At 53.5% G+C, this 113,308-nt stretch overlaps 3 protein-coding genes across 6 annotated transcripts in view; 1 reads left to right on the plus strand and 2 right to left on the minus strand.

Moving 5' to 3' along the window:
• The window catches only part of MDFI (MyoD family inhibitor), a gene marked incomplete at both ends in the record, with an annotated part of 14,168 nt that extends 11,999 nt beyond the window's left edge, over nucleotides 1-2,169 (plus strand). For all 3 annotated transcript variants that reach the window (XM_080806467.1, XM_080806468.1, XM_080806469.1), the window contains one exon: nucleotides 1,913-2,169. In XM_080806467.1, the coding sequence (XP_080662593.1) occupies nucleotides 1,913-2,169 (257 nt within the window). The remainder of the gene's footprint in view (nucleotides 1-1,912) is intronic.
• A 29,932-nt stretch (nucleotides 2,170-32,101) lies between these two features.
• On the minus strand, nucleotides 32,102-86,277 carry TFEB (transcription factor EB). 2 transcript variants are annotated; one of them, XM_080805842.1, is made up of 10 exons: nucleotides 86,097-86,142; nucleotides 51,297-51,350; nucleotides 38,709-38,943; nucleotides 38,366-38,620; nucleotides 37,721-37,798; nucleotides 35,815-35,935; nucleotides 35,663-35,719; nucleotides 35,001-35,076; nucleotides 34,264-34,411; nucleotides 32,102-33,245 (listed from the first exon to the last, which is right to left on the minus strand). In XM_080805842.1, the coding sequence occupies exons 3-10, from the start codon at nucleotides 38,919-38,921 to the stop codon at nucleotides 32,757-32,759; spliced, it is 1,437 nt and encodes a 478-aa protein (XP_080661968.1). In that variant the 5' UTR covers nucleotides 38,922-38,943; nucleotides 51,297-51,350; nucleotides 86,097-86,142; the 3' UTR covers nucleotides 32,102-32,756. The 2 variants fall into 2 exon arrangements, with proteins under 2 accessions (XP_080661968.1, XP_080661967.1); XM_080805841.1 differs by lacking the exon at nucleotides 51,297-51,350 and having other exon boundaries at nucleotides 86,097-86,277.
• Nucleotides 86,278-87,707: 1,430 nt separating this feature from the next.
• PGC (progastricsin) lies at nucleotides 87,708-96,896 on the minus strand (the record flags this gene model as incomplete). Its single annotated transcript, XM_080805910.1, has 9 exons — nucleotides 87,708-87,860; nucleotides 88,562-88,660; nucleotides 89,051-89,198; nucleotides 89,839-89,961; nucleotides 91,502-91,701; nucleotides 92,343-92,461; nucleotides 93,402-93,519; nucleotides 93,823-93,973; nucleotides 96,838-96,896. 9 exons carry the CDS (start codon nucleotides 96,894-96,896, stop codon nucleotides 87,708-87,710), a joined length of 1,170 nt encoding a protein of 389 aa, XP_080662036.1.
• Nucleotides 96,897-113,308: the final 16,412 nt, after the last annotated feature.

Consider the following 113,308-nt stretch of genomic DNA (forward strand, 5'->3'; position numbering starts at 1 on the left):
TCATTTAAAAATGTACTGGGCATCTGCTGGGAGCCAGTCACTGTGCTCTGTGCTGGGCACCCAGTCCCTGGCCTCACAAAGCTCACATGAGAAAGACACACAGGTAATCACCATATGGGGTGACAGATACAGTGGTAAAGCCACAGAAAGCAGATGATGCAAACACAGGGGACACCCACACGAGCCCAGAGAGCTGGGGAAGAGAGTCTGGGAAAGCTCTGGAGGTGTCTGAGCCAGCCTCAAATGGTGAGTAGGAGAATCTAGCCGGGAAGCCTTAGCAGAGACGTGAGAAATAGCTAGCTTGGCTAGATTACGAGATTCTAAGTGAGGAATGGGGGGCGGTGAGACTCCATGCAGGCAGGGGCTGTGGGAGTGGGAGGCACTTTGTAAACAGCACTGGTCTTAGACTTCATCTGGAGGGAATGGGGTGCCTGGGTGCCTGAGTCGGTTAATGGTCTGACTCTGAATTTTGGCTCAGGCCATGACCTCAGGGTCAGAGGATCGAGCCCTGCCTCTGGCTTCGAGCTGGGTGAGGAGCCTGCTTTACCCCCACACATTTGAGGTTCGCACCCGTGCGCTCTCTCTCTCTCTTAAAAAAGTTTATCTGGGTGGCAATAGGGAGCCATGGAAGGATTTCAAACAAGGTAGTGACTTCATCAGATTTGTACTTGAAGAGAACTGCCTTGTTCCGTTTGCAGGTAGAAGGCAGGGGTCCCAGCTGTACTAGACCCCAGTCCCTCCACACAGAAATGGGGTGGGACAGTCAGATTCTCCATGGCAGTGTGAGACCCCCATAGGGCCAGCAGCCTTGTGGCAGGGGCCCACCTGGTGAGGGGAACTGGCCGCTCCTCTGCTTGCCCAGCCCCTGGGAGGGATGCCAGCTGAGCATCCCGGCCACCCAGTGAGCGGTTCAGAGCGTGGGCTCCAGAACCAGCCTGCCTGGTTTCGGTTCCTCACTCTACCACTTCCCAGCTGGCTGCCCAAGGATAGACTCACGCATTCATTCACTTACCATCTCTTTACTCAGCACCTCAGTGTTAGACGCCTTCAACGGACTTGTATCACTGACTACAAGGGACAAAGATGCCTGTCCTCTGGAGCTTACATTTTAGTGGGAGGAAAAAGCTGTGTAGTGTGGTGGCAGGTGATAAGTCCTTCCAGGAGAGAGGTGAGGTGGGCCAGGGCGAGGGGCTGAGGGTGCTGGGGAGGGGTTGGTAGGATGCGGTGCCCACGGAAGGCCACCGCAGAGTGATCTAGGAGGACAGAGTGCAGAAGGAGACCAGATCTTACTCCTAGGGAGGTGAAAACCACTGGAGGGTTCTGAGCACAGGAGGGACTCACTGGACTGAAGTTTTGCAAGGGTACCTCTGGGCTAGTGCGTGGGGGGTAGGTGCAGGGAGGTATAGTCATGGGTGGGGGCTGGGGCAACCAGAGAGACGTTGTTGCAGTGGGGGTGGGGGTGAGGGGTGAGATGAGCAGAGTGGTAGGATTCTGGGTGTATTCTGAAGCCACTTCTTTGTGCCTCAGTTTCTTCATTTGTAGAGTGGGGCTAATAGTAGCCCCATCTCATGGAGTTGTTGCAAGTTTACATGAGTTTCATTCATGCCAACACTTAGAAGAGTGCGTGGGACATGCTAGCTAGGACGTGGGTTTGGTAAATGAATGATTCAGGGTGGTGAAGCTCGGGGACTTAATCCAGACCCCCTGGGCTCGGACCCTTTCTCTGCAGCTAACTGGGCAGGTGCGTGTAACTCTGTGCCTGTGGGTCATCAGCCGGAAAGCTGGGCCCCTCACCATCCCCATGAGTCGGAGCAGTGGGAGGGTAGCCGAGCACTAGGCCGGGAGCCCTCTGCGGCTGGGTCCCCCCCGCCCCGGTTGTCTCACCAGCCCTGTCCCCCGCCTGTGCCCGCAGACTGCTGCGTCCACTGCATCCTGTCCTGCCTGTTCTGCGAGTTCCTGACGCTGTGCAACATCGTCTTGGACTGCGCCACGTGCGGCTCCTGCAGCTCCGAGGACTCGTGCCTCTGCTGCTGCTGCTGCGGCTCAGGCGAGTGCGCCGACTGCGACCTGCCCTGCGACCTGGACTGCGGCATCGTGGACGCCTGCTGCGAGTCCGCCGACTGCCTGGAGATCTGCATGGAGTGCTGCGGGCTCTGCTTCTCCTCCTGACCGCCGCCGCCCCTGCAGCGCACCTCGCGCGCCGCGGCCCCGGAGGTGGGGCGGGTGGGGGGAGGACGGGGCCAGCTCCGCGGAGGGGGGCGGGGCCGCTGCAGCGCCCCTCACCCCACGGCCCGTCCCCGCCTCGCGTGTCGGGACCCGCCGCCTCGCCGACAACCTGGGGAGCGGGCCGGAGAGGGAGCCGCGCCTGGCCCCACGGCCTGGGCCGCAGAACACTGTGAAAGTGGGGGGGCAGCAAGGGGGGCGGGGGGAGGCGGGGCCGGCGGGCTCTGCGCTCCTCTACCTCTCACGGCCCCTGCGGCCCCGCCTACCGCCGCCCAGGCTCAGCAAAATGTGAAGTGAGACATCCCAGCCCGCCCGGGGCCACGCCCTTCCCCGGTGTCTTTACTGGACCCTCGTGGGGGCCTGACTCGTATGGTGACCCCCGAAGTCCTCCAGAGGGCAGGGCTAAGCCAGGAGGGACAGGAACGGTATAGAAAAAACTGGAAGGGGAGAGGGAGGGAATGGAGGGTGGGCCTGTCCTATTTGTTGCTGTAAATAAAGTTATTTGTCCATCTCAGCACCTATGAGCAGTGTCCATAAAACTCCTAGTCTCAAAAGCAAACACTCCCCCCTCCCCCAACACGCACACACAAAGCCCCCAAATGATGGGGGAGGCCTCCCTGCCCTCGGGGGTCCCTTTCCTCCTTCATGTTCCCCTGGACGGCAGTAAGAAGAGAGGTACCCACTCCTCCCCATTTTTTCCTTCTTCACACCAAAGGGATGGGGAAGCCCAGGGAGGGAAGAGTTAACCCTGGGCATAGAATTAATTAACAACAGATGTGTTCGGGTTTTGATTAATTAATCTCTTGCTGACTCCTGCTTCTCGAAGCCCTTCCCTATGATAGCTCAGAGGCTTGGGTGCTGCCTGGGCCAGCTCTGGGCTTGCTCCTGGGCTGCTCTGGGAGCAAGTATGGCCTGAATAGGGGAGTCACTTGGCCCAGCCTCAGTCTCCCGACTGTTAGGGGCCTGATGAAGAAGAAAAATGGCAGGACTAGCCGAAGCCTTGGAGGCCATGTGGCTAGCACCCTTGATGTCTGTGGGGAGGGCAGCCCTAAGCACTGCAGGGCTCCCCTGGGGGAGAGGGAGCTCCCACAGTGGGGAGGGCTGGCTGGACTGAGCCCTCCCCTCCCCATCTTGGGCCTGGAGGAAGCCAGGAGGGGTCCAGGGTGAGTGAGAGGACTGTCCCATGGTTGGACTCAGATCATCCTGAGGAGAAGACAGGGCTGAAGAAGGCCTCATAAGGTGGAGAAATTGGTGGGCACTGCTTCCAGGGCAAAGGCTGGAATGGCCCAGAGGGATTCTGGAAGGAAGGAGGGAGCTCAGAAAAAGGGCCTGATGAAATGGGAAGTCTCTCAAGGAAGGCCATATTGGGGAGCAGCCCAGGACTGGGAGGGGGTCCGGTTGCACCAGATGGACGTAATAAGGGGGGGGGGTGAGAAGGACTGCTCAGACCAACGCGTGCCTCTCTTACACACACCCCCCCCCACAACAGGTACACAGCCCTTACTTTGCCAACACCAAGGTTTCCCTGACCTCTAGGATCTCGTAGGAACTCAGGACACAGAGAGGAAAGGACCTGTCCAGGGTCACAGAGTCAAGACCAAAGCCAAGAGAGAAGCCCTATCTCCTCAGGCCCCCAGTGTTCATTTATCTATCTGTTGATCTGAATACTTGTGTTCAGCGATTGCACACCCAAAGTACAAAAGCCTCAAAAGTTTCACCTGTGCATACACAAGCATATACATACACCATTTTCTCTTCTTTTTCTCTCTTACAAAGATGTCAAAATTCTCTACACGTTGTCCTGCACTGTTTTTATCGATTGACCATTCATCCAGGGGATCCTCTTTAGCACAGCGAAGAGTGGCCTGGAGTCCCACGGAAGGACCAGTGGCCACCCGGTTACCCAGCTCCCTTATTCCTGCTTAGCGCCCTCCCTTATTCCTCTCTGACCAACAAGGCTTCGCAAGCAAGCTGTGTCTGTGGAATATTCCTAACGGTGGGGCTGCTGTGACTCTGACAGGGCCGCCCCATCCAAGTGGCGCACCACGGCTCACAAGGCCACAGGAGGCCACTTCTCAACCCTGAGGAGGACAGACAGGGCGGGGGGTGGGGTGGCTTCCAGGCAGTCCCTGCTCCGCCTCAGGTCTCCCCCAAGGCAGGGGCCTGGAGGAGGGGCACAGTGCGCCTGACCAGCTTGAGGTCTGGTCCAGGTGGGCAGGAAGGCCCCCTCCCTGGCCCTCTCCCCTCCTGGGGGCCTTGGCAGGAAGAGGCACCTCTTCCAACCCAAATAGTGATTTCCTGCTGCAGGCTCCGGGCTGTTTTCTTTAGGACAGTGGCTGAAACCCGAGAGGCTGAGCCGGGTGGGGGCCAGTTGGGGCCGGTTGGGGGTGGGACAGGAGCAGGGTTCAGCCAGCCTTCCCCAGCACACACACACACACACACACACACTCTCACACTCACACCCACCTACTCTCCTTACAGTCACGTAGTCACATACATTCCACAAAGTCACACACACCACACTCGCACACACAGCACACGTGCACGTGTGGGCACTCGGAGTGCAGAGCCACGGAAGCCACAGAAGCCACGGCCAGCCCTGCTCAGCCTGGGGTTGTGCTGCAGAGCCTCTCTCCACCCCTCCCCTCCCCCCTGCCTCCCCAGCCTGGCCCACGTGGCCCTCAGCTGGGCAGGAAAGCCAATGACATTTGTCTTTGAGGCCACCCACCCACCCAGTCCTGCCCAGATACCCTTCCAGGGCTGTAGTTCTGGAGTCTTCTTCCTCTGCACTCCACAGCTGTTCTCCGTTGGCTCCCCGATCTGCCTGCCCCCTGGCTGGTCTGAGCCAGGAGTCCTTTCTAGCCCCGAGGAATGGGTCTCTCTCCCTTGGCCTCAGTGTCTTTGCATAGACCATAGAACATCAGTGAGGCTTGGAAATGTAAGGGTTGCCACAGTGTTCAGGGAAATAGCCCACCTCTCTGGTTTCCCTTCATCTGTGGATCAAGCAAAAAGCCCCGCTTTGGCCTGGGAGATTTCTTGACTGGCCAATCCTCAAGGCCTGAGTTGTCTAACCCAAGACAGGCATTACCACACTTGTGCGAGGAGAAAGTGGTGAGGCCAAGCTAAGTTGCCTCTGGCCAGGACTGCCCATGACCACTGGGTGAGCTTGTGTGCCAGACTCATAAGATTGTGCCCCGGACTGAGCAAGCAGCTAAGCTAGGGCCTGGCTAATGAGGGGAGGGGTGGACAGCCAGGTCCTCTACCTGCACGGCTTCTAGCAGCCTCTCTCCATCCTTTAGCACATTTAATTGACATTCCCGGTGCTGGTACCCAGAGCCAGGCAAACTGAGAATCAGGTTCTGCCAATCCCATGGCTGCGGGACTACCAGGAGGGGACTCCCAGAAGCAGCCTCCCTGCCAGATTGCCCGCAACCAGTCATGCCCTGGGGCCTCTGCCAACCGCCCACCGCCACCACCACTGGGAGATGAGGCAGCCGTGGGGGACTGAGGGCTGCTCCCCTCGGGACAGCTGCTGTAGATAGAGCAGTGGGAAGGCAGTGTGGTAGCTCCGGGAACTGGCCCTGAGCAGGACAGGAGCCTCAGGCAACACTTGGGGGCAGCAGAGGGTCCAGAGATCGCAGACCCTGCCCCTTGTCACCTCCATGTTTATGCTCCTTTCCAGATCCTGACTCAACTGCAATGATGTGGAGACACAGCATAGTGGGGACCCATGACCCCAGCCCTCCTGTTGACCCAGCTATCCCTTCACCCTTCACCTCCCGCAGAGAAAATCCTCCTCCCAGCCTTCCTTGCTCCTCACCGGTGTTATTACCTCTCCCCAAGCCTGTATTGACCTCTACAGTCCACAAAGACTGCCATCTCTCGGTATGCCTCATCCCCTCCTACTGCAAGTGGTAGGACTCTGGGGGCCCTGGGGCGTGAGGAGGGAAAGAGAGGCATGTTCATGTGCTGTGTCTACCCGACCTTTCTAGTTTTATAACCTTGAGGCCCCAGGGTCCTCATCCCTGGGCCAGCCACCTTGTCAAGATATGGAGGGCTTTGATGGGCCAGACCTCTGTGGCCAGGGACGGCAGGAGACTTGGCTGCCCCTCCAGAACCATGTGGGATCCAGGAGGAGAAGCTTCCCAAAGAGGCAGGGGTGCTGTAACCAAAAAGGAGGGAAGGGCTGGCAGATGAAAACAATAGAAATCACGATAGGGTGGGACTCCTGCATGTGGGTCTGGAGATGGCGCCTGGCTCGGGGAGGCCTGGCTGGAAACCCCGAATTGTCAAGGGCAGCTCAGGGCACTTGGCCAGAGAAGAGAAGTCAAGGACGGCGGCCTTCAAATATCCAAAGCCCGGGAGGAGACTGAGACTTATTCTAGGGCTCCAGCAGGTAGAGGAAGACCCAGGAGCAGACATACCAAGAAAGAGCTCCCAGCCCCAGCATGAAAATGGCTGTGATAGTGAGAGCTGTCCACTGTGCCATGGCCGACAAGGGAGGTGAGTGCGGCCTCCCTCTTCCCAGGACTGTTCTGGGGAGAGGGTATAGATCGGTCCCTCCCTGGGGTTGACTGGTGGCAGGGAGGACAGATGGTGGGGTTGTGTCAGGTGGCCCCCTCAATTTCTGCTAACTCAGACCTTCCAAGGCTCCACAGTGCAGACAGAGATGGGCTGATGAGAGAGAAGCAGAGATGGAAGGGGGAGGGGAAATGGTGAGGGGACAGTGCAGACAAAGTGTCCGCAAGGCCCTGGAGACAGAAAAGCCATGCAGCAGGCTGCGGGGCCGTCCCTCGGCTCCTCCCAAGGTCGCCGGCCACAGGCTGGGGGGGCCATGATGCCCCTTATCCCAAGTCCCTCCCGTACTCAGAGCCTCGAGCACCGGGCAGCTTGGCATTCATTAGGGGCTGGCTAATGGCTCGGAAGATTGGCCAGGGGCGCTGCTGAATAGAGACCTCGGTGAGATTTATTCCTAATTATCTCATTTGTCTCCCCCCATTACTCTTTATGGCTGGAATTTATAGGGCCATTAGTGGGGCCCGGCCAGGCCAGGACGAGCTTGAGCCTTGAGATGCTCCATAATAATAACAATAACAATGCTCACCCTGGCCAGATTAATGGGGGGTTTGTCTTCCTGTCCTCCCCACCCCCTGTCCTTGCTGCCCACACATCCCTTTCCCCTTTGGGACCTCTGGTCTTCAGCGCCAGGTCTTCAGCCACCTGTGGAGTTCAAGTCTGTGGCCTCCCCGCCCCCTCTCCACCCCATTTGGGAGCTTCAAGGTGGTAGTAGGGGGTGTGGATTCCAACGGTAATGCCTCTGGGACAAGCCTGTGTTGGTAATGGATGTATCAGTAATGGATGAGTTTGGTTATAAACAGCCGAAAAACCAAATAAAGGTGACTTAATCTGTAAAAACATGTATCGACTCCTTACCAAGAAGTACAGAGCTAGGTGACCCTGAGCCGGTCGAGAGGCTCCAAGATGACTCCAAGGAGCCTGGCTTCCATCCTTCTCCTCTGTCATCCTCAGCATGGGGTCCACGTCTCCCCTCCTGGTCACAAAGTGGCTACCATAGCCCCAGGCATCAAGTTCACACACAGTATCCACACCAAACAGACAAAAAGACAGATGGGGAAACGAGGGCTTCTCCTCTCACACCTTTCACCAGGGAAAGGAAATCATTCCTGGATGCTCCTCGCAGGTCAGCCTACACCCCTGGTCAGACTGGGTCACAAGCAGTCTTAGCTGAGGCTCCCCAGAAGCAGGCCCTAGACAAGGCAAGTGCATTTCTTCAGAAGGGGATTTCAGGAAACAGCAGCCAGGGAGCAGCAGGGAATGAGCCCGGGAGGGAAGGCAGCCAATAAAGGGTGTGTTCATTGGTTACCCCTGTGAACAGCCGGCACCCAGTCCCAGAGGACATGTGTGTTCAAGGCAGCAGTCACTGGCGAAGGGCCGTTCCCAGAGGAGTGTCAATTTTCTGGCCCTCGCTACCCAGTTGCACTGCTGGAGGAAGAGTTCAGGCAAAGGGATGGAGATGCAGGCAGGCAGAGGTTGACCAGCGAACACTTCACTCACTCACATAAGGCCTGAGCCGACAGGTGGCCCCATCACCTGGGTCTGCCAGGACCGGCATCGGGACCAACCTGGATTCACGGCATGGTAGGGAGAAAGGGGCTAGCCAGAAGGGAGGCTGCCATAGGGCCGGCCGCAGCCTTTCCCCACGGCCTCTGTGTGCAGGCAGAATCCGGTGTCCTCAGCCCTCATTGTGGGACGTGAGATTCACATGGTGGGAGAGGATGGTGCAGAAGACAAGGGCCTCTCCAGGAAGAAGACGGAGCTCCCATTCAGTGAATAAATACTGCATTGATTATCTATTGTTCTGAAACAAGTAAACCCAAACCTAACAGCTTGAAACAATAATGAATATTTATTCTTTCAGAGTCTCTGTGGGTCTGGAAGGTGGACATGGCCTGAGCTAGGTGGGTCAGCTTCAAGGTCTCTCTGGAGGTCACAGTCAGGATGTCGACCAGAGCTCCAGTCATCTGCAAGCCCGATGGGGTGGTGGCTCCCTCATACGGCCAGCAAGTCGCTGCCAGCTCTGGGCAGGGACCCTCAGTTGCTTGTGTGTCCACCTCTCCAGAGGTCTGAGTGTCCTCACATCATGGCCAGCTGACTTCCCCCATGAGTGACCCAAGAGACCAAGGTAGGACACCACAATGTCTGTGATGACTTGGCCTTGGAGTCCCCCACATCTTGGAAGCTGGGTACCATATTTACTATGAACCAGGGTCCACAGCCTATTTAATATTCATTCAGTTGTTGTTAGAAACCCAGGTCTAGTTTTTATCACATGCCAGGCTCAAGCAAGTGCTCAGCGCACATGGGCCAGGAATCACTCTCCCCATCTTACAGAGGAGAAAAGAGACTTGGAGAAGTGACTTGTTCAGGATGGTAGCTCTCATGAGGCCCAGTGCCAGGCTGGACCTCAAGTTTTCTGGCACTTGGACTTGTCTCATTTCACCACGCTGCTTTCAAGAAAGCAGAATGTGCCCAGAGTCAGGGGTCCTAGGCTATGATTTAGGCTCTCTGTTCACTTGCTCTGACACCTGAGCCATCACGTCCTGTAGCAGATGGTGTCGACTGCCTGCCTATATTCATTAGGATTATGTCTGCTGTAAGCTTATTTCTCTGTCATGTAGATAAGCTTGGAGACAAGGGTACAGAGCTGGGAGAGCGCTCTGCTCCTGTAGGTTCCCAGAGCACCACGCTCTTTGGAGCTCGCCACTCTGCTATGACCCTTGTTCTCATGGTGCACTGTGGTGGCGTTCACATTCCTGCCAGCAAGTGGGGAGAAGAACAGACAGGAGAGCAAAGGGCATGTGCCAGAAGTCTCTTAAAGAAAATTCCTAGAGGCTGCTGTGTGCAATTTCTGCTAACGTCCCATTGTCTGGGAGTTAGTCACACGGTCGTGCTCAGCTTCAAAGGAGGCTGGGAAGTATACTTTATTCTAGTGTACTCTATGCCCAGCTGAAATTGCTATTATTTTGGAAGAAATGGAGAATGGATATTGGAGGATGGCTAGCTGTTTCAACTACCCTACCCAACAGCCTCTTCCTTTATTTATTTATTTTTTTTAAAAACAGATTCCTGATTTAGTTCACTCACCTCCAAGCAGCCAGGAGCTTCCATGACAGCGGGCCTTGGCTCCAGGGAGTAAATTATGATTGATCAAAGTCAATTATATGGTTTCATTTCCTTACTAGTGATTTATTTTGAAAAAGGTGTGTGACAGCATCTTGGCCAGGGAGAACCGAAATTAAGTCTCAGAAAGCTCTAGGATGTAAGATGGGAATATCCCCTTTTCTGCCCTTAGTGTTTATTGTCTGCATGGAACCTAGGTGGAAAGGGCCACCTTAGGAGTATGAAGGGAGACAGTCTAGGAGATCAAGATTCTGGAGTAGAAAGAAGAAAAATATCGGCTCCTTAATACACCTTTGAGCCACAGATTAACCAACCCTGCAACCACAATACTTATAAATAGGGTCTGTTCCGAGTATCGTCCTATGGTAATTCTTTTTTCAGCTGCTGTGATTGGGCTTTCTATCATGTATAGCTAAAAACATACTGACTTATGAAAACCAAACTGGAGAACCTAAAAATAATGGAAAAACTCTTAGAAATATATAACTCACCAAGTCCGAACCAGGAAGAAAGAGACAATCTGTCTAGATTAATTAGATAAATTACTAGTAAGAATATTGAATCAGTAATCAAAAATCTCTTGACAAAGAAAATCTCTTGTCAAAAATCTCATGACAAAGATCTCTTGACTGACCAGGTGGTTTTACTGGTGAATTTTACTAAACATTTAAAGAAGAATTAATACCAATCCTTCTCAAACTCTTCCAAATATATGAGGAGGAGGGAACACTCATTTCCAAATTCATTTCACAAGGCTAGCATCATCCTGATACCAAAACCCAGAAAAGGACACTACTAGAAAGGGAAACCATAAGCCAGTATCTCTGACGAACATAGGTGCAAAACATAGGTGCACATTCGCCATGATAAAAAAAAAAAAAGTTATCCTTCAGGTAAGAGAATGGTTCAAAATACACAAATCGATGAGTGTGATACATCACATTACTAGAATCAAAGAAAAGAGTCATATGATCATCTCAATAGACACAGAAAAAGCATTTGACAAAATTCAGCATTCATTCATGATAAAAACTCTTAGTGAATTAGACACAGGGGGAACATTATAAAGGCCTATATGACAAACCACAGCTAACATCATATTCTGTGTTAAAAGATTGAAAGCTTTTCATTTAAGACCAGAGATAAGATATGAGTTCTCACTCTTACCACTCCTATTCAACATAGTACTAGAAGTCCTAGCTAAAGCAATCCAGTAAGAAAAAGAAACCAAAGATATCAGAATTTGAAAGAAAGAAGTAAAATTGCCTCTATTTGCAGATGACATGGTTTTATATAGAGAAAACCCTACAAACTCAACCCAAAACAATTAGATCTAACCGATCTATTCAGTAATATGCAGGATATAAAATTAACACGCAAAAACCAGTAGCATTTCTATATACTAACAGGAAATTTTCTTAAAAAGAAATTAAGAGATCAATCCCATTTATGATAGTATTGAAAACAACAAAATACTTAGAAATAAATTTTTAATTAATTTATTTTTTTAAGATTTTATTTATTTATTTGACAGAGAGAGAGATCACAAGTAGGCAGAGAGGCAGGCAGAGAGAGAGGGGGAAGCACGTTCCCAGCTGAGCAGAAAGCCTGATGCGGGACTTGATCCCAGGACCCTGAGATTAGACCTGAGCTGAAGGCAGTGGCTTAACCCACTGAGTCACCCAGGCACCTAATACTTAGAAATAAATTTAACCAAGGAGGTGAAAGATCTCTACTCTGAAAACTAAAAGATGAAAGAAACCAAAGAAGACACAAATAAATGGAAAGATGTCCCATGTTCATGGATCAGAAGAACTAATACTATTAAAATGTCAATACTACCAAAAGCCATTATAGATTCAATGAAAACTAAAAGATGAAAGAAACCAAAGAAGACACAAATAAATGGAAAGATGTCCCATGTTCATGGATCAGAAGAACTAATACTATTAAAATGTCAATACTACCAAAAGCCGTTATAGATTCAATGAAATCTCCATCAAGATTCCAATGGCAGTGTGCCTGGGTGGCTCAGTAGGTTGAGTGTCTGCCTTTGGCTCCAGTCATGATCCGAGGGCCTGGAATCAATCCCCACATCAGGTTCCCAGCTCAGCGGGGAGCCTGCTTCTCCCTCTCCCTCTTCCCATCCTCCTGTTTGCACTCTCTCTGTGTCAAATAAATAAATAAGATCTTAAAAAAAAAGATTCCAATGGCATTTTTTTTTATCCAATGGCATTTTTTAACAGAGTAAGAAAAAACACTCCTGAAACTTATATAGAACCACAAGAGACCCCAAATAGCCAAAGCAATCCTGAGAAAGAAGAACACTCCCTGGTTTCAAGCAATGTTAGTTATATTTGGGCTCCTGGGTGGCTCAGTGGGTTAAGTGTCTGACTCTTGATTTTGGCTCAGGTCATGATCCCAGGGTCATGAGATCAAGCCCCACTCCAGGCTCTACACTCAACGTGGAGTCTGCCTGAGATTCTATCCTTCTTCCTCTGCCCCCCACTCACTCTCTCACTCTCTCAATAAATAAATAAAATATTTTTAAAAAATACTAGCTATAGTCATCAAAACATAATGGTGCTGGCATGAAAACAAACAAATAAACCACTGGAACAGAATAGAGAGACTGTACATAAACCTAAGCACATACAATCACCTTAAATTTGACAAGGGAACCAAAAATACTCAATGGAGAAAAGAGAGCCTCTTAAATGAAGTGTACTGGGATAATTGGATATTTATGTGGAAAAGAATGAAACCAGACCTCTATCTTAACACTACTTGAAATGGGTTAAACACTTAAATGTAAGATCTGAAATCATGAAACTTCTAGAAGACATAGGAACAAAGCTCCTTGACATGGGTCTCAATAATGGCTTTTTGGATATGACATCCAAAACACAAGCAACAAAATAAAAATGAGGAAGTGGGAATATATGAAACTAAAAAGCTGCTGCACAGCAAAAGAAAGCATCAATAAAGTGAAAAGCACTTTGGAATGGGAAAAAATATCTATAAACCATATACATCTGATAAGGGGTTAATATCTAAAACATATAAAGAACTCACACAGGGGCACCTGGCTGACTGGCTTAGTTGGGGGAGTGTGCAACTCTTGATCTCAGGGTTGTGAGTCCAAGCCCCACATCAGCTGTAGAGATTACTTTTCTTAAAAAAAAATTTTTTTGTTTATTTGTTTGAGAGAGGGAGAGAAGGGGAAGGTGGGGAGCACAAGCAGGGGGAGTGGCAGAGGGAGAGAGAGAGGCAGGCTTCCAGCCAAGCAGGGTGTCCGATGTGGGGCTCGATCCCAGGGACCTGGGATCATGACCGGAGCCGAAAGCAGATGCTTAACCTACTGAGCCACCCAGGTGCCCTTGGCATAGAGATTACTTAAATAAATAAAACACCTTTTTAAAAAAGAACTCATACAACCCAATAGTAAAGAAAAAATTACCAATTTAAAAATGGTTTAAGGACCTGAGTAGACATTTTCCCAAAGAAAATCTGCAAAAGGCCAACAGGTATGGGAAGAGGCTCAACATCACTTTAGGGAAATACAAATTAAAACCACAATGAGGTATCTCTTCATGCCTGTTAAAGTGACTTATCCAAAAGACAAGAGATGACAAAATGCTGATGTGGATGTGGAGAAAAGGGAACACTTGGGAACTCTTGATGGGATTATAAATTGGTCCAGCCACTATGGAAATCTGTATGAAGGATCCTCAAAAAATTAAAAATAGAACTACCATGGAATCCGGCAATTCCACTTCTGGGAATATAGCCAAAGGAAACAAAAATAGTACTTCAAAAAGATACCTGCACCCCATGTTCACGGCAGCATTATGTACAATAGCCAAGACGTGGAAACAACCCAGGTGTCCATTGCTGGATGAATGGATAAAGGAGTCATAGTATATATGTACGATGAAATTTTATTCAGCCATTAAAAAATGAGGAAATCCTACAATGTGCAAGAACATGGGTGGACCTCGAAGGCATGATGCTAAGTGAGATAAGTCAGACCGAGAAAGACAAATACTGTATGATCTCACTTATATGTGGAATCTAAAGGAAAAAGAAAAAAGAAAAAAATCTCATAGAAAAAAGAGATCAGACCTGTGGTCACCAGAGACAGAGGGTGGGATGGGGGGATTGGAGGAAGGCAGTCAAAAGACCGAAACTTCCAGTTCTGAGGACGTGCTAGGGATATGAGGTACCACATGCTAACTGTAGCCAGCTCTGCTGTGTGATATATAGGAAAGCTGTTAAGACTGTAAATCCTAGGAGCTGTCATTGCAAGGAGATTTTTTTTTCTTTTTTCTTCTTTTCTTTTTATTGGATTTATACGAGATGATAGCTGTTGGCTAAACCTATCGTGGTCACTATTTCACAATATATAGAAATCAAACTATCAGGCAAAATACCATACAGCAATGTAGGTCAATTATTTCTCAAAAAAACTGACAAACAAAACCTAGTGACTAATCTCTTCCTTTCTCTTGGCATTCGTTGTTCGATGAGAGGCATGGAGAGGTTACCCCGAAATCTCACTCCCGGTGAGGAATCCAGAAAGCTCTATGTCTACCATGCTAGTGACAGAAATCCTATGCAAACCAGCTTAAGCCAAAAAAGAATTTATTGGCTCTCATAGCTAGGAGGAACACTCTGGTGATTTGTAAAATTAAAGAGAGATTTTCAGCAATCAGTGGGAACAGGGCACCGAGGCTGCCAGGATTGTCTCTCTCTCTCCTTCCTTCTGTTTCAACTTGGTGACTCCTTGCCTATTGCCCCAGTGTCTCCCGTTGCAGACGGTTCTTCTCCGGTTGGTGGACGGGGGAGAGAGCAAGGCAGGGTAGGAATCAGACGTACCAGCACAAACTCAATAGGAAAAGCGTTCTTTATATAGTTTGTCAATCCTAAGAGAGGACTCTGAGGGCTCTCTTGGATCACGTGTCTATTTTCTAGATGAATCCCTGTTGTCAGGAGCATTGGACACATAGATTGATCGGCCTGGATCGTCTGTTTACTTCTGTTGAGGGGGGCATGGTAATTGAGTCTCATCAGAACCACATGCAGGGGGAGAGGAACAGTCTCCCAAAGCAGGCGTCTTGTTTCCGAAGAAACAGGGCAAGGTTGCTGGGAGGCCAAAACTGGACAGGTGCATAAGACATACCCTATCCTCCCAGGAAGAGAGACCCCAAGTGGTTCTTTTCCACTAAAAGTTGCCGTGCATCTTGCTTATACTTTGAGTGAAAATAACCCCACTGCCCAGAGAAGGTTTCCTACTGAAAACCTCCAGGGACACGATTTACTGTGACTCTATGTGACTGGCACCCCCTTGAAGCTAGACAGTGTAGGGCAGCCCTGAACTTGATCATGCCTGGTTGGACCAGGGATGGGAGGCTGAGCCACGAAGGAAAGCAGCCGTCTTTTGGGCTCTTGTCCTAAAACTCTGCCATCACTTTGGAGGATGGCTCTATGAGTTAGAACCAGTTAGGAAAATACAGAGTATTGCAAATTGTGTGTGTGTGTGTGTGTGTGTGTGTGTGTGTGTGTGTGTGTGTGTTTGGGAGTGAGGGGAGGATTTAATACAGGGAATGGGTTTGATGGGTGGTGGAGGAACTAAGAATCCAATGTGATGGGGAGGCATCCCAAAGATTAGCAACACTAAGAAGAGATGGAGAGAAAAGAGGAGGAGGTGGTGTTGCCAGAACCCAGAAGCCAGGGCCACGCGGAAGGAGTGACACCCCTGCAGGGGCCACCTGGGGGAGCTGGAGCCACAGAGGGGACACACTGCCTCTGGAGGGGTCACCCCAGGCAAACAGAGAAGGAGACACATATCCTGGCTTCTCCCTTCCTTCTGTCCTGCCACGTCCTTCCAGTGGTCCTCACTGGCTGAACTCAGCAGGGAAGACGGAGCCCGAGAAACCTGAGGGCCAAGGCCCATCTTCCCTGGGACGTGAGCAGAACAGAGGAAGGGCAAGGAATGGATCTGAGGACAAACAGGCAAATGACAGAGAGAATGGCCGACTGACCCCATCAGATCCTGTCCCTTGGGAAGAGTGAAGGCCACCAGAGGTCATTTTCATGCCGTCTGCTGACATCCAAGTTCTGGAAGGTCGGGTCCTTGCATGACTACCCACCTGTATCTGCACCTTCCTGAGTGTCCACAGTGATTGTGTGAGAGTTCCTTCCTACTCATCCTCCCAGCCTGGGCCCCCACGGTTCTGGGAGTCTGAGCGGCTGCCGCCTCCAGATCCAGCCTGGGCTGACAGGATTGAAGCCAAAGGCAGAGCGTCCCGTGGCTGGGCAGGCAGAAAACACAGGGCACAGGAGGCCAATCCCGCAAAGCCAGCCCAGGGCCAAAGGCCCTTGGACTGCTTCCTGACCTCACTACCACCACGCGGCTCTCCAGGAAAGATTCTGAACTGAAGGCAAATGAAAATGCAGGTCAACATTTGTAGGGTACAAAGAATAATCTGGAAACTTACCCTATCTGATATAAATCTACAGTCATCAAGACAGAAAAATAGGTTGATGGAACAGTTAACCAAATAGATCAGTAGAACAGAATGGAAAGTCCAGAAATAGACAGGAATGGTCAATTCATTTTTTTAAGATTTTATTTATTTATTTGACAGAAACAGAGAGAGCACAAGCAGGGGGAGAGGTGGGGGGAGGGAGAAGCAGGCTTCCCACTGAGCAGGGAGCTGGATCCCGGGACCCCGGGATCGTGACCTGAGCAGAAGGCAGACGCTTAACCAGCTTAGCCACCCAGGCACGGTCAGTTCATTTTCAACAAAGTGCCAATACAATTCAGATTTCAAAGGTGCCAAGGCATGGGTGGTCTTTTCAACAAATGATGCTCGAACAGCAATTTTTAATAATTTTTTCTGTAAAAAGATGAACTTAGACTCATATCTTGCACCACATTTAAAAATTAACTCGAAATGGATCATAGACCTAAATATAAAACCTTGAACTATAAAAATTCCAAGAGAAAACATAGGATAAAAATCTTTGTGACTTTGGGTTTGGTAAATATTTCATAGATAGGACAAACAAAAAAGCATGAACCATAAAAGAAAAAAAATTGATAAATTTAACCTCATCAAAATTAAGATCTTTTGCTCTTCAAAAGACACACTAGAAGAATGAAAAGATAAGTCACAGAATGGCATAAAATATTTGCAATTCACATCTGATAAAGGACTTATATGGAGAATGTATAAGGAACACTCAAAACTCAATATAGAGAAGAGAAGGGGCGCCTGGGTGGCTCAGTGTGTTAAGCCTCTGCCTTGGGCTCAGGTCATGATCCCAGCATCCTGGGATCGAGCCCCGCATCAGGCTCTCTGCTCAGCGGGGAGCCTGCTTCTCCCTCTCTCTCTCTCTGCCTGCCTCTCTGCCTACTTGTGATCTCTCTCTCTCTGTCAAATAAATAAATAAAATTTAAAAAAAATATAGAGAGAGAAGACAAGAAACCCAATAAAGGTGGGAAAATGTTTGAAGAGACACTTCACCAAAGAAGAAAGATAGATGACAAATATACATATCAAAAAAAGTTCAACATCACTAGCCATCAGGGAAATTAAAATTAAAATCACAATGAGGGACGCCTGGGTGCTCAGCCACTTGGGCGTCTGACTCTTGGTTTTGGCTCTGGTCCTGGTCTTAAGGTTATGAGATAGAGCCCCACGTTGGGCTCTGCTCGAAGCATAGAATCTGCTGGAGATTGTTTCTCCCTCTCCCTCTGCCCGCTCCTCCCCCTGCCTGCACACACTCTCTCCCTCTAAAACAAATAAATAAAACCTTTTTTAAAAGTCTCTAGGAGATATCACTATATATCCATCAGAATGGCCGAAGGGAAAGACTGGCCAGACCAAACACTCTGGAGGCAGCGGAGGAGCTGGAATTCTCAGAGGTTACTGGTGGGAACGTAAAATGATGTGACCCGTTTGGAAAACAGTTTGGCAATTTCTTTCAAAGTTGGACATACACCCACCGCATGGCATGGCCATTCCACTCATATGCATTTACCCAAGAGAAATGAAAGCTTGTCCATATAAAGACTTGTACACAGGTGTTCACAGCAGCTTTATTTACAACAGCCAGACTTTGAAGCCACCCAACATCTCTCAAAAGGTGGATAGAGAAAGGAACTGCGATAGAGCCTTACAATGGACTGTTACTCAGCGCCAAACAGGAATCAGGTATGGAGACACGCAGCCGCATGGCTGAATCTCTAAATAAGTATGCCTACTGAAAGAAGCCAGAGTGATTCCATTTAGGGAAAATTCTAGAAAATGCCAACTAATCTGTTGTGACAGACAGCAGACTGGTAATTGCCTTGGAGTGAGGGGTGATGGGTAGGGAGGAGCATAAGGGAGGGATTCCAGAGGATCACAGGAACCTTTTGGAGGGGATGGATACATTCACTATCTTGATTGTGGGAGTAATTTCCCAGGTGAAAACATATAACAGACTCTATCAAATTGTACACATTAAATATATGCAATAAATGTCCAGTGTGTATCTCAATAAAGCCACTGGAGCAAATGAAGAAGGAATGATGTCCCAGAGGAAACTGAGGCAGAACAACGTTGTGGTGAGGGGCAGTGTGGCACCATCCCTGAGCACATGGCCTCGAGAGCCAGACTCTCTGGTTCTACCTTTTACCATTCCTGTTGGACATTATAAATAACATCGTTATGGACATCTTTGAACATAAAACCTTGAAGCACATCTTGGATGATTTCTTTATGTCATATTTCTATATGTTACCTCACCGCTTGGTACCTTGGTTTTTCCATCTATAAAATGGGGGTCACAGTGATCTCCATATAGAATTAAATAAATGTGTGTGTGTGTGTGTGTGTGTGTGTGTCCTAGAATAGTTTCCTGGCACTTATTAATTTTCTTATCAAAAGCTGGATGGGGGCACCTGGGTGGCTCAGTGGGTTAAGCCTCTGCCTTCAGCTCAGGTCATGATCTCAGGGTCCTGGGATCGAGTCCCGCATCGGGCTCTCTGCTTGGCAGGAAGCCTGCTTCCTCCCCTCTCTCTGCTTGCCTCTCTGCCTACTTATGATCTCTCTCTGTCAAATAAATAAATAAAATCTTAAAAAAAAAAAAAAAGCTGGACGGATGCTAAAAAGGCAAAAATACAGATGACCCCTAAATCCTGTGGTGTTGGCTAGTGGTTTCCAGGATGGGCAGCTCTGGAGATCAGGGACCAGGAAGGGGACACCCAACCAGTGGAAGCCTTGAGAAATGGGAGGCAGAGGAGGGTGCTCAGAATATCCAGCTTGTTTTCTGGACAAAGCCCCCAGGATAGAGAAAACCAAAATGTTGTGAAAACGTGTTTCTTCCCCAAATTTCATCCTGGTAGAATTACTGGCCAGTAATTACCTAGCAAATTAGAGAATCTACCAGGACCCCAATTAGATACCTGAGGACATAATTGGTCCCTAATTAGAAAAAGTTGTCAAACGGGAACAATTATCTCTGTTCTGTGTTTCATTCTCTCCTCTCCTCCAGCCTAATCCCTCTGCTTCCTCTCTTCATTGGGTCCCCCTCCCCGGCACCTGCTGCTGATGCTGCTGGTCAACCATGAGGCTGGAAGTGAAGAAGGCAGAGGCTCCTCTGTGCCCACCCCTAGGGCCAGCCCTCGGGGGTAGCACGAGCAGCCACCCTGTGTTCCAAGGGCCTGTTTACTTGTCTCCTCTCCCACTAAACTGTAGGTTCTCTGCAGGCAAACGTTTGTCTTTCTTTAGCTCCTGTCTCCAGACCTAGCCCAGGGCCCGGCTTCCAGAAAATGCTTAGAAAGGATTGTTGAAATGCGCTGATGACCAGGGGCCCCAGAGTGATGATGCTGAGTGTCTCCAACCAAACACAGCTAGAGCTAGAGGCTTATTGCCTGTCCTAGCCCAGAATCACCATCCTACACACATCGGGCAGAGGAATCCTGGCAGGAGGTGTGATCCTACCCAGCATCCTATGCCCTGCATTGCTCCAAAGTTGGAGACCATGCTTCTGGGTTGAGGAATCAGGAACAGCTGCACAGAGCCACTGGTATTTGGTCTGGGAACTTGGAGTTTTGAGGCGAAGCCAACAGAAGCCATTGCAGAGGGTCAGAGGTGGGCAGCTCTGGCAGATGAGTGGGCTGGGCTGGTGGAATTATTGAGGTCCTCGAGGAAGGAAGGAAGGAAAAGGAGGAAAGAGGGAGAGAAGGAGGAGGCAGTAAAGCGTCAAAGACCACCAAGGAGTGTGGGCTTCCCATAAGCATTGGGGGAAAATCCAGCAAAGACATTCCTAGAAATTGAAGTCATGACAAAATCTGGAGGATGGAGACCAAGGGTGGTGAAAGGAGGCAGGAGGTGGTAGCAGGGGGGAAGGAAAAGGGACTAGAAAAAAGGGGGGTGACCCCAAATGGCTCCAATTAGATAGTGAAGACAGAAGGGGATGAGAAATAGATCAAATCAAACGCCCCCTCCTTTGAGATAGCAATTTCACGTAAGGGTCATGAAATTTACCTTAAAGAAATTATTCAAGATGTACTTGAGGTCTTATGTTCAAGGTCTGATGGTCCTGAAGGTCTGATGTCCATCACAGTATTATTTATAATAGTAGAAAGAGTGGGGGAAACAGTATGCTAAATGAAAGAAGACCATGTATTGAACGATCCCATTTTTTATGAAATGTCCAGAATAGATGTACCTAAAGAGACAGAAAAGAGATCAGTGTTGTCAGACAGTGACTGCTAATGGATCCAGGGTTCTGTTTTGGGGAGATGAAAATGTGCTAACATTAGATTATGACGATGATCGCACAACCCTTTCGATATACGAAAAACCATTGCATTGTCCATTTAAAATGGGTGAATTTTATGTTTCATAAATTATATTTCAAGAAAGTCGTTGAAAGTTTGAAACAAGGCGGAAGGGAAAGGTTCAGGGCTGGGGGATTCTGTGTGCTGGGAGGGAAGGCTGTGGACAGCTCTGGCCCCCAGCTCTGATGCTGCCCAGCTGTTGGAGAAGGGACCCCTCCAGAAAGGGTGTGAAACAGGTTGGAGGGAGCTGGGGAGCCCTGGAAACAGCTGGCTGGAAGCTGAGAGGTGAGAGGGAAACCTGCGGAGCACGACACTCCACACACAACTGTCGTCCCACGTGACCTCCATGTGGACACACAGAAAGGGCCCCCATTGTCCCGCATAGCACCGAGGCAGCTCGAGCCGCAGCCTCCTGTCGGCAGGGGGTAGCCAGTGTTGCTCTGTATCCGGCCAGGTCATGGTCGACTAACAGGGGAAAATGGGGTGCCCAGGTGGGGGTCAGAGAAGAGAGAAATTAGGAGAAAGCAGTGATAGAAGGCTCTGGAAAGGAGGTGGTGCAGGAGTGTAACCAGAGATACAGAATGCCGTCCAACCCTTTCCAGGCTTTGGTCCTTCCATCTCCAGGGCTGAGATCCAGAGCCTCCCAAAGGAAGCCCTGCTGGGGTGGGGGCAGGGAGGCAGAGTGGAGGAGGGAAGGGGAAGGAAACACTTATCCATCACCTTCCCTGTGTCCAGCGTGCTTTGGGTCACTGTGGGTATGACGACAGGTCTGTTCGTTCATTCGGTCCACAGACACTCATGGAGCACCTATTCTGTCCCAGGCACTGGGGACAGAGCATGATCACAGAAGCCTCTCTGATATTTGAGTGGAGACCTGAACCAGTGGGCAGGCATGAGCCTCCCAGATATTGAGCGAAGGGGAAGCATCAGCAAGGGCAAAGGGTCCGAGGTCATGTGTGGTTCCTTGCGTGCCATGCACCTGTTTCTCTGGCTTCGATTTTGAGAGGAGTTCTCAGAGTCTGGCCGTCCTGGTGTTTAATCCCAGATCTGCTGCTTAACTGGCTGTGTGACCTTGAATAAGTTACTTAACCTCTCTGGGTCCCAGTGTCCTCATTTTCCTCAAGGGGGGGGCAGCTGAAGCTACCTTAAAACAGGTGTGGAGAATGGAGTACAGTGCTTGAAGGGCCCACTTCCACGGAAGCCATGCAGGGGTGTCATCGCTCTGGGGCGACCAAACACTGGTAGTGAGGGACAGCCTCACAGGGCCCCCAAATCTCCATGATCAGAGCCAGTGCAGGTAGGGCCAGTGGGCTATAAGTCACTGATCCCAGAACTGGAGGAGGTATGACAGGAAGTGGGGCTTCTCTCCACACCCTCCACACCCACCACACCCTCTTTGCATCCACCTCCCCCTTCCATCTTCCATTCCAGAAGCTTCCAGCATGAGGGTCTTTCAGGCTTCTCCGAAGAGGGGACTAATTAAGCCTTAATTGACACAGCCCTAATTAGCTTCTTAATTACACGGAACCACATGATTAGCCATACAGCAGACACTAATTGTTCATTAGGAAGCAGCCTCCCCTCTTCCCTCCCCTTTTCTAGGACCTACCAGTTAAGGCACCTAAGAGGCCTCTGGCAGGCCTCAGCCCCCCAGCCTGGCCCCTGAGCCCATCCTGATGATGCTGGAGGTGTCCGCAGGAATAGTTCCCACTGCCGGGGCCTGAGGTCTGGCGCCCTCTCTGGTGAGAATATAAATAACACCAACTTCTACCATTTTGAGCACCTTGGAGTCAAGACCCTGCAGCCTTTCTTCTCTAAAACCCCTGGCCCATATCAGGGTGGAAGTGTGTTCTGGAGCCACCTTGGGGTGAGGGGACCCCAGGGCAGGCCCATCTTGGCCAGTGAGAAGAGGGAACCGGCAGTCATGAAATGCCCACCTTGCGCCCATTCCCTTCCACAGCTTAGATCTAGAACCTCTCACACCCAACGGAGCAGGTGCTTTCCAGATGAGGAGGCAGCCTCCATGAGGGGGGACATGCACCCGAGAGGTTCACAGCTGGTGAGTGTTGGCCCCAGCTTCAAACCTGGGTCTGACTCCAAAGCCAAGCTACTGCCCACTGGTCCCGTGGCCTCCTGTGGAATGTCCCAGATGCCCCAGTGTTCCAAATGGGGACCTGGAGTAGAAAGGTGCCAGTCCTCGTGGAGCCATTTGTCCCCAGCAACACAGCTTAACTTCTCTGTAGAGCCCGGAGCAGGGCCCTCAAAGAGCAGGGACAGGCTGCCCAGGTTCTAGTCCCAGCTCTGCCCTTCCTAGCTGTGTGACCCTGGGCAAGTCACTCTCAACCTCTCCATGCCTCAGCTTCCTCATCTATAAAATGGGGATAAGAATAGTCCCACCCTACCTCATCCCGCTAGGCTGGCTGAGTACTGGAGGAGCTAATGCCTGAGAAGCTCTGGAAAGAGAGCCTGCCTTTGCCAAGCCAGCCACAAAGTCAGCATTTGCTGTTTTCTGTAATGGAGGTTGTCGGTACCTCCAGGAGAGCAGCTTGGGATTTGGGGTCCCTTACCCCTCTCTCCTACTCTTCAGATTTCCTCTCCACGGTCTACCCTTGCAAGCCATTCTTACAGGGAGCTCCAGCTTCCCTGTCTCTAAGATGTCACCTCCTTCTCCCACATTTCTGTCCCCAGATGTGACCCTCCCTGCCCCCAGCCTATTCTGGATCCCAAGCAGGTCCTCTCAGCAGCCAAGTCTATCTGCCCCTCAGGGACACACAGAGACCCCAACTCATCCTACCGGAGGTGTGGACAGGAAGGGGAGTGACACTGTGTGTGGATGTAGGAACACACATCTGGCTTCTTCTAGAACAGTCCATTTTCACCTGATGCCCTAATGTCACTAACAGTGACTTCTTCCATTCTCAGAGTGCCCCGATCTGGACAACTAACTATATGACCCCCCAGTGGCCACCCCCTCCATGCTCCTCTCACGCTTCTCCTGGTTGGCATGAGGATGTCATGAAAGAAGGGCCTTGTGGGATGAGGAGGGGCAGAGGTTACTCATGGGGGAGTGTGGCCTCTGAGTTGGGTCTCGGGTGGGTGGGGCTGGGGCCCACTGGGCTACAGGGAAAGTATAAGCAAACGCATGGCCGAGGGACCTGTGTTGAGAGAACAGCACCTGTGTCTGCAGTCAAGGCTGCCTACTGGGGGAGAAGGCTGGACAGGTGACAAGTGGATTGGGAGTGAGTAAGAGAGAGGCTCCTACACAGGCCAAGGAACGGAGGGGCATAAGCCTACCATCCAAAGAACTACCCGACTAGAGGCAACAGATTCCACTCTCCATTTTCTGCCAGCGGCCTCGAGATCTGAGACAGCATGGCAGGGTCCCAAAGTGCTTGAACCGAGAGCCTAGTAGAGGCTGGGCCACTTATGCCAGCCTTAGGTATTGAAACAGACGCCACCAGGATACAGCCTCTTGCCAACACTGAGGGAGGAAACATCAACGATCTCTTCAGGGATGCTGAGCAGAGCAGCTTGTCGGGCCCTGGGACGGTCTGATGGGCACCAGGCCAGAAGGACTATCGGGCCCCCTGCTAAGCAGCTTGTTCCTTGTTGAGGAGTCCTGGGGCACCAGCACCTTCGGGGTGGGATGGACAGAGATTTGCTCACTGCCCCTTGTCACCTCCTCCCACAGCTTCTTGCCCTCCCAGAGTCCTTATCAGGTCCCCTTCCAAAGATCCAGACCTGGTGTCCAGGGCCAAGATGCTCTGATGACACACTCCTTCCCCAGCTGGGTCCTAGGAGGGGAAGAGGGTGAAGATGCCCAGCGCTGCCCCAGTCTTCGCATACTGTGGGCAGCACCAGCCTCCCACACCCCCGCCACATCCCTGGTGTCACTGCAAGAGACACAGCAAGTAGGTCACAACGTTCTTCCAGATGCTCCCCGGCTTCTCATTATCTGGAAACTGTTACAGTGTGTCAAGGAAAGCCCTCTGGGGTGTTCTCCCATCTGTTGCTCTATTTCTGACACGGGCTGCTCTCCCACCAGGAATTCCCGTGCCCTCTGCTCCTCTTACCTATGCCAGCCTGTCCTTGGACAAGTTATCAAATCTCCCTGTGCCTCTTTCTCCTTCCGCGTAATGTGGACGTGACAGGACCCACCTCCTAGGGGTCACAGAGGACTCACAGGGTTAATTCATACAGAGCACTTACGGCAGGGCCCAGCCCAGAGTAGGTGCTCAGTAAATGGGGGCTACAGTTCTTCTTCAAGGCCCAGCTCAAATCTCTCTTCCTCCAAGAAGCCCTCCCTGGCCACCCCAGCCTTAGGTGGGCACTCCCTCTTCCACCTTTGCTGCCCACTCCTTAGTGCTTATCATATTCTGACGAGCACCATTGTCCTAACGGTACACGTCGCCTCCACACTCCCCGGGGCTCCCTGTATGCCAGGTGCTAAGTGCTCTACTCTACATCTGTTAACTCTTTTAAACCTCACCACATCCCTGTGCTAGGTGCACCAGGTGGGAGGTACACCATCATTATCCCCATTTTACAGAGGAGGAAAATGAGGCACAGATAAGTTAAGTAGCCTGCCCGAGGTCACACCGCAAGTAAAGTAATGGACCCAGCCCAAAGACCCAAGCAGGCAGACTCCAAAGTCTGTCCTTTTATCCTCTGCTATAATCTCAGGTTGGTAAACGTTTGGGAGGGGGGGCAGTAGGCAGGATATACAGATGACAAGGACAAGTACCCACGGGCTTTGCAGAGTTTCTGGTTTCACGGGTAGGTACCCTCAGGGACCCACCCCAGGTCTGTCCATGTGTGTTCATGGCGCATGTATGGTGTGCCGGCAGAGACGTGTCTGAAGGCTACCCGCTGCGTGTGTGGAGTGTGTACGCATGTGTCCCTTGTGTGTGTGCACCCAGCATGTGTTTCTGCAAGGGGTCGTGGGAGGGGGCATCTTGCTCCTTTATGTAGCTGTCCCTCTGCCATAACAACTGTTCAATACTGCAGAGGGAAGTGGAATAGCACTCATGTCCTGTTCTTTGGAAACTGAGCTGCTGGAGTGTGGAGTGGTCTCCTGGCTAGGGCAGCATGTGTGTGTGGAGTGTGACCATTATATATCTAAGCATGCGCACACATGTGTATATCTGCATGCATGTGCTAAGTACACCCGTGCCCACATGTGTCAGTGGTGTTTGCACAGCGCACTAGAAGGTGCATCTGGGTGCATGGAGGAGACACGGGATGTGTGCGCTAGGTATGTGTTCATGTGCAGGTGTGCATGTGTGTCTGTACATTAAGAGGCACAAGGGCAAGTGTATATGACAGGTAAGGTGGCAGAGGCCAAGATCGCCCAGTAAAACAGGCTGAGCGCAGCTGCTTCCACCCAAGCCCTGCTGCGCGATCTTGCACGAGTGGCTCCCTCTCCAGAAGCTCAGGGTCTGAGTTATCAAGAGAGAATAGAACACCTATCTCAGAGGAGCGCCAGCAGCATCCGAGAGCACAGGCCGGTTGCACAGTAGGCACCGGCTGCATGCACGGCTATTGGAGGGTGTGCTGGGTGCACACATATGTGTGTGTGTCCTGAGGATGCATCCATGTGTGTGCACAGAGTGTGCAGTGTATGGGGGGCATGTGGGTGAGCAAGTGTGTGAGTGAGTGTTGTATGCACAGCAGGGGTGCGTGCCCAAGCTGCGGGGGGGAGGAGGGGAGGGTGAAGAGGCGGGAGGGGGCGCACAGTGATGTGACTGTAACTCGTGGGACCATGTGTGCCAGGTCACGCACTGTCTGAGCACGCAGGAGCTGCGCCCCTGGCCCCTTGTCCTAGGTGGGGTTGGAAATGAGGGGCTTGCTGGGGTGGAGGGGGTATCTCTGGCTGTCAGGCCCGCGCTGGGTGGGGGGTGGCCCCGCTGGCAGTGACTGAGCCCCCGCTCTCCCACCAGGCCTGCCAAAATACAGCGAGACAGGGTGTAATTACCGGCACTTACCTCGGCCATTACCCCCCTCGCCGCTGCGCGTGACACACGACCCGTCAGCTCCGCGTTGGCACCATTAAGGGGCCTCATTAGCATCCCGGCTCAGAAGCAAAATTACCCTCACTGCTCATTTCAAGATGTCATCAATTTTAATTTAGGGCCCAAAGATAGTACAATGGGAAGGCCCTCCCCAGCCCGCTGCACACGGAGAGGGAGGAGAGGGTGGGGGAGGGGCTGGAGGGGCAGCCAGGGCTGAGGGGGGCACGGAGTGGGAAGGGACGGAGAGGGGAGGGAAATGCAGGGCTGAGCGAGAAGGGGAGAGGAAGGCTGGTCTCCGCCTGCCCGGGAAAGGTCTCCAGGCTGGGACTTTTGCTGGCACCAGCTCATGAGGGAAAAGGAAAGACACAAGCAGGGCTGGGCCCTGACCCATGCACCCCATCAAGGGCCATCTGAGGCTGTGATGTGGGGAGCCACGTCATGGGCAAGACGCTGGGGCCTATCACTTCCTTTCAGTTATTCCTTTATGTCCTCAAGAGCCTTTAGATCTTGCAATCCCTCGTTACAGGAAAGGAAACTGAGGCATGGAGGCCTCCCCCTCTCCGCCCATCACCTAGCAAGGCCTGGCAGAGCCCACATTTAAACCAGGCCTGTTCGGCTTTGCTGCCCCCTGCCTCCCCAGACCCAGAACCTGGTGGCCTTTGGGACAGTCTTCCAATCAGCCTGCCTGGGCCCATGGGTGGAGGGCATGGGTGGTCTTCTCATGCTACGTCCTGTGAGAATGTCCCCTCCCTCATCTTGTCAGTCTATTGTTCCTGTGGCTATCTCCCGGCCCTCACCTGCCCCGGGGACTGGCTCCTAGAGAGCACAGGCTGTCCCTTAGCCACCTGAGTACCCCTGGCATCCAGCAGGGGGCTGCTCAAATTGGGTGCTGAACGAATGAAAGGCCACTGAGCAACCGGGGCTAAAGACGAGGTGGGTGGGGGGCTCGAGAAGGGCTGTCTGGGTCTACCTGCGGCAGGACAAGAGCAGGTGTGCCGCAAAGGTGAGTTGTGTGAATGAACGATTGATCCCATGAATGAATGAACCAGCAGGTGGAGTGCTTTCAGGTCCCCCTGGGGACAGAAATTGAGCTATTCCTTCTCCAAGCCTGGCAGCAACTTGACTTATCAGCACTTGTGGGGCATTTCCATTGCACCAGCAGGGCTTGGGCACGTGCCATTCTGAAATGGGGAATTCACAGGCAGCTCCACAGGCCTCTGGCCAGTGGAAGAGATTTTCCAGAAGGCACGGTTTGGGAGGTGCGGTGGGGGTGGGGCAGTCTTCCCGTTATTTCCAGCCAGCTCTGCCACCCTGGTCTGTCTTACTAGGGATCCAGGCAAGATCCTGAGTCCTGTGGGCCTCGGTTTCTCCCAGTGGCAAGGAGGAGGCCATAACCCAGACCTCAGCTCTTCAGCAACAAAAGCAGCAGGAGGAGGGCTGGGCCTGTGGACACGCGCTGAGGAGAAAGGGCACTGCCAGTGACTGTGGCCGCCCTCCCCTGGCCCAGGTCCCGCCTGCCTCCCCTGCTGCCTGCCAGCCCCTCCAGCTCCCCGGCCGCTGTGGGGGTGAGAGGAGCAAGAGGGCCCCATCCTGAGCCCCGAGACAGGGTCCTCGCTGGCGGCAGGCGCCGCTCCCCGGCCTCACCGAAGACGGATCGCTCCCTTAATCACTCTGGAAAAGAACCCCAAGCCGATATAATATTATAATTAATTAATTCACTAAAAAGGTATTAAATTTCTCTCCCCCCTGTGGATATTATCTGAATTCATTGACCTTTAGAAAAATCACCCTCTAATTGTAACCAGGTCCAAAAGCATTTGCAGCCCGTCCCTTTTACATTAATAATATCTTCCCGGACTCGGCTCTGGCTGCTTAAATATTGTATAAATTCCACTGCCCCCCTCGGAAAAGAGAGAGCCAAGAAAAAAGATGTGGCTAAAGGAGCCGGAGAGGGGGGTGGGGGCCGGACCCTGAGAAGTGGGGGTCCCAGCAGGTGAAGGACAGGTGCTGACTCCAAGGGGCTCTTTCTAGCTGTTCTAGTTGATATGCCAGGTGGCCGGGAGGGGCGGGGGAGGGCTCTGAGATGGGGAAGGGGGCATGGGTTAGGAGCAGGAGTGTCACACTTGGGGTTCCTTTTGGGGGGCTATGTGTTTGTGTGGTAGGGGGGGGATCCAGAGTGTGTCTTGGACTCTTATCCAAGTCAGTTCTCCAAGCAGTGAAGGAAGAATCTCAATTTAAAGGAGCAGCGCGTGATGGAAATCCCAAAGAAAACATTCTGAGGTCCTGCTGCTCCCTCCTAAGCTTCGCTCCACTTCCAGCTTCCCAGACAGCCCTGTCCTAGAGGTGGCAGAGCAGGCCTCGGGCAAGGGGCTACCAGATGTCCAGGACGCCCTGACACCGAGGACGTAGGTACTAAGGAACAGAGAGCCAGTGCCATCCCACCAGGCTCCAGCAGGGCCCACATCCACTCCTGGCCATCTGTTCAAATGACCAGAAGGGGAGGTCTCCATGGAAGGCAGCAGTGGAAAGCCACTCTCCTGTGTGTTCACACCAGCGAATGTGTCCGTCTCAGCCTGTGGGACTCGGGTCCCAGGCGCCTCGCGGTACAAGGAGGCGAGAAGACAGCGGCTGGTGGGGAAAGACAGACAGACACGGGAAGTGGAGCTGAGAATGGAGGTATCCTCATGCCCAAAACCTCGCCTCCCACTTTGGGGCCCCACATGGGACCTAAGGGTGTGACAGCATCTCATCTTTCCCCCACCTAGCTGGGACCCCTTTCCCAGACCCCAAGGCTTGTTCTCAAGGCTTGAGGTGGTGTTTCTTCAGTGAAATGAGGGGGTTGGACGGGTCCATCTGTGCTTTCACAGCAGCCCGCTTACCTACTCTACCTTTTAAAAAATAATTTCCGGGGTGCTTGGGTGGCTCAGTGTGTTAAAGCCTCTGCCTTCAGCTCAGGTTGTGATCCCAGAGTCCTGGGATCGAGCCCCACATCGGGCTCTCTGCTCAGCAGGGAGCCTGCTTCCCCCCCACCCCCACTCTCTCTCTCTGCCTGCCTCTCTGCCTACTCGTGATCTCTGTCAAATAAATAAAATACAGTCTTTTTAAAAAAATAAAAAATAATTTCCCCCTCGTGGAACAGAAGTCTGGGAGGGGCTTGTCTACCAATAAAGAGCCTGAATGAAAGCATTCCCCTCTTGTTTAGTCAGAGATGTCCATAACCACCAGTCCGGAGCTGTGGGCCTGACTCTGTTCCAGCCACAAGCTAAGGGTCATGCAGGCCAGCCTCAAATACACAAACCCTCGAGGCACCTGGGTGGCTTAGTCGGTTAAGCGTCTGCCCTCGGCTCAGGTCATGGTCCCAGGGTTCTGTGATCAAGCCCGGCATCAGGCTCCCTGCTTAGCGGGAAGCCTTCTTCTCTCTCTCCCACTCCCCCTGCTGGTGTTCCTTCTCTGTCTCTGTCTCTGTCTCTCTCTCTCTCTGTCAAATAAATAAATAAAATATTTTTAAAAACATATACAGGAACCCTTGCTGGTAGCCTGTTGAAATGCTGGAGGTAGCACCTGTGCCTGCCCTAACCAAACCGGCAGAACTGGCAGGACACCCCCCACCCCCCGCCCAAAGTTTGGAATGTACAATGAAGCTGAGATTCCACTATTCCCCACTAATGGGCGCCCGCAGGGGCCAGGTTCTGGCCCTGTGGCGCCCTCTTGTGGTCAGAACCCCTCACACCCTCAGTATGGCCCAAAGGCGGGTCCAGACCCTGCTTCCCGGGTTGCTAGTGGTGGCTCTGAACGAAGCACCTAGGGGACCGGAAGCCACCAGGCAGGCGGATGGGGTGTAATACAGCAGTCGTGAGGGTTTGCATGAGGAGCCAGAAGGGCAGATCTCCATTCCATTGACTGAATCCCCAGGATGAAGAACGGAGTAGGAAAGAGTTCTCATTTTGACTTGGGAGTCCCCAGACCCCTATACCCCCTCCAGTGTCCATCAGCTATCTCCCAGTGAGAGTCCAGGAGGGGCTGAGTGGGGGGCGGGGGGGAGGGCTCCTAAGGTAGGGATGGTTCCCGCAGCGGGGTGGGGCCCCTGGAAGGCGATGCCAGTGCCCCTTGGCTGGCTCAAACTCCACAAGGTCATCCACGGCTCCATCTGACCTTGAGATTAATCCTGCAGCCTCCGCCAGTCCAGCCGCCATCAGCACCCACATGCCCAGCTCCCTTCCCTCCTCTCTTCTCACACGTTAATCGCTCCAATGTTGATTTGATCTCCAGTTCTGCACGGAGGAAATTGCCCTCTTAGCCACTTTTATCCTGGGAGTTTTAATTTTTTTTAATTAGGCCCCTTCGGCTTCTCAGGGCCCCTTGAGGGGAAAACCATTTTGGTCTCTGACTGAAGACTATGGGAAGTCAGAAGAGAACTAAGCAAAGCCCAAAAAGACCCTCTTCTCCCTCCCCCAAGACAGCTGGGGCTCAAGAAGCTGCCACTCAGCCCCTCATTGCCCCTAGCCCATCTCCCCTTCCTGGGTGAGGTCATAAAATCCCAGGATCTCAGAGCAGAGGCACATGGGAACAGAAGCCCGGAGAGGGGACAGGATTTGCTGAGTCCTCACTGGCAGACAGAGCCAGAGCAGGGAATAGGGCCCACATCCGTGACTCTACCCAGAGTTGGGGACTCCTGCCTCCTCCCAAATTATTTCCACTGGGTCCTGCTTTCCCTAAACCCAGAGGACTCAGCTCCTCAGTTACTAAGGAGCCTGTCCTGCTAGAGACACTGTCCAAGAGCAGAGGGGCCAGCTCTGCTGCCATGGAGCAGGCAGCTGGACCTTCTCAAGCAGGTGTCAGTCCACTCACCCAGGGTGGGAGAAAAATGTAGAGGGGTGACCACTAGAACAGGCTTTCGGGACAGGAGAAACATGCCCTCCCACCCTGGGCCAGGGGCAGTCTGAGCTGAGGGTGCCCCAAAGCAGCAGCTGAGAACAGAAGACTTGGTTTCTGAGCAACCAGCTCCCTCACATCACCCAGCTCAGCTGTCTCAGGCCACAGCTGGAGGTGCGAACCAGCGAGGTTGCAGCGCCATCTTGTGGCCACAAGGAGGGACAATGACCCCTACAGTCCCCAAGCCCCCTAAGGTGGGCTGCATCTCCAGCTTCCCTTGAGGCAAGTCTGAGAGGTGGGGGAAACCAGGTGATGGGCTTGTTCCCCCCTCTCTGTCTCCCCCTACCCTGACCCCCACAAGGGGCGTTTGAATTCTAAATCCATTATGGTGTGCACTGGGTTAAATCCTCCAGCTGTGTCCCCCCCAGACCCCTCCAAAGAGACAGGACAAGCAGGTACAAAGCACAGTGTTTACTAAAGGCACAAAGTGGGGAGCCTGGAGAGAGCTGCTCTTCCAGCAGTGACCCCACGCTCGAACAGGAACCCAGCGCCCCCTCTTCCGGCCACCCCCGCCCTCACACCACCTGGTAGAGAGCTGTTAGCACCAAAGGGGGGTGGGGATGCCAGGCTGGAGGACAGACTTGTGGCCATCTGAGTCCCAGAAAGGCAGGCCTGGGCACTCCCTGGACCAGTCGCTGCCTCGGAGAAGGAACTTCCTGAACCCCCTTGCTCTCACATGTCCTCCTTCACGAGCAGGGGCGGGGATCAGACCCAGAAGACAGAACCCTCCCAGGACCTCTTCTTACCCCTAGCACACCTGTCCCCTCCCTTCCCCTCATGATTTCACCTCCAGGACCTGGGCTGAAGGCCTACTCAGACCCAGCCCCATCAAGAGGGCGATCCCTGGGGAGTCCTGAGCCAGGTAGGTACTGAGCCTGCCCCCACAGGCTGCCAAGCAGGCACTAAGTCCAAACAGGGGGCCAACAGGAAGGAGTGAGGCAGGGCAGTTGGCTACATCACACACAGTGCAGCCCGAGGGGTGGGAGGGAGGTGGCCCCGGCCCTCCCAGCCCCCAGGTCCGCCCCTGTTCCCCAGCATGGCGGCCGCCCGAGTCACAGCACGTCGCCCTCCTCCATGCTGAAGCTGCTCCGGCGGCTACTGGCCTTGGAGGCCTCAGGGGACATGGTGGAGAAGAGAGGGTCAGAGGCCAGTGGTAGCAGTGAGTCGTCCAGGAGCATGAGGTCCAGATCCTTCTTGGACAAGTTGGGGAACGGGGAGCCATGCTCTGGCCCTAGAGGCTCAGGGTAGCCTGGGGGCCCTTCATCGCCCCCGCCCCCAAAGCTCAGGCTGTGGCTAAAGTCCAGGTGGTGGAATGGGGACGGCGGCTGAGGTGGCTGGGCTGGCAGGGGCAGCGGGGCCTGGGGGGGCAGAACTGGCAGCGGCTCGGGATCCGGGACCTCGGCCTCCAATAGCAGGGCCTCCCCGGGGCCCTCCTCACTGGGCAGCTCCTGCTTCACCACCTGCTGGGCCAGCTCAGCCATATTCATGCCTGACGGGGAGGTGGTGGGCAGGCCATGTACTCGAGCTTGCATTTCCAGCTCCTGCAAGTGGGGGGCGGGCAGAGAGAGCAGAAAAAGAAGGCTGGGGGCACACACCCATGTGTGCCAGCTACCCTGCCCTCCAGCTCCCCCCCACCCCGCAGCCCTTGCCACTCCCCCTGTGGCACCCAAGACCATAGCATGGCTCATGGGGAAGCAGGTAGAGGACAGCTCTAAAGTCTAGACCAGGGGGGTTTTCAAACTACAAGTCACAACTCATTTGTGGGTTGTGAAACCACTGTAGTGAGTCTTGACCAGCTCACTCTCTCTTTCTGTTTTCACGGAAACAGACTTGCCTAGACGACCAGAATAGAAATGATCAGAAGGCACTGCATCTATTAAGAATGAGGGCTCTTTTGTGAAACTTTGATTTTTCTCTTGGAGTATGGCCATGTGTGCTGGATGGTAATGCCAGCTGTATTAGCTCCTATGAGAGACAGAGAAGTTTACAAGCTCCCATCCGTGTGCCCTCTGTATAGATGGCCAGCCTCGGATCCAGAGAAGACAGAGACCCTGAGCACAGCCAGGATTAGAACCCTCAGCTCCGGGTGGCAGGCATGAGTCTCTCAAGCCCTGTTCTTCAGTCTGTCCCCAGTGGTAAGACTTCATGCTCCCCCAAACAGTTCTAGCTCCCTACCTCCCCACTCGGTAGGTCTGCCTTTTCCCATCCCTCTTGAGGTTTGGTGTAGGCGTGGACTTGTACTGATCAAGGAAATGTGAACAGAAGCAACAAGTGTCACCTTAAAAGGTGCATGTGGCTTTAAGAGCCAGCTCTAGATGTTCCATCCACTGGCCTTGGTCCCAGAAAGAAGGGCTCACAGAATAGAACCTCTAGCTGGTCCTTGTTGCTCAAAGTCACTGGGGATCTTTTGTTAGCAAACCATTACGTCCACCCTCCCTCTTCACGGGCATCCTTCCCATTCCCCCAGTTTCAGAAGTGTAAGCACTGCCCCTAAGGTCAAGAGCCAGGCCAGCGTCAGGAGTCAGAGCCACCCAAGAAGTCCAAATGCAGGGGCCAGACCTGGATGCGGAGCAAGAGCTGCTTGTTGGTCATCTCCAGGCGCCGAGAGTGGTTCTCGAGCTCCCGGGACTTCTGCAGGTCCTTCTGCATCCGCCGGATGTAGTCGACAGAGGCCTTGAGGATGGTGCCCTTGTTCCAGCGCACGTCCCTGTGGGCCGGGCAGAAGCGGAGGCTCGGGCTCAGACGAGTGCCCAAGCATTCGCCATGCGCTCCACAGGTGAAAGTAAAACCCTGCTTGGGTTCCAGAAGCCTCTGCTGCCTGTCCCGATGTTGCCCACAAACCCCAGACGCAACCAACCCCGATCTGTGGAGGCCATTCTCCATCTGCACGGAACAGACCCTCTCAGCTGACTTGGTTGCCACAACCCACCTCACGAATCTCATGCAAACCAGCAATTCAGGGCAGCCTCCCTCCCTAGGCCTTCCATTCCTGCTTCCAAAACCCGCACCTGTCCTCCACTCTCACTCTTCCCAGCCCTGGGCCCCCTCTGTGCCAGCCCAAGTCCAAAGGTTCCCAGCATAACTCCTCACTGAGGAAGCCCCCCTCCCGCTGACCCCAGCCTAACTGTTCTGACTGGGGTGAAGGACGGAATCTTCTTTCCCCTCATGGATCATAAGCTCTTAGGAGCCACCACCACCACCTCCCCCATCCCCGGCAACCAACAATCCCCAGGTACAGAAAATAGCATCAGCTGCTGCTGCCCCGCCCCCAGCCCCAGACACAAGAAACCACTCACAGGTCGTTGGCCTTGGGGATCAGCATTCCCAGCTCCTTGATCCGGTCATTGATGTTGAACCTCCGCCTCCGTTCAACTAAAGGTAACAAATCCCCAGGGAGCAATTAGGAGGAGGAGGACCCCACCAGGGAGAAGGGTCCAGCCCAGGGAGGATGCCTTGGCCCTTCTGCGAAGGAATGAGTGACCCACAGAAGCGACTGCTATGGGAATGAGGATCCCGGGCACAGGCCAGAACCACCAAGGGGCTCTTCAAGGCCAAATCACCAGATCACCAGTACAGCAAAGCAGCCAGTACTCCCACCCCCCTACAGGGCTGAGCGTTCCCAGGCTCCACGCCCTAAAGGAAACAATCTGATATGATAAACCCATTCATTCTGAAGTCCTGGGGATTTCATGAATCTCGCTTCCCCCAGGGGGGCCCCTCTCCCATCCCCTCCTAAAAAGGGCCAGTGGGAAGAAAGCAGTGCTGGACCCATTCAGTCTCACCAACAGAGGATTTAAGGTCTCTGGGAGGGAAGCCTTTCTAAGAGAGGCTTTTTTTTTTTTTTTTAAAGTAAACTCTACCCTCAACCTGAGGCTCAGGTCAGAGAGGCTTTTTAGGCAGCCCTGGCAAGGAGAGCAGGGAAGAGGGAGGCGGGAGAAGGCGCAGGCCCGGGACTCACTTAGGTTGTGATTGTCTTTCTTCTGCCGCTCCTTAGCCAGGGCCCGGCTCTCCGCATCTAGATGTTGGGGGAGAAGGAGAGAGGAGCTGGGAGGGAGGAGAAGATGAGGGAGGAATGGGGAGCTGGGGCACTGGGAGATAGGGAGGCGGTACCTGTAAGCTCTCGCTTCTGGGTCAGGTCGGCAGGGCAGGAGCTGCTGGTGACACCCACCAGGGAGGCAGTGACCTGGGGGTCACCACTGTACACGTTCAGGCGGCTACTAGACAGGGGCAACTGTGGGGTGAAGTGGGAAGAGGGATGCGGTGAGCAGCCCCCTCTCCAGGGGGGCCCCTGTCCAGGGCCCATCATCCCACGGACACCCAGGGGCAGCCGTACAGGGTCCCCCACGCCCCACTTTGAGCCTTAAAGTCCCCACAGCCAGCTCGAGGATGTCAGAATCCACCCTGGGCCTCTGCGCCCAGTAATTCCATGGAAAAGTCTAGGGGTGGAGGCTGAGGAAGGTGTGGCTCCTGCCCTCCAGGAGCAGCCAGCCTGCAGAGCAATCAGACCGGGTCACAGCCCTGAGGGGTGACAGATGAGGGGATTAAGTCCCAGGCACTAGGAAGCCCAGAGGAGAAGCACCTAATCGATTTTGGAGTTTCTGAAAGGTTTCTGGAGGGTGTGGAATGTGAATTAGGTCTCGAGCAGAGAAGCGAGGAGGAGGAGGAGGAGGAGGAGGAGGAGGAGCACGACAGGCAGGGGTGGAGGCAGGGGTGGAGAGGGATGAGCAAAGACGCAGGGCTGGACAGAGCTGGTGGTCGTCCCCAGATGCTCAAGCTGCAGGAGCAGACAGTGTGATGTGGGCAGCGCGGGGGACGCCGCGGGTTCCAGATCGGACTTGCAAAGACACTGGCATTTTGTAATGGGCAGCCAGTGTGGGGTAGAGCAGGGGCCTGGCAGGGACAGACTAGAGCTCTGGAATGATTACCCAGCTCCTGCCACAGGAACCCCACAGAGCAAATCACGAGCCCAGAAGCCTAGGTGGGACACCAGCACCCCACCAGATACACGGAAACCAGAGAGGGGACCAGACACTGTGCCCTCTGGCCCTCTCCCTCTTCCAAGCCTTCAGTGCTCAGTGGGCAGCAGGTTTCAGACCTAGCTGGCCCCAACGCGTCCCACCAAGGCCCTAGGCAATGTTGCAGGGCAGCAGGGATCCGGGACTGACTCTTCGACTTCCTACTACAAGATCTAGGGGGCTTCCCCTCAGGGGCATGAGCTGGGGTCAGAGTCAGGGTCACAGGGCTCAGGCCCGAGGGGCAGGGACACCCACAATTGCACCTGCTCAGTGCGAGTATCCGTCACCCCGTGCAGAACTGGCCCCCATTCTTGCCTTATCTAACTTCCCCACAATTCTGCGCATAGACGGCATCATCCCCATTATGCTGCTGAGAAAACTGGGGTTCAGAATAATTAAGGGACTTGCCAGGGTCACAGCCAAAGCCAGAAGCTCAGCCTCTTGATTCTAAGGCTGGCTTCTTTCCCTTTGCTACCTCACCTCTGCCCGGGAGGCCCAGAGAGCCTTCACACTGCCAGGAGGGTGCTGGAGGGAGGGGACAAAGCCAGCCCCCTATCACTTGTCCCATGGGGTGAGGGACATAGGCCTGTCCCCACAGCGCCCTATGCTTTGTAGAAGAGGGAAGCCCCAGATCCCAAAGGAATTCATCAGCTCAAGGCCACACTGCTCCCCTCCAGCAGTGCTTTCCCTGCCTCCCCTCTGCTGAGGCCCAGCACCACTACCTCCTGCCCCTTCCCCAACACCCCTCCCCCGACTCAGAGAGCTTTCCCCAACTGCCCAGCCACCACTCCCCACTGAAGCCCCATCATGCATGCATGCTAGGCAACTCTCTCTGGAGTCATAATTTTGCTGGGCCGTGGGCTCTGGTCACACTATTTGACAGAGATGACTCTCATCTCTGTGGCAAGATAGGGCTCTGCCCAGGTGAGGACCCTGTAGAGCCACCACAGAACTTCTGCCTCCTCCCTCTGACATACCCACCCCACCCTGGCCAGCAGTACCGTGTTGGGCATCTGAGTTTCAGGATTGATGAAGCCCAGGACATCATCCAGACACATAATGTTGTCAATGACATCAAACTGAAAGAGAGAAAGTCTATCTGAGGAGAGCCCACTAGGAGAAAGGTGCAGGGAAGGGGCACTAGGACAGCCACTGACCTGAACGGACCTTGGAGCCCACCTCCCCTAACCTGCTAATCTCGGGGGAAAAGGAAAAAGGACCAGAGAGGGGATGAGCTGTCCAGGTCCCACAAGCCCCCAAGGCTCTTCCCAAGGAGCAGGCGGCCCAAGGAGACTGCTTCGTATACCTTCTGTCTGGACATGACTTTGCAGGTGTGTTGGGCTTTCCTCTATGAGTCTCCTGTTTCTCCCTAGCAAAGCTTTCAAAAGAAGGGAAGAGGCTTCTCTTATGAGACTGGGGTTCACTGGCAGGGCTGTGTCTCCCCTCAGACTGAGGGTCCCTGAGGGCAGGATTGTGTCCCCCGCCTCAGACTGGGGCTCCCTAAGGGCAGGGCTGTGTCTCCCCCCTCAGACTGGGAGGGACTCTAACAGCAGCACCTCGCCTCTGCAATTAGACTAGGAGTCCCAGGAGCACAGCGGCGGGCACCAGCTCTGCTCACCGCAGCCACTGGCCAGCCCCTCACTCACCTCTCTCTCAGGGTTGGAGCCAATGTGCAGCATGGCCATGGGGCTATTGGGAGCACTGTTGCCGGCTGAGGAGGACATCACATGCCCTGCCCGCACCCCCGGGGAGGCCGCCGGCAGGGGCTTCGGGGAGCCCTGGGCCGGGCTGATGTGGGCGGCAAACTTGTTCCCGTAGGTCTCGGACAGGTACTCCCGCACCTTCTGGTCCCGGGACTGCTGCAGGTGGTAGGAGGTGGGGTTCTCCAGGTAGGACTGCACCTGGGAGGGGGGCAGAGAAGGCAAGTGTTCTAGGGGTCCCGGAACCCGGCTGGGAGGGGCCCACACCCTACCTTAGGACAGGCCCTACCTTTAGGACCTCCCCTGGCACAGGTGGCGGAGACTGGAAGTGGACGGGGGTGCTGATGGCCGGAGTAGGCGGCCCACCCAGCGCCTGCTGCTGCTGCTGCTGCTGCTGCTGCATGTAATGCATGACGGCCTGCTGCTGCATGCGCTCCCGCTGCTCCTCCTGCTGCGCCTGCTCCCGCATGAGCTGCATGCGCAGCCCGATGCGCGACGCCATGGCGGCCACCAGCACTGGCTCCCTGCGGGTGGGGGGCGGGGTTGGGGTCTGTGAGATGCGGGCCCTCTGGGTCTCGGGGAGAGGGCTGGGACCAGGGGATGGCACCTGTCGTACAGGAGAAGACACCGAGGCCCAGAAGGGAGAAGGGGTTCGCTCAAGTTCACCGAGCCAAGAGGGTGACAAGAGCTGAGACTTGACCCCAAGTTTCCCACTTCCTGGGCCAGACATGGAGACCCTCTTTTCTCCGTTCATTGCAGCTGGTCGGCCCCAAAACGTTGGAGTCAGTCTTGAGTCCTCTCTTTCCCTCATGCCACATGGTATTATCCTGGCAGATCTGACTTCAAATACGTCCCCTCTGCCACCACCTCCCGACCAGACCACTGACGTGGGCCCAGCCCGTAGCATGCCTTATCTGGCTTCCTGAAGGAGTCTCCTAACGTTCAGATTCCCTCTTTTCTTGCCCTACAACATTCTACTCGTAGCTCAGTAATCAGAGGGATCCTGTTAAACCTTTGTTTAAGTCAGATTCTGTCCCTCCCTCAGCCCAGAACTCTCAATGGCTCCCACTTCACTTGGAGTAAAATTTTGCCAAAGTCCTTCCCACAAAAGGCCCTCTGTGATCCATCGCCCCCTCATGATCCCCTCTGACCCCATCTCCCCCTGCTTTCTCCCTCGGTTCCACCAGCTCTGGCCACCTTGCCAGACTCTTTATAATCCCCCAAACACAGCAGGCACTCTCCTGCCTTAGGGCCTTTGCACTTGCTCTTCCTGCAGTCTGGGATGCCTCGCCCCCAGACATCACTCATTCCTTCACCCCTTCAAAGGCACAAATGTCCTGTTCTTACAGAGACTTTCCCTGACTAACCTATTCAAAATTGCAAAATTCCCACCTGCCCCCCCAACACTCCCTATGCCCCTTCCTTCTTTGTGTTTCTCCAGCACACTTATCACCATCTTAACCATTATGCATCTTTACTTAGTTATTTCATTCACTGTCTATCTCTTTCTCCCTAGGAATGCAAACTCCCCTGAGGGGAAGCACTTTGTCTGTCTTCTTCCCTGCTCTGCCTTCAGCCTTTAGCCCAGGGCCTGGGACATGGCAGATGTTCTGCAAATGTGTGCAGGGAATGACTACTATTTATGAATCTGGCACTGGTGATACAGCCCCAAGCTAACTAGATTCCCTGAGCTCATGGAGTCAAAAGTCCAGGGAATGAGAAAAGCCACCCAGGATGCCTGGGTGGCTCACTGGGTTAAGCCGCTGCCTTCGGCTCAGGTCATGATTCCAGTGTCCTCGGATTGAGTCCCACATTGGGCTCCTTGCTCCTGCTTCTCCCTCTGCCTCTGCCTGCCACTCTGCCTGCGCTCTCTCTCTCATTCTAACAAACAAATAAATAAATTTTTTTAAAAAGAAAAAAAGAAAAGCAAGCCCACAGGCCATCACAATCCCAGGCAGAGAGGGTCACCGCAGGGTACCTGGGCCTGCAAGGGTCCAGGGAGGGCTCCCACCACCCAGGATGTCAGCTCTGATCATGGATGGGTCTCGGTGGGCCCCCAGGCCTAGTCCGGAAAGGGGGAGGAAAAGAAAGATGGAGCCCAGCTGCAGGCCCTAACTCACGGAGGGGCCCTGGCCCATGGCTTCCCTTGGAGGCTTTGTCTCCCTAGGCACAAAATGAAATGGCTGGACTAGGTGATTTCTAAGGTCCCTCCCAGCTAAGAGACTCCCTGAGAGGTACAGAACCCCCATGGGTTCCCCAACTCCATGAAGGTTCCAGCATTATCAAACAGGGCAGACCTGGGCTGAAATCCCGGCTCTGCCCTATCTTGGCTGTGTGACCTTGGGCGAGTCACTTCACCTCTCTGAGCTTCAGCTTCCTCCTCTGCCAACAATTTCTACATCAGACATTTGGTGAGCCTGTGAAGTGGAAAGATGGTGTCTTGCACAGCGCCTGGTACTTGGTAGGCTGAGGGCAGAAGTAAAGGATAAACACAAGACCGAGAGGGTCAGCTCTAAGACAGACCAGAGCCCAGAACTGTGCCCGGGGGATCTGAAGAATGAGAGCCAGACCTCTGTTGGGTAGCAAAGGAAAGCAGCATCGCCTCATGCCAGACATCAGACTAAGTCACTAAGTACCTTGTGGAAGGTACTGGCAAATATTCACTGAAAACCACTAACTAGGTCACGGAGATAATAATAATTTGCATCTATTTGTGCATTTACTCTGTGCCCAGTGCTGTTCCAGGCACTTGAACCTCAAACACCCTCACGAAGTAGTTTTGGTTATTCTCCTTTTACAGATAAGGAGAAACAGAGGCACAGGGAAGTTAAGTATCTGCGGACAGAGACAGAGCTGGGACCCAGTCCAGTATGGCTCCCCAGCCCATCGGAGGTGGGGAGGGGGGCATGGGGCATGGGGGGCTGCTGACCACTGTGTCTCCACACAGAGCTGGGAAGGAGCTTGTCCCGGGTTGCATGTCTGGTTAGCTCAGGGCCACAAATGGAGCCCAGGCCACCCGACCCCAACCCAGGGCTCCCTCTACTGCCACAGCTGCTTCCTTGCAAAGCGGTCCGCACCTTCCGCCTCGCCTTGGAGCTTTGCACTTTCTTTCCTCCCTTCTTTTCCCCCCCAGGCCAGGAATTAGTGAACCAGCCCCAAGGGTCTTTCTGCCCAGCTCCCAACAGGACAGTCCCCAGGGAGAAAAGATCAGACAGCCACCCCTTCCCCCTTCTCTGTCCTGCAGCCAGGACACAGCTGCAGCCTCTACCCCTTTTCTGGGCTCCTACAGAGGATAGCCTGTCTTCACCACCATCCCCCCACCCCCGCAGCCCTGCAGACCTCACAGGCTCTGACCCCAGCCCAGCCCCCTGCCCTGCCTCTGCACGCCCCACACTCCTGCATGCTCACAAACGCGGCGCCAGGCAGCCTGCCCCTCCGGGAACAATCTGACTTCAGTCGGTCCCTGCTCGGGGGAGTGGCACCAGGCCTGGCAGTGCCAGCCGGCACGGGGACGACTGGGGGAGAACGAGCCCCTTGTTTCTCTGACAAAGGGCTGGGTGCCCGTCCGAGGCTGAGCTAGAGCTGGCTGCTGTGGGAGAACCTGGGCTCCATCCTGCTGGGCCTCTCGCTGGCTGTGCCAACCTCAGTCTGCTCAGTCTGCTCGGTTGGAAGATGCCCGCGGGAATCCCAGCCTGACCAGACCCACCCAGGGCTGTGCGAGCCTCCTGGGAGAGGCTATCAGAGAATCATGACCGGCCAGGTGTCCGTGCCTTGAGAGGTGTTGGGAGCCTCAGCCTGTCTACTGTCTTCTGACAGAGGGCAGCCCAGGGGCACAGCAGAGTCAGGCTTCCCCACCCTACCCACCCCGCCCCCACTGTCAACGCTGTCACCCCAGTCACAGAGCTGATTCCTCACTCCACAGCTCAGCCTCCTCCCCTGGCCCTGCCTGGGTCACTCTGAGCCTGAGGGGGGATGAGCACAGGGTTAAGGGAGGGCCTTACAAGGATCTGAGGACAGATGGGATGACCCAGGAGAGCCGCTGGGCATGCTAACCATTCCCTGCCCAGCCCTCAAGCACTCCTGCTCACTCTCAACACCTGAGGGACCATTGCCAGCCTCCCCCGGGGCCCATCTGTCAGGAAGAACCGGGAGGAGGGACACAGGAGAACCAAAAGGATCCCCTAGTCCTCCCCCTCATCTGACCTCCAGACCCACCAGGCCTGGGAAGGGCTCCCCAGTCATGCACTCGGTAACAGCCGAAGCCTGGAGTGCCCACTATCCGCAGGCACCAGCGCTAGGAGTTCCCCTGGCCCCCTTACCAGGTGACACCCCGCCCCGAGGGGACCAGGGAATCTAACGCCCCAGAGAAGCCCAGCATCTCCCCAGTCCTCTAGCAAAGGTAGCGGGGACTGAAGTTTCAGCCAAGACCACGAAAGCGGCCCCTTTCTGTGCCCCCAGAATCCACCAGCCATCCCCCGCCTCCCTCGCCCCACAGTTCACTCAGAACCTCCCACCTGACCACCCCTGCCCCAAGCTGCAACTAGGTTCCCAATCCAACAGATGCAGCTGAAGCCCTCCCCCACTGCCATCCCCTGCTGCCCCCATACCAGCCGGGGACTCTGGGAAAGCCACTCTCGTGCCTTGGTTTTCTCTTTGGTCAAATGCAGCCAACAAGGGCACCTGACCCTTGAGCTGTCAAGGAGACGTGGTGGGTGTGCGGCACTCTCTAGCATGTCCTCAGGCATCCCATAATGGACAGATGTGCCTCCAAAGCCATGCACATCTCTGGTTGAGGCCAGGCCAGTTTCAGTCCCTGTGGGGTTCGCCCTCATCAACCCTGTACACGTCAGCATGAACCCGCTGGGAAGCTTCCTAAGGGAAAGGGGAGACAGGGTGAAGGGAAAGACAGAAATCACTGGTCTCCAGGACAGACAGGCACGGAGGGGGAGGCTCCCAGAACAGAAAAGCCTCAGCTAGAAGGATCTCAGAGACTGAGGACTGAGTGGAAAATGAAAACTATAGAATAAAACATATAGCCTGAGTCCATTTAGACAGGAAACAGGGAAACATGTAGAACAGACTAGGAGCATCAGAAGGGTTGCCCTGGGGCAGGGCTGGTCTCTGTGCTTTCTCATACTAACTCATCCATTCTTCACAACACCATGAGGTGACTACTATTATTGCCCCCAGTTTTGGGGGGGCAGGGAACTGAGGCACAGAGAGGTGAAATAACTTGCCCAAGGCTGCACAGCAGATGAGTAGCAGAATGCACACTTAAACCAGGCTGCCTGGTTCATAGGCCTCACTCTTGAGCTTCTTTCCTGGGCTCCCCCAGGACCCCCAGCTGCACGGAGTGGGTATCAGTGGGCTGGGGAGTGGTAAACAGTGTTCTTGGAGTTTCTCATTCATTCTTACCTTTTTTTTTTTTTTTAAGATTTATTTATTTGAGAGAGAGAGAGAGCAGGCGAGCACACATGGCAGGAAGGGGCAGAGGGAGAAGGAGAGAAAGAATCCCAAGCAGACTCCCTGCCAAGCACACTGAGCCCAAGGCAGGGCTCGATCTCACAACCCTGAGATCAAGACCTGAGCCCAAACCAAGAGTCGGATACTTGACTGCGCCACCCAGGTGCCTCGTATGATTCTTTTCATACAAGGGGAAAACAAAGGGCAGTTTCCAGGGGTTTGTGAGGGCCCCACCTGCTTCTGGCCATATCCAAAGCTGGGGTTCCTTCAGTTTTACCCAGAGTCTGGCTGAAGCCCTGCCCTCCTCAGTGTGATGGTTGTTAAGCCAGCCGAGGACCCTGGGTAGGGACACTGAGTGACCACTGGAGGGTCAGAAGTCACACGCCATTTGGAGCTGGAGGGCCACAACCCAGGTTGAACTCCATTTCCACTACAGCCCCAGATATGAGCCTTCAGAGGGAGCATGGTCACTCAGTGCCCTTCAAATTGCTCCAAGTGGAGCCAGGACCCCTTAATTAATTGTGGGGCCTGAACCTCTCTGGAGATTTTTCTGCCTCCCAGGTGATCCTTTAAAACTTGGAACAGGAAGGAACACCTGGGTGGCTCAGTCAGTTAAGCTGCTGACTCTTGATTTCCACTCAGGTCATGATCTCGAGGTCGTGAGATCAAGTCCTGCATGGGGCTCCACGCTCAGCATGGAGCTTGCTTGATATTCTCTCTCCATCTCCTTCTGTCCCTCTCCAACTCTCGTGAACGCACATGCACGCTCTTTCTCTTCCCCAAAATAAGTAAATAAAATCTTAAAAAATAAATAAAAAGAAACCTTGGCTTAGGAAGCAGAAAATACATACCCCATTCCTAAGTGGATACCCAACAGGAAAGCATCCATGGGCTCCCCAGAGGACACACACACCAGAAGGTTCACAGCAGCCCTACGGATAGTGCCCAAGCCAGAAAACACCAGACATCCATCACCAGGGAAATGAATAAGGAAGCTGTGGTACACACACACACACACACACACACACACACACACACACACACTGGACTGCTACTCCACAATGAGATTGAGCCCACTGTTGCTACTACACACGACACGGACGCCTCTCGCAGACAACACTAAACAACGCACAAAACACACCCAGCACCATCAACATCTGTGCCGTTCAAACAGGCAAAACGAATCTTCTGTGAGAGGTCAGGATCCCTTAGGGGGGCCTTGGGGGCAGTGCCTGAGAAGTAGCCCAGGGCAGCAGGCAGGGGGGACACTGGGAATGTTCTGTGATGTGATGAACGGTTGGCGACATAGGAAGTCAAGTTTATGAAAATGCAAGTGGCGACTCACAATGTGTACACTTTTCGGCATGTGTGTTTATACTGTCATTAAAATTTACATACGAATGAAGCCCGACCTTAAATAATTTAAAAGAAGAATGGAACCAATGGCCCTCAGCTCTCCCCAAGTGTGGCTCCGTGGACTTTAAAATGTCTTCGTGGGCACCAGGCAACCTCAACACCGCGGACAAGTGTGGGTGCCACCTCTTTGGAAAAGCGAGTGGGTGATAGGGTTCAAAGCCTTCGAGAGTAGCCACCAGCCCAACAAGATGATCCCACGCAGCAGAAAAGGCTTTTCTGCATCAAGATGCCCATCGTATTATATAGAGAAAAATGAAAAATACTCTCAATGTCCCACAGTAGGATGGTTAAATAAATCATGTTGTAGTCCCCTGGATGGAATGTTACGTATCCAGTAAGTAACCGGGCAGTGGATACATCAAGTATACAAAGTGGAAGGCAAAATCGTACAGAAGATCTGATCATCACCGTGGACAACTATATGCAGAAAACCCTTTGGGGAGGAAATATATGAAAATATCAGAATTCTTTTGATGATGCAATCAGGAGTGTGTGTTTTTAACTTTTACTTTCTGGCATGTAACTCTTTTTCTATCATGAACACGTACATGTTTCTAATCAGAAAATAATATTTTATACTAAGAGTTAACACCAACGGTGCACTTACTACGTGTGAGGTGGGCTTAACGCACCTTATTGGACTATCCTAGTTCCTTCCAATACTGTTCACTCTTTTACCAGCAAGGAGAAAGGCACAGAGAGGTGGTCACTTGCCAAAGGTCACAAAGCTAATGCATGGTGAGGCTGGCCCCTGGGGTTTAGAGTTAGGCCCCTCCACTTGCATTTGGGGCAGGAGTGGCCAAATTTTGTTTTAGGGATTCCCACTGAAGAAGCTCCCTACCAGCAAAGGGTTTCAGTCACCCATCTCTTTCAGCCAGCCCAGGGGGCCAGCGGGTGCCTGGGACGATGGAATGGTCTAGAATCCCCAAACGCAAGCAGAAAAAACTCTGCCCTTCCTCAAAGGGCAGAGATAATTTCCTGAATTCCCAGAAAAACACATGTCTCATGGCTGAAACAACAAAGGGTACAAGCCCAGCCGCCGGGATGCCTGTTTAAGCCATTTACTGCGTTCCATGCCTCTGTGGTTGGAAGAAGTTTCCCTCTGATCCAGGCTCTTACACACTACCAGTTGTGCAGGAGCCTGCCCAGTGGCCTTGGAGGGGAAATCAAACCAACTGCTAAAGGAAGGCCTGCCGGACAGGTCCTGAGGCTCCCGGAGGCCGGGGGAAGGACCCCGTGACCCCCGGCGTGACCTTCCAGCCTTGGGAAGGGAAGAGAGGGGAAGATTCCAGGACCTGGTTTGTTTTGTCTTCTCTGAGCTCCCCTCTGGCAGAGGCAGTGGCAAAGGAAGGCCTGATGAACTAAGAATCAGAACAAAAATGTGCACACAATCCCCATGCCTTGGGCCACAGCCATTTGAAATTACCCAGGTGGTCACACAGGTACCCACAGGGCCTGGGGCAGAGGGGTCATCCACTGGCCCAGACCCAAAGATAGCTGGGGAGGGGTGGAGGGGGGTAGATAAGATTCCCAGGAGCCTGCCCTGCCCGATGCTATGAGAGCCTGGCCTCAGAATGCTTGGGTTTGAGTCCCAGCCTCAGGCCTGACTCAATGTCTCAGCCTAGCCTCAGTGTTAAAATCAGTCAAGTAGGGCTTAGCAGCTAGGACCACCTCTCCCAGAACAGGTGTTGGGATGCTGGGTATGGGAGCCTCTGCAAGGGTAGAAATGTGGGCGTGGGAGAGATGTCACCACTTACTGTCCCTTTGTCCATGCCCACCTAGGGCATCCCTGGACCAGTCAGTCTCCTCTTCCTCTTAAGTTTCTTTTGTGAAAGGGTCCCATAAACACACACACACACACACACACACACGCACACACACACACCATATCAAGACCCCAGGCTGGGGCAGGGCCTAGCAGTCCCCTGCCGTAACTCATCTCTCCTTATGGGACAGGGCAGGAAGGCCTCGGGCCAGCTTTTCCCGTTACCGGGCACCCTCTCTGTTTCCTCTCCAAAAGCCTGGCGTTCTTATAAGATCTTCACTTCCAGAGCTTGGGTATCACATAATTCACTGCAGTGCGATGGGAGAGGCAGGTGGGTAATAACAATCCCACCTCCGGGTTCTAAAGAGACCAGGAGTAGGCAGGGTACTCAGCACAGTGCCTGGTACTCCGGAAGCACTTCTTAATTCCAGTGGTTTGTTACCTGGTCCAGCGGTTCCCTGGAGGTCATGCAAGGCAACCTCCGGCTGCCTCCAAGATTGAAAAAGAGCAAATGGAAATCACACTTGTACTTGGTAAGTATGCAGTCTTTGAATGGAACGTATTTGGTACCAGGAGCAAGAATGGGGTCAGTAGCACATGCTTTTAACACTTTTGTTTTATTTTTATATTTTTTATTTATTTTTTTTATTTCAATAAGGCCTTTTCCCCTTGAACCAAGATATAATTTACCCCAGCAAAATGCACAGGTTTCAAGTGCACAGCTCGGTGCACTCTTACAGGTGTGCACCCCTGTGTAATCAACCCCTAGATCAAAACAGAGGACGTTTTCATCACTGGAGTAAAGTTCCCTCCAGGACCCTCCCCTAGAGGGCATGTCCCATCTCGCCTCCCTCCCCGGCTCAGTGTCACCCAACATTGGACAGACAGAAAGACTATCAAGTGGGATGTGGGCCTCTGTCTCTCTCCTGCCACATAATCACTCGGCCAAATGGGACCACTCTTGGCCCAGGCTGAACAATCCCCTGTTTGTGATGAAAAAAGACTGGGGAACAAACAGTGAATTCTAAGAGGAAGCGAAAGCTCCAGAAGAGTGGTCTGCACAGAGCACATCAGTGGCAGCCCAATGAGACTCAAACCCAGGACGCAGCCCACTCAGCACTCAGAGCACCTGCCTCTAGGGGACCCACCCCAGGAGGCTGGGGGCAGGGAGGGCACTGCAGGGCTGGTGAGGGGAGTGTGAGGGGGGCCAGGGGCTTGTTTTTCAATCTCTGAATGCAGACAGGAGGTGAGGAGGAGGGAAAGGAAGGGGAGGGGAGGCAGAGGGCAGCCACAGCAGCTCCTGGCCTGCTCGGTGGCTTCCAGTGCCCACAGCTCAGGCCCATCAGCCCCGCGTCCCAGCTCACATCCCACAGGAAAGGGTGGGAGCTGGCGCCTCTTGGCTGGCCCGCCCGCTGGCCCCGGGGCAAGGCACGGCAATTGTGCGCCACAGGGAGAGGCTTCAAAGGCAATCCCAGACCAGAGAGGCGCCCGTCCAGTCCCATAGGGACCAGCTTGGACCCTGGCACGAGGCCTGCCCCAGGAAGACTGCCACTGGGCTTTGGGGGACAGGGGGACATGTAGCCGAGGGAAGCATAGAGAGAAGAAACTAGAAACCTTTCTTCTTTCTTCCTAGTCTACCCTTGTGATATGCACAGACAGAGCCCAGCCACACAGGCAGACTGTCTGCCTGCCTGTCTGTCTCTCACACATACCTTCCCATACCCCTCAATATGCCCCTCAGTGGGCAGAAGCCTCTCCCCACCTCTCTCCCTTGCTCCCTTGTCCCCACCATCTGGACACCCGGTCCCCTTGAGCACCCTGCCTGCAGCTACACTGCCTGGTTCTCCAGTGGTTTCCTGGCCACCTACCTGTCTCCCCAGGTACAAGGAAGCTTCCAGAGAAATCAGCTTTCTTCTGAACCTCCATCCCATCCCACCCATCAGAATTACCAGAACGAGACACGGGGCCCCAGAATGTTGCTTGTCCAATGACCCAGCACAGGCTCAGTTATCCCCTGTCCTCTCACTCAGCAAACACTTCTGAGTCCTTATTCTGGAAAGGGCACTGTCCTAAACTAAGCATGGACCTCTATCAGATCATCCGTCCCCCACAAACACTTCACAGAACAAACAGCACCTCTGGTGGTTGAGAGAACCGAGACTCAGAAAGGTTAAGTGACTTGTCCAAGGTCACACTGCGAGAACATGGTGAAGGGGCCATGCAAGCCCAGGAGATGCACGATCACCACCAGCTCCTGCCCAGATGAGGAGGCCAGGGACCTAGGGGGAAGACCCCTGCAAATGTCCCCTGAAACTTCCAGTCCTGTCCCACCCCCTGTCACCCTCAGTGAATCCAGGTTCCCAGAGAGGCCTGCATATCCTTCCCTCAGGCCCCCAAATGCAGGGCAGATGCCACCTGCCTGCCGAAAACTCTCTTCTGCTTAACAGCCAAGACTGATGCGTTCCCAGGGGTTCATGTCACGGAGGCCGCTCCCGTGAGCTGTGAGAGGGTCTTGGAGGGAGGGAGAGATTAAGTCAAGCTGACTAGAGAGAAACGTGATTACACCGACGGAGGTCTGGCCTGCACTGCAGCAGGGACAGGGGGAGGGGCTCCCCAGATACAAAAGGGGCCTGAAGTTCAGGGAAGGGACTTGAGATTGGGACTCCAAGTGTCCCGAGCTCCCACTGACCTCCCCCTGCCCATCCCAGCCAGCTGGCCCCCCTCTCTCTGCTGAGGGCAGACTGGCTGAGCTTTTGCAGATGCTAGATAGGCCTGTATGGCCCCTGACAACTCTCCCCGAGGAAAATGAGACCTGACAGTCCAGACCCTTGGGAATGAGTCTGTTCCAAAAGGGCTCCCTCGGCTCGGCATAAGAGACCTGGATGCTTCCCAAGAACACGGTGTTATTAGAAGACCTGCACTAGGCTATCCACGGCCCAGCTGTGACCTCAGGCAGGTCCTGTCCCTCTCTGGGCCTTGGAACCTGGCTGATAACATGAGAGGGCAGGACGGCATCCCTGGCAGGCCCCCTCCTGCTCTGTCCGGGCATGCTGAGCCTCCGGACGGCTCGGATGCAGCCAAGGCCACGTGCCCATGGAGCCAGCCTGCAAGGCAGGAACAGCTCCTCACCGTCATTCCCACTGCTGCCCAGCACGTGGGAACACCAGGGCTGTGGCAACCTTGGGGACCCAGCCTCGGCTTTTCTTGCTCCTCAGGGGACGGCAATCCCAGCTGCACACACACACCCTAGTGCTTCAGCCCCGTGCTTGAGCCAGGAAGACTCAGGGCCTCTGGGCAGCACAGAGGAGCAGGCAGCCAGCACGCCAGAGTGCCTTTTGGCTTCCACCTGACGTCTCACTCCCAGCCCGGCCCCAGCACCTGAGCCCCCCTGCCCCAGCCCTCCCTGCCCTAGGCCCAGGACCATGGCGTCCCTGACCCACAAGCCCTGGCTCCTGCCCCGGCTCCTGGGAGGCTCTCCATCCTTGCTGCCCCAGCCCCACACCAGCCTCTCTAATCCCCGCCGTGGCTTGGCTCATACCCTGCCAATGAACTACTGACAACCGCACTGCGAGTCCAGAGGGCACCCTCCAGTCTTCCAGGTACAGACCCACAGGCGTTCCTGATGACCCGTGCTGAGCGCGTACTCTGCACCAGGCCCAGTGCTGAGTTGGTATATGTCACCAATTTCATCCTCAAAGCAAGCCCACCTACCTGTGAGGAAGCAGTAACATAACCCCATTTCAGAGAAGGAATAACTGAGGTGCAGAAGAGACAGACACTTTGCCTGAGATCACACAGCTGGTAGGCATGGGACCCGGGGCGCACAGTCAGGAGTCCGCACACCCACCCACCTCCAGCCCAGGCTCGCAGGCCCAGGGAGCAGGACAGTGGGGTAGGTGCCTGTGGGGAGTCAGTCTGGAAAGGGGCCTGAAGAGGCAGGTGATGGCAAGCCCATTCGTGGAGGGGCCCCAGGGTAGTAGGGGGGACAGGATGCCAGCCAAATTTAGCTTTCGTACTTCCAGAATTACTCCCCCTTCGGTCCTTGCTTCCCCTCAGCCTCCTAGGGCTGCCCACCCCCCCCCAACAGCTTCCTGACCGCTGTGAGCCGTCCCCTCACCCAGCCCCCTCGGCTGCTGCTGTCTGAGCTCTCTGCAAGACATTTGGGCATTAGTGGAATGCTTACATGCTCTGGACATGGACAGACCAGAGTTCAAGTCTGGCTTTGCCACTTACCAGCCGTGTAACCCGTGACAGGAACTTAGTCTCTCAGAGCCTCAGTTTCCCCATCTGTAAAACAGGATGGTGATAATGCCACCTCCCTCAGAGCAGGGGAAGGGATGGAGGAGCTGAAGCCTGGACAGTCCTGGCACCTAGGGGGTGGCCGGTATTAGCTCCCCAGCGGGGTGAGCAGTGTCAGTCCGGCGGGAGTCTAGATGGTTCAGGGCCTTTTAAGTCCTTACCACTCAAAGCAGGATCCCCAGGCCTCACATGCCCTGGGAGCCGGTTGGAAATGCAAGCTCTCAGGGCTGCCCGGACCTACAGAGTCAGAACCTGCATCTTAACAGAGCATTCTATGTTACTTGTGGGTGCAGTAAAGTCACTCATAGCCTCCTGGGGGCTTGGTCACCTGGTTCCCAGCATGAAAGTAGGTGAGGGGTGGAAGAAGACAGTGGGAGGTACAGGCGCCTGGTGAGGAGAAACACCTGAGGGGACAGCAGGGCTCTTCCCCAAACAAATAGCCCTGACTCTCAGGCACAGAGACAGAGGCAGAGGCAGGAACATGGGGGCACTCAGCGCTCGCCCTGGGCTGGAGCGGGGCGGTCAGGGGCTATGGGGAAGAAGCCTGGAAACTCATCCAGTTACCGGTTACAGATTACAGGTTACAGGTTACCAGTTACTGATTACCAGTGGAAAGGCAACCCAGACAGGCTGTGTGAGACATGCCCACTCACACACCCACCTACAGCATCTCCTACACACACACAGCCTTGCACACACACACACTTACCCTCACATTGACACGACCCCAGGAGGACAGCATGCACCTGCATGCGGGTGTTCCACGGTCCACAGGAGGGGGGCATGCAGAAGCCCCCAAAGCAGGCCCAGGTGATCACTCTTTCCTCCTTACTGCTTTACCCTTGCTTGCACCTGCCTAAGCCTCAAATCCATCTGAGCCATGAGAAACCCAAGTCGCGCTCACCTGAGGTCGACAAGGACCCACATTCTCATTGGTCACTGGTACCATGCCTGCGGACTGCCCCCATGCCCGAAACCTTCCACCCCAGGTGGCTGGGGGAGTAGATAGTAGGATGAAGCTCCGATCTCAGGGTCCCCCCCGGAGGCAGCAACACACAGAGGAGGCTGTGCCCATCTCCTAGGCACATGGACACACACACAACAAGAGCTGAGCCCACCCCCTCTCCAACCACATTGCTTCCCAAGGCATAGGGCAGGTGGGGACACGACAGCTCCCAACTCCACACCTCCATGTCTGGTTCAGAAACACACACACTACTGACCTCTTTCACCACCTCAGAATGAACTGCCAGGGGCCCCCAGGCCCATGCGGGCTCCAAAGAAACCCTAAAATGTGGGGCCAGAACCTCAAGCAGGCCTAGGATGCCCAAGAAAGAACCATAGATTAGGGGATCAGTGGGGACTGCTGCAGAGTATGTGGTGTCATGGGTTCTGGAAAGGCCCTTGGCCCCAAAATATCTGCCCTCTGGGTCCGGAAATCCCTCCCAACCCTCTAAGAGCCACTGACGGGAGAGGCGGCCTGATGAAGCCCTTGTAGCTCCCAGCTCTGGAGAGGCTGACAGTTGGCTAGAGAGCGGTGAAAGATGGGCGGGAGAGGGCGCAGGGAGCCAGGGTGCCTTGCCAAAAAGCAGACCATCATCTCACCCCGGTGCCCTGCCTGCAGGCTCTGAGCTCCCACCGGGAGGGGGCACTCTGTCCCCCAACACCGGGAGGCTGGCTCCCTAGAAGCCAGCACCTCTGGGCCAGGGAAGGGGTCTGGCAAGGGGAAGGACAGGCAGCGCCCCTGCCCACCCTTGCCAGAGGAAATCAAGTCCCAACCCCACTGTCCCCTTGAGGAAGGCGAAGCACTGGTGGCCAGGAGGGGGTGGGAGCCCTGAGAGACGAGAGGTGGGGGACAGGAGGGGAATTAACCAGGTTCCAAAATAGCACAGTTGGTTCTGCCTCGCTTCACCCTGTGCAATGTCTGGCAGCTTCTGCTTTCGGTCTGACTCACGCCTAGTGGGGGCGGGACAGGGCGGCCAGCATCGCGGACAGAGGCTGCAGGACAGCGGAGCACTGTCCTCTACTTACTACACACCAGTCCTCCTCCCCCACCACGCCCATCACCCCGCTGGCCTTCTGGGGACATCAGGAGTGGCACAAAATCAGGGGCTCCTTTGCCTGGGTCCTGTCCAGCCCTTGCCCACCCCAGGGCCTCCCCCATACTGGCCACTGCCCCAGATCCCAAACTCAGCTTCATTTCTGTCCTGCCCAGGTACACTCAGGTGGACACCTTGACCCCTTCTCCATCTGGGAGGACAGAGAAGAACTGGCCTGACAGCCAACCTCTCCCCACACCCCCACCCCCACCCCCGCAGAAGCAGCGGCCCCCACATCACGGCCCGTCTACAGAGCCAGGGAGTGGCCTGCACCCACCCCATCCCCGCCACGCGCAGAGCTCGGACAGAACACCAGCCTTCCTCTCCAAATTCGCTCAGCAGCTGGCCCACCTTTGCTTTCTGTCCTCAAACACAAGAAGCACCGTTCCCTTAACCGGGCAGAGAGAGGAACCAAGGGCCCTAGATTTTGTGCATGCTGGGTTGGGGGAGGAGCCCATCACTTTGCTCTCTCCCTTTCGTGATCTCCTACCCACCGTGTCCTGCCGCCTCCCCAGGCTCCCCGGACCAACAATCCCCACAGAGGTGAGACGTGGGCAGCCACCTGTACCTGCCTTATACCTCCTCCCCAGACCAAAGCCACTTCAGCTCCAGCCCGAGCCACCAACAGAAAGCTTCATCACATAGTCCACCTCTTGGTCCCACGTAAACCGTGTCTGTCCCCCTGCCAGCCCTCCTACCAGCATGCCAGCCCCAAGAGAACAGCCACCCTTCTGTCCAAGTGGGACAGGTGCATAGTAGATGGGGGGAGAGAATGTCAGAGGTCACGAGGTTGGCCCACACGGGCAAACAGACTCCTGCCGCCACACACCCTGACACAACCGGAGGGGAAAGGCCATGGGCGGTGGCTGGAGGGAGAAGCCAAAGAGACGAGGAGCTGGCCTGCCTGCCCGTGGCCCGATGCACCCATCATCAGGCCCAGCACCTGCCCCGTGCCCCGCCCCAGCAGATCTCCCCCCATTCCCACACCTAAGGCCTTACCTACACACCACTTCCCACTCTTAACTCTTCCCATGCCCTGAGCCCCATAAGGCTTGAGACCGCAGTGTGAGACTGCGGGGTGGGAGCAGAAGTCAGCAGGGAGGAGGCCCCTCTCCAGGGAGCAGGCACCGGGCTGAGCCTTCACCAGGAACACAGAAGGATGCCCTTGAATAAAACTCCCCCCACCCTTGCCCCGCAAATTGCATCCTGTTCCTCATAGGGACCCAGAGGGAGGGCACTAGAAGACAACCACGTGGCAGCCATGGGGCTTGTGGCCCCAGGAGGGGAAGAGGCAGGGGCACTGAGAGAAAGGAAAAGGAAGTCAGCAAAACCGCTACAATCACAGTTCAGGATGCTGGGGCTGGGAGGGGACTGAAGGTGGCTCCGGGCTGTGCGCCACCTGGCACCTCGGTCCAGCCCCTAGAGAAGTCCACTTGCCTCCTGGGGGGCCTGGGGGTCTGACACTTAGGAAGGACCCCTTGCAGGGTCCCTTTCCTCTGCTGTGAGCGCCTGGAGGGATCCTAACAGCTTCCTCTTTTTATCCATGGCCCAGGGCACACAGTAGGAGCTCCTTAAGTATCTGTTGAACATAATGAATTAGGTGCTGGTGACTGGCTCCAGGGGAAGGGTCTGTCCAGGGCAGCTGGGAGGGGCAGCTTCACGGAGAGAAGGGAGCTGTGGAAACAGGGCTTGGCAAGACACATGCTCCAAGGGACAGACGGGACTACTGGGCCCAGGTTCTGTGAGTGCAGCTGAGGCTGTGAGGGCCCAGCCATACCCCCCACGACCTGCCAGCTGCCAGCACCTGCCTCTGTGTTCGAGCCAGGAATCAGCAGGGCCAGCATCCTGCCTGCCCCAAGCAGCCCTTAGCCAGGGGCCAAAGGCAGCAAGGGAATAAACACCCGGTTCCCTGACCCCACCCCGTCCCCGGGTCACTCTAAAACAGGGGTCCCCAGTGAGCCTGAGCCTCAGGTGCCCTGCTCCCAAACACACATTGTTCTGGCTTCCCTTCCTTCCCTGTCTCACTCATCCTGGCCCACGGCAGGTCACCTCCTAGATAAAGTACCAGGACTCCCATCCCTGTCTCAGCCCCAGGGTCCTGACGAAGCAGTCGGGACCTGAAACAGAGCAGCTAACTCCAGAGCTTAGAAAGAAAGGCCAGTAAAAGGGCCAGCATTAGAAGGGGGCTGGCCATCCGGTGGAGAAGCGGAGGGGTGGGTGTGTACGCTGGGGGAGACGGGGCAGCGGCCAAGCGCATACCTAGAACTTTCCCACCCGTCAGAGGCAAGACCGCCCTCAGACGCAGATGGACAGAAGCAACAAGGATGAGCCAAGGTTGCACTTTATGTGGTGAAGAAGTCTCCATTCCAGGGGGACATGATGGCAACACGAGGTTACCTGCGGCAAATGCCAAGAGGACTAGAGACCAGCAGTGCCTCCCGGCCCCAAGCTGCACGGAGGAGAGAACTCTAGAGCTGCGGCATTCCGGAACCGCAGCACGCCCATTCATTCCACAGCACGGCTGGTAAGGCTGCGTGCAGACTGGACACTGAGGACACCGAGGGAGGCCACTTGATTCCACACTAAGAACTCAGAATGTATGTTTCGAAGCAGGTGGAGCTGAATATTCCAGATAATGTCGCCTATTGTCTGCGTGTCCTTCAGCAACTTACTTAACTTCCCCGGCTCTTCCCAGCCTCTGGTATAAGATGCAGAAAATGGCCATCTTGGAGAATTTCTGTAAGGACTCGATGTAAAGCCCCTAATACAAGTGTTCAGTAAACATCTGACGAATGGATGGACGCCTACATGGGTAGACAGACAGATGTCGGAAAGGAGAGAGAAAAGATACCGTAGTTTTCTGCAGTCTGATTCCCATCTGGGTCCATATCCTTGCTGCTAAATTTAGTAACAAGAACACGAAGGCCCATCACTCTCCAGTTTATCTGTTAGACAAATCTGTATCTCCATTTATCAGGCTGACAAATGAGAAGTAAGGTCCTTCTACTGGGGGTGGGTCACTCTCTGAAGGGTGCAGGGAGCTATGTCAGAACAGGGGGCATCCTCCCGGCTCCGTCTTCATCATGCCAGGCCCATGAGGTCCTGCCGGGCCCACAGCCCCTCACCCAGGGAAGCTGGGTCAGGGGCTAGGGAGGGGGAGGGAAGCCAGACAAAGCCAGGCAGGGGGAGCAGGCCGGGATGGCGGACAGAGGAAGCCAAGAACAGAGTACGGACATGTGGGAGGGGTGAGCAGGAATCGGACACAAGGGGCTGAAGAGCAGAGAGAAGGGTTTATTGTCTTTGGAGAAACAAAGAAAACAGCCCTGAGAGAACAAGGGAGTGCAAACAAAATGGACTAGCAACAAAGAAAAGTCATTCCCTGCTCCATCACCCCCAATGGCGCCCCACTGTCCGCCAGACAAAGTCCGCCAAGCTCCCTACCAGGCCTCAAGGCTTCCAGAATGCCCTCCCTACACGGCCCCAGGCAGCACTGAGGAGGCCTCCTCACCCCTTCTCCCCAACACAGTCCGGGCTTCCAGCTGCTCCCCTGACCCATCCCCCTTCCACAGAACATCCAACCCCCACCAGTGTCCAGAAGCCCGTGGATGTGTCCACTGAGTTGGAAATGTGTTGGCTGGTCGGTGGGAACAGTCTTGAAGGAGAAAGATGAGCCCCAGCGGAGTGGGGAGGGAGACGGGGCTCCAGGGTAGGGTAGGAAGGGAGCTGGCTTCAGTGCCCTTTTCCAGTTTCTCTCTCCTCCACCTGTCCCCATGGCCCAGGCCTGGCCTTGCACAATCTTGTGGTCACTGTAGAATGCCCTGTCCATTTTTAAGAGGGCGGAGGTGGCACCAGAGGAGACCAGGCCCCACGCCTAGGACGACAGGGGACAAGGAGGGTGGGCTGAGCAAAGGGGAGGAGCTTCAGTTCTCCAGCCCCAGGGGTCAGGGCTCGTGGGGTAGAGGTGAGCCCAGAAAGTGAGAAATGGAACAGACCCCATAAGAGTGGCATCTGGGCACCGGCTATCTTGCCCTGAGGGGCATGGGCATGAGGCAGAAGAAGGACCCCCTCCCAGCCTAGAGCCAGGCTGCCCCTCTGTAGGCTGCCTGGCCTCAGAGGTCCCTTCAGGCTGGGAAACCTGAGGAGATGGGGCAGCTCAGGACGGACTCTCAGAATAGAAGCAACTGGAAGCCTTGGCACCCTGCCCCCAGGGGCATCTAGACTGGGAAAGGGGGGCTTCCCCACCAGTCTGTGGAGCAGAGGAAAAGTGCAAGGGTCCAGGCCCCAGCCCTCACCGCACCTCACCTCTATGTTCCTGTGCCCTCGCGAGACGCACAGGAGATACATGGTGCAGGTGGAACAGGGAAACTGAGGCACAGAGCTGCCTTCCAGCTCTGGAGACCTGCTCTGCCCACTTAGCCACCCACACTGTCCTCAGAAACTAGCTACCATACTTTTCACAAGCACATGGGGATTCTAGACCCTCATGTTCCTGGGCCCCCTTCCACCCAGGGAACATAAACTTTCCAGAAGTGGCCACCGCAGTCCCCAAAGTTGGGCTGTGAAAAGAAGAAGGCCTGCCTTTTCCTGAACCCTGACGTGGAAGTAGGTGGTGCAGAGAGCCCAGACTCTGGCCCCAAGGCTGCCTGGGCTCAACCCCGAGCTCCAGCACCTGGTCGCTGTGTGACCTTGGGCAAGTCACTGATGTGTCTTCATGCCACAGTTTCCCGACATGCATGGGGGGATAATGCTCCCTGCTCTCGTACTCCACTCTTGGGGACAGAAACAAATGTATTCATTTGATTCCTCAAGTAGCTGGATGGTCCCGGCTCCTCCACTCAGGACACGCTCACCACCCTGATCACCGGTCCTCCTCCCTCCCCACCAAGGGCGCAGAAGCTCAGGCCCTGGCAGGGGGTGAGGAGGAACTGAGGAGCCACTGCTGTTGATAGAGCTGGTGCCAGGCCCACAGCGGGCACAGAGCCCAGGCGTACAATGGGGCTGTGTGTATGCCCAGCGTTACCCTGGAGCAGAGCTGGGCAGGCCGGCATCTGGGGTCAGGCCAGGAATTCGTTTCCCTGGAGAGGGCCTCCCCACCCCTCCCAGGCTGTTCAGCCCCACTGCGGGGGGGGGGGGAGGGGGGGGGGCTGGTAGGGAGCCGGGCACCACCCACTCCCTCAATGAGCCCAGGCAGTAGAATGGGGACGTGCTCAGTGCAGGGCACTGGGGAATTAGGGAGTCCTGGATCCAGCTGCCCCACTGGGCTGCTCCCTTGTGAGGCACATTGGACCCATTCTGTAATTTGGGGCTGTGACCTCCACTGCGGGCAAAAGGAAGGTAGTCTGCGGGGCCAGGAGGAGGTATAAGAAAAGTCCACTGCGACCCTCTCCCCAGAAAGAGAGCCTCAATCCCAATCCCCACCCCATCCCCACCCGGATCTTGCTGGGGCCCTGAGGGACCCAGGGGAAAGAAGCCGGCTCACTCCCCGGGGGAATGAGTCATCAGCAGGCTGCTGCAGGGATGGCAGGGACGGTGGGCAGGTGGAGCCTCTCCTGTCCCCTCCCTGGCAGGTCCTCTCAAGCTGGAAAACCACTGGGCCGGTATGGGGTACTAACCACAGCATCCCAGCCTGGGCCTCTGCAGACTACTTCCTCGGGCTCAGGGGATTACCTAGTGCCTGAAATTGAGGCCTAGAAGCCCCCTGGTCCCCACACTGACTCCCACAGCTGCAGGTGCAGATGAACTCCCAAAACCCCCTGAGAGGGGTGTCAGACTGCAGATCAAGGCAGTCCCCGCCCCCTGTGGCAGGGGGAGGGGGAGCCTGGGCCTCTGGCGGCTAGCTGGGGGGCCAGGGGCAGGGGAGGGGAAGGAAGGAAGCCAGGCCACCCCATCCCTTAGGTTGTGGCCAAAATGCAGAGACTGAAGGGCTCCTTTGCATGAAATCCCTTTCCCTTCTCCTGGGAGCCTTGGCAGCTCCTGGCAACAGCAACGCCCTTGCTCCCTCACTGCCCCCATTTACATACCCCCTCACACCCAGGCATTAACGACACAAATATGTGCCCTGTGGGCGGCAGCCCACACTCCCAGAAAGTCACACACAAAAGTCACGGTGGCAGCCACCGCCCAGTGGACACAGTCAGACACCCACCCTTCCTCTCCCACCCACAGGCCCCCTCGTCCCCAGCCGAGCCCCAGCTCCAGAACATCATGGCCTGGGGGCCCCATTCAGATCACTGTGGCACCTCAACTCTCACCTCAGGAGAACCTGAGGGGGCTCCTGCCTGGGGAGAGGAAGGAGACCTTCGTTAGCTAGGCCCACTTTTTGGAGCTGTGTGAGTGCGTGTGCGAGCGTGTGTGTGTGTGTGTGCGCGCCACCTGCCCTGAGAACAGAGGCTGGGCACCAGAAGGGACCCTCTGAAGCTGAGCCCACCACCCTCCTTTTACCAATGGTCAAACTGGGGCTCCGACGGAGAAAGTATCTTTGTTCAAGTTTACAAGTGCGGCTGAGCCTGGACCCCAGGGCTGAGGTAGCTTCGGGCCGGTCAAAGCAGCAGGGGACAGGGAAGACAGAGCGAGGGCAAGAAGAACAGGAAGGGGTGGGGAGGACCGGCCACCACAGGAGGGCTGCCATTTTCCTGGGAGGCTGCACTGGTATCAATTCATTCACCTACTATGTGCCAGTGCTGGGGCAAGGGCCTTTCTGCCCCATCTCAGCCCTTGCTCCCTCCCTTGAGAGTGTGCTTCTGGGATTGAGGGTTGACTTCAAGGCATCTCTGTTCTGCAGGCAGCCAGGCCAGGGCAGTGCTCGGCAGCCCCCCTCTGCGCCCCCATGCCCCACGGGGAGCCCCGGCACTCCCACGAGACTCTGGAACCCCCCTGCACAGGTCACCTCCAAGATTCAATGCCCGTCAGAAGACAAGATGCCTGGGAAGTCACTCACCAGAGATCCCCGGGCTGTTTCTAGCTGCAGAACCCTGTTTTCAGATAAAATGGACCTAGAACCTTGATATGTAAACCGCGAGAATGAAGAAGCTCTGTGCGGATGGGGGAGGACCAGACCACCTGGCCTCCAGCTGGGGGCCTCCCCGTCCTGTGAGCTCAAACAGTCCCCGAATCATTCCCTGGGGTTTGGAGGAAGAGTCTCAAAACCGGCTTTCTCTGGTCTCTGTGCTGCCCCACAAAAGCCGGGGCAGCACAGATCGATGTGCACAGATCACACCACTGAGGGAAAGCAGGACCACAGGCCCCTTTCGCCAAGCCTCCAGGCCAGTCTCTCCTCTCTGACTCCCCAGGTAACAGCACCATGTCGCTCTCATGGGAAAGGGCCACAGCAACGCACCCCACCTCGTAGAGTCTCACGGGTTCAGCTCCCGCCTCGGGCCCAGCAAGAACTCGATGGCCTATAAGCAGCACTGTCTTGTGGGGAAAAAAACAGATGTTCACAAAGGTCAAACAACTCATTCAACCCATGAAGGGTAAAGCCCATGCTCCAACCCACGTCTTGGCTCTCCACCCCTTACTGCAGCCCTACAGAAATCGTCTTCACGATGCCTGGGTGTAAGCCCCCGCTCTGAGCCCCATCCCTAGCTTCATCTCACTCAGAGCAATGCTCGGAAGCCTCCTACCCAACTCACTCCAACATCCAAAGAGGGCACACACAGAGCTGCTCATCACTAATAACAACGACAAAAGTAGTAAGATCAGTCACCACCACGTCCTTAAATATACACATACTAGCTGACACTTTAACGGTTCTTATCTTCATCCTCAAAACACCAGACTCCCATCCGCAGCCCACAGATAAGGAACGTGACATACAAACAGGTGGACGACTGGCCCAAGGTCACCAGCTGGGAAGGAGCAAAGCCAGGGTTGGCCCCCAGATGGTCCAGCTGCAAAGCCCACACACCTAACCACTGAGCGACACTCCTCCCCTACGTCTGCTGGCTCCTCCTTTGGTGGGGGCAACAACGAGGACCGGAGCTGGGGGCTTGTCTCCCTCCTCTGAGGCCCCCTCTGCAGCAGTCAGAAGCCATCTGGAACCTCCGATCGGGGGAGCCTAGGAAAGCTCACCTGAGGAGCACCCATCTCCTCCCCCACCGCCCCGCCCCAGCCACAGGAGCTTCAGAGCTGGAAGGATGAGACAGTAGGAGAGCAGTCCAGGCACAAAGCACAAATAGGACATCAACTGTGTGCCTGGCTGCAAGTCATGACAGGTTCGGAAAGTAGAAGACTCTGTCCTCGTCCTCCTGCAAGTAGCTCCAGTCCCCGGCGATGCCCAAAGGGGTCGCCCCTGCCACCCCTATCCCCTTCAGTACTAGCTGCACCAGATGTTGGCAACACTTAGAAACAGGGCTAAAAATAAACGCTCTAATGAGTCAGTGCTAAGAATAACTCAGGCAAACAGCCCTCCAGGAAAGGACACTCTGCCAGGGAGGATCCATCTCCCTCCACCTCCCAGCCCAGTCTGGCCCATCCCCTGGCCTTTCCCTCAGAGCCCACCACAGTCCACAGGGGGCCTAGGGGATCTATACCCTAATGGCTAGGTTGACAGAGGCATGGGCACACTCACATGCTCTCCCCCTCCACGGGCCAGGTGGCCGGCCACCCTAGGTGAATGGTGGTACCAAGGGGCAGGCAGGCCTGGAGAAGGCCACCCAGCTCAACGCAGAGCTGTGCTGAGACTCTGAGATTCTTTCCCCAACTTGAATGTCAACTCACCCCACAGGAAAGTAGGACATGGTGCCCCAGCTCCCACCCATCCTGTCTCACCGCAAAATGGGTCCCAGGGTCAGCCAGACCAGCCCACCTCATAGGTGATGGGGGGTGGGGGAGCTGGGACCTCAGAGGGACAGCAGCAGCCTAAAGGGCAGACAGCAAGTGTGGGGGCCGAGATGGAATTTGGGAGTGCAAACATGCTAGATCCCACAGCCAGGAGTCTCCCTCGTTTTTTCCATGTTCTTCCCTCATTGCCCCCCAAGGATGATAAGAATAGTTAGACTCGTGGGCATCTGCACATGAATTGAAAACGAACAGGGTACATTCACGTAGGGTGTCAGAGGCGAACCTCTCAGTAACTCCAGATGACAAACTAGTTGATGAGTTTCCTGACACAGCCGAGGAAACTGGGACTCAAAAAAAAACCAACTAACTTGCGAGGGTCCCGCAGCTGGGATGCAGCCTAATATTGCCATGCATTAGCCGGGCAAGTAGCTCCCCAGAGCCTGTGTGCTGGGCATAGTCCCATCTCCCATCAGTGAATGCCCAGAGGGACTAGGACACGCTCTAATCCTGCTGGCAGCCAGAGGGAAGGGGCCAGAAAAAAGTGAGGAGCCTTCAGGAAGGGAGCAGCACTACATACAACATTTCTCTGAGGAGAATGGAGGAAGGAGGGAAAGGAGGGGATGTCCTAGGCAAAGAACTGGCCATGCAGTCAGGAGCCCTGGGATCTAGTCCCAGCTTTATCAGAGATAAGTGCATGATCTGGGGAAATCATTTTCTAGGCTTCACTCCAGGTCTGTTTCTCTATCTAGAAAATGGAGCTTTGAACACCAAGACTCTGAGATACCCTACAGTATATCACAACCACATACTGGAGGTACACAATGAATATCAGCACATCAAAGGCTCTGACAAGTCCTGTAGCAAAGAAAACCATTTGGGGTTTTATTTTCCTTCCTTAAAAAAAAAAAATTTTATGGGCGCCTGGGTGGCTCAGTTGGTTGAGCGACTGCCTTTGGCTCAGGTCATGATCCCGGAATTCCAGGATTGAGTCCTGCATCGGGCTCCCAGCTCCTTGGGGAGTCTGCTTCTCCCTCTGACCTTCTCCTCTCTCATGCTCTCTCTCACTCATTCTCTCTCAAATAAATAAATAAAATCTTTAAAAAAAAATAAAAAACAAAAATTTTTTTTAAATTTTATTTTACTTAAATTCAATTAATTAACATTTAGTGTATTATTTGTTTCAGAGGTGGATTTCAGTGGTTCATCAGTTGCATATAACACCCAGCACTCATTACACCACCTGCCCTCCTTAATGCCCTCACCCAGTTACCGCATCCCCCCACCCCTCTCCTCTCTGGCAACCCTCAGTTTGTTTCCCATAGTTAAGAGTCTCTTATGGTTTATCTCCCTCTCTTATTTCATCTTATTTTATTTTTCCCTGCCTTCCCCTATGATCCTCTGTTTTGTTTCTGAAATTCCACATAAAAGTGAAATCATATGATAATTATCCTTCTCTGATTGACTTATTTCTCTTCCATTTCCCTTTTTTTGACCCCTTATCTCCCATACCTGCTTGACCACCAAACCCTTCGACAGAACACATCTGGGGAAACCCTGGAGTAGTACTGGGGTGCCCTGGAGTTGATCTGGGGTCACCAACTCAAATGCCTATAAAGGCCAGCAAGAAACATGAAAGCTTGAAGCAGGCCCAAACAAAATGCACCAGGACTCTGCAGTTAGCAGCAAGCCCCTCAAAATTCTGAGTGGCTCTGGGGGTTCAGGGAGTTTGGCACTTTGGTTCTATGAAGGTCTCCCTCATAACCCACTGAGGGTTTTCATCCCGACTGATCCTCAACAAGAGGTAAGTGAAGGAGAGCAAAACATGTCGCTTTGGCATATCAATTATTTTGAACTGAAGTTACTTAAGAGACAGGAGGTACAAGAAGGACACCCTGCCCTTCCTTTGTGCCCCTGAGAGCAGGAAATAAATTTCCCACCTGAAAGGTACCCTCCCTGTACCAAGTGGTAGACAGACACCTTTATCGCCAGAAATAGGGAATTCAGGGCCCAGAAGGCTGTAGACACAAACCTTGTTACTTCTTTATTAATTAGCTTCCCCAAGCCCACATCCCTTTCTTTTTGTCAAGTCTTCACAAATCAATTGTTTCTTTGTCTAAATGCTATAAAAGCTGACTGTTTGGTTCACTTCTTGGAGCCTCATATTTGGGGGGACTCCTGTACATACAAAATTAAATTTGTTTTTCTCCTGTTAATCTAGCCTATGTCAATTTCATTATTAGCCCAGCCAAAGAACCTAGAAGGGAAGAAGGAAAAAGTTTTCCTCCCCTACAGTTTTGGTGTCCAACATGGGGCTCTTTGCTGGTTGGACAATGCTCACTCCAGGAGCAGCTGAGAGATTCTGGACCTCTAGCAGGAGTCAGCAGAAGGTAAAAATTCTTAACCACATCAGTCCCCCAGATCTCTGCCTGCTGGGGCTGGCGAAAGCAAGAGTGGTAAGTCCTTTTCTTTTCTAAATTTAGATTGGGAAGAGAAAATATTTGTGTCAACTAATTCCTTGGGTATAGCGACTCTAGTAAAAATATATTGTAATACTTTTGTTTTCTATTAATCCTCTGACAGCCCAAGACTGTCACTGTTTTCTTCTGTCTCTGTCTTTTTTGTCATTTGTCATACAGAGGAGAACCAGGGGTCCCTTTCCCTTCATCTTATTCTATGTCCTGAGAGCGTGGCTTTGTGATCCATGAGAATATCCTCTCTGGTCTTCACCATCAGGAAGGCACATGTCCCGTCATACGTTTGATGGCCAGTTGAATAGACTGGGGTTCCAAGACACCAAGCCACAAGCAGCATTCTCTTCGTCTGACAAAGCCAACTCTCAGAGCAATCTGTCATAAGTGGGTCTCAGTCCAACAAAGGCCTTGGTCATCTCAACCTGCATTGTCTTGGTAGTGCTGGAGAAGTCTCATTCCAGGAGCACCCACCTGGGGTCACAAATTAGCAGGTTTTTCTGTAACTGGAGATATCTGATGTTTCCGTGAAAGACCACAGAGACGCCATTTTTACTATACCATTATTACCACCTATGATGACAAAGGTCTTTGCTTTCTTAGACTAATGCTGGGTGAACTTCCCAGATCTTGTAAGGGCTGCATCTTTTGCACCCTCTTTAGGAACACCACTAATCCCCATGGTTAAGTCATTAAAAGGCTTACTGGTTTGAGTCACTATTGAGATTAATGTAAGATCCTCCTTGTCAATGACTATGCATTCTTTGAACTGGACTAACTTCTATATTCACACACACACAATCCGAGAGCTCTCATTCTAAATAACTGCCTTATTGGTACCTATGGAAAGATCAAATTAAAAAGAAGACCCAAAGGAATAGGGTGGCTAGCTGAAGGACTTTTTCAACAAGACGAAATGACAAAGACCGTTTTGTCTCCACTTTGAGAAGATCCTACCAAATTTAAAGAAGAATTAGAAAGATGAGTGGTCATTCACAACCCCACTCACAGGGACCTCCTCCGGCTACTAAGGAGCATTGCTCCCACCCGTGATTATACTATAGTTATCAGACAAGCCAGATGGCCTGCGAGTGGGAGGGAGCACCCCTCCCCCTCTTCACAGAGAAAACAGATGACTAGAATTTCTCCCAGGCCCTCCTACAAATAATCAGGAAATGAATCAGCTGGAGGTCGATGTTCAATAATAGGAACAATAATAGAGGCTTCCCCCCTAAGGTGAATTGGTCCAAGAAGGCCTTTGTTAAACGTTTTACATAGACTTTGAGACACACTGTTTTAAAGCCAGAATCTCTCCAATGTAGAAATTTTCCCATCTCTCTGATATAAAGAAGCAAATTTAGTTAGATGGGCAGGTCAGCCCCTTGATATTCAGGCCACAATCCAGTCCTTGGGGGACTGGAAACAACTGTCTTTGTCTTGCCAATCCCTACAAAGCCAGAAATGTGGCTCTAGACACTTCGAATCCCACCTGTCTTTACCAAACCCCACTTACTCATCTCAGAATGCTTGTAGATACTGTAAAAGATCAGGACGTTGGAAACAGAGTTATCCTACACTTAAGAAAAAGTAGGAAAAATATAAATAGGAATTACTCTAGATCTCTGATAAGAGGCAAATATACCCCAAAACTCCTTGGGAAAACTTAGATACATTCTCCGTAAAATCCCTCATGATAGGGATTTCCCACTCCCATCTTCTAAGAGCCGTTCTTTGAAATGCAAACTTTAGGGAGAAGTTTTTCACCAGGTGCAGAAAAAAAGGACCAATTTGAAAATTGGGCTAATGCAAAAATCTTAAGTGTCTGGCCCACAAACGTTCTTTTAAAAAAGCTTCAGTCATCTGAGTGGGTAAACTTAACCTGTCCCAACCGCTGGAAACACAATTTGGATCCAGCTGTTGTATAAACTCGTGAGTTTTGTATTACGGCACCTGACTGCCGTATAAAATTTTACAACAATGGCTATAAAGTCTGTTTGTGTCTCTCTGTATATTGACATGTGTCTGTATGTATGCTGTAGATATATGACACTTTTCTGCCTCCAGCTGTGATGGCCAAAATTAATCTGTAAAAGAGCTCTACTGAGTTGGGGGAACAAGCACTCAGAACTATGAAAACTAAGCCCGAATTTTTTTTAAGTTCACACTGATCTGGGATAATCTTTGGGAATTAAAAGCTTGTTGAAGCTTGTTGGCTTAATTAAAACAGAGGTGGCTTCAGAGTTATGAGCATTAATTATGATGCAAACATACAACTTCTACTCGACCATGGTTTACCGGTCAAGTAAGTTTATGTTTTCCGTTACAAAATTTGACAGTGAGAAAAACATTTGGGATGATGCCTGATTTTGTCTAACATCTCATGAAGTTTTTGTAGGTAATCTAAACATAATGTTTAAAACAGGTAATTTAGATAGATGAATGGGATAAGAGTGTCTATGTAAACTTTTTTTAATGACTTTTTTTACATACACTTTTCAACAATAATTGTGTTTTATATATGTCTACTTTAAAAATGGTTTTCCGGGGCGCCTCGGTGGCTCAGTGGGTTAAAGCCTCTGCCTTCGGCTCAGGTCAAGATCTCGGGGTTCTGGGATCGAGCCCTGCATCGGGCTCTCTGCTCGGCGGGGAGCCTGCTTCTTCCTCTCTCTCTGCCTGCCTCTCCACCTACTTGTGATCTCTGCCTGTCAAATGGATAAATAATATCTTAAAAAAAAAAATGGTTTTCCAAATCCTTTGATAACTTCCACCATTAGGTCTGCTAAGTTAAATAACAGAAATTCATTGAATATCGATATCCTTTCTAAGTAAGATAAAACATTAAACATTAATTACTGAACATAAGTTTACCTAATTTTGTCTTCCTATTATGGAGGAATTAAAGATATTTCAGTCTGTTAAACATGTCTAGGCCACATTAAAAAATCGCAGTATTAAAAAAGGCACATGCTTCTAGAAATTTTAAGACGTATCTACAAATGTGCCAATTTATAGACTGCTGGTGTAACATACGGTTCACCATTGTTAACTTGTTAATTTTCACTATAAGTTAAATTTTTTTTTTTTAAGATTTTATTTATTTGGGCGCCTGGGTGGCTCAGTGGTTTAAGCCTCTGCCTTCGGCTCAGGTCATGGTCCCAGCGTCCTGGGATCAAGCCCCGCATCGGGCTCTCTGCTCAGCAGGGAGCCTGCTTCCTCCCTTCTCTCTCTGCCTGCCTCTCTGCCTACTTGTGATCTGTCTGTCAAATAAATAAATAAATAATCTTAAAAAAGAAAAGATTTTATTTATTTATTTGACAGACAGAGATCACAAGCAGACAGAGAAGCAGGCAGAGAGAGTGGGGGAAGCAGGCTCCCTGCTGAGCAGAGAACCCGCCCCCATGCAGGGCTCAATCCCACCACCCTGGGATCATGACCTGAGCTGAAGGCGGAGGCTTAACCCACTGAGCCACCCAGGTGCCCCTAAGTTAAAATTCTTAAGGGTTAAACATTTTAACTGATATGTGTAATCACCACTAAATAGTAAGGGAAACAACTCTATGCAAAAAAAGTAGGGTGTGGTTTCTTTGGTTAGAAAAGGTATGAGGTATGAAGATACATTTAAAAAAAATTAAAGGGAGAGTATGAGAGAATTTTACCCTGTGCGAACAATCTGGCTAAAATCAAATTGTTACTGAAAGGGTTTTTAAAATTAAGCTTTAATATCAATAGTTTGGCTATTATAAAACTAAAATTGCTAAAAGGACAAAGTTTTCTTGGACTATTGGTCTGCTCCTGATAAGAGATTATAGAAGGTCTTTTTCTTTTTTTTTTTCCTTAGGCTTTTATTTTTTTTCACTCTCCCTGCCCCTCCTTTTTTTTTTTTTCTTTTAATCTTTTACGTTTGTCTTTATTATCAGGCCTTTGAATACTTAAGAAAACTAAGTCTTCTCAATATTAAAAGAGCTAAGTTTTGCTCATAACTATAGAACCTTCTGTATTTGCCTTTATAAAAATTTTTTATTGTCACTATTGTTAGTAGGGATCCTGCTTCTCCCTCTCGTTCTGCTGCTCCCCGTGCTTGTACTTTCTCTCTTTCAAATAAACAAATAAGAAAACCATGACTTAACAGCAATTTGGTCAATTACACCTTTATAAGTAAAATTGAAACATTTACCTCTTTCTCCCTACCTGATGCCTCCAGAATTTGAAAACTCTTCATGAGCATTCTTGTTTTCATGACAATATAGATATTTATATAAGTTCAATAAACATCTATTCTTCTAATAACAGGACACCATTGGAAACGTTGGCTATATTACCAAGGTTTTGACTGGAATGTCATGTTTGAGGGGAGCCATGCGTAGACTCAGAAATGCCCAGACAGCTTTAAGGAACTAAGGTTGACTTTATGAAGCCAATAAAACCCCTTGGAAAAACCAGCCTGGTTCCTTGCTTACAGGCTTCCCAGCAGCCTCACCGGGTGAGTAAGGAAGGTCACTTCCTGGCAGGTGCAGAAACCTCAGGATATTTCGTGGACTTTGAGAAAAGAGGAGCTACTGCAGGTAAAGCCTGACGATAAGTCCTTGGCTCAGCTTCCTAGCCTCGAGAGGCTTGTGAAAGCCCAGTCTGAGATTCCTTATGAAAAGTTCCAACAGAGCAGATGAAAGGATTCTCTATAGTCAGTGGTAAGTTCTTGCTGCATTTCTATAAGTAATAAGTTAAGTTTACTTAAGTTTACAAACTAAACCTCTTTTGCAAACAAGTTAGTCTTACTCTGATGACCTTTGGTAGTCACGGGGATAACCGGAGAGAAAAAAAATTGTTTCGATGAAAAATGATAGTACATCCTTTGGATATCAGATTCTAGTACTGGAAACAATCAATTAAGTTTTCTTTTCTACCTGTTTCCTCCAATACTTGGCTACAACTCTCCAAACTAACGGCCCCAGTGTTCTTCCACTCTTAATGTAGACTCACCAAGACCAAAAGCTGCCCTTTTCCCTGAAGCCCTATAGAGCGTGAACAATTTGAGGGAAACTTGAGAGAAATCACTGAAACCACTCACGCAGAGGTGATCTCCGTGCCTGTTGCTGTGTGGGCCACTCAGAAGAGACCACCAGAGACACTCAAACTGCAAACCAGGAAGACCTAGCAGATCGCTCCCGTCTGCCCTCTCTCCATCTGGAGATGCCTGGAGCCTGACATCTCAAAACCTTCTCGACCAGCTGCCTGCAGAATTAAGAAACTGGGATGATAGCCAGCTCCAGTCACTCATCTTTGGTTTTCTTTTCTTCCCATAAAAATGCCTTATTAAATACCTGATTTCTCACACGATATGGGCCTTACTTTAGGAGCCCAGATACATCACCACCTCCTAAAATGAAACACAGCTGTTTAACTGAACTGACCTATTTTCAAGACTAATTCAATGAAATAACAAGCACCTTACCAGCTCAGCTTCTAGACTTCGGTAAAACTAAAGGGGAACAAAACATCCCACCCCAAAATATGCCGCTCTGGCATACTGATTATTTTGAATTAAAGTTAGTGAAGAGACAGCAGGTACTAGCAAGACACCCTGCCCTTCCTTTGGGTCCACCAGAGCAGGATATGAATCTCCCACCTGAAAGTCACCCTCCCAGTATGAGGAGTCAGAGAGACACCCTTAGCACAAGGAACAGGGAATTCAGGGCCCAGAGGGTGTATAAACAACCCTTGTTACTTCTTTACTAATTAAGCTACCCCAAGCCCAAACCCCTTTCGTTCGTCAATTCTTCACAAATGTATTGTTTCTTTCTCTGAATGGGATGAAAGCTGTCTGCTTGGTTCACTTCTTGGACATTCATATCTTTGGGGATCTTGTATGTACAAAATTAAATTTGTTTTTCTTCAGTCAATCTGTCTTATGTAGATTTAATTATTAGGCCAGCCAAAGAAACTAGAAGGGAAGAAGGGAAAAGTTTTCCTCTCCTACACGAGGAAGGCGTCAGAGGAGACAGCTGGCCTAGGTCACCCAGTAGGTTACTGCTATGGGCAGGAAAGATGATGAAGCAGATCATATCTACTGGGCCCTTATTATGGGCAGCAGCTCACCTGCATTACCTCCTGTAATTCTTGCAACAACCCTTGAGTAAAAGCACTGATGTTATCCCCATCTCTCAGAGCAAGACACTAAGGACCAAAGAGATTCAGTCCGTTGTGTCCAAGGTCACACAGCCAGTCAGTTGTACCGCCCAGATTTCCAACCCTGGCAACCTGAATCCAGAGCTCACAGTCTCAGCTCAGCTCTGCCACTCACTAGGCTGGGTCACCTTGGCTGACAGACTTCATTCTGGGCCTCAGTTTGCTCACCTATAAAACTGGATAATAAAAGACCTGTGTCTTAGGCCATTGTGAAGACTAAATTTGCAAACATACAAAACCGCTTAACACCGTGCCGGGGAGCAGATGCTCAGTATATAGGACCTTATCATTAGAGACCACATTCTGCTATAGGAGCTCCCATCTGAGCCTCTGGGCCCTGGGCACAGCAGGCTAGAAGCCACCCATGGCTGCCTGGATATTGGCCTCCGCCAATCAGTCCCTGAGCACTGCCCCTGCCCCTGGCAATACTTCCAAGCTGGGACTCCGAGGGTGCCCCATGTAGGGGACGACTCTGGAAGCTGGGGTTCCCAGACCCAGGTTTGACCTGGGTCTCATCCTCTGAGGCCCCTGAAAGGCCACCTCCCCCTCAGAGCTGGGGATAGTCCCAGCTCACCATGGGTCACAGGCCTCTCCCCACCATTGCCCCACAGCCCCAGGTCACGGGGTGGGGAGGCGGGGGCTCTCCAGCCAGGCAGCTGACATGCTCATGACCTTTCCCAGCTCTCTCAGCCTTAGAGATGACAAGGACTACCCACCCAGAAGCCTTCACACTTCCTATAGCCAGTTCATCCACATAGGCCACAAGAACAGCATCACCAACCGGAAGGTCTACTGCTCAGGGGCTAGTATGCCCACTTTACAGATGAAGAAACTGAGCCCCCAACTGGCCCTGGGCAGAGATCTAAGTAGCATAAAGGCTTCTGGACCCTGGACCAGGGCTCAGGACTGATCTAGTTTCCAGGCCAGATTCATTAAAGCCAGCTGGGGCAGTAGAGAGGAAAAGGCTCAAGAGGCTCCCAAGGCTCAGGGGAGGGGAGGAAATGGCTAAAGCATGGGCCCTGGGTCTTACTGAGTCACTGTAGATCCTGCAAGATTTGGGGATGGGAGGAGCATCAGTATTCCTAAGTCCTCCTCTACCCCCACCCCACCCCAGCCGGAGAAGAAGGGCACAGCCCTTGCCCAGTGCCCTGGGATGACCCCCACTCAGTCCCCTGCTCTAGCTAGCATGGACACTCCAGCCAGACCTGGCCCTGCAGCCCTCCACAGACAGGGACCCCCACCTCCCGAGATGGCTCTTTAGCTCCAGACCCCACATCAACCACTCACCCCAGGCACTATCATCCCCCCACACACACTGTCACTATCCATGTATGAAGCCTTCCCTGGCCACCTCAGGCTCTGCCTCAGCTGACCCCCCACGGGGCCCAGTCACCCACATACACCATGCTGAGAATAGGGCCCACAATTCTCAGTCTAGCCCCCCGCATGTGGCTCTGGGTCTTGCACTCAGTAGGTGCTCCGTAAACATTGCACAAGAGGGAGATAATCTCTAAGGAAGTGACCGTGAATATCTTGACCATGACCTTCAAAAAATATATTTTATTTGGCCCAGTACACACATACACACACACAGACATACACACACACGTATGCATAGCACACATACACACACATATGAACCTGAAACAAAAAAGTTGCACAAAACAACACTTGGCCAAGACCATGCAATACACCTGGATGTCCTCTCTAGATCTTCTTTCTCACTGAAAAAAAAAATGTTCATTGAGACTCACTAAGCTGACTTCATGGCCAGAAATTAGGGTCCCATTAGTGGCCTTGATCCACAGTTCAAATTATAGCCCTCTAGGGAGATCTGTGTGACCCAAACTCCCCACCCAGCACATGACCTTCTGTATAATCATCAGACACTCACTCTGGGCCAGGCCTGTGCTAAACACCTTACTATGGTATCTCATTTTATCCTCGCCATCGCCCGAAGAGGTAGGGGCTCTTCCTATCCCCATTTTGCATGTGAGGAAACTGAGGCCCAATGTCACACAGTACATGGTTCAGGCAGAATTCAAAGCCAGATCTGTCTGAATCTGGGGCCACGTTCCTAACTCCTGAGCCACACCACCCTACCACCCCCAGCTGAGGGCCTTCAGCCCCTCTCTTGAATCTGCACACTGACAGGAAGCTCACTCCAACTCCAAGCACTAAAAAGCCATTTAGTTGGGTGCATTTAGTTGGCTACTTGATTGGAGACTGGCCCCGGGGCCGCAGGTCTGGAGGCGAGCTAGCCTTCTTGCCTTCACAGCAGACCCTGCTCCCTCCTCCCAACCCACCTCCACCTGAACCCAGGAAAGGGGCTGGGATGGGGCGGCAGGTCCCATCTCAGGGCTCCAGCGGACCATTCTGCGGTCCCCCCTCACTGATATCACTGCCCTGTGGCAAATCCCTCACCCTCTCTGTGCCTCCATGTCTCCAGCTATGAAACGGGGTGATGACACAGCACCCCCCCCCCACAAAGGGAGCCTCTGAGGGCTGAGGGGCTACTGTGGGACAAGCACTTGGCACAGCACCTGTAATGCAGTAAGGCCTGGGAACGGTGGGCCCTTAGGATTATCGTCCCCAGGGCCAACGCAAAGCCCTGCCATCAAAAATAATGACAGGAACAGCAGGCGGGTTTTTGCGGTTCCTGAACATGCTTCTGCGCCAAGAGAAGGGTCACCTGTGCAGAGTGCCTACTTACTGCTTGCCAAGCACTGCGCTGAGCACTCTACGTGAATTAAGTCCTTTAGTCCCCAGAATGAACCCACACGGAGGCACTATGATTGTTCTCTCCATTTTACAGACAAGGACACTGAGGCACCAAGGGGCTAAGTGACTTACCCGGGGATCACCTAGCTGCAGAGTGGCAGGAACAGAATTCAAACCCAGTGGGACCAACAGAGTATCCGCTCCCAATCCCTGAGGTAAGAAGGTATGTACTGTGTGGCCTGGCTACGCACCTCATTATCTCCTCACCAGAGCCTCTAAACAAGCCTGGAGATGTGGAGACCAGGCAGGCAGGGCTGGGCTCAGCTGCCCAGGGAGGCAGAGCTCCTCAGAAGTGGGGTGGGAGCCAGCTCCTCGGACTCCTGACTCCCCCCCGCTTTCCACCATCCCCAGTCCCCATCTGGAACCTGGCCAGAGGCCCCTCCTTTGTGCCACCTGCTTCCCCAACCCAGACCCTGCAAGGTATCTCCCCATCCCCTTCAGAAGACACCCTGATGCCAATGCAGGCCTTGGGGCCTCATCCCCACTCACCTGCCTCCCCGAAGACAGGACACACACACACACACACACACACACACACACACGTACACACACTCCCTCATACCTGGGAGAGGCAAGTCCCCTGGAAGGAGCCCCCAAAAAAGCTCTGCTCCTTGGGGGGCCAGAGCCCAGGGCCAGGCCCCTGCCCCGGGTGCCAGACCCAGTTTCCTCATTCTCCCCAGCACTGCTTCTCACCCAGCCCCCTGCACCTCAGTCTGAGAGGAAGTTGCACAATCCCCTGGGAGCTGCAAGTGTGGCCGAGGATTACTCACAGTGCAGAGGGAACCGCACACCCACCCGGAAGGCTTCGCTCACCCACAAGACTACCCAGCGCAGGCAGGCTCCCAACCCGACTCACCCCATCTCACTCACCCACCCTGGGGCCCAGGACCCCTACAGTGCCCTCCGTCCTCCCGGCCTGAGCCTCTGACAGACCCCATGACCCATACAGCCAAGCCTCACAGGGCACAGACCAAGCTGCCCCGCCCCAAGATCAAGAGGCACAGAGGGGCAAGAGTTTTCCGGAACCCTACCAGGTCTAGTGCAGGCCTAGCCCTAACCTGCACACCCTCCCATTCCCTCCTGGAAGCACGGATCCTTAGCCTGAAGCTGCATAGTCCCCCACCTCCCTGACTGACCGCTTTATCTGCCACCTTGCCCTTGGGCCTTCCCAGGGCCTCCAGACTCCCGGTTCACAGTCTTATGATATAGCCCACCTGGGAAGAGACCCCGAGACTGAGATTCTTCTAGGAAGTTCTGAGAAGATACGAGCAACCACACAATAATTCACTTGTGACAACACACTCTTGCTACATGTGATTTCAGAGGTTCCCCAGCCCCCAAAGTACTTCTCTAACAGCCTGTCAAACAAACGTTCATTTCACCAGTGTTTCTCTCTGGTGCCTAAGGGATTCCTGCCTTTGACAGGGAAAATTCCTTGTCAAGAAAGGTAGGCAATGATGAAGCCACTGTCTGTCACCTGTCCCTCAAGGTGGGTGAGTTTCCTGGGCCCTTCCATGAGAGTATGGCTCAGGAAGGGACAGGGTAGAGAAAGACGATCAGGCAGGCCGTGGTTCGTGGAGAAGGCCGGAGATGCCACTGAGGCCAAGTGCACCCTAGAACAGGGAGGTCAGAGAGGCCCAGGGGGCTCTGACCTAGACTCTGACCCAAGCCTGGGCCCTCCCTGGGATAGCACCTCTGGAAGAACACAGAGGATGAGTAGGAGGCTGGCCTGGGTGTACAGAGCCCCCAAGAATGACCTCTGGCTTCCACCCCTCACGGCCTGGACTCGAAATGGGGCCTCAGATAAAGAGTATGACAGGCACCTCTTATCACCCCACACAACCTTGGACTCCCACCCAGCTGAGGACAAAGTCAGAAATGGTTTTACCTGGGCCCCGGGGTTCCCCAGAGAGCCCCTCATTTCTGCTGCCCTCATCAAAAGGCTGGGGCCCTCGGGGCAGTTCCCCCACAGCTCTGAGGCTTGGAATAGCAGGAACCAGGGCCGAGCTCACAGCTGGTCACCTGACACCTCCAGTTCAGTGGACAGGGAGCACAGTCAAGGGGGAGGGGCTGGTACCACAAAGGAAACAAGGAGCAGATGCCCCTTGGCAGGGATGCCTCCCAAAGTGCCCCTCTCCCCAGTCCTGACAGCAGCCTCGGGGAGGGGAAGGGCAGCCCCCTCGCCACCCTCACTGTCCCTAGCTGGGGACCAAGGCTTCAAGCACTAAAGTGACTTCCCCAAGGCTATGCAGCAAGTTCATGGCAAATCTCAGTTTCCTGGCTCTGTTCCCAGGTCGGAGTTTCTCAACCTCAACACTGATGCTCGCAGCCAGAGGATTCCTTGCTGGGGGGCTGTCCTGAGCATTTCAGGATGTTCAACCACATCCCGGGCTTCTACCCACTAAATGTCAGTAGCATTTCCCGAGTTGTGACAACCAAAAATGTCATCAGACATTGCCAAATGTCCCCTGGGAGGCAAAATGACCACCAGTTGAGAACAACCACCCAAGGGGACCTTGAAAGACAGACACCTGCCGATTCTAAGGTACGTGGTATCTACTGGCTCCAGTCCCAGAGCCTTCTGCCTCCGCTGCCAGATGTGCTGGGCAAGAGGCCCTTGCAGAGGCTGCCCCGTTGGGGGTTCCCTCTGAAAACCGTCTTCCTACCTCCCAACTTGGAGCCCTCCCTGGCATTCACTGTTCTCACAGTCTTTCAGCCATGTTGACCGCACACGGCTACGAGTACAAAATTTCAAGCATCCCCAGTACATGCTTCTTTTCTCATAAATTGCTCATAAGTACCAATGTATGAATAGATCATGCAGGTCAGCAAACCCCCACAAAAACAGATCAACAAAAAAAGGATAAAAAGGGGAATGCAAATTATACCCAAGGAGAGATACAGTGACATGCACCAGCAGGGAAGAAGTTAACAGTTTTTAGCAACACAAAGTGTTGGCTAGAATCCGGAGCAACGGGAACTCTCAGGTGCCCCTGGTGAGGAATAAACTGGCACAACCATTTAACGAGATATTTACTAAAGGTGGGGCTCCCGGGTGGCTCAGTCGGTTGAGCATCTGACTCTTGATTTCGGCTCAAGTTGTGATCTCAGGGTCATGGGATCAAGCCCCAGATCAGGCTCCGTGCTCGGCGTGGAGTCTGCTTGGGCCTCTCCCTCTTATACCGTGGGCTCTAGCAATTCCATTCAGGCTTATGGGCACTCTGGGGAAATGTAGCACCAGTGCACCAGGAAACACACACGAGGACATTCTTACAGGACTGTTCACAGAAGCCGAAAAAGGAGAGCAACCCCAACGGCCACGAGTAGCAGGCTGGATACAGCCACATGGCAGCAAGTTCATAGAGGGAAATGCGGTACAGCAGTGAAAATGAACACACGAGAGCTACACGTCATAACCTGGACGGATCTCACAAATGAAATGTGGAGTGGAAATAACCTTGACATAAGAACGCGTACAGTGTTGTCCTAGCTGTATCAAATTCAAAATCAAGCCAAACTGAACTCTTCTCATAGAGACTGCAGACATCAGTGGTTCCACAATAAGAAAAAGCAAGAACTGATGATCGGAAAGATCAGGATCGTGGTTACCTCTGGGGGGAGGGGAGTCGGGACAGAGGCGGGGCGCACAAGCCTGCATTCTGTTTCTTCACCTGGCGGTGGTTACCTGGGTGATTACAGTCACTTATTACAGCATACATACATGTTTGTGCTCCTATCCGCAGGGATGGCGAATTTCACCATTAAAAGGGGAGGAAAAGGATGGGGATATAAATAAATAGAAACAGAAGTTCTAACATTATCTCCTCATTCCTGGCTTTGAAAACCACTATAATTAGGCCCAATAAACCGGAGGGGAATCTATAGTTCATCACAGGTCTGGATCTGTGATGCCCCGGTGATGCCCAGGGCTGTCTGTGGAGGGGCTCCCCAAGCTGGCCAGCTGCCCCTCAGTCCATCTCCCCGCCACCACCACAGGGTGCCCCAGCCACCACAAGCCCCAGGCTGCGGTGGGGCGGGCACCTTCACACCCATTTCACCCTGCCCCGGGCCATTCTTCTGGGCCCCCAACAGCAGAGCTGGTAGGCTGACACCAGGGAGGCACCGAAGGGACCCCCTGAACACCAAAAGGTGGGAGGCAGAAAAAGAAATAAAGAGGAGGGCGAGAAGGGGGAAAGAGAGCAGGAGAGAGAGACACACACACTTTGAGGGCCCGTGTTCCGGACACAGTAGAAGCAGATGGAGGTTCAAGAGGGATGGGAGCATGGGGGGCAAAGGAGAGAGGGGAGGACAGAAGGTGCAGGAGGTGGGGGGAGGTGCAGAATCATGGCCCTAGATCCCAGGTCAAGTGTTGGGGGCACAGCAACAGGCAGGCCCAAAGAGGTCTGAGTTGTTGGGCCCAAGTTAGTACCTCCCCCCCTTGCCCATCGCTGGGGGCTCCCAAATGGCAGGGGGGCGGCCAGGGCCTTCCCATGGCCTCCTCTTGCACTCAGCAGCCTCTGGTCCTCCTGGAAGGAAGGACTCTGTCCAGGAGGGAAGCTTCTGGGTCTGTGGAGGTGACCCGCAGGTAAGAGGATCCGGGAAGCAATAGAGCTGCCTTGCTGGGGGCCCAGAGGGTGGGCAGGGCTGAGCCAAGATCGCCAAGCTGGCACAACTCTTTCATAAAAACTCTCTCTGGACCGAGGAAGAAAACTTTTCAGAGTGAAGGGCCAGGCTTGGACACATTTCCATTCATTTATATGTAACTCTGTACTATCTTCCACCAGTCCCCTTTCTCTGTCGTCTGTGTTTCCCGCAGTTACCCGCCGGGCTGTCAGCCCTGAGGGAGGAGCTGTGTTCTCATTCCCACCCATCCTGTTTCCCCGCACAGCGCTAGGCACCCAGGAGGTGCTCAGTGCGTGCCTGCTGACCCTAAGCGTGCCCCAGGCCATGGGGTGCTAGAGAGGCTCCCTCAGGCTCTCGGGCCTCAGTCCTCCGCTCTCCAAAATATGGGGGAGGCACCAGCTAGCTTCTAAGTCCCCCAGCCCCATAGCCCCAGTCAGCCGCCAGCAAAGCCAGCCACACCCTGCCGCAGGGGCCGCTGAGAGCACACCTGCCCAGAGCTGGCAGGGGACGAGAGGCGACAGGGGCTGGACAGGATAGTGTGTCACCTCCCAGCCACTCTGTACCTCTCAGGGACTGCAGGGGGGAGCTGAGGCAGGTGCTGTCCCCAAACCAATTATAAACAAGGCAGAGGACAGGCTGTGACTTCCCTTGGCAAACAGGAGAAAATAAACCGGAGCCCCACCCCAGAGACCCACGGGTAGCACTGGGGAGGTGGGGGGGGGGGATGCTGGCAAACTCTCCACAGGAAGGGACAGAATGTCAGCCCTAAACCAGAGTGAAGCTGGACCTGGATCCCAGGGAGAGCAGGTGGCCAGGCGGGGGTGGGGAGAGCACGGGGAGAGGCAGGGAGCTCCTCCTTGTGCCCATCCCTGAGTACTAGATGGTGAAGTCGATACCCTGCCCACAGGGCAGAGACCTGTTGTGTCCTCATTTCTGGGCACTTGACGGGGGCTCGATCCACACTCAGGCCCTCACTCCATAAAAATTGACTGAGCTCCCACTGGATCCCAGGCTCTCTTCTGGACCCTGGGGATACAGCATCACACAAAACAGATCCAGCCTCCGGGCTCAGGGTGCTGGCACTGGAGGGTTCCATTCATCTGTTGACTGACGTGCTCAGTGGCCAAGCCCACCCTGCCACCTCCCTGCAGGGCCCAAGACCCTGTCACAGCCTCTTCTCACCTCCCATCATGATTTCTCCAGCTTCCAAGGAAGGATCCACCCCAAGAGCCCAGGGGTGAGCCCCCAAGGTGGCCCAGCTATCTGCTGCCCTCAAGGCCCAGGACCTCCTAGAAGATGATGGAGACACTCCTCCATCTAGCAGTGACAACCCCCCTACCCCGGCCAACATCTCCAGTCTGGGTCAGGAAGGAGAAGGTCTCAGCTGCTTTCTGTGTGTGTTTAATCATTTTTATTAGTAGTTAAGAAACACAATTCAACAGTGATGCCATACTTGCCCACCACGGGGTAGTCAAGTCACACGGTGGGTCCTTCTCTGGTCTCACTTCAGCAGACCCAAGGACCACTTTGGACAGCTCCCCACTAACCCAGCAATGGCACTCTGTCCCCAAGCACTTTCACAGGAGCTTTAGACCCCGCTCCGTGTTCTGATGCCTCCTGGGGACAGTGCGGTCCTTTGGTGTCTACCTCATCTCACCTTGATCAAGCAACAAATATTTCCTGAGCACCTGTCCCAGAGGGTGGTGCCGAGACCACAAGGCTGGTCAGTTTAACAGGAGGTGCGGGCAGAGAGCCAAGGTGGGGAAGGCAGCTGAGTATATGATTATACCAGGGATTAGCAGTCACCAAGTGGTGTCACAGTGGTCTTCGCCCCTTGGGACCTGGCTTCAGAAAGAAGACAGGCCTCAGAGGCCCAAAGCAACCAGAGACCCAGGAGACAGAAAGGTCCTGCCTGGGAAACTGCAAAGCAGTGAGTTCTCAAACCATGGTCTGGGGACCAGCGGCATTCGCATCACCTGAGAACTCATCCAAAATACAAATTCCAGGACCTACTGGAATTTCTAGGCCTACAGACTCCGGACCTACTCAGTCAGGAACCCTGGGGTAAGGCCCTAGCAATCTGCGTTTTAACAACTATTCCAGGTGATTCTGATGCCTACTCAAATTTGAGTCGCTGCCCTGGAAAAAGGGCATCCGAATCATTTGGGGAATTTTTAACATGGGCTCCTCCTTCAAGATTCAGATGTACTAGTAATTTTTTATTTTTTAATTTTTTTATTTTTTTGGTTAAGTAAGCTCTCCACCCAGTGTAGGGCTTGAACTCACAACCCAGAGATCAAGCGTGGTATGCTCTTCAAGTGAACCAGCCAGGCATGTTCCAGTACTTTTAAGAGCTCCCCAGGCGATCATAATATCCAGCCAAAGCTACAGTCATGGACCCATGGACCCATCTCCTGGTCTCCCTGGAAGGCGTGTCCTGATGGACAGAGGATTTGGTTAGAGGGAGGAGTGCAGGGGGGTGAGCAGAAGAAGGGACCAGCATGAACAAGGGACTGGGAGGAGGAAATAGGGACCATGGGTTTCTGGAAAACCTGCTGGAATTTTGGATTAATCCCCATGGCATCACATGGTGGGGGTATTAGACCTCCTCTCTCCTCCTCCTCATGCCCACACCTAGGAGCCAGGAAAGAAAACCAGCAATGGCTCTGCCTCATGCCCCTGCCCCTCTGAGGCATCCGCTGGGGGGCGAGCCATGGGTCAGGAGTGGGTAGTGAGTGTCTAGGCCAGATGCTACCCAGGGAATCCCCCGGGGGTGGGGCAGGGCAGGGCACAGGGCCGGAGAGATGCCTCAAGCACTGCAGTCCATTCAATCTTGTTAACCGTAGGGACCGGGCTGGGTGTGGTCACCAGGGAATGAAGGGCGGCTGCGGCCACCAAAGCTACAAAGCCCCATGTAAGGCACTGCTTTCGAGGGTGTCAGATGAGCAGGGGAGTCCAGTTTGCAACCCACAGGTCTTTTTTTCTTTGCTAGAGCTTTCTGTACCTCTATTTCCTCACTTGGGAATGAGAAATAGAGAAATAAATGAGTTGTAAGAGTCCGTTATGATTAATAACATCTTTGAGCACAATGCTATTCTAGGTCTCATTTGAGCTATTCTAAGTCTCATACCTGCAGCACATGTCAAAATACTCAGCCCAGATGGGGTGCCTGGGGGACTCAGCCAGTTAAGCGTATGACTCTTGATTTTGGCTCATGGTCCTGGGATTGAGCCCTAAGTTGGGCTCCATGCTCAGCGCAGAGTCTGCTTGGAATTCTTTCTCTCCCTCTACCCCTTCCCCTGCTGGAGTTCTCTCTCTTTCTCTCTAAAATAAATGAATAAAATCTTAAAAAACAATACTTAGCCCTCCCTGTAGCACTACTGCACGTGCTAGCATAACACTTGCTTTCCAGGCATACAAATGGAGGCACAGCGGGGTTAAGTACCTGGCCCAGGGTCACACAGCTAGGATATGTCAGAGGTGGGATTCCGAGCCAAGCAGCCTGGCCCTGGAGCTCCTATTCTCAACAATCTCCTGGCGACGTGGCACTTAGCTCAGGGCTCAGTACGTGCTGGCTCTGATTATGTCCCAAGAGAAACTGGCTGGTCGCACCACCCAGGCCAGCCTTGAGCTCATGCTCTAGAGAGTGGACTTCAGCAGTGTCCCCCTCCCCCGGAACCACACATGCCTCCCTCTGGGGAGCCTCTCCGGTCTGGCTGCCTTTGCCAGAGAGCCACAGAAGCTTCACATTGGAGGGGAAACTGCACCCGCCCCCCAGGCTAGGTGATAGGTTCCCAGCCATGGAGACGAGGCTGAGAGCAGTGGGACCTCCGCGCCCATACCGGCTGGCCGGGGGGGGGGGGGGGGGGGGACGGACTCCTGTTTCTCGTGACTGGTGGCTGCTCATTCTCACTCAGTAGCTGCCGCAGCCTTTCCCCACATCTAGTAAACAAGTGCCTAGCGAGGGCTGCACGCAAGTTAATGTGTGAGGTTTCCAAGGAGACCCGGGGAGCCTTGTCTGAACTCCTCTCCTCCCCGGGGCCAGTCAGGAGAGTCCTCACCAGAGGTCCTTTGGTCACCTGTGTCAGCAGAGTTCAGAAGAACAGCCAGGAGACAGGTGTGGCCCTGGGGCAGAGGCCTCAGCCAGTTTACCCCCCTGCTTCAGAGCAGGAGACACTGCATGGGGCAAAGAAGGTTCCCAGACCCCCACCTGCCCACCTTTTAAGAGAGAACTCCTGAGAAACCCAAAGTGGTCTGCTTGAGAGATTGAGAACATGGATTCTGGAGGAAGCTGGACCTCGGTTAGAGTCCCTACCTCTTCCATGCTGTGTGACTTCAGGCAACTTGCTTAACTTCTCTGAATCTGGATAATGAAAATAATCATTCCTACCTCACTCTAAAGAGTAAATACACAGGAGGGACGCCTGGGTGGCTCAGTTGGTTAAGCGGCTGCCTTCAGCTCAGGTCATGATCCCAGCGTCCTGGGATTGAGTCCCACATCGGGCTCCTTGCTCGGCGGGGAGCCTGCTTCTCCCTCTGCCTCTGCCTCTGCCTACCACTCTGTCTGTCTGTGCTCGCTCACTCTCTCTCTAACAAATAAATAAATTTAAAAAAAAAATTTTAAATACACAGGACACCTGGGTGGCTCAGTCGGTTGGGCATCTGCCTTTGGCTCAGGTCATGATCCCAAGGTCCTGGGATCAAGTCCCACATTGGGCTCCTTATTTGGCAGGGAGCCTGCTGCTCCCCCTGCTTGTGCGCGTGCTCGCTCGCTCTCTCTCTCTCTGACAAATAAGTAAATAAAATCTTTAAGGACAAAAAAAGTAAAGACACAATAAATGCAACTATTATTTATAACTAAATTTTCTTAGAATGTTGTTCTATTATAGCATAAAGAGACTAGATGAATATTCCATCAACATATCATGTGGTTATACTCCCACAGACACACACATGGACGATTCATCTGTACACATGTACCTAGATACCCATCATCTCATCACCCCCCCACAGACACACACACACAAACTCCTCTCAATTACACACGCCCCACAGTGAAACATAGAGCAACACTACAGATTCACCACGTACCAGACACTGCTCTACCCTGAACCCTCACAACAGTCTGGAAGGAAGGTACCTTTTCCTCCCTCTTTTTTCAGAGGACAATAGATATGTTACCTACGTTACCTACGTATCCACCTGCAGCATCGTGGGGGGTCGACACTTCTGGCAGCTCTGGAAATCCTGACCTCCCTCCCTCAGCATCAGAGGAGGTCAACCCAATTTCCATGGTCATCTCCAGGGCAACCCCAAGCTGGGCCCCAAGTGCTGACGGCCCTCCATCCCTAGGACAAAGCCCCAACCTGGCTCTCATGCCAGCTGCGGTTGGGGAAACCCCTGCTACGGGCAGAAACCAAGTTGACTTTGAAAAGGAAGAGACAGAAGCCAGGGGGTGGTTGGGCCACTCCCTGTGGGGGCAGGTGCTAAGTAACTCTATAAACCCCAGCTAATGATACAATTACAGACATAAACAAAGCCCCAAGAGGGATGAGGGCCAGAAGCCAGGCCCCCAAAGGACAGCCAGCCCTGAAGGGTGGGAGGCCCCTCCTACCTACTTTCCAGCCTTGAGGCTCAAAGGGGGCTGACTGGCCATGGGGGTGGGCCCTAGGTAGCCCCATCATCCCAGGCCCTTGCCCACCCTCTGCCCACCACTGACTGTGAGTCACCCAACCCTCAGCCCTCAGCAGCCCAGCTGGTTCTCCATGGATTTGGTGCTCACTCGAGGTGGGGAGGGGTCCCCTGCCCCATGCCCTGCACCACCTCCACGGGACCCGGAACAGGATTCCCATTCATCCGCACCTCCCAGAGCTGAGTTGTAAGCAGTATTAACTCCCTTCCAGAGAAGCAGACAGAGCACAGAGTCACACAAACAGCCTCTCATTTATGCTTTCTAGTTCCTGACTCTCCTACCCCAGCGTCCAGGGGGGGCAGGCAGAAAGAAGAGTGCCAAGTGAATTGCTCATTTTCCTATAGCTGGGGAAACTGAGGCATGGTACTAGCATACCAGCAAACTACCACGCAGGGCTCTCCCCTTCGGCCGCGTCTAAGACCAGCCTTTATTGCTGGCATCTCTCCCCTTGACTGTTATCTGCCTGAGGGCAAGGCCTGGAGGCTCTCCACCAGGCTGGGCAGAGAGGGCCTCCAAGCAAACAGGCTAAAGAGCCAGGAACCACGTTCCGATCTGAGCCAACCCCATCTGGCCGCCCAAGAGAAAACCAGAGCCACCTTCCTCCCCCCCCTCCCCACCCCCCCCAAGAATTGCCAGGTCCTGGGCCAGTGGAATCTTGGACTGGGCGGGTGCAGGGGTCTGAGCCCACATCTGAGAAGTATCACTAAGGGCCTGCACGGGCCTTGCCCTTTCTCAGCTGGACCAAGACTCCCTCACTCAGGGTGGGGGCTGCGCGGTAATTCACGGGCACTTCCTGCGGGCGTAATGCCAAAGGAGGCACTGCGCTCAAGTCCAGACCAGAAACAGAGCCGAACCATCCCCGGAACAGACAGGCGAGAGAATCCCGGCTGGAGTGGACTGGGGTGGGAAGGACTCCGCAGTGAGCGGCAGCCAGGGAACGGGGCGGGGGAGCTGGGGACACTGCGGGCGCGCGTGCAGAGGAGCCCCGCCCCGGGCGCCCTCCCTCCTCCCCCGCGGGCGCGGGGCTGGGGCGCGCCAGGCTGCTGCGGCGCGAACCTGCTCGCGCAAACCGGAGCAGCTCGGGGCAGCGGTGCGTGAAGCCAGAACCCCGGGCCGGGAAGGGGCCAAGGGGCGGGGACAAAGCTGGCATCAACCCGCTCTCTTCGAGGAGGGAAGTGCACGCGCTGTGCCCCTGTGGCCGACCCGGGTTTGGGGAGGTGGGGAGGAGACCCCGCGCGGATTTCGAGGGCGGGACGTCTAGGGGTTGGGCAGTACGAACTCCTGGGGCGTGTTTTCCGGGATTCTGGACCAAGAAGGTGGGGGTACTTAGGGGCGGGCAGATGGCTGGGAGCTCCGGGGAGCAGAAAGAGGGGCGCGCGAACCGTGAGCTCTGGGGTTGGGGTTCCCAGAGGTCGCAGAGTTAATGCAAAGGGGAGAAGAAGACTGAGCTCAGGATACCAGGGGACGCGCCGCTTCTTAAGACACCGAGGGGGAGGAAGAGACGGGAAGGGAGGGAGGGATGGTACTTCCACCCGCCCCGCTCCAGCAGCCCAGCCCCGGGGGCGTGGCGCCGTCCCGGCCCTCCCACTCCCCGGGACCATCCAGGTTGGGCCTGGCCGGGGCGAACTCGGCCCCCGCACACCTCCCGGGCCTCCGGCGCCCTCCCCCGTACCACCCGCCCCAGCCGCCTCCGGTGGAGAAGGAGTAGGCGCAAGGCCCACACGTCCCTCAAACTTGTTGCAAGTTCACTCCCACGCCTCCCGCCCCTTCGACTCCCAGCTCCCGAGTCGGGAAGGCCCATGCCCGCCCCGGCCCCTCCCGCCTGGTTACATAAGGTCGCGGAGAAGCCGCCCCCGGCCCGGGCCTGCAGTGAGGGGCCGGAGGGGCTCCCGGGCTCCGCAGGCAGCTCAGCTCCGGCCATGTGCGGAGAGTCCCGGACTAGACGGACCGCAGAGCTGGTGGCGGCGCGGCACACACACTCCCTGTCCCCTCTTCAGCCGGCACCCCCATCCACCCACCTGTCTCCCGCACCCACAATGGGGGCGGGGGAGCCTGGGTCCGGGGTTCCGGGCCCTCCGTGCACCCCTTGCCCCCCGGTCCCGCTCACCTAGCTCTGAAGGTCAATCCGTCCGCCGCCTGTGCCCCGCGGCTCTGGCAACTTGTCCCAAGTTCAGGTGTCCGGCCCGCGAGCTGCGCCTGCCGCCCCCTCCCGGACTCCTCCGGCTCCGCGCCACCAGGGAGGCCCGCCCCGTCCGCCCTTCCAGCTGCCGTCGGCGCCGCCGCCGCCGCTCCCTAGGTCCAGCCCGCGGCCGCCGCCTCTGCTGTCACCGAGCCCCGCGCCCGGCGCCGGGGCTCCCCCTGTCAATCCGCACCCACTTCCCGCTGTGCCCGGCAGAGGGCAGCACACGCCCCCGCGGTCCGCCCCGCCCCGCCCCGCCCCTCGCGGGCCTACCGCGGCGCCCGCGGGGAAATGTAGTCCCTCCCGTCGGCTCCGCCAGGAACGCCGGGATTTGTAGTCCCACTCTGTGGTCCCTGGCTTGTGGACGTGGCCATGGCTTTTTGACTTGGAACTTAAGTTCCACTTCGTTTCTGCCTCTTCTGCAAGTTTTTTTTTTCCTTCTTCTTACTCAGAGATGTCACGAACTACAGCTCACTATGATACACCCCGTGGTTTCTCTAACCCCAAGGAGAGGCGTGCAGCATGCTGCCTTTCCCAGAGTCTAGGAAAGATGTAGTAGGGTCCCAGATGGTGGGCGGTTGCTATAGAAACTACTACGTGGCAAACCTCAGTTTCCCTCGTGTTTTGGAATGGAGTGCCAGACTTAGATCTTGTCTTTCACCCCTGCCCCTGAACATAAGGAGCAAGGTTGGGGTCAGCCTAATGAAGGATGGGGTGAAAGAAATGTGTACAAGGAGCCTACAACCTTCCCATTATGGTTTTCCAGTAATACCCCTCCTCAAGCCTCATCAGTCCTAGCTTCCTCCCCCTGGGGCAGAGGATTCTAGGTGAAAATGTGATCAGTTTCACTCAACCCAGACCTTTTGAAGCCCTCCTGGAAATAGGTTCTGGGAGCATCACCCCCCTTCTGGAAGGAGCCATGACTGTCACACGTGTACGTGGGCATCTAGCATTTCTCAGAAGCTCCCAGTGCAAGCTTGATCACAGGTGAGGAGATGAAGGCCTAGGTGGTGGGAGGATGGGAGCCCTCGTCACGGTGCTAGTGGGCTTGTCTGGGGTGGTTCGGCCGGTCCTTTGGTCCATTAGGTCAGCAGAGCATTTCGGGTTGTGGTAATAGGGCCCCTTGGCCCGTCACAAAGGAATGCCTGCCTCAATGTCACTACCATGAGTAGAGAGAAGTTGTGGAGAGACTCCAAGCTCTGAGGGGTCCGGGGCCCCTCCCCAAGCCCTACCTTATGCCCCATCTCTCTTAGAACCTCAGCGACACCCCACCCCCACAAACCTCTTAGCCCCTGAGGGAGAACAGGTCCAGCAGAAGCACATCTTCCCCTGACTCCGTCTTCCCTCTCATTCCTGTGACCAGGAGCTGCCTTACAGGCCACATCGGCCCTCGAAAAGCAACATGCTGACCAACATGCAGAACTATTTATTAGGACAGAAATCCCCGAAGCCAGAGAAAGAAGGCTGAATCCAGAGAAGTAGCGCCTGCAGGGCCGGGGGTAGAGAGGAAGAAGGAAGCCAGGCGTCTGGGCGCTGAGTCTAGGCAGCAGCAGCAAAGCCCACCCTGTTGTTGCCAATGTCGAAGATGGAATAGTAGGACCTGAGGAAGACGCCCCCGAGGATCCACAGGGACTGGCCACTACTGGAGGGCAGGTAGGTGGCCTGGACCCCAATGGTGCAAATGCCATTTCCCTGTACAACACAGAAGGGCAGCGCTCATTCCTTGGGTCACCCATGGACCGGGCCCTGCTCAGCCCTGAGCCCCAGGCCAGGAGCATGAAATGCAGAAATGAGGGAGCCAGGCTTGTGACCCCTGGGGGCTCACAGGCCAGCTGAGCCCCAGAGTAGGAGGGATTTTTGCAATGGGTGGAAGCAGGCTGTGGTGACCGTCTGCAGTCTCCTCTCCCCAAGTTCCCACCCGCCTCCCTTTTGCTCCCCATCTGGAGGAGCTCAGCCTGCTGGCGAAGCCTTGAAGCCAAACCAACTCGGCTTCCAACCTGAGCTTCACCCCGACTAGCTGTGTAGCCTTGCATCTGTTTCTTAACCTCTCTGGACCTCCAAGTTTTCACTTGTAAAATAGAAATTAGCACCCCCTTCCTCGAATGGTCTGGCAGTTCAGTGGGATGATGTAGGCAAAATGCTTCCCCTAGGGCTTACCCTAGTGAGTCCCCAACTGATACCCCAGCACCTCTCCACACTTATTAGTAATAGTAATCAATAATAGATGGCACTCTTCTGTTTTGCGGTCTCGTGCCAGTGTAGGGGTTCGGAACCAGTGAAGGCAGAAAACAAAGCGGGGCTCACGAAGAGCTGGGGAATGGCACGTGGTGAGGAGACCCGGTATCTCGGGCCCCCGGCCCCTCCTCACAGCCCTCACGTCCCTGCAGACTCACTGTGAAGATGTAGGAGTGGTAGGGCAGGGAGAAATGCACACCGCTGATGCGGAAGGTCAAGGTGGGCAGGTTCTGGATGTTGTTACAGTCCACGGTAAACTGCAGAGAGGAACATGCCCCAGGTGCCACATCGCCCACCTGCAAGGACCTGCCAACCCCCTCCCCTCAGCGCCCTCGATCCTGCTGGGGCCCTGCTTGGCCCCACAGTCCAGTTAGTTTGATCTTACTCCAAAGCCTGGAAAGTGTTTAACCCGTTACTTTGGAAGGGCTGAAGCTCCAAGGAAATTCTGCCCCAATAGTAGCCACCCATTACCCTCCCAGCTCAAGACCCAGCCCTCAGCCCCAGTCCTCCCAGGCCCCCCCACCCACCTCCAGGGCTTTGGGACAGCTAGGAGCATGGAGACCAAGAGTGGGGCTACTCCCAGAAGAATCATAAATGCCTCCCAGGGGGCCTCTCCGAAAGAAGGAGGATGCCTCCACCAGACACACCTGTCCATACTGGTCGGCCTGGGCCCCTGTAGCCTGCAGAAGGGTGCTCAGGTACTGCTGGGGTACGGTGAGCGGAGATGTGCCTGTGTCCACAATGGCCTGGCAGCCCTGGGAGCACCAGCCCGTGGCATGGCCGCCAATGAGGAACCTGAATGGTGAGGAAATGAACGCCTTCAGCACTTCCAGCTCAGGGCATCTAGGAAGTGGGCTTTCCCCCACCCCCAAGGGACAAACAGCCACAGCCACAGAATCGTGGTATACCTGGAGGTAAGGACTCTGCAGAGGTCATTCCAACCATCCCCCTGCCTCACACCATTCAGAGTCTATTCAAGGCCACCTAAATGGCCATGGAACGTTGTTCTTTAAAGTTCCAAGGAAGTTTCTAGAAACACTGAAAGCCGGTGTCACTGAACGGTTTAAGTACTGTGACCACGTTAATCCCCCCCACCAATACATTATAGTTTCCAGTTAGTAAGCACATAGTGTTGAACCACAGGGTTTAGAATGTTTGAGATTCCAGACCTACTCCATTTACATTGTGCCCACCTCACGCACTTCTCCAGGCTGAGCTGGGCCTTTAGTCTCCAGCAGAGGATAGCTGTGGCTTTGTGGGGCAAGGCTTCAGGGGTCTCCTATGTGTACCTCCTAGCAGTACCTGCCTCTGTGTGTGTGTGTGTGTGTGTGAGAGAGAGAGAGAGAGAGAGAGAAAGAGTGTGTGAGTGTTTGTGGGTGCATAACATGAAATGCCTCGAAGCCTGCCAGGTCCTCAAGCTCCAGAACAGACTCACTCCTCAATGCCAATCTGCCAGTAGCGCTCCTGGGTGACGGGAGCCCAGTAGATTGGTCCACTGTGCAGGCTGTGGTCTATCCCTCCAAATATGAGAACTGCTCCATTCTGAGAGCTCATACCTCTGCAGAAGGGAAAGGGAAGGGTGAATCAGGGAAATCGCTATAGAAAAGATTTCCTGTTGCACATTCATCCTCAAAGGGAAATAGAGGTCCTGCCCTGGCTGCAGGCTGGGGGTCCCTAAGAGCATGGCTGTGTCTCACCTCAGACTGGGGTCCCTGAGGGCAGGTCTATGTCTCCCCTCAGACTGGGGTCCCTGAGGGCAGGGCTGTCTCTCCACACCTCAGTCCCTGAGGACAGGTCTATGTCTCCCTTCCTCAGACTGGGGCTCCCTGAGGTAGGGCTGTGTCTCCCCTCAGACTGGGCTTCCTGAGAGTAGGGCTGTGTCTCCCTCCTCAGACTGGTGCTCCCTGAGGGCAGGGCTGTGTCCTCTCTCAGACTAGGGCTCCCTGGGGGCAGCACTGTGTCTCCCTCCCTCACACTGGGGCTCCCTGAGGCAGGGCTGTGTCTCCTCCCTCAGACTGGGCCCCCAAGGACAACACTGTGTCTCCCCATCACATTAGGCCTGCTGAGGGAAGGAGTTGTATCCCCCTTTATCACTGCAGCTCCAAGCTGAGCCCCTCAGAATTCCCAGTGCCTATGATTCCAGAAGCAGGGCCTCTGGGGAAGCTGCTGGTTGTGTGGCCCACCCCATCCCACACACCCTTCTTCTCTCTCTTCCACTTCTTACTACTAGTATCGTATGTCACTGAGAGTCTCACCCTGAGCCCCGCTTGTCATTTTTCTGCTGGGACTGGAAGGAGGTAGGGCCTTGGCAAAGAGGAGAGAAGGATATTCCCTGCTCCTTTCGGCCTCCCCTGGGAGCCGAACCTGAGTGTGGAATTGGGCAGAACTCCTAAGGGCGAAACTCAGAATGAATTATAATCAGAGGCGAGACTAAGTCAGCAACATTAGGAGCAGGGTAACACTGTTGATAGTCAGACTCAAGAGATTAAGGTGAGAGAGCAGATGCTGACTATCTCCAGAAGGTGGCTGGCTAACTCTGGAGAGGAAAGAAAGTCCCCCACAGGCCACTCACTCCACCCCCACCACCTGGCTCCCGGGCACCCACACTAAGCGGCTGCATGGCTTGTGTTTGTGGTGAGAAAAACACCCTGTTAGGGGCAAATGATGAACCTTGGCCAGAAGACTCCAGGACCTGGAGAGAACAATACATCAAAGGAGATGAAGCAATAGATTGTACACAAAAGAAGTGTCCAGAAGGCAGTGAGCTAACTGCAGCTCTGGGCAGGAGGCAAATCCAAGAGGTATCCAGAATGAGCAGCCTACTCAAAGCTAAGTTCACCCAGAAGAGAACTGGTGACAAAACGCGAAGTAGGAGTGGGCTGGGACAGACACGGAGATGAGGGAAAGGATGTGGACAGGGGGAGAGTTGGACAGGAGAGGACAGCCCAGGAGGAAAGTCCTAGACACAGTAGGAGCTGTGCCTGATGGGAAGCCCCCCACCCCCAAAGCACTGAGCTCACTTGTCTGGGGTCTGGGGAGGATGGGGGGAGTTGCCCGGGAGCTCAGGAACCACCCCCTACCCCCAAGCAGTATCTTACCTGCCCAGGTAGAAGCTGAAGACCGGGCTGGGGAGGAGGCCAGCCTGCAGCAGGCCCTGCAGAGCCGTGGTGCTCCTACCCTCTGCCAGGGCCGGGTAGGCCAGACCCATGATGCCATCAAACTTGAGCTGGAGGAAATAGGGACTTGGCTCGTGCTCACTCAGGCCAAACTGCTGGTTGGGGACCTGAGCGCTCTGAACCTGGAAGGGACACAGGGGATGGGAGGTGATAAGTGGAACTCCACTCATCTCCCCATACCCTCCCCCACAAAGACCCTTGAGGCTCCCTTGTTCATCCCTCCCTCACCCCTGCCCCTTGCCTTCTTTTTTTTTTTCAATTTTTTTTAATAAACATATAATATATTATTAGCCCCAGGGGTACAGGTCTGTGAATCACCAGGTTTACACACTTCACAGCACTCACCATAGCACATACCCTCCCCAATGTCTATAACCCCACCACCCGCCCCTTGCCTTCTTGACACTTACAAGAGCCAAGTTTTCTCTCAAGTGGCCTTCTCTGGCTGCTGCTGCAGCGCCACCCCCCGCCCCACTTCCATCTTCTTCCCCGACCCCCCTCCCCCAGTTTAAGGTCCTTCACTAAAGGACTAGGTCATCCCCTTCATCGAGGGCACTCAGTGTGGGCAGGGGACGGCATGAAGGGGCACTTGGTGTACTCATCGGCTGGTTTGTACTCAGTAGAGCACTAGGTTTTCTCCGTATTCTCAGGGTCTCGGGCTAAACTCCCATCAGACTCAGATCTGAGAACTTCCAGGCCAAGTTAGAGCCCCAGAGACAGCTCCCACATCCTGGGGCACAGAGTGGCCTGCAGTCCCGCTCACCCTCAGAGTGTCATAGCCGTAGACACCACGGAGGCTGCCGCTACCATACTGCACGGAGAAGGTCTGCCCGTGGCTGAAGTAAGTCGAGGAAACGTTGGGGTTGAAGCGGGAGTGAGTGGCTACAGAGGAAGGAGAGTTTGGGGAGGCAGACCAACAGGTGGAGGGCTGCCCCCCACCCGAGTCCCACCCTTTGCTCCCATACTGGGGCCCCAGCATCCCTGGACACATGGTCTCTAGGTTCCCAGCACAGGAAGGCCCGTGTGAAGGTGGCCAGGCTTGGCCTCAAAGCCACCTCTGACATGCAGAATCTTGCGTTGTTCTTTGACCATGACCCTTGATAGGTAGGTGGCCTAGAATCCTTCTCTGTTTCCCTGCCCTCTCCTTACAGATCCCCTCCTGAGAAATCACTCATCAGCTGTGGGAGCAAATGAACTTCCAGGGGATCCATGTATCCCCTCTACCCTCACCCTGTCAAAAACCTGGCCTGGGATATCCAGGGACATGGCCAGTGAGGGACTCTTTGGATAAGAAATGTCAGGACCCAAACCCCCAGGCTCTGGCAGGGACCAAGGCAGTGTTAAGGAGAGGGACTTGGCCCGTCTACAAACACAGCTACAAGACAGGGACCAGCTCTTGGATTGTTCTCCCCTGCGTCTAGGAGACATGTGGGGAGAACTTAGTAAGCAGAGGAGTGGAGTGACATGGAAAGACTGTTGTCGACTTAGGTGAGACGGAATGGCGTCGTCTGCAGGGAACAGAACGGAGCAGAGCAGCGTGGGATGGATGGAGCGGGGGGGGGGGGGGCGCGCAGAGGGCGGACTGGAGCAGGTGAAGGAGCACGTGTTGGTGAAAGGGAAGACAAACAGACCACCCAGGCCTAGGGCCAGCCTCTTCCCTCGGTCTTGCACATGCCCCTTGACCCTGGCCAAGTCCCTGATTCTCAGGATTAAAGCCCCCAGGCCCCACCATCCCTGCCACGCTTGCCCCTTCCCCCAAGGCCCCTAAGGCGGTCAGCGCCCTCCCTTGCTAACCACTCTCCCTAGTGAGCCCTGCACTTACCACAGGCCTGGCTCTGGCACTGGACCGAGGGCACCCACAAGCTGGAGGATCCGGTATCAAAAAGGACCAGAAAGTTCTGCGGTGGGGTCCCGATGGCGATTTCCCCAAGGTACATACTCTGGGGGGGGCCATGGGGCAGGCTGTTAGCTCGGGAGGGATACAGAGACCCTCAGGCCCAGCCTCCTGCTTCGACAGAGCGCTTGCTCTACAACCTGCCACAGAGGAAGAGGCCCAAGCCTATCTTCCATACTTTCCCAGAACACACAGACACTCAGTGGGGGCTGGCAGGTGTGAGAGAAGGGAGCAGTACACAGGCACCAGGTGGGAGGGTACAGAGGGGATAGCAATGCACACCCCCGGGAGTCCGGCCTCAGTCTTTGGCCCCAAGGAGAGGGAACTCCCACGGAGAGTCAGGACTCACATCCAGATAGGCCAGGGGTTCGTAGACCATGCCAAGGTCGCCAACGTGGTACTTCTGGGCAGGGTCATTCTTGTGGGTCCTCAGGAACTCCCCCAATAAGCCCTTCTCCTTCATGGTTGCACGGATAGGCTCTAATTTCCTCAGGGGGACTCTGAAGAAGGCCTGGCGTCAGGGCAGGGCCCTCCCTCCTTCCTACAACACCTCTGACAGTCCTGGTTCCTCCGTCCCTCCCTGCCATGCCACCTCCAACCGCATCCCTCAGGCCCCAGCCACCGTGTCCCTGTGCCTATCGCTGTGTCTCTGTGTGTGTCTCCCTCTCGCTCCTGCTCTGGCCCCGGCTCCCTCCCTTTCTCTCTGTCTCCATGTCTCTTTCCCTAGGTCTGTCCCTCTGTTTCTTTCTCCCTCTGCCTCTCTCTTTCCCTCTCCCTCTCTTCAAAGCTCTTCGCAGGACTTGGTCCACGATTCAGAAAACAAATACCTTCCCCGATACATGCCCACATCCCATCTCGAGGGTCCACATCCTATCCTGGCCCTTTGCTCTCAGATATCCCATAAATTCCTTCCCTGTAAGGGGAGGAGGACTTTGGCCATTAGCCCTGGCAGGATATATGCATTGTCTTTATGTAAGCTCTACGTCCAGTGTAGGGCTTGAACTCAGGACCCCAAGATCAACGGTCACGTGCTCTACCAAGTCATCCAGCCAGGTGGCCCAGGAGATATGCATTTTAAGAAAGATTTCAGAGATAGCAGAGCTCACCCCAGTCCCCTTCGGTGGTGGCCCTCGGGCACCTGGTCCTGGATGACTGAGACACAACATGGGTATGGGGGACAGCACTAGACTGGGACTCAGAAGAAAGGATCCTGTGTCTGCCCTTGCCTCGAATTGTCTGGCCTGGGGCCAGTCACTGCTCTTCTCCCGACGCAGTGGAAGTTGGCCTGGGTGGTCTGGAGCCCAGATCCGCCCTGGAACTGGAACTGATGAAGTCTGCATTTCTGCCCTCATCTCCCTTAGGTTCTCCTCCTCCAAGACCTGCTTGCTGCCATCGCCTCGGGGGTCTCTGTGGGTCCACCCAGGCTCATTCCGGACTCCAGAAGTCCTGCTCCTTGCATTTCTTTCCGCACCTGATTCCTCATTCCCTCAAGACCCCGCATTCGCCCCCCATTCTGCACGGAACCCATTCACGTTGAGCTTTGAAGACTGATGGTTGCTCAGGCTCGTCGCTTCCCCGGAACTTGCATATCACACGCAGGTTTCTGCAAGGGGCCTTGTCTTCAGCAGAGGCATCGGTCCTCATGGGTGAGATGAGCAGCCTTGTGCAGGCCGGGCGCCCTCCCAGGTCCTGGGAGCCACGCCTCCTCGCTCCCTTTCTCCTGACATCTCAGCAGGTGCACATTACGTTCCTGCTGTCTCTGCTTACATGCCTGTGCCATCTGCTAAATAAATCGTGGGCCTTAAAGGAGTTTTTAGCAAATGTCTGCCTATCCAGAAATCACCGTTCCTTTCTGCGGAAGAAAGCACACCTGCCGTTCAGTGTCTATTTGGACAGCAGTCACCCCAACTCTGTCCCAGGTCCATCTTTTCTCATCAGATGGGAAAGCAGCTGCGCTTTTTCCTTTGCCTGGAAGTGCACCCGCCAGCAGATTAAGTCCTCAGCAAGGCATGTAGCCTGTAGTGAAGGATTATGGAGAACACACCAGGATGCTTTGCTTAAGATAATGAAAAGAAAGCCCAAGAGAGTAAGAAATGAATTAGCCTGCACAATCGCAAAGTGTGTGGCCCCAGCTTTTGCTAACAAAGACAGCATCTCTGACACGCATTGCTGGGTGTTTTGCAGATTCAGAGCAGGGAAGGAGAGGGCCACCCAGTCACAGCTGATGAAACTAGAAAAACCAGGGGCGCCTGGTTGGCTCAGCCGGTTAAGTGTCTGCCTTCAGCTCAGGTCGTGATCCCAGGGTGCTGAGATCGAGTCCCACATCAGGCTCCTTGCTTGGCAGGGAGCCTGCTTCTCCCTCTGCCTGCTGCTCCCCCAGCTTGTGCTCTCTCTCACTCTCTCTCTCTCCCTCTAACAAATAAACAAAATCTTTAAAAATAAAAAAAAAAAGAGGGATGCCTGGGTGGCTCAGTTGGTTGGACGACTGCCTTTGGCTCAGGTCAGGATCCTGGAGTCCCAGGATTGAGTCCTGCATCGGGCTCCCGGCTCCATGGGGAGTCTGCTTCTCCCTCTGACCTTCTCCTCGCTCATGCTCTCTCTCATTGCCTCTCTCTCAAATAAATAAATAAAATCTTCAAAAGATAAAAAATAAAAAATAAAAAAAAGAAAGAAAGAAACCAGACCAGTGCCAGAAAGACAAGTCATTCAGTCGTGAGGTTGACCCAATCCCTGACCCTTCAGAAGAATCCATGACCTCAAGCCCCTTGTCTCTGATTATTTCCCCTTAAAAACCCTCACTTGCAAACCATCAGTGCATTCGGGACTTTTGAGCATTAGCTCCCCACGCTCCCGGGCAGCACCACCAATCTTGCTTCATGGCAAAAGCTCGGGGTCAGGTTTCTTTCTTTTTTTTAAAGGTTTTATTTATTTATTTGACAGACAGAGATCACAAGTAGGCAGAGAAGCAGTCAGAGAAAGAGAGGAAGGGAAGCAGACTCCCCACTGAGCAGAGAGCCCGATTCAGGGCTCGATCCCAGGACCCTGGGATCATGACCTGAGTTGAAGGCAGAGGCTTTAACCCACTGAGCCACCCAGGCGCCCTTCGGGGTCAGGTTTCTTATTGGCTTACAGGGCATCTGGTGGACAAACTCTCCTTTGGTTCAGTTACAGACATTTCATGAAGGCAAAGCTGTAGCTCGTCCAACCTCTGAGTCTCTGGTTTACACCTGCTCAGGAAACCCTCCCTGCCCCAGCGGAAACTCTGGAGTGGAGTCTGGTGGGGCGGCCTCTGGCCAGGTTACCCCTCACAGGGCTCCAGACTCCTGCCCGAACTCCTGCTCCAGCAGCCAGGCCCCAGACTCACTTGACAACTGCCGCATCCAAGAGCTGGAAGCTGACCAAGGCCACCACCATCCACTCCATGATGCTGGTTCCCAACTGGCCACAGAGGAAGGGCTGCTCCAAGTTGGGCTATTGCACTAAGTGGAGGCTTGAGCTCTCCTTCTGCCTTTATACCCCCAGGTTCTAGCCCAGTCCCTGCCTTCTGGCCCCAGGCAAAAGCCTAACTTCAATCCCAGGTGCACCTGTGCTCTGCCTATCAGTTGTTTCTGGGTGTTTTCCTCCTTTTTTTATATTTTTCCAGTTTATGAATTTGAGACAGAAAGAGAGCACACGGGGGAAGAGGGGCAGAGTAGAAGGGGAAGCAGGCTCCCCATGGAGCAGGGGGCCTGATGCCGGGCTCGATTCCAGGACCCTGAGATCATGACTTGGGCTGGCGGCAGCCGCTTCACTGACTGAGCCACCCAGGTGCCCCTGTGTGTCTTCCTTCTCGAGGGTGGCCACGGAGGACTTTTCATCTTCTGCACTTTTGAATGCAAGCTGTGGGGGCCGAGAAGTGTGAATAATAGGGGTTTTCATTAAGATGCACTGGTGAGGATTTCTTCTTGTCCGGGAACGGAAGCATGATGTGACAGTTTGGGGTGAGGGCCAGAGTCAGGTCCACGGAGGGCCACAGGGCTTCCAGAGATGGGTTTCTCAGCCTCTGTGCTTTTGCCATTTGGGAATGTATGATTCCTTGTCAGGGGCTGCTCTGTGCTGTTGAGATGGTTAGCACCATCCCTGGCCTCTACCCAGGGATGCCACCAGCAGTCCAAATGTTGTGAACCAACAACATCTCCGGGCATTGCCCAATGTCCCCTTAGGGACCCAAATTGTTGAGAATTGCTGGTGCATAGGTGATGCCCTCGGCAGTTTGACTCAAGTCCTGGTTCCCAGCTCCCCCAAACCTTGTGGGAGGCTGATCGGGTGGCTGGGAATGATGAGGTCTGTACCTAAGATGCTGGTAATTCCATGGGGGTAGTGAGATGCTGCTGATGGTGGTGATGACGGCTGGATACTTAGCCCTGAGGCCAGTGGTGGGGCTGGCGTGCCAATGGCTGAGGTCAGAGCTATTTGCAGCAGCTTTGGAGGCTACCCAGTCCAACGGAGTTCAAATTGGACAGTCTGTCATCATAGCTCAGCAGGTGCTCAGGGACACACCCACGATGTAAATCACTGGCCTCTGGAACAGCTCACCAACAACAAGAGGCCTGGGGCAGGGGAGGAGGGGACAGGCCAGACCTTGCCTCTCTTCCTCCTTGTCTCTCTTCTCCAGCCCCACGGAGGCTCTGCCCCTGTCTTTAGTGCTCCTTCCCCCGTTACTGTCCTCCAAGCCGCCATGTGCCCCTGTCCCGCCCCTAAGTCTGGTCCACCCTTTGCTCCTCTCTCTCTCTCTCTCTTCCCGGCCCAACTTGCTTCCCAACTACAAGTTTCTCATTGTCTGAGATGACCAGGAGCTGGCCCAGTGCCCACCAGCCCAGCACAGGAGAGCTCCCCAGTCTGGGGTGAGTGGAAAAAGTTCCCAAGCTCTCCCCATCTCTGCACCTTGTACCGCACACTCAGGGCTCCAAACCCTGGTCAGGCCCTCAAGCCCCAGGCAGAAGGCCACAGCCAAGCCTGCAAACACAGATATAATCCAGCCATTGGGGGAGATTTGCCTCTGGCTGCCACCAGGCACTGCCCAGCCAGAGCGCCAGAGTCTCCCCTAGCCCTGTGATGGGGGAGGGAGAGAGGGCACTAGAGGTCTTCCCAGGACTGGCCCAGGACTGGCACAGAATGGGATGGACCTACCTGATGGCATCTCATAGCCAAAGCAGCTCCCATTCCTCCCTGCAGTCCCCTAGGGACATGCTGGAGTCCAGGATGGAAGGCAAGGGAGTGAGGGACTGCACTCCATGGAACAGGGGGTCCGCAGATTCAGAAGGGCAGGCCAAAGAAAGGCATAGGGTTCTTGCAAGCTTGACAAATCCTATGAATAGAGCAGAATCCGTTGGATCCCCTAAGTCTTCTAAGTCCACCAGACTCCTCAGCACAGGGCCTCCAGCAACTCTTTCTTTATCTGGTAGTCCCTGGGAGTCTGAAAGCTCTCAGGCTAGTCTTCCCCAAAGCCCAGTGGCCCCACATCCCTTCTGAGCATCCCTGCCCTACGGCTTCCAGCCAGGGCTCCCTTCTTGGCTGCCAGGACCTGGGGGGTCGGCAACCCCACCTACCCAACCTGATCTTCTGATAAACAGTCAGGCTCCTCAGTGTTCTCAGATGTTCCAAGCCCTCGTCTCTCTCTGGCCTGACCCCCAAGACTCAGCCACTTGTTGGTGGAAAGCCCACTTCTCTCCCATCTAATGTGTCCAAATTCTGCGCATCCTTCAGTGCCTCTCCCAGATCGGGGGTATGCAGTCTGAAGACACCTTCGATGTCATCCATGGCCACTTCCTACCAGAGACACCCAAAAGCTTTTGCACAGCAAAAGAAACAATCAACAAAACTAAAAGGCAGCCTACGGAATGGGAGAAGATACTTGCAAACATCTTATCAGATAGAGGGCTGGTATCCATTGCATCATAAAAAGGTGTGTGGGGCCTGGTATTTCGTATTTGTTCCATCAGGCAACCCTCACGGCCATCCCTCAAGTTGGGTTATCTTATCCCTATTCTGCACGGGAGGCCGTTTCATCCATCTGTATCTCAAACAGCTGGAAACTGAGCTCTGTGTGTAGACAGGGAGAAAGAGACAGACTGATTATTTTCCTCTCTGGTCTATGGATTAACGTACTCTCGCTCCCTGGACACAGCTCGCCTGACTGGCTTACGTGGAAAGTTGGAGTGGGGCGGTGTGGGATGGTGGGGGGCATGTCACACTGCCACCCAGCTGCAGGAAGTGGAAGAATAGGGTGGGATCTCTGGGTCAACTGGAAGCCGGCATGCAAACCCCACTAGGCCCTTCCGGCTTCTTCTCATTCCTGCTTCGCTTCTGCCCCCCACCCCCTCTCCCACTGCATACCGGCTTTCTCCTCATTACTGACCACAGCCAGCTGACTTGCACACTTCCAGAGAAAGAAGGAAACCAGCATTCCCAGATGAATTCCTTGAATCCCTGACCCACTCCCGGACCAGCCAACTGCAGCCCGCAGCAGGGCCCTGAGAGAACCTGGAGGCTCCCTCGGGAAGCATTATGAAGGGTGCAGACAGAAGTCCCCAGAAGCAGCGAGGGATGCTTCCAGGCAAATCTCAGAGATGTCCACACACCTGTATTTCTGATGACATACGGACCCTGCCGCGAACTCTTCCTCACCCCTCTTTGCACAAATTAAAGAATGGGATGGTCACGGGTGACATGCAATTCCCTTGAGAAGACCAGTGTCCACCACTTGTTGACCCCCTGACCCCAGCAATACACTTACCCTTTCCGAGCCGAGCTTCCCTGACTGGGAGTGGGGATAACATCAGCCCCCAGGCTTGCGGCAATCATCTAATAAAGCCTGTGATTGTGAAAGTTCTAGCAGGGGCAGGCCCCCAGGACCTCGAAGATGAGTCGGAGTCTCTTAATGGATCAGGGCTGGAGGCGGGGCTAAAGAGGAAAAGGGACCTGGGGAGGCATGGACAATGTTCTGTTTCTTGACTGGGGCTCCCCTTACGAGGTCTGTTGAAGTCAGCGAGCTGTGTACTCACGTTCTGCGCACCTTTCTGTGTGTGTGTCGTACTTCCATTCATGGTTTGTTGTTGTTTTTTTTAAAGATTTTATTTATTTATCTGACAGACAGAGATCACAAGTAGGCAGAGAGGCAGGCAGAGAGAGAGAGGAGGAAGCAGGCTCCCCGCCAAGCAGAGAGCCCGATGCGGAGCTTGATCCCGGGACCCTGGGATCATGACCTGAGCCGAAGGCAGAGGCTTAACCCACTGAGCCACCCAGGCGCCCCCCATTCATGTTTTATAAAGTTACCATGGGAGCAGGAGGAAGAGAAGAAAGGAGACAGGACACCCGTCCTAGGAGAACCGCCCCCCCCCCCGCCCCGAAATGAAGAAGGGAGGCGGTCCGTGCTCAGGAAGTTCCCAGCTGACGGGGACCCGGCAGGGTCACCTGTGTGATACCACTGTCCCCAGCAGGGAAGAAGAAGAGATGCCCTCCACAGGAGATAAGGACCAGCATGTATTCTGTGTTGATCATAATACATTTATTTATTTATTTTTCATGACATGAGAATTTATCGTGAAAGTAAATTAAACAAACCTACAGTATGGCTAGTGGTGGCAAAGGCAATCTGGTAGCTTAAGGCAAGTTTTAATGGAGACGAGTTTAGACAGATGATGCCATGATGTGATTTTTTTAAAAATATAGATTATGGAAAAATATCAAATTGTATCAGTAACTTAATAAAAGTTTTCAAAGCCTGCACTCATGGAGAAAAAAGACTCTTGATCTTAATGCTGGCATTAAGACAGAAGCAGCAGTGTGCTGAATGATAGGAAAAGTCGAATATTTACAAGGAAGGATGACAATATGAACATTTAATAACATTTCTTCTTAATTACTGGTGGAACGAAAGCCCCTAGCTGGAAGCAATAGAGAAAAATGTATCATCATCATCATCATGTTATTTTTTAAAAATTACATGCAGGGGTGCCTGGGTGGCTCAGTCGGTTAAGTTTCTGTCTTCAGCTCAGGTCATGATCCCAGGGCCCTGGGATCGAGCCCTGCGTCGGGCCCCCTGCTCAGCGGGGAGTCTGCTTCTCCCTCTGCCTGCCGCTCCCCCTGCTTGTGCTCTCTTTCTCTCTCTGATAAATTAATTAATTAATTAAAAAATTAAATGCAGAAGTCAGAAACCAAAAAGCTCTGGGGTAAAGTAATCTTAAAATACCATTTTGAGGGCCACTTGAAAGGTGATTACCTCAGGGGAAGTGAGGGCCCTGAGTATGTAAACATGTGAGTTCACAACACCAAAAACCAACCAAATTCATTCATAGTCCTTAGTTACACAAGATCAGCACAGTCTTTTATGATGCGTTATTGTTTATAACAATTTAAACACACTCTTTACCATGCATGACTATAAATATGTAAAAATATTGACTATAAATATGTAAAACCAGATAAGTAAAGACATATCTGATACAAGACATGTTTATGAATTAGAAGACCTATACATAATGAAAGCCACTCCCCCCTCATCAGTCAAGTATATATACATATATATGCATATGTGTATGTGTTTTATTTGATGACCTTATCTACCCAAAGGATACAAACATAGTCATCCAAAGGAGCATCTGATCCCCAATGTTTATAGCAGCAGTGTCCACAATAGGCAAACTATGGAAAGAGCCCAGATGTCCATCAACAGATGAATGGATAAACAAGATGTGGTATACATGTGATAGATAGACAGATAGATAGATAGAACTATTACCCAGCCATCAAAAAAATTGAAATCTTAACATTTGCAACAATGTGGCTGGAACTAGAGGGCATTATGCTGAGCAAAATAAGTCAATCAGAGAAAGACAGTTATCATATGTGGAATTTAAGAAACAAAACAGAGGATCATAGGGGAAGGGAGAGTAAAGTAAAATAAGACAAAATCAGAGAGAGAGACAAACCATAAGAGACTCTTAACTGTAGGAAATAAACTGAGGGTTGCTGGAGGGGAGGTGGGGGGATGGGGTAACTGGGGGATGGGCATTAAGGAGGTCACGTGATGGAATGAGCACTGGGTGTTATACGCAACTGATGAATCACTGAAATCTACCTCTGAAATTAATAATACACTATATGTTACTTAATTGAATTTAAATAAAATAAAATAAAAACATAAATGCGGTGACCTTATTCAGACTTCAGTTCCCTTTCTGAATTGACCATGTCAGTTTTTCAAACCCTTTAAAATAATACCATTCTGTTATGATAAAATACATTTTTGCAAAAATTCAGACATGTAATAACACTTAATGAATGCAACCATGAAAAATATTTGTAAAGAGGTGTCAATGACTTAGCACTTTTTCCAGTGTTGTATGTAAAAAAAAAGTTGCATTCAATCTGACAGTGAGTCATTTTTTAAAATAGTCTTATACTAATTCATCTCAAAAGGTTCTATTAATAGTCCTTTTGGAAAATACCATATGTATAACCTGTGAGTTTTTTCACAGAATAATTAATGAAGAAAATGTACCCTCTGCACAGATGAACATTTTCTCTCTAATCTTATCACCCAGTATTGTTTTTACAAAAGCAAACATTATAAAATACACATAAAAGCAGCTACCTTAAATACGATTTTAACACAAATTACTGTGGTAGCTGATTGATCAATATCTCCAGTTGTTTTTTAAAAGTTTTTTTAATTGGGGCACCTGGGTGGCTCAGTGGGTTAAAGCCTCTGCCTTCGACTCAGGTCATGATCCCAGGGTCCTGGGATCGAGCCCCGCATCGGGCTCTCTGCTCAGCAGGGAGCCTGCTTCCCCAACTCTCTCTGCCTGCCTCTCTGCCTACTTGTGACCTCTTTCACTCTGTGTCAAATAAATAAAAAATATCTTTAAAAAAATTTTTTTAAGTTTTTTTATTTATTAGAGAGAGAGAGCACGCACACACAAGTGTGGGTAGGGGGCAGTGCAGAGGCAGAGGGAGAGGGAGAGAGAATCTCAGATTCTGTGCTGAGCGTGGAGTCCGACTCGGGGCTCAATTTCACAACCCCGAGATCACGGCCTGAGCTGCATTCAGGAGTCAGATGCTTAACCACCTGAGCCACCCAGGCACCCCTTCAATATCTCCAATTTAATATGCTGTTTCGTACATGAAGAAGCTCCACTATCCCTTTTTGGTTGACTTTTTAAAAATCCTTAAATAAAACAGAAGGCAACCTGGGACTTTAGGCGTTTCCATAGAGTATTGCCATCTACGGAGAATATCTCCGCACAGACTCATGATCACATAACAGAAAGTAAAACAGATCTGGGACAGATTAGATTTAACACCAGTTGAAAATGTTTATGTTTAAGGAGGAAAGAAAAAGAAGCTGATTAAAAAGGATACAGCAAGGGATGCCTGGGTGACTCCATGGGTTAAGCATCTGCCTTCCGCTCAGGTCGTGATCCCAGGGTCCTGGGATCGAGCCCCACATTGGGCTCCCTGCTTGGGGGAGATCCTGCTTTTCCCTCTCCCTCTGACTCTCACCCCTGCTCGTGCTGTCTCTCCAACAAATAAATAAATAAATAAAATCTTACAAAAAAAAAAAAAAAAAAAAGGATACTGCAAGAGAGAGTCCAAGATAGCAGAGGAGTAGGAGACCTTAATTTTGTCTGGTCCCAGGAATTCAGCTAGATAGCTGTCAAACCACTCTGAACACCTGCGAACTCAGCCAAAGATCGAAAAAAAGAAAAACAGCAACTCTAAAAGGATATTACAGCTTTAACAACTATAAACTTTGTGTTAAAAGGCTGTGGCAGGGGCATCTGGGGGCTCAATCACTTATGAATCCGACTCTTGGTTTTGGCTAAACTCATGATTTCAAGGTCTTGAGATAACTCCACCCTGGGCTCCACACTGGGCCAGGAGCCTGCTTAAGATTCTCTCTCTCCCTCTGGCTGCCATCCGGCACTGAGGCACATGTGTTCTGTCTCTCTCTAAAAAAAATAAAAATAAAAATAAAAGGCTATCATAGACAGCTCCACACCACAAGGTTTCTAGCTTACAAATAATGCAAACGCATCCGGAGCTTTGCAATGCCATGGACTACAAAAACTGTGAAACAATTAACCAAACATCGCTACCTAAAATGCAGCTGTGTAACCAACACATCTAAAATTCTAAAAGAACAATTGATCTGGGGCCGGGAGGCAGGGGAAGAAACCTTCTGATAAAAATTTTAATTTCTTGACTTGTTTTTAAATGACATAAACTTTCAAATTAAAATGGAGAATGAAATGAGCTTTCCAAGTGGATAGTCTCAGCTCACTAAAATCAACAGAGCCCGCAGAGAAAAAAATTTCAAATTATTGGCTGCATGCATACAAATTTAGAAACACAGGTATTATACTCATACTGCAAAACCATGGCAGTATGTGATGCCTTGTTACTAAGGCTGGGGACTAGACCATAGTACCTCCAGTGACCACAGTTTCTGGTCTTTCAATGACTCTTTCTGCCAACTAGAAACAATGTATATGTAAAGCTGGGTGGGCACACCTGCTGTGCTGCTAATTAACAAAGGTGAAGGTCATCACTGTCACCTAAATTGGAGCCAGGACTAGGATCTTAGGGTTTCCTTACATCCAGTTCCTCCCTATGGGACCTGCCTGGTCTTCTAATCCACACCTCCTTTTCCAAACCTCTTCCAAAGCCCGTTGTGCTAACACATCCGCCGGCAGGGCTCGCTCCTTGTCAGACCCCAGGCAGCCCCTACCATCCAGTCTCTGGAGGTCAGTGCAGCCTTTCCAGATAACAAGACTCCATTCAGAATTGTGGGAGCCTTCCCATATACCTTGCCACATCCTCCCGGCTAGGTGTGTCGTGTTCTCCCTGCCAGCTGGCTAGAAAACCCTGCAGAGACAGACTGGCTCCTGGGGCCACTAAAGTGATTTCCCAGTGGCTGTCGGGGCAGGTGTTCTGGAAGAATGCCTGGAGCTCCTCGTGGGGCCTGTTCCCGAAGTTCATGTACTTATTCTCACATTCACAACTCAGCTTCCTGATAACTCGTGCTTGAGTTCTTGAACTTGGGTCTCTGGTTGGGAACAAGGTGTGGCACCCTTCCCACCCTGAAACTGAGCCCTTGGGCTCCAGGCTTGCGGGACACCTGGGGGTCTGCTCCACGCTGACCAGCTCGACTACAGTATATTTAGTATAGATGTATCACAAACACATCACACCCGTGATTTCACAGACACTGAAGGGTAGGACGGAAGGGCTCCTAAGAGAGGAGGGTCAGGAAGCAGCACAAATGCAGTCTGAAATCCTTGCCTCTTGGGCACCTGTCCCCTGGGCTGGGCACCTCAGGGAGGGGCAGAGCCTGCAGTTAGTTCCCCAAGGGCCCAGGGCCCCAAGGCTGGGGCCTCTAGGGGTTAGATTTGTCCTCCTCCTTCCCCTGACCTTAACTCCCCAGCAAGGGATAGTCTGCTAGCGATGAAGTCCAGCCGGGAACCCCAGCCTCTCCCCACACCACCGAGGCCCTGCCCAGGGGTGGTTATGTCCACTGGAGCACACCGTCAGCCATCCTGCCCAGTGGGGGCTCCCCATCCATGGCTCAACTTCCTCCCAAACTGACCTGACCCCTTTTTTCTCAAACCCCAGCCACCTGCCTGTTCCCCAACGCTAGAGCCCACAGAGCCGCTTTATTTGGGGTGTCCTAGTTCCTAGCCCTGAGAAGCTGAATTTGGCTGGAGTTAGTGACAAGTAGGGGCTCCCCCAGCTTCTATGAGACCCAAAGGACCAAGGTCATGCCTCCAACCAGGGAGATAGGCAGAGACAGTCTACACAGCTGTGGCCAGGTCTCCTTGTAGTTGCCCATGCCAGACATGGAGTATAGACCCTCAGGAAGGCATCATCTGGGAACCACAGGGACCAACTACTCTCCTAGGGAGGTATCCTGGGCTAGAATCCCAGGAGGAAGGTACTGCACGGACCTGGAGGAAGAGGACTGAGGCGCTCACCAGGCAAGTCTGGCTGGGTTAAGGCAAGAACCTGAGCTCAGAAATCAGAGAAGCCTGGGCTAAAATCCCAACCCACCTCTGGCTAGCTCTGTGATACCGGGCAAATCACTTGTCCTCTCTGAGCTTCCGTATCTGCATCCCTTGAAGGCAGAGGGGAGGAGATAATGTGACTCACTGTTGAATTCTGCACCATGAATGTTAGAGAAAAGAGTAGGGAAGAGTGGCTCTGGCAGGCAACATAGCACTTGCAAAGAGCCTGAGGTAGACAGATGACATGATAGAGCCATGACAGGGAGAAGGGCCTACTGAGGGAGGCAGAGGCTCAACCACCAGAGCTGAGGCCTTCAGGCTTTTTTTTTTTCGTACCACAGTTAGAAATGTATTTTACACCATAACCTTATACACATGCATATAAAACAGACTGGCAACAAAACCTCCCATACAAAACTTCAGTCCATGGTACATGTGTGCACCCTAGTTTTTCTCCTTCCTTTCTTTCTAAAGTGCTGGTTCCAATCAACAAAACTGATTTCTAAAAGGGCTGGGAGCTTCAATTTGAGAAACAGTGATGTACATGGCATTGAGCCCATGTACGCACATGCACACGCTCACACGCACACACACAGCCTTGCATGCCCAGCTGCCATTCCACACATAAGCGATTAATCCCAGGTTTTTGGAGAGCAGGGTGGTGTCTCTTCCGTCCTCCATGTCCCTGGTGGAGGAAGTAGAGAGGATACTCACTGTGTATTTGTTCATGAGGAGCAGGGTGGAAGGCTGCAGGAGAAGAGGGGCATAGCCCACCACGTTTGGAGGCAAGAGGAACCTGAAGAGGACCCACTGCCCACCATGCCTCTTGCTTTGGCTTCAACCCATTCCCTGGGCAATTAGAATGAAGACCCCTCACAGGTAGTAAGTACCAAGTATTGGCTTTAGAAAAAGCTGAGGGGGGCACCTGGGTGGCTCAGTGGGTTAAAGCCTCTGCCTTCGGCTCAGGTCATGATCCCAGGGTCTTGGAATCAAGCCCCACGTCGGGCTCTCTGCTCAGCAAGGAGCCCTGCTTCCTTTCCTCTCTTTCTGCCTGTCTCTCTGCCTACTTGTGATCTCTGTCTGTCAAATAAATAAATAACATCTTTAAAAAAAAAAAAAAAGAAAGAAAGAAAAAGGTGAGGGATCATTTCTGGGAGTGAGGGTAGGACCTGGTCCTGGGGCTGTTACCAGGATTTGAAGAGTAAATGCCCAAGGAGATTGCTTTGAATACCTTCTGTCTGGACATGGCTTTGTAGGTGTGCTGGCCTTTCCTGTGTGAGTCTCCTATTTCTTCCTAGCAAGGCTTTCAAAAGAAAGAATTGAGGCCTTTCCTATGACACTGGGGCTCCCTGAGGGCAGGGCTGTGTCTCCCCTTAGACTGGGGCTCCCTGAGGGCTGGGCTGTGTCTCCCCCCATCAGACTGGGGCTCTGTGAGGGCAGGGCTGTGACTTCTCCCCTCAGATGGGGGCTGACACTCCCCAAAGCTATCCCTATTGATTTCTTGGCTGAATATTCCCTTTTCCAGATTCTGAGGAAGGAGTCTGGGTGAACTTCCCCTAAGTCCTTCTCACCCTTCACGGTCCACCTTCTTAAGCGAGCTTTCCCCCAACACCTGCTATTACTGTGACCACCATAACAGAGCTAAACTTGGGCTCTGTGCCAAGCACCCACTGAGCCCTTTATGTGCGTTTTCTCATTTAACACACAGCATTATGAGGTAAATGTTGTTTATTTCCCTTAATAGTTGAGGAAACACGTTCAGAGACAGTGAGTAATCTACTCGCGGTCACACAGCTTTCAAATGCCAGACTCACGCATCCCATGCTCCTGTCTCTGTGAGCCTCCCTTCCTCAAATGCAAGTGTTGGAGAGTTGAGGCTTTGTCAGGACTCAGTCCACATGATCTGGATTCTGAATCCTGGGCCCACTGTGTCCAGTGTTTTATTGGGAAACAGAGATCACTAGGCCTGTACGATTGTGTGTCGTGCCCGTATCCCAAGCCTGAAATATCAATACATTGATCTATTCCTCAGGGCCCTTAGTCCCAGGGGGAATGGAACTCAATAGGAAAGAGGCCAGAACCAACCCGTTGGGTCAGAGAAGCAAAGAGCCTCAAAAAACACCTGGAAACCCTTCCCCACCCCCCACCCAGCCCTATGCCCAAGGTCCTCCACTCTTCCCATCCAGGCTCCTGTTTCCCTCCAAGCCCTCCCCAGACTTGGGTGCCCGACTCTGCCCAGCCCAGGCAGCACCCAGACAAAATTAGAGTTGCACTGCATTTCATTCCTTTCCCCAGAAAGTCGAAGTCTCCAGGTTCCCTTCTCCTTGCCTCCACACCCTGGCCTAGCTGCACTTCTTCTAGGGCCTTCTTCCCCCAACAGGAATGGAGCCAGGTAAAGACGGGGAGGTGGAGGGAGGCAACAGAATGACACCCCTGAGGGACCATGCCATCCCAGCTATAGGGATGGCTAAGGATACACTCCTGTCACTCAGCAGGCCCCCTGTGGGTTAAGGGGCCTCTCCCCCCCAAACACTGCTCATTAACTCAGTCATTATATTAATAAGCCCTTAAGAATGAGCATAATGACAACCTCCACCTGCAGCACGAGCCATATTCTCACACACCTGACCTCCGCAGCCTCGCTGCATAGGCCTCCACAGGGCAGTGGGTCAGCAAGGTCCGTCCTGACAAAAACCGGGCCCAGAGACGCTAAGAGAGGGGTTCACCTGGTGAGTAAGGCAAGTGGCAGGGATGCTTCTTGTCAACCACAGCAGGCAGAGTACAGCTTCTAGAAGAACTAGGCTGAAGGCCCCAGATGCACCCAAACTCTTGCTCCACGACCCATGGAGAACCCCCTCCTGGACTCTTCTTTCTGATGCTCCCAGTCCCCATCTATGCTCTCCAGTCACCTCCGTGTTCATGGCAAGAGCTGACACCTCTAAATTCCAGGACAGACCCAACAACCAGGAAGAAATGTCACCTGGATGAACAGACCTTGAGGTCCCAAGCCAAGGACTCTACTATCAGATGGGGGTCGGTCGGGGGTGACGAGAGCTGCAGGTGTTCCTATGGAAAGACCTGCTGGTCTGGGCCAGCTCTAAGGTCCCAAGAGCCAGAAGGGCCAGTGAAGGGAGTGCTAACTTGGGCCGCATTAGCAGAAGCATAAGGCCTAGAACGAGGAAAGAGTTGGGCTGAAGGAAGGGCAGGGTCAAGCCTTGGTAATGCACTCTGTTCTGGACCAGACTAGGTCCCAGAGGGGCGGACAGAGGGATGGATACCTTTCTGGTTATGCCAGAAAGAGCCATGTTCTGGTGGAAATATTTGCCATGTGCTGAGCACTTACTATGGGCCAGCCACCATGGTTCATGCTGGGCAGACATTCCCTTATTTTGATCCTCACAACGATGTCACGAGAGAGGGACCGTTATTGTTCCCCTATCACTGGTGAGGGAACAACAGAAGCACAAAGGAGTCCAGTGTGAGTAAGTGGAGATGCCAAGTTTCAAAGTTCAGCACCCTTGGCAGAGGGACCAGATGGCCATGTGTGGGTCTGCGAGCAGAATTAGGCCCTAATGAGGGGAATTTAGGGACATTATAACACTGACTGGAGGGAGGACTTCTGAGATAGCCATCTCCCCTTCCCGGGAAGCATGTGAGCAAAAACCTGATAGACATCTCCAAGAATCCTGTCGAAAGGATCCCTTAGCTCTTAGGGCTCTTAGCTCAGCTGAGCCACGAGATTCCATCCTGGGCTCTGATTCTGCAGATAGAGAGCCCCAGGACCTCCACATAGGCCCTCGGCCCCTGCTACAGCTCTCCCTTCCCTTCTGCCTCACTTCCAGAGTCTGGGGATCCCTCATTATAAAACCCCCTTCCTTGGCGAGTATGACTCCCCTTTAAAGAATTGCTCAGAGAGCTCCCCAGAGCTCAGAGCCCTGACCTAACCTAAGCCAGCCTCCTGTGAGGACCCAGACACACATCAGGGGAGGGTGGCAGGGCTGGGCAGGGTCCGGCTGATTCCTGCATAGCCATCCACAGAATGGGAACCATTCCCAGGCCTGGAAGAGGAAAGGGGGGCAGACCTGAATGTTCATCGATGGACGAATGGAGGGGCCCTGGGTGGCTCAGTCGGTTAAGCATCTGCCTTCGGCTCAGGTCATGATCCCAGGGTCCTGGGATTGAGCACCATGATGTCGGGCTCCCTGCTCGGTGGGGGGCCTGCTTCTCCCTTTCCCTCTGCCTGCCATTCTCCCCTGCTTGTGTTCTTGCTCTCTCTGTCAAAGAAATAAATAAAATCTTTAAAAAAAAAAAAGTAAAAATGAAAAAGTGAATAAACCAACAAAAAGCAGAATGAGACTTATAAATACAGAGAACGCATGGATGGTTGCCAGAGGGGAGTGGTGGGAGGTCGAACAAGAGGGGAGAAGGGGAGTGGGAGGTAGAGATTTCCAGCTATGGGATGAGTGAGTCACAGGAGTACTGGGTGTAGCATCGGGATACAGTCGATGATCTTTTAAGAGCAACTGACGGGACAGGTGGAAGCGACCCTCATGAGCAGAGAGCACCATGTATACACTTGTCACCTCACTGGGTTGTACACCAGAAATGAAGGTAACGCGTGCGTCAACTACACTCAAATTAAAAAAAAAAAAAAAAAAGTAAACAACTAAATAGAGGGGGCGGGTCGGGGTGGGGGGGCCAGGCGCCTTGCGGGCTCCAGGGGGAGCACGTTCTCCTGTTGACCAGGCAAGGCCCTGGCTGGGAATTCATGGGATTCCCGAGGAGAAGCACTGGACATGGGGCCTCTGCCGGTCCTCCTACAGCCCCTGCCTTCCAGGCCACAGCACCCAACACATTCTTTCTGCGGCCCACCCGAGGGAACAAAGCCCCTGCAGACCAGGTGGGGGCATGGAAAGACACACGCCTGGCACGCAGCCCCGGCTCAAGCCGCTAATTACCTTTGTGGCCCGAAGCAAGTCAGTTTACCTCTTGGCCTGTTTCCTTCTCTGCACAGCGGTGATAACAATCCAGCCTGGCCAGCCCGAGAGAGATAAATGGTCTACAGGGTCCTCTGGAAAGCCGACTGTGTTTATACCATTGTAGAGTGCTGTTATTACCCAGGGGTGGGCTTGGGGAGGGCCCCTCCTGGTCTGACCTGAAATGTCACTCCTGGACAGGATGCTGGCTCCAGTCCTTTCCTGAGGGCAGCCCAGGGGGTGGGGAGGGCCTGTTTCTAAAGAAGGGAACTGAGCACTCAGCAAACATTCACTGATGTTGGTGATGATCTTTGAAATGATTGCATCAGGACACCACACCCGGACATCAGCCGAGCAGGCTCCCCCACTCCCCCACCCCTCGGGAGTGGTGGTCGCCCTCCTGGGCATCACTCCCAGCCTCTACTTCCCGCCTGGAAAGCTGTCCTCTCACACCCCACCCGTCCCGCCAGAGGAAAATTCCTGCCCTTGACCTCATGGGGTGGAGGCTATGACCTTGGGAGGGGAGCAGGAAGGCTGGCTGCCACACTGGGCTGGGGGCCAAGTCCTGGGCCAAGTCCTCTGGACCCCCAGGCTCCACAAACACACACACACGGAAGCCACTGTGACTTGGTCTGTGTCTACCCCAGAGGAGGAGGCTAGCTGCCCCTGGCACCGGTCAGCAGGGGCGCGGCAGGAGGCCTGGGGACTCAGGGACTGAGGAGCGGTGACTTCCCGTGGTTTTCCCCTGTGGAACAGCTGGCTTCACACAGCTGGCCTGCTGTCTCCTTCCCAACATGGTGTCGTGTTCATCATCTCACTGGCATCTTCTCACAACTAGCTCCATATTTTCTAGGTGCCAAAGCCAAGGCCCACTAGGGGTGACCAGTTGCTCCCGAGAGCAGAGAACAGAGCCGAGTCAGAACCCTAGCCCAGCCTCGTGCCGCAAGCATGGCCCCCCCACAGCAGCGTCCGTCACGAGGAGCCAGAGCAGACCCGCAAGTCGCTGGTACAGTCATTCCTCCCCACCGCCCCCCCATCTTGGCCCTCCTGTTTGGAGAGACCAGCTCTCCTGACAAGGAACCCCCAAAGGAGGAGAAGAACAAGGGTGGGGAGGACACACAGAGAGCAGAACAGTGCTACCTAGTGCGGGGCGGACACAGTGTGAAGGACCCAGCCCAGAGTAGTCCTCTCTCCTGTCCAGAGATCAGGAGGAGGTAGAAGGAAGGGGAGAGTCACGGCAGCTGTACCCCAGGACCCTGCTAGGCCCCAGGGGAAGCGTCTCTCCCACAACCCACTGGGGCCACTTTTCTCTTCACCCCTTTCACTGACAAAAGTAACAGCCAAGCATGAGGAAGTCTGGAAGCTGATCAGTTCAGTCCCCACCAGGGTTGAGGGCAGTCCCGGAATTGAAGCCCGGGCGGTGTCATCCTGGACAGCAGGTGGGGAGGGAACTGGGTAGGCCCCACCCTGGCTGGTTTCCTTAGGAAGGAGGACGGGTTGGCTTGCTCCTTGGGGCAGGGAGCTGGGGCACAAACAGGGACCAAAGGCAAGGTTTGTCCCTAAGTCTTGGGCAAACCTTACTCCCACTCCTCCCCTGGGTCCTGATCGCAGATGCTGGGTTTGCTTTAGATGAATTATTCAGGGGGCTGAGATAGAAATGGAGTCTTAGAGGCAGGGAGGCCAGCGAGAGGAGGGAGAGGCCATTTCAAGACAAGGAAAGGGAGCTCCTGCAATAGGGCACCAGGCGGGGGGCTTTTGGGGGCCCGTGCAGGCTCCAGGCTTCCAGGCAGGTATTCAGATGTGGGGACTCTGCTAG

This window comes from Martes martes (genome assembly GCF_963455335.1).
Source record: "Martes martes genome assembly, chromosome: 6".
NCBI classification, from domain to species: Eukaryota; Metazoa; Chordata; class Mammalia; order Carnivora; family Mustelidae; genus Martes; species Martes martes.

Bases quoted from the DNA above. Each gene is read 5' to 3' on its own strand.
- TFEB (XM_080805841.1), bottom strand. From the start codon at position 38,921: ATGGCGTCGCGCATCGGGCTGCGCATGCAGCTCATGCGGGAGCAGGCG. The intron at 35,936-37,720 runs GTACTGCTGGCC...TTCACCCCACAG, and splicing joins AAACTCAGATGCCCAACACG to TTGCCCCTGTCTAGTAGCCG. The intron at 33,246-34,263 runs GTCTGGCCCCTG...CCCCACTTGCAG, and splicing joins AGCTCTTGCTCCGCATCCAG to GAGCTGGAAATGCAAGCTCG.